Source organism: Saccopteryx leptura, chromosome 1 (assembly GCF_036850995.1).
Source record: "Saccopteryx leptura isolate mSacLep1 chromosome 1, mSacLep1_pri_phased_curated, whole genome shotgun sequence".
In the NCBI taxonomy this organism is placed as follows: Eukaryota; Metazoa; Chordata; class Mammalia; order Chiroptera; family Emballonuridae; genus Saccopteryx; species Saccopteryx leptura.
This window is the reverse complement of record NC_089503.1, coordinates 345,418,658-345,562,836: the sequence shown is the minus strand read 5'-3', so window position 1 is coordinate 345,562,836 and position 144,179 is coordinate 345,418,658. Positions and strand designations below refer to the sequence as shown.

Genomic DNA, 144,179 nt, shown 5'->3' with positions numbered 1-144,179 from the left:
CTACCCGCACCCCCATGTGATGGTAGTAGGTAGGAGGTGAGACCCTCAGGAGGTAATTAAGTGGGTTATGTCCTGAGAGGGGAGATTAGTACCTTCAGAAAAAGAAACAAGGTGCTCTCTCTGAGTATGCACTGCGGAAAGGCCATGTGAGGACACAGCAAGAAGGTGGCCTTCTAAGACAGGAAGAGCCTTCTCACTAGGAAGTGAATCTGCCAGCACCTCGATCTTGGACTTCTCAACCTCCAGAACTGTGAGAAATAAATGTCTGTTGTTTAAGCCACCCAGCCTCTGGTATTTTCTTATAGCAGTCCGAGCTAACTAGGACACAGAGAGTCTACATCAAAGACCATTATGTAGAGAACTTACCATCGTTTTTAGCTCTCTGTGAGCGTTCCCCCACCAGATTCTGAAGCAGCCCTGGAAGGAAGGGGAAGGGCCCCCATACTGACTGAATGGAAGATCAGGTCTATTCAGGTAGAGTCTTGAAGTAAAGATAAAGTTCATAATTAGATAATAGAAAAATAAAATGCAGTATTTCTGGCATAAATACATTTTGAACAGTCTTATCAGCAGGAATAGGTGGCTTTCTGTTTTCAAACAGCCCTGAATTTAAATTTAGAAAGTCCTACACTTTTCAGCTGATTAGAAGTAATAATAAATGTTATAAGACTGGGACTCTATCTTTTGTATTTCATAAAAACTGTCACATTCATCCACAGCCAGTGCTTTTGGCACCGGAAGCACTGCTTTTCTGCTCTCTGTTCTGCCATTTATTTATTTATTTATTAATTATTTTTTTTTTTTGTATTTTTCTGAAGTTGGAAACAGGGAGGCAGTCAGACAGACTCCCACATGCGCCCGACCAGGATCCACCCGGTATGCCCACCAGGGGGCGATGCTCTGCCCATCTAGGGCATTGCTCTGTTGCAACCAGAGCCATTCTAGCGCCTGAGGCAGAGGCCACAGAGCCATCCTCAGCGCCCGGGCCAACTTTGCTCCAATGGAGCCTTGGCTAAGGGAGGGGAAGAGAGAGACAGAGGAAGGAGAGGGGAGGAGTGGAGAAGCAGATGGGTGCTTCTCCTGTGTGCCCTGGCCGGGAATCGAACCCAGGACTCCTGCATGCCAGGCCGATGCTCTACCACTGAGCCAACCGGCCAGGGCCTGTTCTGCCTTTTAAAAGACATGAGGTTGGGAAGTTTATTTAACTTCCCTGCCCCACAGGTTTTTATCTGCAAAATTGAGAAGGCACATGCTGAATTAAGAAGAGCTATGCACAAAATGAGGTATTGATATTCACTCTTGGTCTCCATGCTGCATTGCCTATGAATTAGCCCCGTTAGGCTAATGCTGTCTAGGCAATGCTGGGCACTGGGTGGTCATTATGGTGATGATGGTGAAAATGATGATGATGACAATGACACTAGATGTTGCTAATAATGTCCCTGAATACCTGTCAAGTGTTTTATAGTTCACCAAGGAAGTTCCAAATATTTAATGTGATTTGATACTTTTAGAAACTCTATGAAGTATTGTTTTGCCCTTTTTGCAGATAAAGTCCCTGAAAGAGCTGAATGGAGAGGTCATGGTGAAGATGCCCACCTGTTGAATGGCAGATGCTCCATCCATAAAAGCCTGCGTTGTTTCCACAGGGCTGTAGCACTGGTTTTAACCTTCATCTTCACACTCTAAATCCTGATTTTTTCCTTAATGCAAAGCCCCTTCTTTTAACTGGAAATTGGAACTGTATAATATTCATTTTCTCATTCTGGCTTATAATAAATGTCACATAATATGTCTGGATTTCTCTACCAACCTCACTAAGGCTACTGATAGAAAACACTAAAGTATACTTGCAGTCACTATCCCCCCACTTCCATCTCAGTCCTATTTCTTGGTCTTCATCCAGTCTTCATACTTCCTTGTTTTCTTTGATGCTTAGGTTTCTTTTATTGCCCTGAGGGACAGGCTGGTGCACTTGTCACAGCTAGGGACAGTGGAGCCATATCACCTGGCTCATGGCTCTGCCACTTATTAACTGCATGATCTCAGCAAGTTTCTCAACCTCAGATTTCTCACCTTTAGGTGTGGATAGTACTTGTTTCATAATGTGATTGCAATTAAACAATAGTTCACATAAAGAACCTAGGCACAGTGCCTGGCTATTAGAAAGGGCACCATAAATGGGGGGGGGTACCACTGTGGTCATTCAGAAAAGCCATCTCATCAATTCATCCTGACCAAAGTGTGGAATATAGATCTATCTATCTATCTATATTGCTCAAAAAAATTAGGGGATATTTCAAAATGAATACGAAGTGATAAAATATCCCCTAATTTTTGTGAGCAGTATATACACACATACAAACACACACACATACATTTTTTTTGTCATAAGCTCTTTACATATTTCTTTAATGCTCTGGTCCTCAAACTTTGGGACTGACCAGAATCACCTGGAAAGGTGTCCACTTTCCTGAGTTCTAAGTGGTTAGCCTGAGTGAGACTATGGCTGCTGCCCCCAAGCAGGCCTCAGGGACTAATGTCTAAAACACAAGTATAATGGGAAAAGCAAAGGCTTTGGAGACAGAGACCAGAGCTGGTTTTTATTCCTGTGACTTGGGACCTGTCACTGAACTCTCCATACCACATCCAAAAACTAAGTATAAAAATATCCCTGTCTTGGGGTAATTGTAAGAAAAAAAGTAAATAAAGGCCCCAGCACAGTGGGATCTCAGTGTAGATGTTAGAAACCTCAAAGAAGTTCTTTTTTTTTTTTTTTAATTAAGTGAGAGCAAAAGAGGCAGACAGACAGACTGCACCCTGACTGAGATCCACCTGGCAAGCCCCTATGGGGTGATGCTCTGCCCATCTATGGCAATCAAGCTGTTTTTAGTGCCTGAGTCAAAGGCCATGGAGCCATCTTCAGCATTGGGGCCAACTGGCTCCAGCCAATTGAGCCATGGTTGTGGGAGGAGAGAGAAATGGAGAGAGAAAAAAGAAAGGGGGGGAGGGGAGAAGCAGATGGTTGCTACTCCCGTGTGCCCTGACCATAAATCAAACCCAGGACATCCACACACCAGGCTGATGCTCTACCACTGAGCCACTTGGCCTGTGCCAAAGAAGTTCTAATTAATCTTCTTTGAATTAGAGAAAGAAAAATTGATTTATGTGGTAAAACTAATTGGTGCTCAAAAAAAAACCAACACTCATTGAGAGCTGACCCACACTTTGAACACCAGAACTTGGACTTGAACTTGTCTTTCCTGTGAGAGTCAAATTTAGGAGCTTCACAAAATTCCAGGCTCTAACACTTCGCTATAGAGCTCACCCTTGTGTGGTACATTATTAGCATGTAACCCTTTCAGAATCTTTAGGAGGAGTAGGGATTAACCCACTGCATTAGACTGGTGGAATTGGACGCATCAGAAAGAGAAATATTACATAACTGCACTATGATTTGGGAGAAGAATGTGTTAACTTCTCCTCCTCCACCTGTTCTTCCTTTTCCTCCCTCTCGTCCTTTGGCAGATGTATTGTGTTCAATATGAAACTGCAGCCAAAGGGAAGACTGACTCTGAAGAGCCAAGAATGCTTCCCCCTCATCCCCTCACTGTGAAATTTGGAGCTAGATAGCTGTTACCCTAGCAATTTGGTACCTGTCGTTGCACTGTCAAGAACAATTTCTTGAACTGAAAAAGCACAGGGTAACTGCCTTTTCAGCACAACCTAAAGTTGCTGGCACTTGGCATGAAGAATTCTCCTTTAAAAATAAGAATGTTCTGCTCATTTCCACCCTCAAAGTTGCAAAGAAAACCTGGAAATATTCTACACATCTTGAATTTTAGAGGTGGAAGGGATCTAAAGAGAGGTGCTTTCAATCCTTTTGACTATGATCCATAGTAAAAAATACATTTACATATGACCCAATGTACACATACACACACATGTTCTACCCAATATAAATTTTATTTCATATTATTGTTATTTAGTCTTATTTGTTTTGACTTGTTAAATTGGTTTCTCGACCCATTAATGGGTCATGACTTGAAGTTTAAAAAATACTGCTATAGAGATTGAGAAGATGGCGATAGAGTAAGCCGATGTTCCAACTGCCACCTCTCAGGAACAAATTGGATTACAACTTAATTTAAGAACAATCATCTTGAAAAACCAACTTAGGACTAAACTAAGAGGAATCTATAACTAAGAACCCCAGAAGAAGCCACAACAAAACTGGTAGTAAGGGCGGGGATGTGAAAAGGGCTGCCCCGCTCCCAGGAGCAAGCTGCATCAGAGAGTCCACAAGGACCCTCACTGTGGGGAGAACGGCACTGAGAGGTGTGGATCCTCAGCCCCAGGCCCAGAGCCCCAGCTTAGAGCCCCAGAGCCTAGAAGAGGCAACTGGACAGTATTTGCCCTTGAAAAAAGCCGGGTTACTGTTTGTGAGAAAGAGAAGAACTCTCAGACCCAGGTTCCATCTTAAAGGGCCCATGCAGAAAATCTCCTTCACAGACACTTGTCCGGGGCTCTAGTGGAGGGGAGAGCTGAGAGGACTGGAGTTGCAAGAAGAGAGAGTTGACTCAGAGGCCCAGGGAGAGACACTGTGGGAGAAGGCCACCCCTGTGCTGAGTCATTTCCCAATACTAAAGTGGCCATTTTTCCTGGGAGAAGCAACACCTTTAGGTGGCACCAGCAAAGGGAAGCAATTACCTTGATCACCAGAGTTGCTCCTGCTCCAGTCAGGGAAAAGGGTCACTCAGAAGAGGGGGCACATCAGGGACACAGGTTATGAATGCTGAGGCCTGAACTACACTGCCCCCCCACACTGCTGAGTACTTGCCAGAGGGAAGGCGGGTGGCTGGCAGCAGTGGCATGCCCTGCGGCAATGGGTCGGCAGGCAGATCACACCCCTGGATCTCAGGGGCCACACCAACTGGACTCCTGTGGCCACACCCTACTGAAGACTGAAAAGAAAAAAAAAGTCTGCATAGAATGACACCTGAGGTCAAGGGGCAAACCACACCCACTACCCTTCCAACTCCCTGAATTACTATGCTGAGCCCAACAAACAGCCAGCAGTAAGAGGCAGCAGAAAACGGGACTCAGGGGAACTTGAACTTTTAAGAGGACTTTTCTCAGACCAAGAATAGATAAAGGGCAGCGTAGGAGTGCAGCAGATATTTACAATGGCACGTGGGACCAGCAGAGGCAACCACAAATTCTGGATTGCCTATGGCTCCAAAAAGGTTGCTAAGGGCCAGTCATAGGCAGTGACCCCCACTGGTTTGCACCAAGTTCAGGACACAGAGGTCCAGGGCTGGCACATCCAGCAGCCAGATGCGGAGAGCATCAGTTCAGGACCTAACTATCTTTGTTAGAGTGGTACCTTAAGGAAGGGCTTCTCACACCTGACCAAGCTAAGGCACAGAAGCTGCTGACACAAACAGCAAAAAGAACAGTAGCTGCAGACAAGTAGCCCACAGCAGATTACAAACAACAGCTGATGCCAAGCCAAGACGATCTAGAAGCAACACAACTGGAAGCTAGAGGCAGACAACACCAACCCTAGACTCAGCTACCTACACAAACAGCACACCCAAAGGAGGAATCTATACACAGACAAAATGGAGGACAGAGAAATGCAATCCAAATGAATCAACAAGAAAAATCCCCAGAAAAAGAACTGAATGAGATGGAAGTAACCAAACTACCAGAAGCAGAGTTTAAAACTATGATTTTCAGGATGCTCAAGGATCTTAGAGCAACAATGAATGAACATAACGAGCACCTAAACAAAGAGATAGTAAGCATCAAAAAGGACACTGAAATCATAAAAAAGAATCAGACAGAAATGACAAACATAATATCAGAAATGAAGACTACACTAGAAGGAATTAAAATCAGCCTGGATGAAGCAGAGGACTGAATCAGTGATTTAGAGGACAAGGTAAACAAAAGCACAGAAGCAGAGCAGCAAAAAGAAAAGAGGCTCAGAAACTCTGAGGTAACTAAGAGAGCTCTGTAACAACATGATGAGGAACATCAGCATCATAGGGGTTCCTGAAGGAGAAGAAAAAGAACAAGAGATAGAGAACCTGTTTGAAGAAATCATAGCTGAAAACTTTCCTAAATTGATGAAGGAAAAGTCACACAAGTTCAAGAGGCACAGAGAGTCCCATTAAAGAGGAACACGAGGAGGCCTACCCCAAGACACATCATAATTAAAATAACAAAGTTAAGAGACAAAGGAAGAATACTAAAAGCTGCAAGAGAAGAGCAGTTAATTACCTACAGAGGAGACCCCATAGAATGACATCCAACTTCTCAACAGAAACACTTGAGGCCAGAAGGGACTGGCAAGAAATATTCAGAAAGATGCAAAACAAGAACCTACAACCAAGACTTCTTTATCCAGCAAGGCTATCATTCAAAATTGAAGGAGAAATAAAAAGTTACCCAGACAAAACAAAACAAAACTCAGAAATTCATTACAACCAAACCAAAATTGCAAGAAATGTTAAGGGGCCTGTTGTAAACAGGGCAAAAAGAAAAAAAAAATCTAAAAAAAGAGAAATGTAGATTTAAATAAAAATGCAATAAACAACTACATACCAATAATAACCTTAAATGTAAATGGATTAAATGCTCTAATCAAAAGACATAGGGTAACTGCATAGATAAGAAAACAGGACCTGTACATATGCTGTCTACAAGAAACCACCTCAAAACAAAAGACACACATAGACTAAAAGTGAAGAGATGAAGAAAAATATTTCACGCAAATGGAAATGAAAAAAAGCTGGGGTAGCAATACTTATATCAGACAAAATAGACTTTAAAACAAAGGCTATAATAAGGGATAAAGAAGGTCACTACGTAATGATAAAGGAAGCAATCCAACAGGAAGATATAACCATTGTAAATATCTATGCACTTAATATAGGAGTACCTAATTATATAAAGCAGATTTTGATGGACATGAAGGGCGAGATCAACAGCAATACTATAATAATAGGGGACTTTAATACCCCACTAACATCAAAGGATAGATCCTCCAGACAGAAAATTAACAAAGAAACAGCAGCCTTAAATGACACACTAGATCAACTGGATTTAATTGATATCTTCAGAACTTTTCACCCTAAAGCAGCAGAATATACATTCTTTCAAGTGCTCATGGTACATTCTCTAGGATAGACCCTTTGTCAGGACACAAAATGAGTCTCAATAAGTTTTAGAAGATTGAAATCATATCAAGCATCATCTCAGATCACAATGGCATGAAACTAGAAATCACCTAAAATAGAAAATATGAAAAACATTCAAAGACTTGGAGGCTAAAGAGCATATTATTAAATAACAAATGGGTTAACAATGAGATTAAGGAAGATATATTTTCCTTGAAACAAATGAACATGAACATACAACAACTCAAAATCTATGGGACACAGCAAAAGTATTTTTGAGAGGGAAGTTCATAGCATTACAGGCATGACTTAAGAAGAAAGAAAAATCTCAAATAAACAACTTAACCCTGCATTTTAAAGAACTAGAAAAAGAACAACAAATAAAGCCCAGGGGAAGTAGAAGGAAGGAAATAATTAAGATCAGAATGGAAATAAATGACATAGAAGCTAAAAAAAAAAAAACAGAACATCAATAAACCCAAGAACTGGTTCTTTAAAAAGGTAAATAGGATTGATGAACTTTTAACCAGACTCATCAAGAAAAAAAGAGAGAGGACTCAAATAAATAAACTTAAAAATGAAAGTGGAGAAGTAATAGCTGACACCGCAGAAATACAAAGGATTATAAAAAAATACTATGAAGATCTGTATGCCAAAAAACTGGACAACATATGTGAAATGGATAAATTCCTTGAAACATATAATCTTTCAAAAATCAATCTGGAAGAATCAAAAAACCTAAACAGGCCAATAACAACAACAAAAATTGAAACAGTTATCAAAAATCTCCCAGAAAAAATAAACAAACAAATAAAAACAACTTCCAGCAAACAAAAGTCCTGGACCCGATGGCTTCACAGGATAATTTTTACCAAATATTCAAAGAAGAACTAACTCCTATCCTTCTCAAGCTATTTCAAAAAGTTCAAGAGGAGGGAACACTTCCAAACTCCCTTTATGAGGCAAGCATAATCTTTATTCCAAAACCAGATAAAGATACTACAAAGAAAGAAAACTATAGACCAATATCCCTGATGAACCTAAATGCTAAAATTTTTAACAAATATTAGCAAACCAAATCCAGCAATACATCATCCATCATGATCAAGTGGGTTTTATTCTGGAGAGGCAAGGCTGGTACAATATCCACAAATCAATCAATGTGATTTATCACATAAACAAAAGGAAGGATAAAAATTACATGATAATATCAATAGATGCAGAAAAAGCATTTGATAAAATCTGGCACCCATTTATGATCAAAACTCTCAGCAAAGTGGGAATACAGGGAACATACCTCAACATGATAAAGGCCATCTATGACAAACCCAGAGCCAGCATCATACTCAATGGGAAAAAATTAAAATCAATCTCCTTAAGATCAGGAACAAGGCAGGGGTGTTCCCTTTCACCACTCTTATTCAAGCTAGTTCTGGGAATCCTAGCCACAGCAATCAGACAAGAAGAAATAAAAGGCATTTAAATTGGAAAAGAAGAAGTAAAACTGTCATTATTTGCTGATGACATGATACTGTACATAAAAAACCCTAAAGTCTCAGTCAAAAAACTACTAGACCTAATAAATGAATTTGGCAAGGTAGCAAGATATAAAGTTAATATTCAGAAATCAAAGGCATTTTTATACATTGACAATAACCTGTCTAAAAAGAAACTAAGGAAACAATCCCCTTCACTATTGCAACAACAAAAAAATAAAGTACCTAGGAATAAATTGAACCAAGTAGGTAAAAGACTTGTACTCGGAGAATTAGAAAACATTGATAAAAGAAATCAAGGAGGATACATACAAGTGGAAGCATATACCGTGTTCATGGATAGGAAGATTAAACATCATTAAAATGTCTATATTATCCAAAGCAATCTATAAATTCAATATAATTCTTATTAAAATACCAATGGCAGACTTCAAAGATATAGAACACATATTCCAAAAATTTATATGGAACCAAAAAAGAACATGAATAGCCTCAGCAATCTTGAAAAAGAAGAATAAAGTGGGAGGTATCACACTTCCTGATATCAAGTTATACTACAAGGCCATCGTACTCAAAACAGCTTGGTACTGGCATAAGAACAGACATACAGATCAGTGGAACAGAAGAGAAAACCCAGAAATAAACCCACACCTTTATGGACAATTGATATTTGACAAAGGAGGTAAGAGCATACAATGGAGTAAAGACAGTCTCTTTAACAAATGGTGTTGGGAAAATTGGACAGGTATATGCAAGAAATGAAACTAGACCACCAACTTACACCATACACAAAAATAAACTCAAAATGGACAAACAACTTAAATGTAAGTCATGGAAACCATAAACATCTTTGAAGAAAACATAGGAAGTAAACTCTCCTACATCTCTCGTAGCAAAGTCTTTGCTGATTTATCCCCACAGGCAAGTGAAATAAAAGACAGGATGAACAAATGGGACTATATCAAGCTAAAAAGCTTTTGCACAGCAAAAGACAATATGAACAAAATAAAAAGACAAACCACACAATGGGAGAACATATTCACCAATACATCTGATAAGGGGTTAATAACAAAAATTTATAAAGAACTTCTAAAACTCAACACCAGGAAGGTAAATAATCCAATTAAAAAATGGGAAAAAGAACTGAATACTGCTCCAAAGAGGACATACAGATGGCAATAGGCATATGAAAAAATGTTCAACATCACTAATTAGAGAAATGCAAATTAAAACCACAATGAGATAATACCTCACACCTGTCAGATGGTGCTCATCAACAAAACAACACACTGGTTTTTTTGCTGGTGAGCATGTGGAGAAAACGGAACCCTCCTGCACTGCTGGTGGGAATGCAGATTTGTGCAGCTACTGTGGAGAAGTATATGGGGTTTCATCAAAGAATTAAAAATGGAACTACCTTTTGACCCAGCTATCCTACTTTTAGGAATAAATCCTAGGAACACCAAATCACTGATTCAAAAGAAGATATGCACTCCCATATTTATTGCAGCATTGTTTACAATAGCCAAGATCTGGAAACAGCCCAAGTGTCCATCAGTGGATGAGTGAATAAAAAAGCAGTGGTACATATACACAATGGAATACTATGCAGCCATGAAAAAGAAGGAAATCTTACCTTTTGAGACAGCATGAATGGACCTGGAAACTATTATGCTAAGTGAAATAAGCCAGGCAGAGAAAGACAAATATCATATGATCTCACTTATATGTGGAATCTAATGAAGAAAGTGAACTGAGGAATGGAATAGAGGCAGAGGCAGGGTCACAGGGACCAGAGGAACAGCATTCGGAGGGAAGAGGGAAGAGGGGATGGGATCAGAGAAGGTAAAGGGATTCGTGAAATTATATATACATACACAGAGATATAGATAGTAAGTTAGCAAATCCTAGAGGGAAGGGGAGGAGGGTGTTGAGGAGAGGGGGGCAAGGGGCATATAAAGGGGGACACGAGGTTAGGGGTGAGGGAGTTATATTCATTGGGACACTTGAATCCATGTAAACACAGTAAATTAAGATTAATATAAAAAACAAAAGAATCATAAAAAATATAAACTGCTATAGGAGATTGCAGAACCCAGAATGGTAAAGTGACTTGTCTAAAGTCACACAGCAAACAGCTATAAAGAACAGGAAATTCCAAGGCAAGAAGGACTGAAATAAGTGGAGTGAAGGTGGGTGCAGAAGAGGGAGGGGAAGGTAGTGAGGTTAGTAGGGTCCAGACATGAAGCTTTCTGTGTCTTAACACACACACATGCTCACACACAAAAACTCCACAAGCTACAGGAGTCAGGGAAGGATTTCAAATAGGCAGCTAACCAAAAAGTTTATGTTTTGAGCTTCTGGTGAGCAGAGCACTAAGATGTAAAGGGCGTGGAGAGGGAGGGAGAAGCAATCTCTCCTTTTCTCAATGCCATACCTTCTCTCCATCTTTGTAACAACATTTTCTGGTCATTGCTCCCATTCCCATCTGATGCAAGGATTTCATGCCTGGAATTCCTGTCTTCCCAGGACATCCCCATACTTCCTGATACCAACCCTGGTGACTTAAAAACCCATTTGGATGATCCCTCTAACATCAAAATTCATAGATCTATGCTCCCCTGACTCTGATGCCCTCTATTCTAGTTTTATCACCTGAAACAAGGCCTTGCCTAAAACCATACCAGTGCTGGGAACTGTTTTCAGGTATTGTCCTGTGGAATTGCCCATATTCATTTCACTTCTCCACCCTTACTCCAATCCCACCAAGCATTTATTAAATGCTGCTATGTGCTAGATAATATATGAGGAGTGGATGACAAGTTGTATAGTATACAATCCTTGTGCTCAAGAAAATTCCAGTCATGACACCGACAAACAAAGAACTACAATCCAGAATGAGATATGTGATGCTGCCGCCAGTGGCACTAATATTCGTAATAGCAGTAATAATTAACAACTGTTTGGTGCTTTCTATGACCAGGCACTACTTTAAGGGCCTTATGGGTTGACACTCAGTTCTTTTAATTAAAGTTAATTTAGCTGGTAAGATTCATAGCCAGACAGACATTTTGATTTCAGAAGCCATGCTAATAACCACCACCCATACCATCAATGATAAAGAGACACAAGTTGCTGTGGAAGCCCAGGGGACACCAAATGGAGAACATTCTTTTTTTTTTTTTAATTTTTATTAATTTTAATGGGGTGACATCAATAAATCAGGGTACATATATTCAAAGAAAACATGTCCAGGTTATCTTGTCATTCAATTATGTTGCATACCCATCACCCAAAGTCAGATTGTCCTCTGTCACCTTCTATCTAGTTTTCTTTGTGCCCCTCCCCTTCCCCCTCCCCCTCTCCCTCCTTCCCTCCCCCCCCCCCTGTAACCACCACACTCTTAGTCTCGTTTTTATGTCCCACCAATGTGTGGAATCCTGCAGTTCTTGTTTTTTTCTGATTTACTTATTTTGCTCCGTATAATGTTATCAAGATCCCACCATTTTGTTGTAAGTGATCCGATGTCATCATTTCTTATGACTGAGTAGTATACCATGGTGTATATGTGCCACATCTTCTTTATCCAGTCTTCTATTTTTTTTTTTTACAGTGATTAAAGCCTTCAAGCAAACTCTTGGCCAATACTGCAAGAATCCATAAAAGAGTAGTGTCCTTAACAAGTTCACCAAGTCCAAGTTGGCCCCAACACCATGCCAAATCCCTGATAAATGCAACCCAACCCAGTTCAGTCTGTTAGGAGCTGTCCCAAGGAGCAGGAGTCCAGGAAAAGTCCACATCCAGGAAAAGTCCACATGGCACTGGAATTGTTGTCACAATTCTATACTTTGCAGCTCACATCCAAGTCCCAATGTTCGCTGCTTCTAGCCAGTAATGATTCAGGTAGACTGGAAAAGCCATCTGCAGCATGTGTGGAGATGGAGCTTCTGTTCTCCTCTGCCTGGAGAGATGAGACCAGGTTGCTTTTCCCTGGAGCTCTGTGACTGTAGCATGGTAAAGAGAACCCTGGGATACACTAAGCTGGGTGTCAAAGGTAGATTCATAATAGAAGCTGGAAAAAGGGGGAAAGAGAGCTCTAAATTAGGAGTAGGTCCCAGCCTGAAATATGAGTGGGGCATTGAGGTAGGAGGAATAAAGGAAACCCTATATATTAAACAAAGCAGCAGAAAATAGGACTATCAACACTCACAACAGAGATCTTTGAGGGAAGAATAAAAAACCTGACTATTCAGGCAAAATATAGTTAAGTGGCCCTTGTGCAAATGAGATCAGTTTACCTGCTTCTTGGAAGAAATACCCTAGGCTCGTCCACAGTGTCGTAGATGGGGCCGACGGCCCTGTGCACCTTCAGCCTTCAGTGGCAAACCCCAGAATTTTGGGCAAGGTTAGGTCATAGGTGGCTGAAGCAGGGCTGGAAGAGACTGAATCCTCCCTTAGAGGAGCGAGGGGGAAGCCTACCTTCCAGTGTCCCTGTTTCCTCACAGCAGAGGCATGTAAGTCTGGCAGGCTTTAGCTCAGTGACCTTCCTTTCCACTATTGAAGCAGGACCCAGTTGGCATCCTATGAGACCCCTTTGGGGTGTTGGAGCCTTTAAGGGCATATCCTAAAAGCTGGTAGTTCCATTGGGTCAAATGGAGAACATTCTGGAGAACAGGACTGCTGACATTAGTTTTGGGAGGTAATTTAGATTTAACTAGTTGAAGATTGTGGGTTGAATGGAGGTGATCCAGATAGAAAAAGCAAAGAGCTAGAGGTGAAAATGGTAGAAAATATTATGGCTAAAATGGATAATTCAGCCTGGCTGGACTATAGAATGCATATGTGAGAATGGCAAGAGATAGGTGGGTAAGATATAAATTTTATTTGTTTTTGTCCCCTGGCAAATAATGTTTGGGACTTAAAAATGTAAAATGCTATGTCTTTGAACTCTTTCTTTATTTTTTTTAAAGCATGTTCTTTTTTTTTTTTTTTTTTTTTAGATTTTATTCACTCATTTTAGAGAGGAGAGGAGAGAGAGGGAAAGAGAAGGGGCAGAGGGAGCAGGAAGTATCAACTCCCATATGTGCCTTGACCAGGTAAGACTAACCCTAACTTGAACAGGCAACCTCAGCATTCCACATCTATGCTTTATCCACTGCGCCACCACAGGTTAGGCACTTTCTTTATTCCTAACAACCGAAGGTCTTCTTTCTTTCCTTCTTTCTTTCTTTCTTTCTTTCTTTCTTTCTTTCTTTCTTTCTTTCTTTCTTTCTTTCTTTCTTTCTTTCTTTCTTTCTTTCTTTCTTTCTTTCTTTCTTTCTTTCTTTCTTTCTTTCTTTCTTTCTTTCTTTCTTTCTTTCTTTCTTCTTTCTTTCTTTCTTTCTTTCTTTTTTCTTTCTTTCTTTCTCTTTCTTTCTTTCTTTCTCTTTCTTTCTTCTTTCTTTCTTTCTTTCTTTCTTTCTTTCTTTCTTTCTTTCTTTCTTTCTTTCTTTCTTTCTTTCTTTCTTTCTTTCTATTTCCTCCTTCCCTATCTCCCTCCCTTCCTTCTTTTTTGAGACAGAGAGAGACAGAAAGACAGGGACAGACAGGAAGGGAGAGATGAGAAGCAACAATTCTTCGTTACAGAACCTTAGTAGTTCATTGATTGCTTTCTCATATGTGCCTTGACATGGGGTATTGGGGGCTTCAGCCAAACCAGAGACCATGGGGTCACGTCTATGATCCCGCACTCGAGCCGGTAAGTGCACTCTCACACCGTCAACCTTGGGGGTTTTGTGCCTGGGTACTCAGCATCCCAGGCTGATGCTCTACCCACTGCACCACCGCCTGGTCAGGCTCTTCCTGTTCTCTTTCTCTGTCTTTAATCTAAATAGCATTTTGTTTGGTCTTGTTCTTACAGCATTTGCCTCAGGCTTCACACTAAACCACCTCTGCCTTTGTCTTACTTTCTGCCAGATATTAAGTATCCCTCTGTGAACCTAGAGCAGAGCTTGACACAGAGTAGATACTCATTTACAGTGTGTCCGTAAAGTCATGGTGCACTTTTGACCAGTCACAGGAAAGCAACAAAAGATGATAGAAATGTGAAATCTGCACCAAATAAAAGGAAAACCCTCCCAGTTTCTGTAGGATGATGTGGCAGCATGAGCACATGTGCAGATGATGACATAACACCGTGTACACAGCAGAGTAGCCCACGGCCATGCCAGTTGAGATGTGGACGGTACAGAGGAAAATTCAGTGTGTTCTGTGGCTCGCAAAATTCGAATCCATGACCAGAGTGCAACGTGAATATCGGCGCGTTTATAACGAAGCGCCACCACATAGGAATAACATTACTCGGTGGGATAAGCAGTTGAAGGAAACTATTCAATAGCAGTTTGGTGGAGAAACCCCGTTCTGGTAGGCCATCAGTCAGTGACGAGTCTGTAGAGGCTATACGGGATAGCTACCTAAGGAGCCCTAAAAAATCTGTGTGTGAGCCCACACTGAACTGCATCAAATAGCTATGAAACTGGGAGAGTTTTCTTTTTATTTGGTGCAGATTTCACATTTCTATCATCTTTTGTTGCTTTCCTGTGACCGGTCAAAAGTGCACCATGACTTTACGGACACACTGTATTTACTGAACTAGTTCCAAGAAGGATTTGGGAGACCTTATAAGATTTATTTGAAAATAATGTAGCAAAGCCTCTGATTCAAACTGATTCAAACCCTGAATCAGGCTTTTTGAGAAGTACTGGTATGTGTTCCCTGGGCCATGGAGGTCAGTGGCCACCAGAGAGAGAAAGGGTGGTTTTGGGAAGGACTGGGACCGCAACCCAGGACAGACAGCAGCCAGGTGCATGGAGAAGAGGAGAGCTACAAGCCACTTTCTGACTTGGTCTGACTTTGGGAGCAGAAACAGAATCACAGAAGTGACTCATGGTGGCCTGGGAGTTTATTCCCTGAGAGGCAGTTCCGCTCCAAGCAAGCCACTCCTAGGTGCCCTCTCAGGGCTCAGCCCAAATGCTGCTTGCACCAGGGACTGATAAGGACACTGGCAGCCCAGAGGACTCATTATTAGCACTTGCAGTGAAGAGTGGCCTCAGCATCTGCACTCCAACACTCTTGGATTGGTTGGGAGCCACCTCACTGCTCAGGACGACGTCATGAGGCACCAACGTTGCTTTACGTTCAGAAACCCCACTGCAAGGGATCACAGTTCCTGGAATAAGAAGAGTGAGGGGCTCAAATGGAGCTGGGTTTTTTTTTTTTTAGCCAATCAGCAAGTGGGGGCTAGACTACTTCAAGAGTTTATACATTGACTGTTCTCCCTGGCTGAAGAGGTCAGAAAGCCAGCTGTTAGAGTCCAGCTGCTTGAACCCTGACACCATGGTACCTCTGTGAGGCTACTTCCGTGCAGGGTAGCTCTACAGTCGGCAGCACAGTATTAGTTCCTATAAGTGTGGACCTTGGAGTGGGACCCAGAGCAAATGTGGCTCTGCAACTTACTAGACAAATCATTTCAACTCTCTGAGCCTGGGCATTCTAGCTGTACCAGGGGAGCGGCTATGAGGATTGTGTGTGACTACACCTGTAAAGTGCCTAGTGCAGCAACTAATACATATTAAATACTCCACAAACTGTGGCTGTTTATTTTTTTCTTCAAGAGCCATGGGCCCCCTGCCTATGAGTTGTAGCACACAAGAAACTGTACCAATTTAGCATGAAATGATTTCCAAATTTATATTTTTCGAAATACCTTATATTTCTTTTCTAAAAATCCATTTTAATCAATTCCTGGTTTCTTCAGGTTTTATTTTGTAATAATGTGCATTGAGATACCTTCTTTTGTCATGTTCAGGAGGCACGAGGCCCTGAACTGTTAATGACAGTTCCCTAGAACAGTGACAGCATGGCTCACATCAGATGGCAAAGCAAGAACAGCCACGAGGAGAAGCAGGAGCCCGCTGACATCATGACCCTGCACCAGGCCTTTCTCATGAAAGCCCAAGGGAGATGGATGCTGAAAAACCGGGGAATGAGAAAGCCAGAGGATGGTGAGGAGCTGGAGGAAGAGCGACAAGAACCAACATTTACTGGGATTCTTGGCTATGTGGCAGCTCTGTTCTAGGCTCTCACCCCCCCCCCCCCCCCCCCAGTGAGAGGAGAGGAGATAGAGAGACAGACTCCTGCATGCGCCCTGACCAGGATCAACCCGGCAACCCATATGCACATCTGGGGCCATGCTCTGCACATCTGGGGCCATGCTCTGCTCATCTAGGGGCATGCTTGCAACCAAAATGCTTTTTGCGCCTGAGGCAGAGGCTCCATAAAGCCATCTTCAGCACCTGGGCTGATGTGCTTGAACCCATCGAGCCATGGCTGCGGGAAGAGAAGAGAGAGAGAGCAGAGAGGGAGAGAAGGATAAAGGGAGGGGTGGAGAAGCAGATGGTCACTTCTCCTGTGTACCCTGACTGGGAATTGAACCTGGGACTTCCACAGGCCAGGCCAATGCTCTACCACTGAGCAAACTGGCCAGGGCCTCTAGGCTCTTATGCATTTTTCTCACTTGGTCCTCCAGTGACTATGAGATGGCATTTTATCTTGTTAGGAAGACACAGGAAGATCCATGTCAGCAATATTAAGTGACTTGCTGAGATCACAAAATGGCTTTGTATCCATACCTTCCTGCTGCCAGAGCTCATTCTCTTACTGGGAAGAACAAAAGAACCTCAAAGAGGCTGGTCCTGAACCTGCATCAACCTCTGAGTTCAGGGACCAGAACTCATCTTCCTTATGGTTACATTAAGGGGTTAGACCGATGACCTGCATGGTCCTTTCCACCTCTCATATGCTGCCCTTGTCATTTTGGAAAACTCTGTTCAGTGACTCAGGGCATAGAAAAATACATGGAGTATCTATTTACTAACTGCCAGATGCTGTCTATTTAATTCATTTATAAATTGCCAACTAACTTTTGAAAAATATCAAACATCTTGATTCAACAATTATTAAAATTTTGCCGCATCTGAATCTTTCATAGCTATCTCTATATCTAACTGTGGATCTATCATCTACAGTGGGTCCTTCGGTTATGACACAGTTCTGTTCCTATGACAGTGACATAAGTTGAATTTTAGTGTAAGTTGAAACACACCCTAACCTAAGTCACTTACCTATCCTAACACAGTTGTAAAATCATAATCTAACAGGGGTCTCAAACTCGCGGCCCGCCCACCAATTTTGTGCGGCCCGCAGACTAATCATACTTCGTGGATTAGTCTGCGGGCCAGTCTGCGGGCCGCACAAAATTGTTGGGTGGGCCACATGCGGCCCGTGGGCCCGAGTTTGAGACCCCTGATCTAGAACATAAAAACACAACTAAGCCACAGAGAAAGGAAAACGACATAAATATACCATACTGTACCCAGTACTGTAGTAACAGAAAAAATGACAGAAAATGAGTAAGTAGAAACACTCACATCTCAATTTTTTAAAGTTTTTAAGGGAGTAAGCATCGTAAACTCAAAACATCTTATGTCAAGGCTGTTGTGACCCAAGGATCCCTTGTATCTGAATTTGAAATTGGTGGACATCTTAAGATGTCACTCTTAAACATTTCATCCTGCATCTCCTAAGAATTAGGACATCTTTTTACATAACCACAAGTATTATCACACCAAAGAAAATTAACAGTAGTTCCCTATTTATATCTAGGCTTAATCACCAGTCCAGATTAAAATTTCTGTATCTTCAACAACTTTTAGAGCTTTTTGTTTTTGTTTTTTTTGAACGAAGATCCAATCAAGTTTCACTTATTGTATTTGGTTAAACAAGTTAAATAAAAATAGTTTTTCAATCAGGTGACACAGAATGCCACATTCTTAAACAATAGTGACACTAAATACAGTCATATGGCTAATGTGATGACCCACACAGGTCCTTCCAATGCAAAATTGTGGGATTCCTTTGAAGATCTGCTTGGCTGCGTGTGGATAATCTGTCCCACAGCAACCTTGTACTTGATGACATAAGCATCTGTTGATATTTAAATGTATGTATAATTTAATTGATAGTTGCAAAATGGTGATTTTACCAATTATCATTTTTTTCATTTATTTGCAGGCATATCTTAGTAAACAAGAGCTTTTCCTTACCTATTGGGGATGAATTATACTTCCTTTTATTTTTTTTCAATTTTTTAAACTTTTTTTTATTGATTGATTTTTTTAAAGAGAGACTAAGGGAGTAAGGAAAAGAGAGAGAGAGAAACACCAATTTATTGCTCCACCCATTCACGCATTTACGGGTCATGACTGGACATGCCCCACTGTGGATCAAACTGCAACTTTGGTATAATATCTGGACAGTGCCCCGACCAAGTGAGCTACCTGGCCAGGAAGAATTATAACTTCCTTTAAAGAAGCAGGGCAAAGCCCTGTCCAGGTAGCTCAGTTAGTTAAAGCATTGCTCCAACATGCCGAAGGTTGTGGGTTCTGTCCTCAGTCAGAGCACACACAAGAATCAACCAATGATGACATAAATAAGTGGAACAACAAATCTCTCTCTCTGTTTCTGTCTCTCTTCCTAAAAGAAAACAATAAATAGGCAGGTTGAGAGCCTCTTTCCCTTTCCTAACTTTCAGAGTAGGAAGTTGCTTTGGCCACTTTCAGTAGTGGCAAATTCGGGTTTTTTTCTGTCTTTCCTGCTTTGAAGAGTCCTAAGGATATTTATTTATTTATTTATTTATTCAATATTTATACTCAGCTGCAGTCATTTTTGTTGCCCAAATTGCCCCAAATTTGGCCAGCAGGAGCTCCTTCCACCTGGCTGGCTCCCGTGCTTTTGGGATGTGCCCATCATCCTCTGAGCTCCTCCCTGTCTTTGGCACACAGAAATGTCATGGGCTTACCCGGTAACTTCCAGGCCCTCGACCTGGAATCAGCCATTTCTCCAAGGAATCTCAAGACTGTTGATTGGAGGATAGGATTTAAAATCTCAGATCTCTGAACTCAGTGAGCTCACTGCCAACAGAGTATCACTGCCTCTAGGCTCTTCAGTGACTAAAGCTAAGAAATATATTTATTTCAATCATCAGATAATATATACTTCCAATTCAAATTTAATAGTACCTGGTTTTCCTTAACAATCTTCTTTCGCCTTATCCATCCCAGCTTGTTCCAGATGCTACTCTCCTGCCATTTCCCCCACGGAGCCTTCCTTGCTCTCCCCACTCCTTGTTCCTAAGCATCTGGTTGGTTCATATTTAAACCAGCAATATTTTCCAAACTTCATTCACTTATTCTAAGGTTTTCCTTAACTTTTATGTTTTTATATTTATTTGTACCTCTTTTCTTTGACATGGAAAATCACAGTTCTCAATATCTATAACATATTTACTTATTTGCCATAGTCTACAATATATATACTGTATAAAGTACATTTAAAATTGAAATACTAGATAATTACTTGGTGGATTTTAAATGTCAGGCAGGAGGATTTCTTTCTTTCTTTCTTTCTTTTTTTTAGTGAGAGAGACAGAGACAGAGAGAGGGACAGATAGCGAGAGATGGACAGGAACAGACAGAGATGAGAAACATTAGTTCTTTGTTGCGGCACCTTAGTTGTTCATTGATTGCTTTCTCATAAGTGCCTTGACTGAGGGGCTTCAGCTAAGCCAGTGACCCCTTGCTCAAGCCAGCGATATTTGGGCTTAAGCCAGCAACCATGGTGTCATGGCTATGATCCCATGCTCAAACCAGTGTTCCCATGTTTAAGCTGGTGAGCTCATGCTCAAGCCAGATGAGCCCACACTCAAGCTGGTGACCTTAGGTTTTCGAACCTGGGTCCTCTGCGTAGCAGGCCAACACTCTATCCACTGCGCCACTCCTTTGTCAGGCGAGGATTTCCTTTTTGTTCTTAGAATATATCTAATTAAGATGTACAGTAAGCCCTGGCCCGTTGGTTCCGTGGATAGAGCGTCAGCAGGCGAGTGTATATCCTAGGTTCGTTCACCTGACAGGGCACACGAGAAGCGACTATCTGTTTCTCTCCCCCTTCTCTCCCTCTTCCCTTCCTGCAGCCCAGTTGGTTCGAGAATGGCCCTGGATGCTGAGGATAGCTCAGGTGGTCTGAGTATTGGCTTCAGGCACTGAGGATAGTTTGGTTGATTCAAGAATCGGCCCCAGGACCTGACCTGTGGTGGCGCAGTGGATAAAGCATCGACTTGGAAATGCTGAGGTTGCCGGTTCGAAACCCTGGGCTTGCCTGGCCAAGGCACATATGGGAGTTGATGCTTCCAACTCCTCTCCCCGTCTCTCTCTCTTCTCTGTCTCTCTCTCTCTCTCTCTCTCTCTCTCTCTCTCTCCTCTCTAAAATGAATAAATAAAATAAAAATTAAAAAAAAAAAGAATCGGCCCCAGACAGGGTTTACCAAGTGGATCCTGGTTGGAGCACATGTGGGAGTCTGTCTCTCTATTTCCTCACTTCTCACTTAAAAAAATGAGACAGTAAGAGTCTGTGTTCCAAAGTCACTTAAAAGAATTATTTTCTAAGTATGTCACCCATATGATATATGGTTGGAGTAATCTGTTTCAGTTTGATTTCAAAAAATGCTTTCCTTTATTTTTCTTTGTGATTAAATTTTCTTTTGAATAGGTAAACCATGTTTGAGTATTTATATGGCTATTGGTCAAATAAGTTTGTAAATATGATGTATATGTTTGATTGCTTATAGTTTGCATTGGGTGTGGGGGACAGCAGGCAGGATCCTTATAGCCTAAGGCTTAGTTAAGCCTTTCCTACCCTTTTAATACTAAGATTTTCTCAACACTAATGTTTTCCCCACACCCTTGACTGTTGCATGATGTGGGGTGATGTACTCTTATGAGGAATTCCATTTATGCCTCAGATAAGTGGCTTTGTATCAGAGACTTCCTTATTTGTACACAGGATTAAAGGCTTTAACTTCTACACTATAAAATAAGGGACACCAGGAACTTTCTCTCTCTAGGTTCCTGAAATTAGCATTGCAGAGGAGAAGCAGCCAATATGGCGGAGTGCTAAAGGAGAAGCCAGTTTGTGCAGTTTGTGTAGAGAGAAGGAGATGGGTAACAGAGGTGAATAATAAGGCTGGTGAGGTAGAAACCTTTGATTCTAGGAATACTCGGATGAGTCAGTGGCTTTTGGGAGCCTTGAATGGAAAGGGAAGTGTTTTCCACTGTGTGTATTTCTTACCCGCTGGGTACGAGCTAGAATTAAAGGTAATGGCCCACCAGTTCTTGGCTCCATTGCTTCATTACAGTCTGTCCGAATCAAACCTGAACCTGCACGGGCCAGGCAGTTGTGATGGTGGTGGTGGCTGCTGGCTTTACAATGGCCCAAACCAAAACTATATAAAAACATACTCAGAGAACTTGACTGGACGCATCCATAGCCCCCTCCACCTTGCTCCTCTTCCTCCCCACCACCTCACCTCTATAACTAACCAATTATTTTACTTCTGTTGGTTTGTTTTTACTTCTGTATGTGTAATTTCTTCTCCCTTATTACACAAAAGAAAGCAAACTCTATTCACTGCTCCATGCTTTTTTCCTCACTAACAATATTAACCATATATCCCTGAGAATCCTATAAGTATGGATTATTCTCATTCTTTTCTGTTACTGCATGTTTTCTTTAGCAGTGCTATACTAATTGCTATTTAGTTCAAAACAAGCAGTTCAACTTGTATACTTTTACTAGTGACCCTCTTTGCCTTTGTTTATACCCTTCTGGTCCTCTCAGGCACTTGAGGTGTTGACTTCTGCTAAGGTTTTCCAGCTGGGTGGAGACAGGGAACGCCAGGTATAACTGATTTCCAGAAGATTCATCCCATCAGATGAGGGTAAACAGGAACTGAACTGCTGCTCTTTTCCCTCAGATCCAGTCCCAGGTACCTTGGCTGCTTCTTGTTTAGGTGGCGAGCTGGGGAGGGAGGGCAGGGGTGTGGCTTTAACACAGCTTGGTTTTAATTTCTGCATCTGTTCTTTCCCCCTTGTCCAGCAGTCACAAATGGGAGTGATTTCCTTCTTGTGCTAATTTAAAGGCATTTAAAAAAAAAAAAAAGAAACATGGGATTTTACTAACATTCAGTAGTCATTCCACTTGGTTGAAGGGAGTTTTATTGCACACTGAAGCTTCCATTCTCAAAAACAAATGTTTCAGATTTCTCAGAACAGCTTTAAATATAGTGTGAGTTCTCTTTACGCTGACTTCACCGCCACCCCTGCTCATCTTTAAAGCTCATAACATTCTCTGGTTTTCTTTTTGTGCTACATCCCATTCATCAATGTCACTGGAGCCAGGTTCTGCCTTTTTTGAGACAATAAACAAATGTTCTTTCCTACTGTGTAGTTCTCTAGCAAGTCTATTTGTTCAAAGTTCATTGTCCCATTTCTGCCCTATTATTTTTCAAAAAGGTGAATAAACCAATTTAGTTAAATTAAAATGTTTTTGACTCCCTTAAATGATTTTCTCCTGACCTTTATGTGAGTGGTATGGCAAACAGAAACTAGGGCAATGATAGTGCTTATATTGCAGGAATCAAAGGAGGACAAAAACGCCTAGGCAACTTGATGAAGGAAGTAGGATTGTTTGTAGGACTACATGATTTTTGTGTTTTAGGGAGGGTGTTGGGCAGATAAAATATATTATGCTCACTTTGTTAAAGATGGCGCTGCCCATACAGAAGCCGTCGCCCAGGTGATATTAATGTGTGTTGGGGCAGGCTGTGGGCAGGCAGATTCCTTATAGCCTGGGGCTTGGTTTTGGGATTAAGCCATTCCCACCCTTTTTGATGTGAGGTGGTACAATCCAATCCCATCATGCCCCAGATAAGTGACTTTGTATTAGAAACTTTCCTGTTTTGTATATTGGATTAAAGGTTTGGATTTCTACACTATAAAATGGGGACGGAGCGGGAGCTTGCTCTCTTGGTTCCTGAGATTATCATTAGAGGAGAGAGCAGAGAAGAGAGCAGAAAGAGGCCATGTGGCCAGAAGAAGCAGCCAAGATGGCGGAGTGTTGAGTGAGAAGCCAGTTTGTGCAGTTTGTGCAGGGAGAAGGAAGGAGATGGGGAACAGAGGTGAATAAAGTCTGGTGAGCTACAAACCTTTGATTCTAGGAAACTCGGATAAGTCAGTAGCTTTGTGAGCACTGAATGTGAGTGGGTTTTGGAGCCCAGTGTGTCTTTTACTTGCCCGCCGGGTGCAAGCTAGGATTAAAGACTATGGCCCACCAGTTTTTGGCTCCGTTGTTTCTTTACCGACTGTCCGAATCCAATGCGAACCTGCATGTGAATGGCCATGGTGGCGGCTCCTGGCCTTACAGAGGGGAAGGGGAGAGGTAGCCGGAGGGTCTGTCCTTGATAATCTGATCACTCATTCTTCTTACTGGAGCTGCAGTTCATTTCAAAGAACTGATATCTAAGGTGACCAACTTTTTTACAATGAAAAGGAGGACAAAAATAAATGGAAGAAAACAATATCATAAATAAAAAAACCATTTTATTCATTGCAACAATTATACACTATAATATGATAAATGCACAATAAAAACATTTGTAATATTATGCTTATATGCCTATTAATATTTAATAATAATTTTAAGAAAAATGTACTCATTTAGATACAAATACATCACACCACACGTAATGGATTGACTCTGCATTGGTCAAATGCAGACATTTACAGAGTAGTTTTCCAATATCAAAAAGGAGGACATGTAGGATGTTGGTCAAATAAGTTTATAAATGTGTTATATATGATTGCTCACTTATAGTTTGCATTGAGTGTGGGGACAAGCTTAATGTTGGGAAGATCTTAGTATTAAAAGGGTGGGAAACGACCTGACCTGTGGTGGCGCAGTGGATAAAGCGTCGACCTGGAAATGTTGAGGTCGCCGGTTCGAAACCCTGGGCTTGCCTGGTCAAGGCACATAGGGGAGTTGATGCTTCCAGCTCCTCCCCCTTCTCTCTCTCTGTCTCTTCTCTCTCTCTCTCTGTCTCTCCTTCTCCTCTCTAAAATGAATAAATAAAAAAATAAAATAAAATAAAAGGGTGGGAAATGCTTAGTCTTAAAACTAAGCTTTAGGCTATAATGACGCTGCCTGTTTACAGCCTGCCCCCACACCCAATGCAAACTATAAGTGAGCAAACATATATATTATATTTACAAACTTATTTGACCAACATTCCACCCCTTTTGCTTGCTTACAATCTAAAGCACAGGAATTCTCGCACAAAGAAATTAGGCACGTTACACAAATTACAACATGACAAATCATACAATTTCAACTATTACAAAGATACACTTCACCAGTCTCTGAGTGCTTTGCCAAAAGCGCAAAATGTCCTCAGACTTCTTTCTAGCCATGGGAAAATCTTCCCGGGACAGGGGAAGGGCCTCTAGCAAAGCCACCCCCCTTCCCCCAACAGGGTACTTCACATTGTCCAAAATCCATAAGTCTGTCCAACAAAGGAGCCAATGCCCACTCCAGTCATAGTCCAGGAATCAATCCAAGAACATGGGGCCTCAGCCACCCCACTCATCCCTGCCTTCCTGGCAGGTCTTACACTGTCCCAAGGAGGAGCACGTGGCAATGGCAGTCAGCATTTCCATCTCTGCTCCAGAGAGCATGATGGCAGCCACCCCTATGTCCCAAAACTGCAGACCTACCAGGGGTGTAGTAGGATACTCCTTGCTGCTGGGCTCTCACCTTCTGGAGACTGTGGATCGCAACTCCAAATAGATTCTCCTCATCCTCCAAAGATGAACTGAAAACACTGGCTCTCACTGCCAGGTTCGAGCCCCAGGCTGCCACCACCTTCTGCTCCACGGGCCTTGCAGCCCCAGCCCCTGCCTCAGCCCCTGCCTCCCGCTGCTGCTGGGTCTCTACAACATCCAGGGCAAGCTGCAACTCACGAACCTGTGATTCCTTCTCCAGCGGCTCCTCCATTTTCAAGAGAAATTCACGAACCTGGTTGGCCTCCTTTGGTGCTTGCTCCAGCTCCAGGGTCGGCATCTCTTTCTCCCACATTTGCTCCAGCTCCTTCCACTGCTCAGTTTGCAGGTCGCGTGCAGCCTCTTCCACAAAGCTCTTGGTTTCCTCACACATGGCTGTAAAAGTCAACCAGCCTACGGCCCCCAAAAGGACAGCCATGGGGAACCATAACAGCAGCCAGTCCTCTACTCCACCACTCAAAGGTGGTGGTGGCTCCTTACCAATCTGTATCAAATCCTTCCACAGACTACACCAAATGTAAAGCCCGTAGCTGCGGCCACCATCACAGCCGCCTGGCCCATGCAGGTTCACATTTGATTCAGACAGACAATAATGAAAAAACAGAGCCAAGAACTGGTGGGCCATTACCTTTAATCCTAGTTCACACCTGGCATAATATGATAAATGCATAATAAAAACATTTTTAATGTTTTATATTGTAATTATGCTTACATGCCTATTAATTTTTAATAATAATTGTAAGAAAAAAGTACTCATTTAGATACATATATGTCATACCACATGCAATGGATTGACTCTGCATTGGTCAAATACGGACATTTACATTTTAGTTTTCCAATATCAAAAAGGAGGACATGTAGGAGGACACTTTTCAAGAGAGGACAGAACTTACAAAAGAAGAACTGTCCTCCCTAAAGGAGGACTATTGGTCACTGTATGGCCAGTAGCCACGGCCACCATCACAGCTGCCTGGCCCATGCAGGTTTGAATTTGATTCGGACAGATAGTAATGAAACAACGGAACCAAGAACTGGTGGGCCATTACATTTAATCTTAGCTTGCACCCGGCGGGCAAGAAATACACAGAGTGGGAAAGCACTCCCCTTTCCATTCAGGGCTCCCAAAGCCACTGACTCATCTGAGTATTCCTAGAATCAAAGTTTCTACCTCACCAGCCTTATTCACCTCTGCTCCCCTTCTCCTTCTCTCTATGCAAACTCTGCACAAACTGGCCTCTCCTTCAGCACTCTGCCATCTTGGCTGCTTCTCCTCTCCTCCACGTGGCCTTTTTCTGCTCTCCTCCAGCATGGGCTTCTGTGCCCCATTTTATAGTGTAGAAATCAAAACCTTTAATCCAATATACAAACAAGGAAGTCTCTGATACAAAGTCACTTATCTGAGGCATAATGGGATTCCTCATAAGAGTGTACCACCCCCTATCATGCAACAATCAAGGGTGTGGGGAAAAGCTTAGTCTTAAAACTAAGCCTTAGGCTGTAACCACCCTGCCTGCTTACAGCCTGTTGCCCACACCCAATGCAAACTATGAGTGAGCAAACATATATATCATATTTACAAACTTATTTGACCAACAGTCACCTTATGATAATAAGCAAGGTCCACATCTGTGGTTTGTTATTTACAAACTCTTCTGTATGCCCTTGTTCCCTCAGTCAAGAATACTGAGGTCACAGGCAGGAGCGTAAGACCCCGGACATTGCAGACCCCTCTTTCCTCTGCATTCTTCTGGTTTCTCCTTCACTTATCATCTAATCAACATGTGCTAGGTTCATGACTATCACCTGGCTTGCAAATCACTTATGCTTTAGCACATGAATAATAAATTAACCTAGCTCTAAATACATCACCCATTTGTCCTTGGAGGATAACAGTGGAGAGTCCTGTGTGAGGATCAGTATCCATTTTAGCCTTGAAATCAGGAGCAGAATAAAATAGTAATAATTTCCTGGTCTGAAAAATTATTTTTCAGAGGAGGGGTCATGAAAAAGAAAAGAAAACATGTATAGGAAGAGAAGAAGTAAGAAGAAAGTGGAGAAGAAAGAAGAGAACAGGAGCAAGGGATGGAATGGGAGTGTTGCAGAGAAAGAATCAAAAGGGTCTAAACCCGTGCTGGTGAACCTATGACACGCGTAGTCATTTTCGATGACACGATGTGGCCGCATACCAGAGAAGTATGGGGCCGCATGCTGAGAGGACATTTCATCCTCGGCTCCTACACGGCCAGGTGCAGTAGCTGAGGATACAACATTTGCTGTAGTGTAGACACTCTGGAGGTCTGTGCTGGAGGTCCGTAGGCCAAAACAACAGAACTCCGGCACAGAGTGTCTAGTTCTGGCACTTCCGGTTAGGCTGTTAGGGGATCTTTGACCTCATTTCCGGCTGGCAGAGCAGGGAGCAGCGGAATGCCCCGGGGGACGCATCTCTGGGGGCCCTGTGATCGCCATTACCAGCAACCACATAACCACAGCAACCATCACCCAATCTACTGTTCTGGGGTGTTGTGGATTTCTAATTGACCATCATTATTGAGATAAGTGAGGGGGAGGCTAGGATAGGTGAGGGCCTGTGCTATGGGTGCCGTTTCCCGCCATTAGAAATAGCGACAGCCATCTTAATTTACATAAGATGCAACTTGCAGAATTTCAAGACAGCATCTGGGCTCCAGTGTTTGTCGACTTGAGGTCAAAGCTTGAGAATCTGATAAGGTGCTGCTTGGAGAATCGAGAGGAGTGCCACTATGAACAGAAAATTTGGAGTGCCTGGAACCGATTACCAGACACTTTTAGCACCCTGAAAAATATAGCAATGGCTTTACTCACAATTTTTCCCTCTACGTACTTTTGTGAGACCTTATTCTCAGCGTTAAATAATATCAAAACCAACAAAAGAAACAGATTGACAGATGAAGTTAGTAGCGCTTCCTTGGGCTTGAAGTGTACAAAATACCAACCTTCAATTGAAGATTTAGCCAATGAAATTCAGCAACAAAAAAAGTCACTAATAGGCAGGTTAGTTAAAGAATTCCCCTTCCCCCTCACTTATCTTAGTTCATGGCACCCCACACAAGTTAAATAATATCAAGACCAACAAAAGAAACCAACTGATAGATGAACAAAGAAGTCACTTAAGCAGGTAAGTTAAATAATTAGTTTTTGGTTTATTAAATACAGTTATATATTAAAATTATACATTTTTGTTATTTAAACTATAAATATCATGAAATTATGGTTTTTTACTCAAAGTGACACACCACCCGAGTTATACTTGATTTTTTGGCAAATTTTGACACACCAACCTCAAAAGATTGCCCATCACTGGTCTAAACTGTATCACAGACATAGGTCTGGTGGAAAGAACTGTTCTCTGAGGGCTGGAAGCTGTGCTTTCCAGTTCTATATCTAGAGAATCTGAGGAATGTGGTTGTAAATCAAGCACTTTAGGAAATACAGTGCCTCCTTTCATTAGCAATTAATATTCATGAATGCTTAATATGTACCGCTAGTTTATTCAACATTTGGCATGGATTATGTCATTTAATTCTCACCCAAGCCTAGGAATTAGGTTTTATTATTATCTCCATTTTACTGATGTGGAAACTGAGACAAAGTTGCTAAATAACTTACTCAAGGCTACACTAAACAAACAACCATAGCACCATTGTGGCTACTCACCACCTCTGTGGTCTTTCTTGCCAGCAGTAGTTTGGGTTGCCAGTATGCCCACTCTCCACTCTATTCCTAGGGGACAAATGATAACAGACCTCAACGCATCTTGGCTCTCACACTCTCCTTTCTGACATATATTTCCAGCCTCCTTTGCCTGTCGCCAGGTGACCCAATGAGGTTAAGGAGAGTTCTGCTGGGAGCTTCTGGGAAAGCTTGTCTCTTCTTGCTCTCTTCTTTCTTCCTACTTGGATAGTAGAATAAAGATGCCATACTTGTGGTTGTGGATGCCACCTTGCAACCATCAGGCACAGAGCCCCAGGAAGTACATCATTAGGCTAAGGATTGCAGAATGGGAGCGGAAGTGCCCTGGGCTTTGAGGACATTGTTGAACTGCTACAATAAACCTGGATTCACCTCCCTGTACTCCTCTTGTTATGTGAAATAATCAAACGCCACTATGCCTACTAGAAATATGTCAGGTTTGCCAAATGTGCAGCTGCATTCATATCCGCAGATACGGGAACAGAAATGGATGTTGGACAGACCGTCTTTGTTTTAGGCCGACAGTTGGCCATTCAGTACTGCAGAATATTCTCCGCTCACCTTCAACCTTGACTCCAGTTTACAGTTGCTACTCTTAACCAAGGAACAAAGGCAAAATGTAGCAAATTACAGGAAAACAGACACTGATGATATTTTAACTACCTAAAATATTCTACTTTATATCTAAAACAGAAAAATGAATGATGATATTGCAAGTACACTTTAGATCATACTATGATTCCTTTCAAGGGACCCATGTTCCATATCTCTGCATTGTTCTCACACAACCACTCACTACAACCTTTGTACTACCACCCAGGACTTTAGTTTGCTTTAAAATGGTCTCACCTTGCCTGACCAGGTGGAGGCGCAGTGGATAGAGTGTCAGACTGGGATGCGGAAGACCCAGGTTCGAGACCCCAAAGTCACCAGCTTGACTGCAGGCCCATCTGGTTTGAGCAAGGCTCACCAGCTTGAGCCCAAGGTCGCTGGCTTGAGCAAGGAGTCACTCGGTCTGCTGTAGCCCCTCCCCACCCCACCCGGGTCAAGGCACATATGAGAAAACAATCAATGAACAACTAAGGTGCCGCAATGAAGAATTGATGCTTCTCCATTCCTGTCTGTCTGTCCCTCTGTCTGACTCTGGCTGTCACATAAATAAATAAATAAATAAATAAATAAATAAATAAATAGACAAACAAACTAAAATGGTCTCACTTCAACCCTAACACACACTCATTAAATTAATCTCCATAGTCCCAGCATCTAATAGAATGCCTAGGGCCTAGCACAAACTCACTAAATGCTTGTGGTATGGAATTAAAATTGCATAACACACCCTTTATTGAACAGCTATCAAAGTCATAGGCTTCTCAGGAATCACAAGGACATATTAATACTATTCTGGTCTTGAGAGATTATTTCTTAATATTTATTAAAAAATTAAATAGATGCAAGTTGATGAAGAAAGTTTAATAAGTTACTGATATAGAATAGGTGTTCAACAAATAAACTAAACAGATCAGATTGGCCTTTAAAAAAACTACATGTTCTGGACAAATGTAAACTGTGATTAAGGTAAAATGAGGCATTCTACTACATTGTTCCCAGGGCAAGAAGAATTTAATGAATGCTAAATATATGTCTAGTTTACAACCAGGGAGCAATTAACATCGGAAGGACTAGAATTCTATCTACTACTAAGTACTTTATTTTGTCATAAACTCAGTGACACCTGGGCCAGTTCATGGCTTCTGAGTACAGTAAATTGCATTTATAAGGAAGTCTTGCTCCCTGACATCACTGTTAAATGGAGTTTCACTTCATGCAAAAATGCTTCCCCTCTCAAAAGATTCTGTTTAAAACTAAAGGCTCTCATTCTAGTGGAAACCAAAGTACTGTAGCATGATAGCCACAACTAAAGTTGCCCCTGAATAAACTGGATAGACAGATGGGTGCAAAGAACTGAGGAAAAGAACTGGTAACCTAATGATAAAGTGCTCTAAATTTTTTTCTCATCCTTTGATTTTACTTTTAGGAAACAGTTGAAGAATTTAAAGGTAAAGACCTTGTTGAGCCTGACCAGGTAGTGGCACAATGGATAGAACGTCGGACTGGGGTGCAGAGAACCCAGGTTTGAAACCCTGAGGTTGCTGGCTTGAGCATGGGCTCATTCAACTTGAGCGCAGGCTCACCAACTTGAGCACGGGGTCACTGGCTTGAGCGTGGGATCATAGACATGACTCCTGGTCACTGGCTTGAGCCTAAAAGTTGCTGGCTCAAGTTCAAGATCACTGGCTTGAGCAAGGGGTCACTCACTCTGCTTTACCCTCTGGTCAAGGCACATATGAAAAAGCAATCAATGGACAACTAAGGTGCCACAATGAAGAACTGATGCTTCTCATCTCTCTCCCTTCCTGTCAGTCTGTCCCTATCTCTCCCTCTCTCTGACTCTCTCTGTCTCTGTCACACACACACACAAGACGTTTTCAAAATTTATTATTTTAAAAAAAGCATTATGGTTCAAGGTATTAAAAAGTACTTAAAAGCAAATGCTTGTAATTTCCATTATGTAGGCCCTTAAAAATTATAGGCAGCCTCAGCAATCTTAAAAAAGAAGAATAAAGTGGGAGGTATCACACTTCCTGATATCAAGTTATACTACAAGGCCATTGTACTCAAAACAGCCTGGTACTGGCATAAGAACAGGCATATAGATCAATGGAACAGAACAGAGAACCCAGAAATAAACCCACAGTTCTATGGACAACTGATATTTGACAAAGGAGGTGAGGAAATACAATGGAGTAAAGACAGCCTCTTTAACAAACGGTGTTGGGAAAATTGGACAGCTACCTACAAAAAAATGAAACTAGATCACCAGCTACACCACTCACAAAAATAAACTCAAAATGGATAAAAGACTTAAATGTAGGCCATGAAACCATAAGCATCTTAGAAGAAAACACAGGCAGTAAGCTCTCGGACATCTCTCGGAGCAATATATTTGCTGATTTATCTCCACGGGGAAGTGAAATAAAAGACAGGATAAAAAAATGGGACTATATCAAACTAAAAAGCTTTTGCACAGCTAAAGACAACAAGAACAGAATAAAAAGACAAACTACACAATGGGAGAACATATTTGACAATATGTCTGATAAGGGGTTAATAACCAAAATTTATAAAGAACTTGTAAATCTCAACACCAGAAAGACAAACAACCCAATCCAAAAATGGGCAAAAGAGATGAATAGACACTTCTCCAAAGAGGAAATACAGGTGGCCAATAGGCATATGAAAAAATGCTCAACATCACTAACCATTAGAGAAATGCAAATTAAAACCACAATGAGATATCACCTCACACCAGTCAGAATGGCGCTCATCAACAAAACAACACAGAATAAGTGCTGGCGAGGATGTGGAGAAAAGGGAACCCTTCTGCACTGCTGGTGGGAATGCAGACTGGTGCAGCCACGTGGAAAACAGTATGGAGATTCCTCAAAATATTGAAAATCGAACTGCCTTTTGACCCAGCTATCCCACTTTTAGGAATATACCCCAAGGACACTATAGAATGGCTCCAAAAGGAGAAATGCACCCCCATGTTTGTGGCAGCATTGTTCACAATAGCGAAGATCTGGAAACAGCCCAAGTATCCGTCAGAGGACGAGTGGATTAAAAAGCTTTGGTACATATATACTATGGAATACTACTCAGCCATAAGAAATGATGACATCGGATCATTTACAATAACATGGATGGACCTTGATAACATTATATGGAGTGAAATAAATAAGTCAGAAAAAAAAACTAAGAACTATATGAATCCATACATAGATGGGACATAAAAATGAGACTCAGAGACATGAACGAGAATGTGATGGCAACAGGGGTGGGGGGTGGGGGGAGGGGGGATGGGGTGAAGAAGGAGAGAGAGGTTGGGGGAGGGGAGGGGCACAAAGAAAACCAGATAGAAGGTGACAGAAGACAATTTAACTTTGGGGGAGGGGTATACAGCACAATCAAATGTCAAAATAATCTAGAGATGTTTTCTTTCAACATATGTACCCTGATTTATCAATGTCACTGCATTAAATTTAATAAATAAATTAAAAAAAATTATAGGCAGAACAATAATAAAAATAATGCCAATAACACTTTATGTTTGTTCGACTTCCATTTCCTCTAACTGTAGCTATATATAAACATTTTCTTATATTTCTTGTGTTGTAATTATTCTAAATGGCCTTTATGCCTAGCATAATGAGAAATTATGAGGGAACTCATTAGCATGTATTCATGAGAAATTAAAATGTTTCAGAATTCAAACAATAACCTAAATGTAAAATTTTGTTTATTATAATATGATTATCATGTATAAAGTCATGACCTAATAACCAAAAGATAGTAGAGTATTAAAAGTTCCTCTAACTTATGTTGCCTAGAATATTTCAACAATATCAATTTTTACCCTTTATTGTGTTATGGTAATATCATCTCCTGACCTATGATGTAATTTTGTTTGGGAGTAGGGGATTCCAAAAAAAAAGTTGATTAGGACAGTTTTACAGATTTAACAAATAACGAAAACAACAAAATCTAGTCTTTTCCTCAAGCACTTAGCATACTCTTGTAAATTTTCATCTTTCCAATTAGCCATCATCTCCAGGAGGGTTGGGGCTACGATTGGTTTACTGCTGGATCACTGGCATCTATCACAGCTTCGGGCACAGAGTGAATGAATATAGCTGCAAGAAATGAACTGCACACAGGTTTTTAGTTTATCCTGTGATTATCAGCAAATCTCAAAGCCTCATTGTTACAGTTCTAAGATGGTGGCTTGTGCCATTCTGTCTTTTCATGCCTTTTTTTCAGTTTCAAGTAGGAATAAGTCACTGGGGAAATAAAAGTGTTTTCTGCTGTTAAACACTCATCTCTCTCTCTTCCTTCTCCAGAGAATGGAGAACCCTATTGGTTGGGTTGAGTGTGAACTGATTCAAAACCAAGTCCTGAATGTTGGTTTCAAGCCTAATTCCTTGGTTTAGCATTTACCTCTAGGCCTTTACGATGAATGCTGAAAGTCCTATTCAATTCAGGGATTGGTTAGTATGGTTCCTGTTAATTAAGATTTTATTTTATTAAGAATAGACAGAAGGGGCCTGATGAAGCAACATAAAAGCAGTGGATGAATTCTCTCAGGAAATTAAAGCTACATTATTTGACTTTATTGCTGTTTCATTTCACTAATACTCCTATTATCTTAAATAAGGTCTCTAAACTTCATTAACATCAAAAAGTTTTTGTTCAGTACTTCAACTGAACATGACACTGTACAAAGAGGTTTATACAACCAGAGTCTTGTTATTTTGAAAGTTAAATTCACAGACATAAAACAGAAACATTGATAGAATTTATATGCTTTATGCAAGTGAAACCTCCTTAATTCACTTTGCATGATTAATCATAGTTAATACTTACTGAGTTCCTAACTATGTTACAGGCACTGTGTGAAAAAGCACTTTACATACATCTTCTCCACTAAGCCCCCAACAATAATGAGGAGGTGAGGTATCAGCAAGTTAAGTAAACTGCCTAAGGAAGGTCATACAGCTGTGACATTAATCCACGTCTGGCTAGGAGGCCCCCTTCCTTAACAATTATGACCTACCCCTGCCCTTTAGCTTCTAACCTCGTCCCCCACAAATCTGTCACTCACAAAGAGCCAGATGTGCCAATTCAGCTCTCAGAGGAGCAACTTCCGGGAGCAGGGCAGGGATTGGGACAGGCATGCTGTAACAACTGAAGTTCCTCAAATCCTTGAGGAGCTTAATCCCTGCATTAAATGCTGGTTAGAACAGGGCAGCTCTGACAGAATTATCAGTCAGATTCTATTCCATTCTATAACTAAAATCCTGACAGTTGATACTCCAGATTGTGTAAAAGAGCTCTTTATTTAATCTGTAGCTAAACCTTAATAAAAAATGTTCATACTGGCTGATTCCCCTTCAAACTTCTGTCCTTGCTTGTCCCCTTGTATTACTCCTCAGCTTCTAATTAGAAAAGCTGATATCCTGGCCTCTACAGCCTCATTTGCTATCAGTCCTGCACCCTCCTGCTGAAAGTGCTCTTGCAAAGGTCAGTGACGATAATGAACCATCATTATAACAACATCTAGTACTTCTTGTGGAGTTATTGGGCGGCAAACACTGGGCTCAGTGCTTTATTTACAAGGGAGGGAGAAACCTGGAGAACCATAGGGCTGTACAGGACTTGCAGATGGTTTGGCTTAATTGGCCCAGTTTTAAAAAAAAAAATAGGTCTACAGTGAAAAATCAAAATATTTCAGACAGATATCTGAACTTTTGTGATGCGCTGTCCAGTTTGCTACAGTCCTCACAGTAAATGGGTACACATGCACGTGAACCTTCCTCAGCTCTCTCATCCATGTCTCCTGCCCAACCCCTATAGGAATATGATTTACTGTCCATGCTTTACGTGGGTATTCTGGTCCGGAGTGGATAGCAGCTGGGAAAATAGACCTGCTTAAACTAGCTCAAGATGAAAGACTGGGGTTATTAAACGGCAACCCAAGGGCGGGAGCTATGGCAGACCTGGATTCATGGAAACCGAGACTGGGAGTAAGATAGCCACCAGCCTCCTTGTGAGTGTCTCCACTTTTCACTCTGCAGTGTCTCCATTCTCTTGTCATAGACCAACTTCCACTTCTTATTCTTCATTTCAGTTCCCTCCTTGTCTCATACTTGCTCAAAGCTTCTCATCCTCACCCGCAGGCCCCTCACAGCATCTTCCTTCATATTCCTCCTGCTAATGGCCTTAGTCTTTCCATTTTCTGATTGTAAATTCTTGAAAGAGAACAAACTCCTGTATTTTCAAGCTTGGTTATATATGTCATCAATTACTTTCAAGCTGTAACAGGTCACTGTATGGCCACTAGCTGCGGCCACCATCACAGCCGCCTGGCCTGTGCAGGTTCACATTTAATCTGGACAGATCCTAATGAGTCAACAGAGCCAAGAAATGATGGACCATTTTCCTTTATTCTAGACTTGTACTGGCCAACGAGTAAAAACAAACACAAGGGCATCAAAACCCATTCTTTCTGTTTGTTTTTTTTCCCTAGAATCAAAGACCTAATAGCCTCACTCTCCTCTGCATGCCTCCATTTTGGCTGCCTCCTCCCCTCCAACCATGTGGCCTCTCTCCTTCTCTGTAACAGTGTGGTCTCCCCTAAAATGGCCTCCTAGCTCCTCCATTTAAAACTTCTCAGCATGAAAGCCCTCCCTCCGCACACATTAGACTAACCAAGCCCCTTCCCAAGCATGAAAGGAAATTAGCTGTATCACATGAGAGCATCATCACATGAGCAGCAGCCATCTTTAACAATAAGTATGAGCAAAACCAGAAAATACAGATTTTACAACTCATTTGCCCAACAGTCACCCTGGAGGAAGTACACAGATGTGGTACAAAAATCTGTAACCAAGTGAGCTGGGAGTATTCTTCACAGCATTATGGGTTGATAGATAATATAAGGCATAACTTAGAGAACATCCTAAGCATAATTAATCCTTTTAACAGTCTTTAGTGATAGTCTTTATTTTTACTTACTTTATAGACATGAAAACTGAGGTTTAGAGAAGTGACAAAATTTGCTCAAGGTATTAAGCCTAAAAAGCTAGAATCTGAACTCAGGCTGTCTAACACACTCAAAACCACCATTTTCATTATCATCTTTCTTTTTTTTTTTTTTTTTATAAATAAATTTTTTATTTTAATGGGGTGACATCAATAAATCAGGGTACATATATTCAAAGAAAACATTTCCAGGTTATCTTGTCATTTAGTTCTGTTGCATACCCATCACCCAAAGAGAGATCGTCCTCCGTCACCCTCTATCCAGTTCTCTCTGTACCCCTCCCCCTCCCCCTCTCCCCCTCTCCCTCCCCCCCCACGCCCTATAACCACCCCACGCCTGTCCATGTCTCTTAGTCTCGTTTTTATGTCCCACCAATGTATGGAATCCTGCAGTTCTTGTTTTTTTCTGATTCACTTATTTCACTCCGCATAATATTATCAAGATTCCAGGCCCTGGCTGGTTGGCTCAGCGGTAGAGCGTCGGCCTGGCGTGCGGGGGACCCGGGTTCGATTCTCGGCCAGGGCACATAGGAGAAGCGCCCATTTGCTTATCCACCCCCCCCCTCCTTCCTCTCTGTCTCTCTCTTCGCCTTCCGCAGCCAAGGCTCCATTGGAGCAAAGATGGCCCGGGCGCTGGGGATGGCTCCTTGGCCTCTGCCCCAGGCGCTAGAGTGGCTCTGGTCGCGGCAGAGCGATGCCCCAGAGGGGCAGAGCATCGCCCCCTGGTGGGCAGAGCCTCGCCCCTGGTGGGCGTGCCGGGTGGATCCCGGTCGGGCACATGCGGGAGTCTGTCTGACTGTCTCTCCCCATTTCCAGCTTCAGAAAAATACAAAAAAAAAAAAAAAAAGATTCCACCATTCTGCTGCAAGTGATCTGATGTCATCATTTCTTCTAGCTGAGTGGTATACTATGGTGTATATGTGTCCCATCTTCTTTATCCAGTCTTCTATTTTTTTTTACAGTGATTAAAAGCCTTTAAGCAAACTCTTGGCCAATACAGCAAGAATCCATAAAAGAGTAGTGTCCTTAACATGTTCACCAAGTCCAAGTTGGCCCCAACACCATGCCAAATTCCTGAAAAATGCAACCCAACCACAGTTCAGTCTGTTAGGAGCTGTCACAAGGAGCAGGAGTCCAGGAAAAGTTCACATCCAGGAAAAGTCCTCATGGCACTGGAATTGTCACCATTCTATACTTTGCAGCTCATGTCCAAGTCCCAATGACTGCTGCTTCTAGCTGGTAATGGTTCAGGTAGACTGGAAAAGCCATTTGCAGCATGCGTGGATATGGAGCTTCTGTTCTCCTCTGCCTGGAGAGATGAGACCAGGTTGATTTTCCCTGGAGCTCTGCGACTGTGGCTTGGTAAAGAGAACCTTGGGATACACTAAGCTGGGTGGCAAAGGTAGATTCATAATAGAAGTTTGCAAAAGGGGGAAAGAAAGCTCTAAATTAGGAGTAGGTCCCAGCCTGAAATATGAGTGGGGCATTGAGGTAGGAGGGATAAAGGAAACACTATATTTTAAGCAAAAAAACAGTAAATAGGACTATCAACATCCACAACAGAGATCTTTGAGGGAAGAATAAAAAACCTGACTATTCAGGCAAAACATAGTTAAGTGGCCCTTGTGCAAATGAGATCAGTTTACCTGCTTCTTGGAAGAAATACCCTGGGCTCGTCCACAGTGTCGTAGATGGGGCCGATGGCCCTGGGCACCTTCAGCCTTCAGTGGCTAACCCCAGCATTCTGGGCAAGGTTAGGTCATAGGTGGCTGGAGCAGGGCTGGAAGAGACTGAACCCTCCCTTAGAGGAGCGAGGGGGAAGCCTACCTTCCAGTGTCCCTGTTTCCTCACAGCAGAGGCTTGTAAGCCTGGCAGGCTTTAGCTCAGTGACCTTCCTTTCCACTATTGAAGCAGGACCCAGATGGCATCATATGAGACCCCTTTGGGGCATTGGAGCCTTTAAGGGTGTATCCTAAAAGCTGGTAGTTCCCCTGATCTCTATTGGGCTTTTTCTGCCTCTAGGTATCTTAAAAGCCATGCTCAGAAGATCTCACTGAGGGGTTTGAGGATCCCCATCTGCCTATATAAATCTTTTCCATATATCTGGAGCTATTTGGAAAAAGACAAAACAGTGTTATTAGCTGGATCTAATAAAGAAGGTAGTAGTTTGCAGGCGAAAAAGATTTGGTGTCTCCTGTTCATCAGCATTCAAAAGAAATGTAAATTTTATTTTTTTTTAAAGTAAGAAGCATGATATGGTAGACCCATAGGAGTTCCAGGATATGACTACCCCCTTTTAAATTTTTGTTTTAAATTGACCTTAAAATGTTTGCTGAGTACACTTTAATAATACCTTAACTTTAAAGATTGTAAGTATGACAAAATACAGTAAATGCTTTTGCTCCATATGCAGGAGTATTTTCAGTTTAGCCAGTTTAGGAAATCCAATAATAGAACAATGCATACAGACAATGAGCTATAATATTATCATCTTTCTTAACTGCCTGGCTGAGTAACATTTTTCCTACTCTCTATTCCTTGAGTCTTGGTTTTGTACCTTTCTGATCATTTCTCCACTGTTTTAAATTCTTTGTTCTTCCAATTCCTTTTTTTTTTTTTTTTTACAGGGACAGAGAGAGAGAGAGTCAGAGAGAGGGATAGATAGGGACAGACAGACAGGAATGGAGAGAGATGAGAAGCATCAATCATCAGTTTTCGTTGCGACACCTTAGTTGTTCATTGATTGCTCTCATATGTGACTTGACCGCGGGCCTTCAGCAGACTGAGTAACCCCTTGCTCGAGCCAGCGAAACCTGGGTCCAAGTTGGTGAGCTTTTTGCTCAAGCCAGATGAGCCCGCGCTCAAGCTAGTGTCCTCGGGGTCTCGAACCTGGGTCCTTCCGCATCCCAGTCTGACGCTCTATCCACTGTGCCACCGCCTGGTCAGGCTGTTCTTCCAATTCTGAAATGTAGGAGTTTTCCAGGAGACTCTTCATGGCCCCTTCTGTCTCTTTCTGTACTTTTTCTTAGGCAAATTCATTGGCTGTTACAGATTTGGATACATTTCTTAACCTGGGGTTCTTGAACACACACAACCCCCATCTCAAAAGGAGCTTGTGGACAGAATTTAGGAAGTTTGTGAACTTGAATAAGACAAAAATAACATCTTTATTATAGGAGACAGGCTCTAAGCTGACAAGGTCCTTATAGCCTAGGGCAGTGGTTCTCAAACTTTTTGAAATCGGGGTGCATTTAAAATCCTACAAATAATTGTAGGCACACTATATACAAATTTCTGAGAAATATATTATAATAATTAAGTCAAATATTAAAGAAAAAAATATAAAGTCTAAGTGTGCTTTTATGGTAATTAAACAAAATAAATAGGACAAAATTAAATTTATTCTGACATTTAAAACATTTTTATGTTACATTTTTTGAATTATGCTTTTTAGAATTTATAAAAAAGAGGGGTTAAAAAGAAAAAAAACAACAAAAAAGTTATCTTTTTATATATATAGATGCATTCTTAGTAAGTTTTAGTAAATTCGGCAGGTTCTGGCACGAATGTGTTAAGTTTTTTCATTCTGTGTTTATGAGAAACATGAGCCTGATGTGTCCTAGCGATTTCTTCAATGTTTGAGCATATATTTGAAAGGCAAACTCTCATTTCCTCATCAATACATTGAAGAATTCCTCTTTTTACTTTTAATTGTGTTGAGTGCAGAAAACCCCCACCATACATATCATCTTAACTTTACACCAAACAATGGATAGAAGAAACTTGCCTCCAGTCTTTCCAGGGAACATGGGGTGTAGTGTAAACAATCCAGCACCACAGCTTAATAGCCTTTTGCAACCTAATCAAGCAAGGTGGGGAATTGGGCAAACTGTCAGCTCACAGCCAATTCCCCACAACTCTGTCTCCCAAAATCTAAACTCCAAAAAACCCTGTTGATTTTTTGGTCCCCAACAGGCACATATTTCTCTGGAATACCATAGGGCACATCTGGAAATCTTCTAGGGCACACCAGTGTGCCCTGGAGCACACTTTGAGAACCACTGGCCTAGGGCTTAGTTTAAGACTAAGTTCTATTCCACCCTTTTAAGACTAAGATCTTTTCAACACCCTTTTTAAGACTAAGCTTTTCCCCACACCCTTGACTGTTGCATGATGGGGGGTGGTGCACTCTTATGAGGATTCCCGTATATGCCTCAGATGAGTGACCTTGTATCAGAGACTTCTTTATTTACATATGGCTTAACGGCTTTAATTCTCTATACTATATAAATAATAAAGCAAACTGGGAGCTCTCGGTCTCTGTTCTTGTCATCAGCTTGCAGAGGCTCCCGATCCCATCCTATTTCTCTTTAAGTTTATTTTCTTCATTCTGCATTGTTCTCCCTCAGGACCTGGAATTACTAGCTGTGCTGGTTCACAGCACTTTATATTATATTTTCACTAAACTCTAACTGAAATTTACCAATTCTTTCAATTATGGATGTAGGTAACAAACCACTGTAATAGCAACAGACCTTTATGACTTTGTTACCAATAGAAATCACAGTATTTATTTATTTATTTAATTAAAAAAAATTTTTTTTGGATTTTTTTGATGTTGGAAATGGGGAGGCAGTCAGACAGACTCCCACATGCGCCCAACCAGGATCCACCCGGCATGCCCACCAGGGGGCGATGCTCTGCCCATCTGGGGCATTGCTCTGCTGCAACCAGAGCCATTCTAGCGCCTGAGGCAGAGGCCATAGAGCCATCTCAGCGCCTGGGCCAACTTTGCTCCAATGGAGCCTTGGCTGAGGGAGGGGAAGAGAGACAGAGAGGAAGGAGAGGGGGAGGGGTGAAGCAGATGGGCGCTTCTCCTGTGTGCCCTGGCCGGGAATCGAACCCGGGACTCCTGCACGCCAGGCCGATGCTCTACCACTGAGCCAACCAGCCAGGGCTAAATTTTTTTTTATTTATTCATTTTAGAGAGGAGAGAGAGAGAGACAGAGAGAGAGAGAGGAGAGAGATTTTTAATCTTTTTTTCTAATTTTTAAAATTTTTTTATTTATTCATTTTAGAGACAGTATTTATTTTTATGGTGGTTATTTGAGCCACTACTAAATCATAATACTTAATGTATTATCAAAAAAGTATGTCTATTACCATATCAAAAATTATTGAATAATTTAATAACTGTTTTGAAATTCTTTGTAATCTTGTCTCCTTTTCTTCTGTTTAGGAACTTTTCTTTTTTTGAGAATGGGTCCACCAGACTACTAGAGGTTGAGAAGCCCTTTATAACACTTTGCTGCCTGACCTGTGGTGGCACGGTGGATAAGGCATTGACTTGGAATGCTGGGGTCGCTGGTTTGAAACTTTGGGCTTGCCCAGTCAAGGCACATATGACAAGCAGTCAATGAACAACTAAAGTGAAGAAACTGAGTTGAAACTTCTCATTCCACCCTCCTCTCTTTCCTCTCTCTATCAAATTAATAAAATCTTAAAAAAAAAAAAAGGACTCTTGGCCTGTTAACTAATCTTATTATGGTAATTATTTCACATAATATATATGTATATTAAATCATCACGTTGTACACTTCAAATTTATGCAATGTTATATGTATGTAATATCTTAATAAAGCTAAGGAAAAAAAACACTCTATACAGTCTATCATGATTTGTAAAGATCAAGTCTTAGGCAACGCCGGAGCACCTTCCCTAAAACCTAATGACCTACTCAGTTTGTCTGTATTCTGTCTTTAAGTTTCAGCTTCTTGCTTTATCTGCAGCCTTTACTTGTCAGATGGGCATCTAATCCTCTCTGTAGTATGATACCTTGGTGTTGATCTTGGACCTCAAGCTTGTATCCCAGATTGTTTTCTGCTCTTGGTTACTTTTTCACTTTGTTTACTAACTCTTGAGTCTCAACTCCATACTGGCCTTTGAGGTTTGCTGGACACAAGCTCTAAACATAAACTTTTTTTCATCCAGTGTGAAAAGACATAGCCAATTATTACCAGAGTAATTCTTAAAGTATAGCTCTGATAATATCTTTCTCTTTGTCAGAATGCTTACGGATTAAGTACGTACTTTTCAGTTAGCACAGTTTTAGTTGCACAAACCAAAAGTTGAGGTGGCTTAAGTAAGATGAAGAATTTATGTCCAGGGATATTACACAGGCCTCAAGAGCAGGGTGACAGAAACAGATTGATTCATAAATAGGGATTGGCCAATGTTTTTGGTAAAGTGCCAGATAGTAATATATTAGACCAGGGGTCCCCAAACTTTTTACACAGGGAGCCAGTTCACTGTCCCTCAGACCATTGGAGGGCCGGACTATAAAAAAAAACTATGAACAAATCCCTATGCACACTGCACATATCTTATTTTAAAGTAAAAAAACAAAACGGGAACAATAAAATATTTAAAATAAAGAACAAGTAAATTTAAATCAACAAACTGACCAGTATTTCAATGGGAACTATGCTCCTCTCACTGACCACCAATGAAAGAGGTGCCCCTTCAGGAAGTGCAGTGGGGGCCGGATAAATGGCCTTAGGGGGCCGCATGCGGCCCGCGGGCCGTAGTTTGAGGACCCCTGTATTAGACTCTGCAGGCCATATGATTTTTGTCCTTCTGCCACAGACAATATGAAAAGGAATGTGTTCCAATAAAACTTTACTTATAAAACAGACAAGTAGCTGGATTAACACACAGGTTTAAGATCCCTGGACTAAAGAATTGTCAGGACACTGTGAAATTCATTTCAGCCATCCTCCACTTGTCTGCATTGTTGTTCTCTTTCTGTTGACTAGCTTCTCTATAGGTTCTCTGGCTCTTAGGCTGGAACTTGGCTTCTGAAAGCTCTGAGCTCCCAGGTCACAATTAAAGGTCAAATTCTCTCTGTCATTCTTTTTTTTTTAATATAAATAAATTTTTATTAATTTTAAAGGGGTGACATCAATAAATCAGGGTACATATATTCAATCTTTGTCATTCTTAATTCCTCCAACTCCTTAGGGTAGTAATGTTCCCTGGCCTTGTTTGGGTCAGGTGTTCACCCCCAGACCAATCAGTTGTGGCCAAGGGTCTGGATCTTGTTGTATGAACAGGGTTTTGGGGCACCATCATCACTCCAACATCTTGGATCAGAGCAGAGGAACAGACTCCAGAAAAGGACAAGGAACTAAGCAGGCAACCCAAGAGAGTCCCTTCTGTATTCATTCAAGTCTTTCTTTTCAGTCTTGTCCCCTATAAGTCCCCTACTGGCCTTTCTGAAGCAAAACTGACTCTTTACTATTCTCATATACTCTGGATATTCTCACCCTGCATTTTCCCCCATCTGCCAGCAGAAATTCTACTCATTTTATATATATATATATATATATAATTTCTGAAGTGAGATGCTGGGAGGCAGGAGGCAGACAGACTGGGATCCACCCATCAAGCCCACTAGGGGGTGATGCTCTGCCCATCTGGGGCATCGTTCTGTTGCAACTAGAGCCATTCTAGCACCTGAGGCGGAGGCCATGGAGCCATCCTCAATGCCTGGGTCAACTTTGCTTCAATGGAGCCTTGGCTGAGGGAGGAGAAGAGAGATAGAGAAGAAGGAGAGAGGGAAGGGTGGAGAAGCTGATGGGTGCTTCTCCTGTGTGCCCTGGCTGGGAATTGACCGGGGACTTCCACACATCGGGCTGAGGCTCTACCACTGAGCCAGCCAGCCAGGCCAGAAATTCTATTCATCTTTAAACTCTCTTTTAAAAGGTCACCTTTTCCCTCTCTTTCCTTTATATCCACACAACATTCCATCGGTAGAGTTTTGCTTGTTCTGTCGCTATTTCTGTGCCTTTTTATTTTCCAGACAATAGGTGTTCTGCTGACTGAAAAAATGACTTATTCACCTTTTTATCCATTCTCCTATCTTTCAGAGAATAGGCTCTGAGTTCCTATTTGTTGAGTTTAATCATATCTTCAAAGCTGTATAATTTCAAAAGGAAAAATAGCTGATTTTTATAAAGTCGCATATATACAGGAAATTGGTATCTACCTTTAAGAAAATTATTTTGAATTTTATAAACATTCATTTCCACATTTGTGGTAGCTAAGAGATGGTAATTACAGCAAAACTTATATTTAAAATTGTTGATACTAAGGAGAAGTAAAGTCTCATAAGATCGTATCTTCTATTATACTAATTTAAAAAGGAAAACTACAGAAATGATTTAAGTAATAAGAAAGGTTATATATAAACTTAAGATATTCAAAATTGCTCTAAAAAAAACAGTCTAAACAGATTAGTATTTGTGAAGAAATTTTCCAAGAAACCTCATCATCTAATTTCTTTGTGTCTAGAATTATTAATTAACGTCGTTCCTAGAGCTCTGCTAAGCTCCCCTGCTGAAAGGAAGAAAGTAAATACAGGACTGCGGGAAAAACTGGTTCATTTCCATTACACTGTGAGAGGCTTGCACTTTTGTTAAACAGAAGCACTTGCTAACGAACTATTCCTAAACTATTAGCAACTACATAAAAGCTTTTTATCTAACGGCATCCTCCAGGGAGACTGCACTGGAATGTGCAGCAGGTCTGAAAAAGGCACAGATTTGGCTCAACTGTAAATATTAGGTGCACAGAGGCAAGGCCATTGTGCAGGGTAGGGGGTGGGGCGGGTGGGGTCCTGATTCCGAATGTTGATAGAAGGATTCTAATTTCGCTGGGTATTTATTTCTTCTACTACAATTACAGTTTTGCTAAGAAAAATAAAATATCAGTTGTGCTCTCATCTGGGTTTCTAATTTTCAGTGTCTGCAGAAAAAGAAAACCTCTCATTTATCTAAAAGAATCACCTTTCTGCAATCTCTGGGAAAACAGGCGCGCCCAGCCCCATCGCCCCCACCGCCACCGCCTTCTGACAGCCCGGCCTGCCCCATCCCCACGGCCACAGGTCGCTGCGGTTTACCCCACGCAGATGGCCCGGAGATGACCGTATTTATTGGCGTTTCTGGGTGGGGATGCTCCAAACAAGTAAACCACACACAGAAGCTAAGCTTGGACTTTGAACCAAGCAACCCTTTTGCCTAGTTTTCTTCTTCCTAGTCTCGCCGGCATCCTCGCCACACCTCGTCACAGCCTTTCCCCCGCCTGCGGCTCCCTTCCAGCCACGTGCACACTTAATGGGATTGACGCGCAATACAGAGGCAACCTGAAGAAACGCAGTCTACCAGCCACTCCAGGGAGCAATCCAAACTACAACTCCCATCATGCCCCAGACCTGCCACCCTCCTCCCTCCTCGCCTCCCTCTCCTCCTCCCCCTCCACTGCCTTGGCTGGCGGCGGAGAGGCGCTGAGCTTTTTTATCTGCAGACCGGGAGGGAGGGATCTAGATCCCTGCGATCTTACCCGAAGGCAGGGCTCTAGCGGGCGGCGGCCGCGGCTCTCAGCCGAGTTTTACCTCCGCGTCCGCACCAGCCTAGAGCCCAAGGGGGCAAACGGTGCGCTCCCGCGCGGCGAGAGGATGGTCATCCGCGTGTTCATCGCCTCCTCCTCTGGCTTCGTGGCGGTGAGCACGGCGGGGACGCGTAGCCGGCCGGGGTCGTGTCAGCCGGGGTGGGGGCGCCCGGCGCGGGTCCGGCGGGAGGCGCGGCGCTCGCCCCTGCGCGTCCGGCCGCGCGAGCCGGCGCCCGGCAGGTGATCCATCAGACTCGGTCGGACAATGAAAAGCGGGGCAGAGGTGGATGGGGGACCCCGAGCTCACCCCCGCCCGGCTCAGCCTGCGCCTCCAGAGTGGGAGACGGCGCGGGAAACCCCCAGCTCCAGCGTGTGGCTCGGGAATTTGGGGAAGAGGTGATCCAAGAATTTCGGGGTCCCACTTGCCTTGGTGTTAATGACTCCCAATTTTGGACTTTAAGCCTGGTTAAATTCTGTCACTTGCCTTGGTGTTAATTACTCCTGATTTTGGAGCCTCAGCCTGGTTAAGTTTTGTACGGGAGCTTTTTCGGATGCTTGGTTTTCCTAACCTAGCTCTTGAATTAAACAAGTTTAAAGTGGTAATTGCTGTCTACCCGCCCTTCCCCACCAAGTACATTTCTTTAGTTTTATACCTGCGCAAAGAGAAGGTAAATCAGGTTTTTCCTGTAGTACCAGGAATTTTTATTTGTTAATTTTTTTAGGGGGGAACCTGGAATACTGTAAATATTTTTACATCTTTATGTAAATGTGTGTTTGGATTCTTCCCTCCTTTAATGCTGTGGTCAGTTTCATCTTGGGGATGTATAAATAGTGGCTTTTTAAATTATTGTAAGCTATTTTGTTTGGTCGATATCCTTGAGTATTTTGGGGAAGAATTTTTTTTTTTTAAGAAGGAAAAGTTGAATAGCTAAATGTCAGACGTTAAGGAAAATTTAGTAGTATACTTGATAACCCACTGAGTAAGACGTAACAATATGTTTTACGTGATAATGTTAAAACTTGGTTTTCTTAGCTACAGGTTAAACTATAGATTTAATAGGCTCTTTGGTGAGATATGGTATACATATATAAATGCATCAAAAAGTGTAGTTTTGATCGCTTTAAATTTGACCTGTCCAGTTGACTGTCCAACAACCCAACCCCTTGTCCCCAAATTTGTTTCCGAAGCAGGTGGGATGCAGGATGGAATAAAGTATTGTTTGCAAATTCTGATAAGCCACTGAGGCTTTTTATTTAAAGAGAAATCAACACTGTAGTAACAGAAAAAAGAAAAAAAAAGACTCCCTTTTGCATTAGGAACAATAGATGGAAAATGCCACCTTATCTTTATGTGCAGGCACGCTCTGGTCCCCAGACTCCTGATAGTTTTGGTGTTTCTAGTTATTTGTGGTTGCTTAGTCATACCTGCCTTTTATAGAGTTCTCCACTGAAGCTACACTTCAATGTTTGGAAACCCATACTATTTTGTAAAAAGATATTTTTCGAATGCACTCCTTCATAAGAATGCTACAAAGCTTTTGGTTTCACCACCAACTTGCATGCTTCCGTAATTGTTCCAATAGCCTTTACTGACTGCACAGGGATGCTTTCTAGTACGTATTAAAAATCTAAGCTATATAGGACAAGTCAGAGCCAAAACTTGAGGTAGTTAAAAAATCTCAGCTATATTGGACAAGTCAGAGTCAAAACTTGAGGTAATTACTTTGCTTATCCTGTCAGTAGCTAGTATATTAGTTCTGGAACCCTACACCTCCATTTCCTCATTCCAGAATATTTATTGCCTGCCTGCTATGTACCTTTTTAATTTAATTTTTTTATTTTTATTTTATTTTATTTTTAGAGATACAGAGAGAGGGATAGATAGGGACAGACAGACAGGAATGGAGAAAGATGAGAAGCATCAGTTATCGTTTTTTGTTGTGATACCTTAGTTGTTCATTGATTGCTTTCTCATATGTGCCTTGACCGTGGGCCTTCAGCAGACCGAGTAACCCTTTGCTCGAGCCAGCGACCTTGGGTCCAAGCTAGTGAGCTTTGCCCAAACCAGATGAGCCTGCGCTTAAGCTGGAGACCTTGGGGTCTCGAACCTGGATCCTCCGCATCCCAGTCCGACGCTCTATCCACTGCGCCACCGCCTGGTCAGGCTGTACCTTTTTAATTTTAAATCGAACGTTTTGCACATGAAGCTAGACTTAAGAGACCTAAGTTTCAATGCAGTCCCTGACTAGTGGTATAAGCTTGGATAAGATGCTCCATCTGCGCCTGAGTTTGTCTTCTGTGGGATAAAGGATTGTGTGATGAATAGTTCAGGATTGCACTCTAGTTTTAAAATGCTTTGACTTCTTCAGTTGGGTAAATGTGGATAAACCCTCATAACAGCTTCTTTTACTTGAGCAATATACACATTTGCCTCAAAGTGAATTTGTTTTTCCTTTGGTATTTTACTGTGATGTCTCAGGTCCCCTCACTGCCCACCTGGTGGTATGTGTTCTGACACTATTTGGTTTGAGCTGGAAGACGTACTATGTTATTACATATGTACAGCCCATAAACACTAACTAGCTACTTAATGGACCCAACCTTTTTAAGTCTCCTCAGCCTCCTCAGTATCTCCAATTGTAGTATCTCCTATATCAATACCCAGTTTTTCTGTAATTATATAATATTGATACTTTTGGCAATGATTTTATGTATATACAAGAATAATGATTTATAAGAGATAATGAAGTTGTTTGAGTCAACTTTAGGGCTGGGGAGGCTAATGGGGCTTATAGTATTAAACTATATTAAGTTTTGATGGCATAGCCGTATTATTTTCCTTCCAGCAGTGTTGTGTTGATCTTTGGCACTGTTTTATTCAGTGACCAACAGTAACTAGCAAGTGCATGGGAGAACAAATAATTTGTTTCCCGAGTCAGTTTGATTTTAGTTGAAGCTTATTAAATCTCAAGGGAAGAATGTGACTAGAATTAGACTTAGCTAAGTGAGCCCCAAGAATTTCCAAAAAGATGCTCTGCCCCAGTCAGCAATAGATTCAAACATTCTATTTAGAGAAAATGCTCATATCTTGTTCTGATTTGTCTGAACTCTCTGGCTTCAACGCTTAAAAGTGGTAGTTGGAATAATAAATGTTTGCCCTTTTATTCTCCCTAGCTCCAGGTAAGGTCTGCTTTTACAAGGGAATAAAGGTGTTGTTACATTATTATGGTATGGATACACGAAAAATTTGATTTCTTAGGCATCCAATAATATTGCTGCCATTCATATTGTAGCGGAGGACATTTTAGTCCTAGAAAAATAGCGTAATTGGCTTATCCTGGTTCTCTCTTTGTGTAATAAGTTTATGTAGGAAATATATTAATAGGAATTTTTTATTAAAAACATTGAAATCAGTAATTTCATTTGTTCATTATTTCATTCATTCAACAAGTATTTTCTAAGGGCTTGCTGCTTGCCTAGCTCTGTCCTTGGTCTTGTGGGGAACTGGAAGAGAGAGAGGGTGTGGGCTTAGTCCTCAAGGAATTCATGTGGGGACCAGGTGGGGAGATAAGATAGGAAAGGTAAAACCACCTACCTGTAATAAAGTACAGCCCAAGGATACACGCCTCTTTCAGGAACATGCTTACCAGAGATAGAAATAATATCGGCAGCAGAGGGATGCATTGCAGGATGTCAGATAAGGCGGAAAGGTGCCAGAAAATCATGAAATATGCATGTGGGAGCCTTAGGCAGATGGCATGGAGAGGGATTGAGTTAGATTTGGAGCCTCGAGACAGTGCGTGAGCCCACCCTGTTCAGGCCGGGAAGGGAGGAGCGTTGAGTTCAGCAGAGGTCCCTGTGTACCCCTTTTGAGGACAAAGTAGACTCTGTGTCCTTGAAAGAAGCCATGATAAAACATAAACGCCATAGTACCCAGTGTCTTGGAGATGTCTTCAGTATCTGCAGTTTGCTTGCTCTCTGGAACCTTTTGTCCCCAAGGCAACAAGGTGCTCTCTGACAGGCAGGGGCCCCTGGTATGTGATTTCAGAGAAATACCCCCACCTGCCCGGTGTTGATTAAAATATCTCAGAAAAGAAAGTCTTTTATTTTCCGTTAAAGTTCATAGGCTCAGTTGTTAGAGCTGTAAGAAAATATGAAGAGATTTTTAGTGAAGTCCAATCACCTAATTTCACAGAGAAGGAAATTTGGGCATAGAGATTCAGTGGTTTACCCTGAGGTCATTTATGTCAGTCAGTGCAGAGCAGAGGGTTAAGTGGTTGCCAGGTCTCTTGATTCCTGAATGCATTCATTCATGTGTTTATTCAGCAATGTAATCATTCATGCATGGATTGATTCTTGCATTCATCAATCATTGAAAACCTAAGTACCAGGCCACTGTGTTAAAGTGTTGTTAGGTGATGGTCAGGAGAACAGAACAGACTTAGACTGCTTTTAGACTAGACTTAACACAAATCGATGCTGACTTTCTACAGCTCAAAGACCATTCAGTCAAGGAGAATGAGAGACTCAATTGCCTTGAGTGTAATAAGCTAGACAGCAGTATATCCCTGGATGTTGGACAGTAACTGTCACTGGGAGCAAAAGTTACAGAGAAATTGGAAGTCAAGTTAGAGAACATGGAGCTTTGCCCAGGGTTGCAACTGTGTTTTCAAGTAGAGGTAAGAGTAGTGGTGAAAGAACAGGCAGACTCTGTACTCAGAGTCGTCGTGTTCGTTGTACTGAGAAGGCATACCCACCTGTTTTGCATGGCTTATAACTATATATTTTAAACATGCAGTGATCAGTAAAGCAATTGCATCTCCACAGAATGTATTCAGTGAAGCATTCACTGTGTGAGGAAGCCACCTAAACCGAGTCCCAAGGCAGTTAGAGTCGAGATGTGACAACATAGAATAGACTCGGCATTAACTCCTAAGTGATGCCAGGTAGTAAGCCTGTGCTCTTTAGCATCTTTAACTCACTCAGTCTACTGAGTCTTATGGCAAGGTAGTTATTTATTCCTGTTTTACAGTCTAAGAGATTGAAGTTAACTGACCTGACGAGATCATAGGCAGTAGATAGTGGTACCTTGAGTCAAACTCTGATGGGCAGGTGGCTCCAAAGCTTCTAGAGAAGTTCTCCACTGTGAGCACTGTGTTGCCCTGGGAGAATGAGAATACCAGGGATATTTGATACCCTGCTGGACAGTCCCCCCTAAGCACTGCCCCATGCAAAATGGCAGTGGTATCCCCGAGGAGAAACAGTGCTGAAGGGCCTTGGTAGGGGAGGGTGTGCAGTGAGGTTCAGGAAGAGGGGGCAGCATGCACAAAATGATCAGAAGCAGAAATACGTTGGGGTGCAAGGAAAAGGATTGTGACCGTAAAAGAAGGTCTGCCTGGAAAGGTGTGTGTGTGTGTGTTTCCTGAGGGCCGCCATTTAACAAAGTACCAAAAACTGGGTGGCTTAAACCAGTGGTCCCCAACCCCCGGGGCCGCGGACCGGTACAGGTCCGCAAAGAGTAAATAACTTACATTATTTCTGTTTTATTTATATTTGATTCTGAACGATGTTTTATTTTTAAAAAATGACCAGATTCCCTCTGTTATATCCGTCTAAGACTCACTCTTGACGCTTGTCTCGTAAGTTCGACAATTATATTTAAAAATACCACAGTTTTTATGCCGGTTGCATAATTTTATTTTGTGCATTTATCTGTCTCACCCTAAAGGCCAGTCTGTGAAAATATTTTCTGACATTAAACTGGTCTGTGGCCCAAAAGCCAGTGGTTTGGACCGCTGGCTTAAACAGCAGAAACTTATCTCACAGTTCTGCAAGCTGGAAGTCGAGATCAGGGTGTCAACAGGGCTGCTTCCTCCTGAGGGGTGTAAGAGACTCTTGTCCCATGCCTCTCTTCTGGCTGCTTATGATCTGCTGTCAGTCTTTGGGGGTTCCTTGGCATGTAGATAATCAACGTGACATCTGCCTTCTTGTTCATTCACATGGTGTTCTTGTGTGCATATCTGTCTCTGTGTCAAATTTCCCCTTTTTATAATGACACAGTCATGCAGTTAGAGACCACCCTCATGACCTCATCTTAACTCTATCATCTGCAAAGACCTTATTTCCAAATAAGCTACATTTGTAATTACCAGGGGTTAGGACTTCAATATCTTTTGGGATCACAGGGACCCATAAAAGCATGTATTATGAGGGTTGAAATAGACTACTAATTGATGTAATTTCCCCCCCCTTTCATTGGAAAGATTTTGAGCAAATTTCTTGAATCTTAAAGGCAGCAGCTGGCTACGTCATGATGTGGAGTTTAGTCAATGTTCAAGGTATATAGCTAGGGAGGGAGAGTCATCAATATCCCAAGGAACACCTCACCTCAGTTTTTTCCAGTTCATTGTAATATAGTCTCCAAATTTGATATATTTCATTCTACAGTAGTGTTTTAATCTTGTAAATAAAATATAATTGAGGTCTTAGACTCATAAAATTAGGGGCTTTTTACCCATTTATTTTAGGACTCTTTCAATAAAGATTCCTATTTGAGTAAAGTGAAATTTTGACAAATATTTATAGTATAAAGGATAAGATGTTTTCTACATTGCAAGAACGTAAGACTACTTGAGTCTTGTTTTTAATCTGTTTTTCAGTTTTTTAAAATCAAAACCAGAAAAGGTAAACAGCTATAGTGGGGGGACCTCAGTAGCTCACTGGGAAGCAGTGTAAGATGCTAACTCCAAAAAATATTTCTTCTTTAGATTTTTTTTTAATGTTTAAGTAATAAAAAGTTTAGAAATGAATTGTGTGTGTTTTTCCCCCAGTAACGTTAGAATTGGGTGATGGAGTAGAAAAGTCTAGATTCTTAGTGAATATTTCACTTTTAAAAATAAAAATTAGAATGGCATACTGATCGTTATATATAAAACTTTAAAATAGTTTATGTTGAAATGCAGATTTAAAAAATGGGATCAAGAAATTATTAGTCTACTCTTATTGATCATTGTCACCCCATTCAACTGAATTTCTAAATTAAAAAAAGAAATGACTAGTTACACTGCTAAATATCAATTTTGTTAAAAGCTACTCTTCAAACTCGAAATTCAGAATGAGACCCTCTCAGGTTTCAGTGATTTTTCCAGCAGGAATCGCCCTAATCTGTATTGTAGATGTAGAGTTAATAGAAACTTAAATGGTTCTAAGTTGAATTACTTTCCTGTATTCGTTATTTTTCTGATTCATTTTTGTAATACTATTTATCCATTAAATAGTGACCTTAGCTCTCCAAATTAGAAGTTTAGTGAATTTTTCCTTGAAATGGCAAATGCTTATTAATATTTGAGGGAAATTTTCTACTTCTGATTATGTACAATGACCTTTTTAGGGTCCTTTTTATAGATGTGGTTTTTTAGACTAGTAGTGATCAGTATGTACCATTGCCTTGTTTGGGGGGGCGGGTTTGGTGGGTCTGGGAGAGGTGGGGGTGAGAAGAAGAGTTGGAGATGGGTAATTTGTGTCAGCTACGTGCAACTGAGCAATCTAGTTTAAGGCAGTGCAGTTCCCTTCTGTCTTCTTCTATAGGCTTTTCTGAGTTTATCTGCCAGCACTGGCTAGTTTCTGAGGAACTAGACTATGGTAATTTAGAGTTAGTGTTGTTATTTCTTTTATGTTTGATTGCTTTTTGTTTTTTCCCTGAACTCTAAAAAAGGAAATCAACCTACGAAAAGCACTTAATTGAATGTTTCCCTTTTGGACTCATGACAGCTTTGCTATAGGACTGAAAGCTGAACTAGGTACTGACAGACCGGGGTGTCCTCTACCTACAAGCCCAGGTACTTTGAGACTGGTGTGACCCCTGGGAAACTAGAACAATATGATTGGTCCCTGGATCTGGTTCCGTCTGTTGCCATTGGCAGCTTATTTGTTCCTGAGGGGACCTGACTCTTCTGGGCTGGCTCAGTATCTGGCAGGACCCCGAGGGGGTTTCCTGGAACTGACCCTGACAGTGGAAAAGCAGGACGAGTGTCCCATCAGGGTGTGTCTGTCTTGTTGTGGGACCTTTGTGGGCTCCCTGCCAGTACTGCTGTGGAGCTCCAGAAGCCGGAAGTGGAACGGTGGCTGCTGCTGAGGGCAGAGGGTTCTAAGTGTTGCAGGATGCATTTCCCATTTCATACTGTAATGACCCAGACCGGGAAATGGTATTTTGTGATTTTCCATGTAGTAGCTTTGGGAGTGGATGTATGAGTGTAAGAGAGACCCAGTTAGGTGACTTACTTGACAGGTGAGTTTAGATATTTGGTAAATGCAAATAGGGTTAAAGTAAGCAGCCATTGCTGCATACCAACCCAATATTATAATCAAAACAAACCAAAACACAAAACCCAACACTGCTTCTGCGTCATTTGTTTTCCTTCTGTGGGCTGCGTAGGGAGTGGGAGTGTAGTCCTCTTCATTCATGACATTCCCATGTGAATTGAAGTTGACTGGTTTTCTGCTTTGGTAATTATCAGATTTCCTTTGAATGGGAATTGGCCATTTCTCTAAGCATGGATCTCAAGGTGATAGGAATTTTGGGTTGCACTGTCATTTTATGATAAACTACTTCTGAGCCAAAGTAGGTGTTTGGGTTGATTATTTGCTGATTTAGTTAATTCTGGAGTCTGCCCTAGTTTTGGATTATCTATCACTGGAGGGCAGGGTTCCCTCATGGGTAAGGCAGGGACTGAGTCCGAATCCTAGCTCTGCCATTGATGAAGGATGTGACCTTAGCCAGGTAACCTCAGCCTCTTCATTTGTAAAAGTGGGATAGGGATGGTACCTTCTACCACAAGCATTGAATGAGTGGAGTACAGGCATTCCATATTAGCAGAGTGCTAGGTACATGGTAAGTACTTAGTGTATGTAATCTATTATTTCTATTATATCAGCCGTAGCAGCAGTAGAAGTAATAGCAGTAATAAAAAAGAAAAATGATTATCTTGAATCATGTAAGATCTTTAATCATCAAAATATTTACAGTACATAGTGCTTACTAAGCTGAGCGTGCATACTGATACAATTTTTGGAAAGTTTTTTGTAAATTTAAATATAAAGAGATTTCAACTGAAATTTGAATTAATAAGGACATGACAACTTGAAGAAGTCATTCCCTCCATAACCCAGTTAATTAGAGTTCTGTAATTTTTGAATATTTTATAGGTATAATATATAGCATGTTGTGCATGAGTCATTAAACCATATTTATTCACTGCCTACAAAGTATTTACTACTATGCAGATGGACACTATTCTTTTCGTGCATGATTTTAGAGTTCTGGTTTGATTTAAAGCTTCCTTACCTTGGCAAGTAGATTTCATCCTCAGTGACAGCGCTGACTGATGGGTGGTGGCTGCGAGGGGAGCTTTGATAGGGGTTGGGAGCCTTGTCTGGGAAACAAGCAATGGGGTTGCCTGTTGGTGTCTTCTCTGACACCAGAGGAGGGAGGACCAGGGCTGTCACAGATACACTAGCCCTATCATAGACTGCAGTGGGACCCTGTCTTTCGGATTTGTGTAACTGAATGCAGACTGTTTTGAGTCTGTGAGAGAAATAGGAGACTCCAAGTTGAATTGATGGATAATATCCTTCCTCTGCAAACATCTTATCCCAAACTTGAGGGCTGGGACTTCTGTGTTTAATGAAGATGTGTGGTGTGGGTGGGGTGCTTTCAAACCTGGCAGATGGGCAGGTGGGTGGTGGTAAATCAGGTAACAGGGGCTCCGTGGGAAAGGTGGTGGACATAGGAGCGGGCAAAAGACGCCAGAATAGGCGGACTCTCCAGGGGTCCCCAAACTTTTTACACAGAGGGCCAGATCACTGTCCCTCAGACCGTTGGAGGGACGCCACATACAGTGCTCCTCTCACTGACCACCAATGAAAGAGGTGGCCCTTCCGGAAGTGCGGTGGGGGGCCGGATAAATGGCCTCAGGGGGCTGCATGCGGACCGCAGTTTGGGGACGCCTGCTCTAGGCGATGCCTGTCCACCATGCTGAGCCTTGGGGCATTGAAAGGGCAGGTTCAGGTGAACAATGAGTGGTTAACTGTGCCTGGTAATGTAGTAGGATTTTTTCCTGCAGGTTATTTAAACCAAAGGATGACCCTACAAACTGGTTTATTATACCTGTTTCACAGATGAGAATATTGAGGTTGGGTGAATAAGTAACATGCCTAGGAATCCAGGTTTGAACCCATCTTCTGATTTTGTATCCAGTACTTTTTTCATAACCGTACATTGCCCACTCAAAACCCACAGTCAGAGACTAGTGAGAACCTGGGTTGTTGCTGACCCAGATCGCTGGTTAGGAAAACAGTGTGAGTTCACGTTAGAGAAAGGGAAGGGGCAGGACTCCTAAAGAACAAACAGTTCCAGGGGTCGCACTCAGCTAGGCGCACAGTGTCCTCTGGGCATGTGAAAGCAATGGCTTTGCTTCTGCAGAGACTCATAAAAGCTATAAGGAGTATGGGTTGAATTGGAAAGATGGTCATCATAGCAACTGTAATTCACATCATGTGCAGGAAGTCCTCAGGGCTTTTTGTTTGTTATTTTTATTTCTTAAAGTGACTTGGCATGGTAACCATTCATATTCATATTCTCTCTCTCTCTCTCTCTCTCTCATAGGAAATTGCTCAAGTTTAGAAACTAAATAACCTGCCCTGTCAGATTCCAGAAGGTCCAGATACCTAGATCTGTGCCATTCTATTTCCTAATGGCCATGTTCCAGAGGAAGGAATCAGAGGTTAAAAAAAAAAATTAGAATAGGCAGTGCTCTGAAGGGACTGTTGAATGTTTTGTTTGGTGTCCTGAAGCCAGATTTGCTGCACATAGGATTGTCTTGCTCTGTGTAATAAAGTTGAATAGAACTGACTAGATGTATTGAACTGGAGGGAGCAGAGTGGGAGTGGAGAGTAATATGAGAGAAGAAAAACTTACGGATGGAACCCAGGGATGGGGTCGAGGGCAGAGCTATTTTCTCTCTTGGGACCTTTCGGGCAACATGAGACATACCAGGACAAATGCTAGTGGTGGCAGTGTGTACTCTCATTCTGTTTATTCATCTTGGACATATTCTCCATGGGCTGATGATGTCTTTCTTTCTACCCTACAAATAAAGTGTCTGGTAGAAAGAGTTTATCAGTTATTGCAGCCTACTGTGGGAGTTCAATGCCAGAGCGATTAGAAAGTAAAAGGCCGGAGTCAGGACTATTGGTGGCTGGAGGGGACAGGAGGGCTTGTGGGAGTGCAGGCAGCTGCTGTGTGAAGAGACTAAGGTAATCAACACCCGCAGGGAGGCCCGAGGGGCCTGCAGGACTGGGTCTGTAAAGCCACTGTTCACACGTTTCACAAAAAGTAGGGTCTTGTAATTTACAGAAAGAGCCTCATAAACTTGGTAAATAAAAGAAATGTGTGATACAAGCAAGGTGATAGATAACGTGGAAAGAATGTGACTTTAAGAACACAAAGACATGGGTACAAATCATGACTCTGGTACCCTAACCAGCAGGGTGGTTTAACAAGTCTTTAACCTCTTTGGATCTCAACATGCCCATTTGTCAAGTTGTTGGAGTTGAATGAAATGCCAGCCCTTAACAATATTATGAGTTTCATTTAAATTTAAGTCAGCAACACTTCTCTTGTCTTTTGTGAATTCTCAACTTTAAACGAACTGTTAAGAGTTAATTAAAAGAAAGAAAATTGTTCTTATAATTGGACAATGGATCCTGAGTTTGATGAGATGCATTTATAGGAAGAGTTGAAACTGACATTGTTTATTGGAGTTAGCTAAGGGTCCTGAATGCAACCCCTTTGCTTTTGACTTAACATTGTGTCTTAAACTTTATTTTTTTTGAATCAAGATTTTAAGTACTGGGAGATATCTGTCTCTTCTCTCTCTTTCTCTCTCTCTTTCATGCACACACACACACACCACACCACACACACTATTTCCCACTCTTCTTAATCATCTGAAGATTTCTTGACCCCATTCCCTCACTCCATCCTGGCATAGATCCATTGGAGCTAATTAGTGGTGACTGCTTCATCTAGGCATGTACCCTTGGGGTATCCACAGCCTTCCACCTTTCCGTCTTCCCAGGTCTGAGCCATTTGTTAGGGAGCTTGTGATAGTCCATTTTGTTATCATAGAAAAGTATTTCTTGGCTTCTATGTCTATTAAAAGTGAGAAACCACAAGATTATATTGAGACACTTATATATGTTTCATGAAGAGTAGGAGCCAGTGAAAGTTGTTTTTTGTGGAAGGAAGGAAATAATAGTCTTAAATGGTTGTTAGGTGTTTGTTGGCTTTATTCTTTTATGTTAATTGCCTGACTCTTTTGGGTATTTGAATGTACGATTCTTTGTGGAAGTTAATTGTTATGGGGGGGGGGGAATATCTGTTTCCTATGTGTGGTTGGTGCTACCCTCCTAGCCACTCTGTAATCTCTGAATTGCTCCTTGAAGTCATTATACTGTAGGACAGATAATTCTTTATTATGGGAGGTTATTCTGTGCATTGTAGCCACAGAGCAGCATGCCTGGTCTCTGCCTGCTGGGTGCTAGTAGTGCCCCTGTGTCCCATTTGTGACAACCAAAACTTCTCCAGACACTTTCAAATGGCCCCTGGGGAGCAAAATTACCCCTGGTTGAGAACCCTGCTCTAATCTGTAGTAGCAGAGGAAGGAAATGTGCATAATATGAGAAGATTCAGATTGCCTAAAAACTGCAGAGATCATTTCATTCATCTTTCTCTTCTGATGAAGTGTGAGCTGTTAAATGACTAGTTCACACCGACACTGCTTGTTCTGATATTTCTAGAGCTGTGTATTGTGGATACTTCTATACTATTGTATTGGGAGTTGGAAGGCTTGGAATCTGGCTCTGGTGATGCCATTTAATTAGCTTTGTGTCTTTGGACAAGAAACTTAGCTTCCCTGGGCTTCAGGTTTCTCATTGTGTTGTTTTTCTTGTTTTCTGATTGAGATATATCATTTACCATGGAATTTACCCTTTTCAACTGTATGTCCCAGTGGCTTTTAGTACAGTCACTATGTTGTGCATCCACCACCACAATCTATACTTCTAGAACCTTTCATCACCCCAAAAAGAAACCCAAGTCCATTAACCATCTCTCTCCATTCATTCATCTCTCTCTATTCATTCCTCCCTCCAGCCCCTGGCAACTACTAATCTACTTTCAGTCTCTATGGATTTGCGTATTCTGGACATTTAATATAAATGGAATCTTACAATATGTGTCCTTTGGGTCTGGCTTCTTTCACTTAGCATAATGTATCAATATTTATGCATGTTTTGTAGAATGTGTCATTACTTCATTTCCTTGTATGGCTGAATAGTGTTCCATTGTATGAACATACCACTTTCATGCATCAGTTGATGGATAGTTGGGTGGTTTCCATTTTTGGCTATTATAAATAATGCTTTTGTGAACATTTGTGTACAAATTTTTGTATGACCACATGTTTAATTCTCTTGGGTCTATACCAAGTAGAATATGATAACTCTATATTTAACTCTGTGAGGAACTGCCAAGTGGTTTTCCAAAGCAGCTATTTTATTTTACATTTTCACTAGTAATTATGAGGGTTCCAGTTTCTTTACATACTCACCAATAATTGTTATTGTCTGTCTTTTAGATTATAACCATTTTGGTGGTTATGTGGTCATACCTCAGTATGGTTTATTTTATTTTATTTTATTTATTCATTTTTAGAGAGGAGAGAGAGAGAGACAGAGAGGGATAGAGAGGAGAGAGAGAAGGGAGGAGGAGCTAGAAGCATCAACTCCCATATGTGCCTTGACCAGGCAAGCCCAGGGTTTTGAACCGGCGACCTCAGCATTTCCAGGTCGACACTTTATCCACTGCGCCACCACAGGTCAGGCTCTCAGTATGGTTTTGATTTGCATTTCCGTAATGAGTGATAACATTGATGTGGTTTTTAACAACTGTTTTTTTTTTTTAAAGAGGTTCTAGCTCTGAGGGTTTTTTCTTCTATTCCATACATAAACCAATATGAACAACATAGAATTGTGTCTTTACTGGATATATATTTTGGAAATGAATTGAGTTAATCAGTTCTCATAATATACTGCTCACAAAAATTATGGGATATTTCAAAATGAATGTGAAGTGATAAAATATACCCTAATTTTTGTGAGTAGTATATTTCTGAGAACCTTCAGGATGCAGAATGAGTATATGGCATTACTCTACCCCCACCCCAACCCCAAGTAACTCATAGCCTGCCCAGGGAGAAAAGCTGAGCACAGAAAACAGAGGACAACACAGAGTCATAAGGAATATAGTTCTAAAATTAACCTGTAGGTAAGTCTCAAGGGCAGGTATATTTATTTGGATGAGGGCAAAGAAAGTCATATTCAGAGCTAGACAGAAAAAAGTGTCTTTTGAGTTGAGAAGGTGGCTGTTTTTAAGATTTTAGAAAATTTCCTTAAAGAAAAGACTCTGCTGGAAAGTTAAAAGATTTTGTTTGTTTCCAAAATATTTTGTGTAACTTGTGACCTGGAACAGATGCCTTTTTCCCTGTGCTTTTTCGTCAGACATGAATTTGATCTGCATATCTGTACTGCCGTGTGCTGTAGACTTGATGACTCCTTTTCCATTGGTGTTTCCTGGAGTGTGAGAGCCAGGCAGATGATGCTCTGTAGTTAGTTCCGCACTGATATTTTAATAGTGAGCTTGGTTCAAGAGATAATGAACAGGAATGAGATAATGAATAATTCACCTTTTGAATTCTTTTTCCATTAAAGGGGTGAGGGTAAGGAGGAAAGCCTCCTTCTTTTAAAAGATTAAATCTGCCTGACAGGTGATGGCGCAGTGGATAGAGCATCAGCCTGGGACACTGAGGACCCAGGTTTAAAACTCTGAGGTTGCTGGCTTGAGTGCAGGCTCATCCGGCTTGAGTACGGGCTCACCAGCAAGGGGTCACTGGCTCAGCTGGAGCCCCCTGGTCAAGGCACATGTGAGAAAACAATAAACCACTAACGTGCCGCAACTAGGAGTTGGTGTTTCTCATCTCTCTCCCTTCCTGTCTGTCCGTCCCTGTCTGCCCCTTCCCCCTCACTAAAAAAAAAAAAAAAAAAAAAAAAAAAAAAAAAAAAAAAAGGATTACATCTGTGTGTTAGGTTCAGAAAGCTTAGAAAAAACCTCATTGGTCCCTGAGAGCTGATATCTTCAAGGCCAGATAGCCTGATATTTTGGGCCCTCTGTGATCTGATTCTGACCTCTCTCTGTGGCATTTTCTCTCGCTGTTCTTTGGACTACTGTGTACATACACCAGACTTGTTTTCTCCCTGCCTTCTGTGCCTTTTCTCATGCCATTTCCCTTGCCTTGCTGGTGCTCTCCCTGCATTGGGACCAGAGTCTCCACTTTTATTGGAAGCGGTGCCAATAACATTCCTCAATAAAGTATACCTTACAGTCCTCCCTTCCTCCTCCCTCCTCCAGACTGGGAGGACTCTGCTTCCCTAGCCCTTCACGGCACCACCTGTGACTTCTCTCCTGTGGCTTCAATATAGTCCACCCTTGGTTGTAATTATTTTGTACCTAGGTTGTTTGCACTACAAATTCTAAGTTCTTTGAGGCCAGGGACTATTCCATTCATCTTTCTATTCCTCCAAATTTCCTATTAGAAAACTTGGCATGTAGTATTTACTAAACAAATGAAAAAAAAAATGTTTCATCTGTAACTTCTGCATCAAAAATATAAAACTATATCAAGAGTTCATGACCATGTCAAGGTGGGACTGGAGTAGAACATATAGATGGAATGTGCTTTGGGAAATATAAAGGCTGTGAGGGACACGACATGGAGATCTAGAAGAAGCAGGCAGGCCACTGAGAGGCAATTGCCTATGTGCCTTCTGCAGGGTCGCACACTGCCCTTCATAGCCTCACCCAGAAAACTGAATAAATAGACCACAGCAGTCTTTGGCCCCACTCAAAGGTATCTCTGAGAAGTGACGGCTGCCTTCTGAAGACAGAAGTGGAGAACCCCTGATGCACAGCCTTGGCCGGTTGCTGTCAAGTAGAACAGCAGGCTTTTACACTTACGTGGACTCGGAGAATGTTAATGCACCACATCAGAGTACAGAAATGGACCGTAATGGTGATTCTTCGTCCAGAACAGATTAAATCAGGTTTGGCATATTTTGGTTTGATGTACTCTGCTGAATGCATAGGAACACGTGGTGCATTTTAGAAAGAGTTCTTTTTGTTTTCCTTTTCTTCCTTTTTTTTTTGTCTTAAAAATGAGAAGTGGGGAAGCAGAGAGACAGACTCCTGCATGTACCCTGACTGTAACCCACCCGCAAGCCCCCTGTGGGGCAATACTGTACGCATCTGGGTCATTGCTCTGTTGCTCCACAACTGAGCTGTTTTAGTGCCTGAGCCAAGGCCATGGAGCCATCCTCAACACCCAGGGCCAACTTGCTCCAACCAAGCCATGGCTATGGGAGATGAAGAGTGTGAGAGAAGGGAGAGGGGGAGGGGTGGAGAAGCAGATGGTTGCTTCTTGTGTATGCCGTGACCGGAAATTGAACCTGGACATCAACACGCTGGGCCCATGCTCTACCACTGAGCCAGCTGGCGAGGGCCAAAAGATTTCTAAACTAAAAATAGGACAAAATAAAATAATAAGTTTGTGTTTAAAGGGATGAGCTTCAATTATACAGAAAACCTCAGTCTCCACTTCCAGGAGGAAGGAACTGACTGGCTCCTCACTGTCCCCATGGTACAGCTCCTCTTTTGCCTTCCATTTTCCTTTGTCTCCACCTTTTGCCATAGCTGTACATTCTTTTTCCTCCTCCACACAAGCTGTTTATTTTATATCCCTTTTTGTATTTCTGATGCTGCGCTTTTGTTCTTTTCTTACACATCGCTGTAGCCTTGTAGCCCTCCCGTGTACCTTTTCTGTGGAGTACCTACCATCTTTCGGCAGCCTGGTCCCTGTAGGCACTTCTGTGTTACTGCCAGTCCCATATGGAAGTTATTTGTTGACAAGCCCTATTTCCCCCCTACCCACACACACCCCTTATGCATTGCATTAATTTAAAGGCCTTGTTTTGTCATCCATGTTACCCTAGTTCCTAGAGCAGTATCTAGTACAGGGGTCCCCAGACTATGGCCCATGGGCCACATGCGGCCCCCTGGGGCCATTTATCCGCCCCCGCCGCACTTGCAGAAGGGGCACCTCTTTTATTGGTGGTCAGTGAGAGGAGCATAGTTCCCATTGAAATACTGGTCAGTTTGTTGATTTAAATTTACTTGGTCTTCATTTTAAATATTGTATTTGTTCCCGTTTTATTTACTTTAAAATAAGATATGTGCAGTGTGCATAGGGATTTGTTCACAGTTTTTTTTATAGTCCGGCCTTCCAACCGTCTGAGGGACAGTGAACTGGCCCCCTGTGTAAAAGTTTGGGGACCCCTGGTCTATTACATGGAAACTTTTAAACAAGGCCTTGTAAAAACCTGCTCAGTAAACAACAGCTCCTTGACTTTGAGTCTTTGATTGTTCTTTGTGCTGGTTTTCTGTGCACTCTTGCTTCTGTTCTCTCTCCCTCTCTCCCTCTCCTTCTCTCTCCGCCTCTTCCTCTCCCCTTCTCTCCCCCTCTCTCCCTCTCCCTCACCCTCTCCCTCTCCCTCTCTGTCCTCTCTCTCCCTCTCCTCTCTCTGCCTCTCCCTCTCCCCTTCTCTCCCCCTCTCTCCCTCTCCCTCTCCTTCCCCTCTCTCCCTCTCCTCTCTCTGCCTCTCCCTCTCCCCTTCTTTCCCACTCTCTCCCCCCCTTCCTCTCTCCCCCTCTCTGACTCTCCTTTGTTAGTTTCTCTGCTTACTCTCTTGAGTCCAGATGGATGCATAATCATATGGCTGAAGACATAGAGAAATTTAAGATGCAGACACTAGACTTTGAAGGTACTCCTCCAAGACACAGTTTATCTCACCTGGAATACAGGGATTGGGGCCATCTGTGGGAAGGGCGAGTGCCTGTGTAGATTTGAGGAAGCTATGAAAGCTCCTGGGGGTGGTTGTGTAGGACTGAAGCTGAATTCAATGTCCAGCTGCAGTTAGATGGTGGAACTTCAGCAAACAAGACTGGCTAGCATTGCTCAGTGAGTAGCCCAAGGAGGGCAGAGAAGGCTGATGACACAGCCGGCCTGAGAGGGAGCGGGTCCATGGCATGCACGAGGGAGCATCCAGACTTTGTCTTGTAGGTATCAGTTTGTGCCTACTATGGAAATACGGACTAATTATACGATCTCCTGTAAAATGTAATTGTGAAAATGATCTGTCATCTCTCCAATTATTTCTCAAATGTAAGTAGAATTTGTTTTTAGATCATCTTACAGAATCACTTTCACACATTCAAGGATGAACTGATGTAGAAATGGGAACAATGTATTCCAGAACCCACTGTGTTACAGAGCAGCTTCTCCGGCCGTGGACAAAGGCACCGCTTTTGGCTGACGTCCTGTATTCTTGCCTGTGGAAAAGACTGTTCAGCAGGATTTCCTCTTCACTGTAGGATTTGGACTATCACAGCACGTTTTGCCAGAGCAGCTTTTCTGCAAAGTGCATATCTTCTAATTAACAGGAAGCATGTGTATGAACAGTTGTATATAATTTCCATGGTGGCATTCTAAACATATTATGTACTTGGCTGACTTTTTTCCTTAAGGAAGTAAATATGTAATATTGACAGGGAATGTAAAAACTATAAAATCTAACCACCCACATCTTTCATTTCATGTTTTTGCTAATGATATGATGGCTTCACATGGCTAAGTAACGCAAGTTTTTTTTTAAAATGCTGACCAAAGGCAGTTCATGTTGATGGAGAAACTAGTCCTAGCCATTTATATTTCGTCAGGCGGGAACAGAGACAGATTAGCTTACAGGTCTGTGATGGGCGCCTCCTCCGAAGCTGCCCTACTCACTCCCTTGTGGGATGCAGAGGTGATACACACATGGTCTTCATCCTCCAGAGGAATTTAGGGTTCAGTTGGGGAAGGAGCATGGATACAAACTACTGTTACTAAACAATGCCAGGCTGTACAGCATTATTAAATGTTGGGCTGGTGGTGACCATGGGTGGAATGGGAACTTGGTGAAGGAGATGATCTGGACAGCAGTGGTTGGTATAAGTCGGGGTTTCTCAACATTGGCACTGTTGACTTTTTGTTTTTGTTTTTTGAGAGACAGAGAGAGAGAGAGAAGCGTCAACTCTTTATTTTACTGAGTTATGCCACTGATTTCTTCTCATATGTTCTTTGACTGGGGCTCAAGCCAGCATCCTTGGGATAAAAACCAGCACCCTCTGGGATGGAACAGACCTTAGGGTTGAACTTGCTCCCTCGGGATCAAGCCAGTGACCCTGGGATCAAGTTGGCAACCCCAGGCTCGCACCAGCAACCTTTACACTCTATCCACTGCACCACTGGCCAGGGATCAATACGTATTTTTAAGGAATGAATGAATCCTTTAAAAGCTTCCAGGAAGAGCAGAATGCACCTAGGGGGAATCCAGTGTATATGTTAGAGATGGGAGTGACTTTTAGAAGGGAATGTTAATGTCATTTAGTCTATTTCTGTGGTTCTAGTCTTTCAGTCATTTGTTCATTCCGAGTTAGAAACCTTTTCTCATTGCTTGCCCTTGGACCATAATTTTGAACTGATAATTACCCAGTTGAAACTAATTTGTACATTTTATAACTTATTCAAATTGTGTATGTCCTTCCCTCTTGGGATTTTTAAACATTTTAATGTCGTTGGCACAGAGTAACTTTTGTGATTATTTGGCAATGTTTATAGCTGTCCTTAGAGAAATAAAGGAGGGTGCATATTGGTCCATTTGCATTTTCTGTGAGCACTGTTTTTATAGTGATATTGGTGATCTGTGCCTATTTATACATAATTGGGATTTTTGTTTGGATCCATGGATAGCATTGATGTGAGGTTATGGAGGTTGATTGCTTAACCTATGGCCATGGACCTATACTTGTGTCTTCTCTAGAAGCTTTGAAGAACTTTATGGTTTGCTGAAATCCACCTAATTACTTACTTTGTAATTACCCCTCTGTTTTTCTTTGAACATATTAAACATACCTATTTTAAATTCCATATCTGATAATTTCAATATCTGCAATGTTTTTGGGTTTTTTCCCCGCACCCTTCTGGGTTTTCCGTTTCCTAAATGTAACGTATGTGGATATTAGACTGTTTAATAGGAGTTCAGAATTGCTGTCCCAACTCCTGCTACTTACCTAGTGAATTATTTTGGGTGAGTTACTTAACTAACCTCTGTATCTCAGTTTTATCATTTTGTCAAAGGAGTATATTGACTCAACTACAACTGGCACACGTAACCCATACAAGGGGCACAACTGGAGTACCTGGCTCAAGTGACCAAGGAGACGGCACTATTGGATCTCAAAGGACACTTACTACATAAGGCTACTCTACCAACACTGGAAGACATAGCAGCTCTACCTAGTACATAGCAACAAACACCATGAGGCAGTCAAAATGAGGAGACAAAGAAACATGTCCTAAATGAAGGTATAGAGCAAAACTCCAGAAAAAGAACTAAATAAAATGGAGATAAGTAATCTACCAGAGAGAGTTCAAAACATTGGTTATAAAGCTGTTCAAGTGAGAACTTCAACAAAGAAATAGGAAACAACAAAAATGGAGATAGAAACATAAAAAGAGAACCAGTCAGAAATGAAAAATACAATAACTGAAATGAAGACTACATTAGCAGGAAACAACAGTAAATCAGATGAAGCAGAGGACTGAATCAGTGATTTAGAAGATAGGGTAGTAGAAAATACCCCATTAGAACAGCAAAAAGAAAAACAAACAAAAATAATTAGGATAGTTTAAGGGGATCTAATACCAACATTGTTATCATAGGGGTACCAGAAGAAGATAGAGAGCAAGGAATTGAAAACTTGTTTGAAGAAGTAATGTCAGAAAACTTCCCTAACCTGGGGAAGAAAACAGACATTTAAGTCCAGGCGCAGAAAGTCCCAAACAAGATGAACCCAAGGAGGCCCACACCAAGACACATCATAATTAAAATGCCAAAAATTAAGACAAAAAGAGTCTTAAAAGAATTAAGAGTAGAGCAGTTAGTTTTCCTATAAGGGGGCTCCCATAAGACTGTCAGCTGATTTCTCAACAGAAACTTTTCAGGCCAAAAGAGATTAGTAAGAAATATTCAACATGATGAAAAACAAGGACCTAGAGTCAAGATTACTCTATCCAGCAAAGCAATCATTTAGAATTGAAGGAAAGTTAAGAGCTTTTCAGGCAAGAGGAAAAGCTAAAGAAGTTCATCACCATCAAACCAGTCTTACAAGAAATGTTAAAGAGCCTTCTTTAAGAAGAAGAAGAAAAAACAAAGATAAAAAATATAAACAATAAAATGGCAGTAAGTACATATTTATCGACAGTTACTTTAAATGTAAATGGATTAAGTGCTTCAATCAAAAGACATAACAAGAGACAACAAAGGACCAAGCAACTCCATTTCTGGGTATTTTAAATGAAGAACCCCAAACACTATTTCAAAAAGACATGCATCTATATATGTTCATTGCAGCATTATTTATAATAACCAAGTTATACAGGCAACTTGAGTGTCCCTTGCTAGATGAATGGATAAAGAATAAGTGGTACATATATACAATGGAATATTACTCAGTTATAAAAAATATAAAATCTTGCCATGTGCAACAACATGAATAGAATTAGAGGGTATTATGCTAAGTGAAATAAGACAGAGAAAGTCAAGTACCATATGATTTCATTTACATGTGGAATATAAAAAACAAAATAAATGAACAGGCAAACCAGAATCAAACTCATGGGTCCAGAGAACATTTTGGTGGCTGCCAGATGGGAGGGGGTTTGGGGGGATGTGTGAAAAGGGAAGGGATTGAGAAGTACATAATGGTAGTTACAAAAGAAGTCATGGGGATATAAAGCACAGCATAGGGATTATGTCAATAATGTAATAGCTGTGTATGGTGTCAGATGGGTACCAGATTTATTGAGGTGATCACTTTGGAGTTATGTCAAGTGTCTAATCACTGTGTTGTACACCTGAAACTAATTTAATATTGTATGTCAACTGTAATTGAAAAATAAAAAATTACTTAAAATCACAGTAGGAGCTTTTTTTTTTTTTAAGTGAGGCAGAGGACAGAGACAGACTCCTACATGTGCCAGACTGGGATCCACCTGACAAGCTCCCTACCAGGCAATACTCTGCCTGTCTGGGCCACTGCTCCGTTGCTTGGCAGTGGAGTCATTTTTTTTTTTTTTTTTTGAGGCCATGGAGCCATCCTCATTGCCTGGGGTCAACTTTGTGGGAACAATTCAAGCCATAGCTGCGAGAGGGAAAGAGAGAGAAGAAGGGGAAGGGGGAGAAGCAGATGGTCGCTCTCCTGTGTGCCCTGATCAGAAATCTGACCCTGGACTTCTACACACTGGACTGACACTCTACTGCTGATCTAACCAGCGAGGGCCTAGAAGCTTTTTTAAAAAGAAAGAAAAAGAGTAGATTGACAGGTCATTGAATAGTTTTAAGGCAAATGACTCATTTCAGGATTGTGGTCTAGGCATTGGCAATTTCATATCCATTTTTTCTGCAGCTTCATTGTTGGCTAAAGTAGCATGCAAGGTACTTTGAAGTCAAAGAGGTAAAACATCTGTTCCCTGCCCTCTAGAATTTTACTAGACAAAATCCAGTAGCTCTAAAACACAATGTGGGTAGCATATTTATTGAAAGTAAGTGGGAAATATTCTGGACTGAGGTGGTACAAGATGAGAGGTGGGCTCTAAGTTAGGCCTTGTAGGAAGAGGAGGACTTAAGTGTTGAGAAGTCAAGATGGCATTCCAGTCAGTCACTGTGGTGAAGGAAGTAAAGGTAAGGAAAGGAGAGTCAGGAGATTACATGGAGAAGTTGGGACCTCAAATGTTAATCCCACACTTAGCCATATCCTCATACCAGCATCCTCTTCACTCCAGCCCTGGACAACCACTGATCTTTCTGTCTGTAGATTGGCTTCTTCTCTGAGCATTTTATATAAATAGAATTGTACAATCATTGTATGGTCCTTGATGATTAGCTTCTTTTACTTTAGCTTGTTTTCAAGTTTCATCCATATTGTGGCATGTATCAGTACGTCATCCATTTTTATGGCCATATAATATTCCATTGTATGGATGTGAAGTTCAAATTCTTGAGCTCAACTCAAATATTACTGAATCAGTAACTTTGGAGATGACCTCCTTTCCACAATCTGTGTTTTGACAAGCCCCCCCCTGGGCCACCAAGATGCACGTTTGGGCCGACAGCCACTGCTGCAGGGTAAGGGACAGAGGGACATGGTGCTGGAGAGGTGGCCCTTGTGAGCCTGGGCACAGACTTTTACTTTCATTCAAGGATAATGGGGAGGTTCTGAAATGTTTTTAAACAGCTTTATGCTTTAAAAATGTATTTTAGCTTTTCTGCAATAAGTGGTTTTTTGGAGAATCTGGCTAGAAGAAGATACAGGAAGGTGATGGCTTGCCATGGACTTTGGGAGTGAAAATGGAGAAGGAAACAGGAGAGGGCTCAAGAAATATCTTGAAAGCAGAAACTTGAGGTTCTGTGATTTGATGATTAGTTATATTATCAGGGATCCTGAGTCAAAGATGAAATCCAGTTTTCTGGGTTGGGCAGGTGAGTGGGTGTGGTAACATCAATAAGATCTTCTGAATATTCTGGGGTTTTTTTTTTAGTGCATAGGTAAATATTAATCACCCATTCCTCCCCCTAGAGCCTACTCTCTAGGCAACCTCCAGAGACGACCTATTAGGTGACATTTGACTATACTGTGTGGAATTTACTCACCACACACATCTGGAACCACAAGTAACATTGATATTAATGTGTGTAATATATAAAAAGAAAGAATATGTGCATGTGTGTGAGCAGGTGGAAAATAAAAGTGTATCCAGGGTATTTGGACTCAGGAGTGTGTGTAGAAGTCTTTTCAAGCAAGGTGAATTTATTTAATTTAAAGAGAAGTGGAGTATTTAATGAGCGGACAGAAGAGATTTGAAGTTGTGGTCGATTCCCAAAAGGCCTATGGTGTGAGCTGAGGTGCTCTGGCCTGAGAGGGTGTGACCCAGGCCACCCCAGGATTCCAGGATTCTGAAGGTTAGCCTGGAAATCTAGGAACAGGAGACTATTGAGCTGTCTTTATTTAAAAAAAAAAATTATCAAGGTGCCAATGAGGAATTGTAATATTCTCAAAAGCTAGTGCTATGAACATTCTTGTCTGCTTTTAGACGAGAGTGGGTAGGATAGTTCAATTCTGGAGCTACGGCGAGCAGCGGGAGAGGGACTGTAGAAATGGAAATAGGCAAGGCAGAGGAGTAGTGGAATTTTCAGGACTTGGCGGCTGAAGAAAAGAGTGAAAAACAAAAGAAAAGAAGGAGATGAGTTCATGGTTTCTAGGAAACTGGATGAGGATTCGGCCATTGTAACTCATGATGATGGAGGAGTTGTAGAGTTAGGATGGCTGTGAAAGACGGTGATTGTAACTTTTTAACAGAAACAAGTAATTACTGTTGACCTTTGAACAACAGGGCTTGTTCAACTGTGGTTTCAGTTTAAACTGCAAGTTCACTTATATACAAATGAATAAAAAATACTTTTAAGTTTATTTTCTGTTCCTTATTATTTCCTTAATAATATTTTCTTTTCTCTAGCTTACTTTATTGTAGGAATACATACAGTATAGATAATACATGTAACAAATTAATCAGCCATTTATGTTATTGGTGCATTAATCAACTCTGTTATCGGTAAGGCTTTTTGGTCAACAGTAGGCTATTAAAGTTTTTGGGAAGTCAAAATTATAAGTGGATTTTTGATTTAGTGGGGGGGTCTGCATTGTACATAGGCTTAAACATTTAAGTGTAGTTTTGAAAAATAATGTCACTAAATTTGAGGTAGCAGATTTTATACACTTCATTATCTTTTTAATTTTGATTCAGTTCTAGTATTATCCTACTTAGCTATGTATTAAAATTATACCAAGAAGTAGAAGCACATATTGTTTTAGTAACCTGTGATCTGGAATGTGAAGGGAGTTGCCTAAACTACTCTGAAAGTGTTGGTTCCCAATAAGGAAACACATACAGGTAACATTTCGTTAATGGTGGGTTGGGTTCGAGTTCCTGGGAAGACTGCTAGCAGCAGGCAGCAGTAAGCTGCCTTTGATCTGTTCTGAAATGTTTTTTAAAACTCAAGAATAGTAGACCATAAATTCTGATACCTGCCTTAGTTTCAGTTTTGGAACTAAATGAAGTGATTAGTTTTAATTACATAGTAACTTCTTGATCTTTATCTGTAATTCTGAGACAAGTGAGTATAGTCCAAATAAAAAAGGTATTAAATTAGTGTTGTTTATCGGTTTAAAAATACACCAGGACTGACTCTGTAAGTCCTAGGGGACTGCCATGGGGACGTTTGTTCATTTCTCTTTGCTTGGCTGAAATATCTGGTTCTCCTTGTTCCACTTTCCAGTTTTATCTTTAGCCTTCCTTCTTAGTTCTTGTATGCAGCAGAGATGGGAAAGCCCAAAAGGTTACTCTTGTGAACATTCAACAATGAACAGCGCCTGTTTGTTCCTGGGTTTGGCTAGTCTAGATGGGGCAGTTGGACTTCATTCTGCTGATGACAAGACTGTGCAAGGGTGTGCCCAGGGAGCACTCATCCCTTTCCGTCTGCTTTAGCCTGCTTCCCAGGCGGGCACAGGGTATGGCAGGGTTAGCCTGGGCCTGGGTGGAAAATGAACCCGTATAGAATGTGCTCTGCTAGTGTGACAGCATTATGCTCGTATCTGAAGGGAAGCCTGTTCTTACCAAAGGGTATGTGCCCAGAGAGTGGATCACCTCTGTTTAAATCAAGTTTTCTATAATGGGCACTATCAGTGCTTTGACTGTTGATGCCTGTAAGTCACAACTTTCCTGGGGGTGAACTAAAGCAAGACACAGATGGCGTCTGTTTCTAGCACTGTGTTTGGCACTTGGTAGGTTCTCAAAATATTTTTGTGGAATGGCTAAATGAGTGACTCAGTGAAGGAATGGAGAAAGAGAAGCCAAATTCCTATGGAGCTATAGTGGGACCAGGTATCCCCAGTGATTAGAAGTAGGCCTGCTAAAAAGAGAGTGGCTGATGAGGTTTGCGGCCTTAGCATAGAATTACTATAGTGATATAATCACTAATGTGTGGGGAGCTCTTTCAATGTGCCGTGCACTAAGAACTCTGTATTACGTCATTTTACTTTCATCACCACACTCTTGAGCTGAATTATGATCTGCATTTCACCTGTAGGAGACTGAAACTTGGGTAGAATTATGTAACTTGCACTAGATGATCCCTTTTTGACTGTCCAGGACTAGAACATAAAACTATTCAATAAGTGGCCCGGATGAGGATCAGTCTACTACTTGTGGCATCATTGTCAAAGTGCTCTAACCATCACAAACAGTCACACAGAAGCAAGGCCCTTCACACACCTGAGTCAAGCTTGCCCTGGCCAGACCTACCTCTCCACTTACTTTCACACCAACCCTGTTTTAGTGCTACCAAACCAAGTACAATAATAACGTGTGTGTGTGTGTGTGTGTGTGTGTGTGTGTGTGTGTGTGAAGGTTTTTATTTAGGTAGGTTATTTTTGTAACAAGGTTAAGTTTTGGAATTATAGGAAGTTCTTTTGACATGCTGAGTCACCAACAAAGTGGTGTATTGTTAATAGAAACAGGGAAGTTAGGAGAAGATGGTAAATTGTGAATTGATGGGTTGACCTTGTGAAAAAGTTTTTTGTTTTTGTTATTTTGTTTTACCAGTCAAGTTTGAGGTAATGGTGACACATTAAGCATAAATTTTCAGAACGGCTTTGGGGTCCTGGCCAGGTAGATCAGTTGGTTAGAGCATCATCCCAACACACTGATGTCGTGGGTTTGAACCCCAGTATGGGTACATTCAAGAATCAACCAAAGATGGCATAAATATGAAAGTGGAACAACAAATCAATGTTTGTCTTTAATTCTCTGTCTCTCTCTCTCTCTCTTCTTCTGGCTCTAAAAAAAAAAAAAAAAAAAAGGCCCTGGTACTATAGGATTGGCTCTTGTGAAAGAGGTAAATTTTTAAATGCAAATTTTGGTTATAGCTTCATAAAGATTAATAGTTGAAGTCCTGGAAGTATGTGATGTCTTCGAGAGCAAAAGTATTAGTATGAAGAGAAAACAGATTATAAAGGATATTGCAGGATGTTATGATGTCTTTATTTTGCCTGATTCAAGCATATTAGTATGTGCTAGTATTTCTATCTTGTCTGCCTCTAGATTTATTACCCTCTCATTTATTTTAACCAATAGAAAAAATATTAGCTGTATACTATACTTTTATATTTATAGTGAAACCTAGATTAGTTTTCTAGAATTTATTTATGAGTCTAATAGTTAGTAATTTTCCTGGTCATAGGTATGTGAGAATGCTTCCAGGTCAAGAATATCAAAATTTAAGCCATATAGATCCAAAACCTAAAATTGTTACAAAAATAACCTTTTTAAATGAACCCTCCCCACAACACGTTATTAAAAAAATATGATGGTATTTTCCCCCTTATTTTTGCTGATTTTGCAAAGTAGGAATTTATAAATTGACTTTTAAAACTTGGCATAAGAAAAAAAAAAACACAGAAAAATAATAATAGGCCAGACCAGGTGGTGGCGCAGTGGATAGAGCATTGGACTTGGATGTGGAGGACTCAGGTTCAAGACTCCGAGGTTGCCAGTTTGAGCATGGGCTCATCTGGTTTGAGCAAAGCTCACCAGCTTGGACCCAAGGTCGCTGGCTCGAGCAAGGGGTCACTTGGTCTGCTGAAGGCCCATGGTCAAGGCACATAAGAGAAAGCAATCAATGAACAACTAAGGTGTCACATTGAAAACTAATGATTGATGCTTCTCATCTCTCTCCGTTCCTGTCTGTCTGTCCCTATCTATCCCTCTCTCTGACTCTCTCTGTCTCTGTAAAAAAATAAAAATAAAAAAAAATAGAATTTAATATTTCTCAAATGTTTGGAACAGAGATTTGCCTTCTGACAAACATTATAAAGGAAAATAATATGTAATCTTGTGTTTTTGCAGACCCACATTTCTCCTGGTCCCTCCTCACAGTTCTCTCTAGTGCAGTGGTCTGAAATGCTTTTTGATCACATACTCCAGCAATATATTATTTCAGGATATATTCCCAATGGCTGTATATTTTTAAAAAATTATATATATACATTACTATACTAATAAAATATGTGCATTATAAAGTCTGTAAAATAGCAATTAAAATGATGGGATACTGTTGAAATAATATTCTTAATTTTATTTTTTAATGAGAAAAATTCCTTTTTCTCTCTTTCAAAAGTTGTTTTTCTTTAGTGAGAGAGAGAGAAACAGACAGGAAGGGAGAGAGATGAGAAGCATCAAATCATAGTTGCAGCATCTTAGTTGTTCATTGATTGCTTTCTCATATATGCCTTAAATGGGGGGCCCCCGGCCAAACCAGTGACTGTTACTCAATCCTCAAGCCAGCGACCTTGGGCTCAAGCCAGCGACCTTGGGCTTCAAGCTAGCAACCTTTGGACTCAAGCCAGCAACCATGGGTCATATCTATGATAACCACTTTCAAGGTGGATGTGTCTGTGCTCAAGCCAGATGTGCCCATGCTCAAGCCAGTGACCTCAGGGTTTTGAACATGAGTCCTCCTTGTCTCAGATCCACGCTTTATCCACTGCACCAACACCTTGTCAGAGTCAACAGTTTTTCTTAGAACAGTGTAAGCTAACAGTACTACAATTTGAAGGTGTGCTTTTAGCAGTTGTTAAATTGTTGAAAAGGTACTTCCCTAAAAAATTCTAAGATGCAAATAGAGAATCAGCATCATTGTAACTGCAGAACAATGGTGATCATTTTTTATCTCATTTATTAATCATGTAACAGTGGTAAAAATTTTCTTAGTTAAAATCATACTGTCTTCCCCGTTGTCAGTTCTTGAGAACCAACTGAAATATGTTATATTTTTACATTTAAAAAACTCATTAAACTTTTTATTTGAAAGATTTCTACGAGATTAGAAAATTATCTTTCTAGGTTTTTTCACAGTGACAGTTTCTGTGGATAACAGCATTGTTTTCATTAACATAATAATATCAGACATTTCCTAAAATTCATTTAGTAAAAGTTGAACAAGAAAATTACTTGATGAGAGAAAAAGAGAAAGTTACTTGATAAAGTATAAGGTGACCAACTTTTTTACAATGAAAAGGAGGACAAAAATAAATTGAAGAAAACAATATCATAAATAAAAGAAACATTTTATTCATTGCAACAATAATATACTATAATATGATAAAAGCATAGTAAAAACATTTGTAATATTTTATATTGTAATTATGCTTACATACCCATTAATTTTCAATAATAACTGTAAGAAAAAAGTACTCATTTAGTAAAACTAACTATCAAACAAAACCACTAATTTGGAGTGATATCCCGGTGTATTTATCACTTTTTAATTAAAAAACGTCTGTTTTATGCAACTATTTAATCAAAATGCGTTATTAATAGATATGTTTGAAGTTAGATTTCCACTTTAAAACTCAAATTTCAGGAAAATACTTGTAAATAAAATTATACGTATTTGTAAACTATTAAATAGATAATGAATTAATAAAATGTAAATTGTGCTTACCTGTCTATGATTTAATATTCTCTGAGAAAGAAATTATCATGAGTCTACAATGTCATATGTGCTGCATCATGTTTCAGTAAGAAGTACACAAAGCCATTTGCGCACTCGGTATATCGCGCGCTCTCTCAAGGTCTCCCGTGTGGAGCACATGCGTTTCATAATTGTGTCTTGCCACACTGTACTGATCCTTGAGGAATTGTCATGTCAAATACAAATACGTCACATCACATGCAATGGATCAACTCTGCATCTATCGGATACAGACATTTACAGATTAGTCTTCCAATATCAAAAAGGAGGGACATGTAGGAGGACACTTTTTGAGGGAGGACAGAACTTATAAAAGAAGGACTGTCCTCCCTAAAGGAGGACGATTGGTCACCTTATAAGTATCATCTTTACCTTGAAAGGTACAAACCACAGCCTGACAAGGCGGTGGTGCAGTGGATAGAGTGTCTGACTGAGATGTGGAAGGACCCAGGTTCGAGACCCCAAGGTCGCCAGCTTGAGCGTGGGCTCATCTGGCTTGAGCAGAGCTCACCAGCTTGGACCCAAGGTCCCTGGCTCAAACAAGGGGTTGCTTGGTCTGCTGAAGGCCCGCGGTCAGGGCACATATGAGAAAGCAATCAATAAACAACTAAGCTCTCTCAATGCGCAATGAGGAACTGATGATTGATGCTTCTCATCTCTCTGTTCCTGTCTGTCTGTCCCTATCTATCCCTCTCTCTCTCTAAAAAATTAAAAATAAAAAAATAAAATAAAACTGCACTTTCTTTAAAGAAAAAAGAAAGGTACAAACCACAAAGAAAGAAGGTGTGTATGTATGTGTGAGAGTCTGTGTGTGTTCTAATATCTGCTGGGTAGCATACTACTGATAGCATTTGTCATCACGAAAGAAGTCAGCACATTCAGAGCAGTTATCTTTTATAAAAGGAAAAAGTCTGTAGAATGCACTCAAATTTCCAGTGGTAGGATAATGGTAGAATAAATACTCAGTAGAATTTATGCATACAATAAGATAACTATGATGATTATTAAAACAAAATATTTATAATACAAACATGATGTCCTAGTTGAAATGTATATTATTATATAGCAACTGTATAAAGGTATGTTTCTAAATGATGAATTTTTGGAAGGTAATATGGCAAATAATTACTTCTGGATGATGAGATTATGGGTTTTTCAATTAAAAAATTTTATTGAAAAGATGACAACATTTTAAACATGGAAAAAAACCCCAATATAAATTGATTAAGAAAACAGGACCAAAAGTATTGACTGGTTAAAACAAAAATATATTAAAAGTATTTATTAAAGGTCAATGTTTATTTGTTTAATACAAACATATTGAGTGCCTAGTAAGCACCAGGGACTGTGCTAATGGACACATTGATGAAAAAGCACAGTCTTAGCCCTGGCTGGTTGGCTCAGCGGTCGAGTGTCGGCCCTGCCTGTGGAAGTCCTGGGTTCGATTCCCTGTCAGGGCACACAGGAGAAGCGCCCATCTGCTTCTCCACCCCTCCCCCTCTCCTTTCTCTCTGTCTTTCTCTTCCCCTCCCACAGTCAAGGCTCCATGGGAGCAAAGTTGGCCCGGGCACTGAGGATGGCTTCATGGCCTCCGCCTCAGGTGCTAGAATGGCTCCCATTGCAGTGGAGCAATGCTCTAGGTAGCTGAGCATCACCTCCTGATGGGCATGCAAGGTGGATCCTGGTCGGGTGCATGTGGGAGTCTGTCTGTTTCCCCCCCTCGCTTCTCACTTTGGAAAAATACCAAAAAAAGAAAAGAAAAAGCACAGTCTTTTCATTATTAAAATTGTATTGCTTCCCTGGCTGGGTAGTTCAGTAGATAGAGTATCGCTCCTGCATGCTGAGGTCACAGGTTCGATCCCTGGTCAGGGCATGTTTGAGAAGCAACCAATGAGTACACAACTAAGTGGAACAATGAGTTGATGCTTCTACCTCTCTTTCTTTCTATCTCTTCCCTCCTTTCTCTCTCCCTCTTACTCTCTCTCTCTCAAATAAATGGAAAGTTTTAAAAATTATATTGCTTAATTTACAAAATACTGTAATTGTTCTTTTAAAATTGTTCTGTATTTCATAATTCATCTTTCTAACACTCTGATTCCCTAAAAATCAAGTTTCAATCTTTTGCAAGACAGCATCTTTCATTGTTATCTTTGGCTTGGTAACTTGGTATTTGCTTTCAAGTAAGATAAACTGAAATGGACACTAGAGACACAGTACTTTATGTGTAATCTCATGTATAGTTAAACAGCATTAGAGTTGACAGTCAGCAGATGGCTTGTTGGGGCTTATTCTACACCCTGCCTTACTCCCCAACAGTGGACACATTGGTGAGTGGTTTAGTTAGGAATGTGTTCATCTGCAAGTAAGAGAGAACCTGACTTATGTGAGCTTAAATGAATAGAAGTGTTTGGTCTCTCCTGGTAATCTGGAGGCTGGTTTGTTCAGGGCTTGTGTTTCTAGGATTCTCTTCTAGGTTGGCTTTTTCCTGAAGCTTATTTCCTCAACGATGGAAAGGCTGTCTCTGCACCTCTAGTCCTCAGTACCTTGGTTTTTAGCAGGAAGGAGGAGGAAAGGAGAGACAGGGGCCCTAGCATCGTAATAGGAGAGCAAAACCTTGTCCAGGAGCTCCACCCAACAGGCTTTGGCTCGCTCACAGCTCAAGAGCCAGATCTGGGTCACGTGGCTGCCCCAGATGCAAGGGTAGATGGGAAAACTGGGGCTAAAATTTTCCAGACTTCTCAAGAGAGGAAGTGAGTAGTTTTGGGGTTAACTAATCTATCATCTGCCACAATACTTCTTGCCATATGCATCCTCTTTATTACAATATAATGCCTAGTGAGTCCAACAGTGAGGTATTAGTTGCAGAATTTGCCATGAAATTATATATTTTTGAGGTAACCTACTCAATTGCTGGGAAGTTTCTGGGGTCTTTGACAAGGAAAGTTATTAGTCCTTTCCTCCCTGTTTAGTTGAAAAAAGGAATTATTTTAAGGTCCTCTAACTCTCCTAGTCTAGTTCATCCCTTCTATAAATTTTATCATTGTAAGAAAATCTATTCTTTTTATTTTTCTCTTTCCTCTGCCTGTCTTTGACTTTTTCCATCTAAGATACTTGAAAGACCTTAATCAATCAGTCTTACCGCGTCAGAAAAAAAGAAAACTGTATATTTGAAGTGTGAAAGTAGGTAAAATAAAGAACTGTTGCATAGAATACCTAAAGCCTTTGAAAGTACCCAGAAGTCACTTTATATCTTTTGCAGAAGGCTACATCTAGGCCAAGAAAGTAAAGCTAATATGTACGAATGGATGAAACAATTGAGCCAAGTGCCTACTATTGCTTAGTTCTTTTCTTACTTAAATCTTCCCAGTGAACCAATGAAAAAAGATATTGGGTTCATTTCACAGATTTGGAAACTGAATCTGAGAGAAGTTTAGTAATCTCTCCAAGGCTACTCAACTGACAGGGCCAGAATTAAAAATAGGAACTATCTAACTCTGAAATACATACTCTTTTTAAAATTTTTTTCTCCTTCCACCTGTACCTCTTACTGTCTTTAAACTTCCTTTCCCACAAAGCTTACATTAAATGCCAATTAAAGAACACTATCTTAATTCCAGTCGAGTATGTCTCTTCATTTACTAGTGACTCCCGAGGTCCCAGGGTGCTGCATCATCTGCGCACACCCCAGAATACAGACAATGACTAGACACGCGGGGAAGCCAATGGAAGGGTCTGGCAGGGGCTACTTAATTACGGAAGTGAACTGGCAGCCTTCTGGGAAAGAACTAATCCTACAAGAAGAGAGTGAAGAAGTGCAAGTTTATTTCAAATGAGTGCCACAGAGTAGGGGTGAGTGTAAGTCAGAGCCGGTCCTCTGATCTAATCCCTAGGGACTTGTGGAGCCAGGCAACTGCCTGATAGTGGTTTCTTCACAATTTCCTTCGTGCCACATCAGCACTTGCAGCAGCAGCCGCCCGGACAGTTCAGAACCCAGGCACCTGTGAGGGTAGGTCAGTAGGGCTTGAGGTCCTCAGCAGATCTGGGTCTTGCAGGGGTCAGGAGTTGAAAGGGTGAAGAATTACTGTCTTGGTCCATTGCTTATAACAATATACCACAAACTAAGTGGCTTATAAACAACAGAAATTCATTTCTCACATTCCTGGAGGCCAGAAGTCCAAAATCAGGGTACCAGCATGGTTGAACTCTGGTGTAGACCCCTTTTGGGTTGCAGACTTCAGTCCTCACAGGTGGAAGGTGCAAGGAAGTTCTTGGGACTCTTTTACAAGGACACTAATCCCATTTGTGATGGCTCCACCCTCATCACTGCCTTTTGGCCCCACCTTCTAACACCATCACCTTGGGGGTTAGGTTTCAACAAATGAGTTTGGGCGAGAGGCATTCATAGCACTTATTGATGCAGTGGCTAAGAAGGCTGCTTTGGAGCACATCTAAGGAGCTTGCTTCAGAACTGGAGATAACTAGGGAAGGTGGTCGAGGGCTAAGGGTGATAGACTCCTATGGTAGCAATTGGAAGCTGTGTCAGGGAAATATTTGCTTAATTCTCAAAATCACCATCAATTTGCAAACATATCAATAATTTAATTAACACATTTGGGCAAAACAAAACACTGCATTATACACTTGCAACGTTTAAAATGAACTGATAACATTTTTATTTAAACATGCAATCATAAAACTTTCACCTTTAGTACCAGAGTCGGTGTTAGAAGTGAAGCCTTTTTCAGGGGTCTAAGAGATTCTTCTGAGTTTAGGCTATTTACAGTTAGATTCATGTGCTAGGCACACTTATTTTAAATTCATAGTTTTAGTATTAATTGAGAACTATTAGCATTTGATTTACATTTCTGTTTGACTAAACTTTAGTTACATTTGTTCCTAAATTAAATTACCAACTGAGTTTGATCTCTTGAACATCATCTGGAAATCTTTCAGCACTAGTGTGTTAATACTTTATCATCTATTCAGTTAATATTTACTGAGAGCCTCCCAGCTGCCAGTCCTTGTGCTTACACAACTGATATTGTGGACAGGTGATCATAAAAACAAGTAAACAGATGAATCAAGTTTTCATCAACTTAGACAAAATGTCAGCTAAGGAGGCTAGAGAGGGCTCTCCAAGGAGGTGATATTTAAGGTATCTCCTCTGAAATGATAAGAAAGCACTGCCGTTACACTCATCCTTCTACTTGTGAGAATCATCCTGTCTATTCATTAACAAATGTTGATTGTCTGCTCTGTGCCAGACACCATTCTAGGCTCTGGGGATACAGCAGTGAACAGGACAGTGGACAAAATCCCCAGCCCTTTGGATTTATGTTCTAGTAGGGGAAGGTAGACAAACAGATACATAAAACATAAAGTATGTCAGATGCTAAGTGCTCAGGTGAAGTTCTGGAGTAGCTGGTAAAATCAGGTGGTTAAGGAAGTACTCACTGAGAAAGTGAACTTTGAGCCAGAAATGAAGATCTGGGATCTAGCCCAGGGTAGGCAAACTTTTTCTGTAAAGGGCAGCTAGTAAACACTTTAGGCTTTGGGAGCCTGCCCGTCACTGTTGGAACTACTCAGCTCTGCCACTGTGAAGCAGAAGCAGCCTTAGACGATACCTAGTGAATGGGCGTAGCTGTCTACCAGTGCAACTTTATGGGCACTGAAATTTGTATTTCATATACTTTTTACATGTCATGAAATACTATTTTTTTTTTCTTTTTTTCAACCATTCAAAAATGTAAAGACAAAATTTGGCCTATGGGCATACTTTGCCTACCTGTGAACTAACTAGCCTAAGGATTCAGAAGTGGCTTTCCCTGTCATTGCTTTTGATGATGTGTAATCCCCCATGTTTGCATGATAAGATGAAACATACCTTTTACCCTTTTGTGGATATCTCCCCGTTTCAGTTTCAACAACATTGTTATTTTTTTTTCCTTCTTTTCCAAATGAGAGGAGGAGGAATAGAGAGACAGACTCCCACATGTGCCCTGACTGGGATCCACCCAGCAACCCATCTGCCCATCTGGGGTCTATGCTCTGCTCATCTAGGGCCATACTAGAAACCGAGCTATTTTGAGCACGTCAGGCAGAGACTCAACAGAGCCTTCCTCAGTGCCTGGGGTTGATGTGCTCAAACCAATCAAGCCATGGTTATGGAAGGAAAAGAGAGAGAGTGTGTGTGAAAGGAGGGGGAGGAATTGTGGAGGAACAGTGTATAAAAAATATATGAATTTGAATTGAGTTGAACATGAACCATAAGAGTCACAAAAAATAGTTACAGGAATGACTGAGTCATTTACCCAGGGTGGGGTAGGACGACCTGCTGCAGTTTCCCCTGAAGCCAGGGAGGGTGTTCTTATCACTTAACTGACAACATAGTTAATTATTTGAGAATGTGGTGGTCTTACTTTGTTCCTAGAGACTATGAATGAAGTGCCCTCATGTAATAGCCTCCAGCCAAAAATTTCCCCTAAAATAGGTTAGGTTCTCAGACTGCCCCTGAAACTCTAGAGAACTCTTTGTGGATGCTTATGGTGGGTGGCCGACTTTGGAGCCCAGGCTGAGGCTTCCCCGTCTGGTGGTGTGTTCCTTCATGGTTTGGTGAAATCTGTACACACTCATAATTCTCTTTTTCTTAGTTTTTTGCTCTAATTAGCTATTACTCTAGAACCCAGGCTGATGAGTCTCCATCTGGTGATGTTGTGTAGCTTCTTATCATTGTGGCTAATTCTTTTTCTTTATTCTACTTTAGGTTACTTAAGTTCAAACCCCTTTTGATTTTGCCTTATTTTTTATTGTTATTAACCATAATAAATTTCCCCCTAAAATTCATCCGTGAGTAATTGCAACTTTATATGGCACCCTCTGCATAGTACAGGGGTGGAGAAGCAGATGGTTGCTTCTCCTATGTGCCCTGACCAGGAATCAAACCTGAGATATCCATATGCCAGACCAACTCTCTACCACTGAGCCAACTAGCCAGGGTAACTTTGTTAATATTTTTTAAAGAAAATGAAAATCCATTCGTATATTCAGTGACAGATATTCACTTCACTTATATTAAATTCATGTCTTACAGCCTTTATTTCTAGGCCCTGATGTGCAATTCATCATACTACAGTATTTCTGAAGACATTGTGAGTTGCAATTAAGGATTGAACCAAGTAGCATTATATTTAGATGCAAACTATAGAAAACTTGATAAAGAGCAGCTTAACTAATTAGGAGTTGATTTGTCTAATATAGAAAGGTTTAGAGGAGGCTGCAAAAGATTGGTGTGACACCTGTAAAATATCATCAAGGACCCCAGCTCCTTCCATTCTGTTTGACCATCCTTAGCATGTGGTGTTTGTTTTCACATTTGCAAAATGTTTTCTACACCTCTGGGCACCACTTTTGCATTTGTGCAAGGGAGATGGTAAGGATGAAGGGCAAAATGGACTTTGTCTTTCTATTCATTAAGTGGAACCATCCCCAAAACACTTGCTTCATATCTCATTGGCCAGATCTGTGTCATGTGATCGTCCCAAGCTGCAGAGGAGTATGGGTAAACAAATTTTGTAGCAGAACACATTACTTTCCTAAACAAAACCAGGCTTCTGTATTAAGAAAGAAAAGAAGATGGCTATTGGGTAAATAACTAGCATTATCTGCCATAGCTTCTAAGTGTGTTTAAAACCAACCAACCAACCAGGAGTTAATAGGTACCTTGCTTCCATTTATGGCTAAATTGATATGGGTGAAGGCAGTGACTATTTGCCCCACAATTCTTCTCTTTCACTTGCTTCTCAAATTTATTTTGATACTGGTTGTAAGGTATACTTAGTTTCAGAGTAGTCAAATGTGGGGAGAAGAAAGCTATATATTTGTGTTAAGGAAATGAATTCTGGATTTATGCCCAGCACAGGAAGTGCCCTTGGTGGCTTCCTGTTGCCACAGGGGAAGCCTTTCTATTCCCCAGGGCCCTGCTGTCTCCTGAGTGCAGGCCTCTGAGGCAGTCTGTCCCCTGCCCTCAAGCCTGGCTCACCCAGTTCCAGGAGACATTCACCTTGGCATATCTTAGTGACAGCGCTTGATGGTGTGACTCATTTTCCTTCCTGATGTTAATATCACAAACATCCACTCGGAAACCTCCTCCTCTGGGTTTAATTTCTCGTTTTTGTTTATTTGAGTGATTTGCTATAGTATTAGTTAATTTTCTGTGGCCTTAGCCCTTTTATTATAAAAATCTTTTTTTTTTTTAATCATCTGGCCTTTCTTATAAGGAAACATGGAAGCCCATTCCTAACAAACTGCATTGAGTCCTGCTTCGTATCCTGTTGGGAAGCTTGATTTATGTAAAGCCCCGCACCTCTGTGGCCATGTATACTGCTCCTGCCCTGGGCTGTGAAGCTCTACATGAAGCTCGCTTTCTCTCTCAGAATAAATTTTTAACATTTAGTCTTTTGACTGTTGACAGATTCACACTGTTCAAAAAAGTTTAAAGTTTATACTTGTATAGGGTGAGAACTGTTGTTCCCACTTTGTCCCCAAGTGTGGTAAGTTCAAAAGGCTTTATTCAGTACAGAGCGTTCCCTGGACGAGACTCACTGGCCTGGAAGATGGAGGTCAGGAAAATCGCACACACGGAGAGACCGCGTGGGTATATTTAAAAAAGGGTCCCTCTAGGGAAGTCGGGCTAATATGACGTAGAGAAATCTCACTGGCTGATAGTCAGTCGCTTTTTTTTCCAAGGACTCCTAGGAAGTTCCTTTTGGCACACTTGGTTGTGGGCGGTCCTAGCCAAAGTTCGCGGGCCTGGGTTCCCCACGTGACCATCCCTCTATCCACCGACCTTACATTTAGGTCTTTACATTTTGGGATACAGGTAGGCATTATATGTATATACGTTATACGGAAAACCATGGTTTGATTATGTAGCAGTTTCATTTTTCATCACTCAGGATCATTAGAAATGTGCTGGATATGTAGGTTTCCACATGGACATTAAATTGAGACCCTTTCCTCTAATTAAATTTTGACAGTGGTTGTTTGGGTAGTAATATGGTAGGTAACGTTTTGTTTGTTTACCATTTCTAAACTTTTAAATGTGTAAATACATTGCTTTTATAGTCAAAGGAGCTGGATCCGTGAAGGACATTGTGCTACCTGCTTAGAAATGGGTATGTTCTTCCAAAGGCAGTGGGGGTTACTAGAGAAGGGCTTTAAACAGGGGAGTGACTTTAAATTCCAGGAATTATCTTGACAAGAACACACGCACACTAGGATCTTGATCAAAATAGTTGACTACTTTTGACCTCAGGAACAATAAAATCTACCTTGTAGGGTTGTAAAGGGGAATTAAGTAGGATGGATGGTACTTTTTTGCAAGCTGAAGTTTCAAAATAATAACGAATTTCTGAAATTGTGTGTATCAATGAGAGGGGAAAAGCTTTTTCAGAAATGAAAAGTGGCTTAATTAAAAAAGATAATGCCATTATCAATTTAGATTTATAATCATATAGTAACTCTCATTTTATAATATCATTGAGCTTAAAAATGACCTATTTTGTCAGCTTATTATTTCTTTCCATACTAATTCTGCTCTTGTAAGTCATTGATAGACTTCAACTCAGTGATGGCAATCTCTTTGCTTATCACATGTGACTAATGTCCACGTCAGAGACATCCGTCATTGTGGTTTTGGGGTGTGGGGGAAGGTTGGTGGAGGCAATTGGTATGTGACAGTGTTCTTCAAACATCTTATTTCCTATGACAAGAGGCCTTCCTGGCTGCTTGACTTCTCAAAATGATTCTTCCCTTTGGCCATTATAAGATGTACTTCATCACTTCAGTTTGTTCTTGGTGCAGATTTTCCAGAATCATTAGGAAGAGCAAGCTTGTTTTCTCATGTTTCACATACTGTTTAAGATATTGACTATTGTCACCCCATCTAAGTTAGTTAATTTTAAGGTCACCAATTGTCCTCCTTTAGGGAGGACAGTCCTTCTTTTGTAAGTTCCATCCTGCCTCAAAAAGTGTCCTCCTACATGTCCTCCTTTTTGATATTGGAAGACTAATCTGTAAATGTCTGTATTTGATCGACGCAGAGTTGCTCCATTGCGTGTGTTGTGACGTATTTGTATCTAAATGAGTACTTTTTTCTTACAATTATTATTAAAAAAATAATAGGCATGTAAGCATAATTACAATATAAAATATTACAAATGTTTTCATTATGCATTTATCATATAGTGTATTATTGTTGCAATGAATAAAATGTTTCTTTTATTTACGGTATTTTAATTTATTTTTGTCTCCCTTTTCATTGTAAATAAGTTGGTTACCTTACTAATATAGACCTTTAAATTAAGACGATTGGTAACATTTTAAGAAATACAAATGTGCCTGACCAGGCAGTGGCGCAGTGGATAAAGCGTGGGACCTGGGACACAAAGGACCCAGGTTCAAAACCGCAAGGTCACCAGCTCGAGAGTGGACTCATCCAGCTTGAGCACGGGCTCACCAGCTTGAGTGTGGGGTTGCTGGCTTGAGCATGGGATCATAGACATGAGCCCATGGTCGCTGGCTTGAGCAAGGGGCCATATGCTTTGCTGAACCCCCCCCCCCCCCAGGCACATATAAGAAAGCAATCAATGAACAACTAAGGAGCTGCAACCAAGAATTGATGCTACTCATCTCTTTCCCTTCCTGTCTGTCTGTCCCTCTATGACTCTCTCTCTGTCTCTGTCAAAAAAAAAAAAGAACTACAAATGTGTTTGCAGCTCTTCAGGAACACAACTGACCCCTAGTGACTGAGGAAGGAAACATGAAAGATCAGAGGAAGGAAAAGGGTTAAGAAATAGAGTTCAAAAAAAAAAAAAAAGAAATAGAGTTCAAAATACAATGGTGCTTGCTGTTTACTCTCACCTTAGAAGTGGGGAACATTTTTCTCTTGTGAATTGATAAAAGGATGCTTTCACACCAGTGACCACAGCTTTGGGATAGCTGAAGGAGGCTTCTGAGGGGAGGAAAAATGTTGCTGCTCCCAGAAATCAATGAAATGTTGACATCTCAGATGAGCTATACGTGGCTTTCAAATGGTTTTTAACAGAGAGCTTTCATGGCTGTAAATGTCATCTTCTGTGGGTAGGAGGGGAGTGGTGATGGACCTCTATGTGAATCTCTCACCTCAGACCTAGTCAGTTCCTTCCAGGCAGTCTGAGTTGTGCCCCAGAGTTCTGGGGAGTCTAGTTGAAGAAATGACTGTGTCAGGACTGGTTTAGATCTCTGCTGGATACCCACAGAGCAGCCAGTGCATGGCGCCTATGTAAATTGCTTCTATTTTGTATCAGTGATCTCTGACAATGAGAAATCAAATCTAGTTCAATTTGGAAATTGTTTCAGATGAGCATTTCTCCTTGTTTGTTTTCTCTCTTCAGATAAAGAAGAAGCAGCAAGATGTGGTTAGATTTCTGGAAGCCAACAAGATAGAGTTTGAGGAGGTGGATATCACAATGTCAGAAGAACAGAGGCAATGGATGTATAAAAACATACCCCCAGAAAAGAAGCCTGCTCAGGGCAACCCTCTGCCACCTCAGATATTTAATGGTGACCGATACTGTGGAGTAAGTAGCTAGATTATTGTTACACTATTTCTTTGCATGACTGAAATCACAGAGTCAGCTTGAGTACAGTGGGTTTTTACAGTGAGGGCTGTAACCTCTCCATGCAGTGTCTGTTCACGTCTACAAGTCTAGCAGGGTGACATTGAGAAGGAAGAAATATGTCACAGTGTGTCTGAGCCTGAGCGTATGTGTGTCGGGGAGTTTACCTGCCTCTCTCCTTGCTTTGGAAAAGCCAGTGGGAAGGGCAGCTATATGCATATTTTTATTGTGTTCTATATTTAAAAGCATAATGTTTGATTAATGACACTTTGTTGGGCAGACTGGAAGGGGTAATTATTCTTGAACTTTGATCCCTTTACAGTATAAAAATCTAATAGCTGATTATAAACAGTAGTTTATTTTTTATTACAATGAGCCAGATGGATCATTATGAACATCTAAATACATTAGGTGCCTTCCTGCTGTGTGTAACATATGAGAGATGAACTCCCTTTTGTCTAATTACCTATTTTTCTTCTCACCCTTAGGTTAAGGGGAAAAAAACCAAGAAGTTTCTTTCTAATGAGTAGTTAGAATTTGCCCTTTGCCAGAGCTCTAAGCACGTGCCAGTTTATTCTGGGACCTATACTGCAGCTCTTTAGGGATGGCCGGGAGAGGGCAGGGGGCTAGGAGAAGGGCAGGGGCTAGGCTGCAGTGCTCAGTGGCTTGAGATGAAATAAATAACTGGGTTGCATTAGGGTGGAGAAAATGGATAGCAGAATGCTTGTGGTGGTTTGAAAATCAGTTGTTTTCTGTGTGCATAGGGAGAATGAGATATTAAAACATAAAAATATAAGGATTATGTACCAAGTTCTTATGTACATGTCAAGAAGAGAATCCTGAACATAGCACTAGATATAGACTTCAGTTCTAGTACTGCTTTATGTTGGCTGTGACACCTTTGGATGGTGACTTACCTCTTTAAGCCTTAATTTTCTCATCTTTAAGCAAAGGATGACAATATATTTCTTACTTCACAGGATATTTCTGACTGTTTATAAAGTATTTTAAAGTGCATTATTGTAAGAATGAAGGTTAATATTTTGGGGGATTTTTAAATATCATGATCTCATATTTTATTAGGGGAAGAATGTGGAAAACCAAGGGTGTATCCATCCCATTCACGATTACTGGGTCTAGAAAATGTACTCTTGTGACTGCAGACCGAAAGGAGGTAATAGTTGAAAATGTGTGGAAACTGTACAGTTTCAAAATCAAGTAGAGCTAATAGTCAAATAGTGCTAGAAGGCTTAAAACAAAAACCTAGTAGTTTTCTGTTTCTCACACTTTGTAGTTTTGAAAATGCCATTATGTTGGTCTTCATTTAAGTAGTAGTTTGTGTATAGAATTCTAGGTTGGAAAGAATTTTGATGGTTTTCTTTCGGTATCATTCAGTTTCCAGTTCTGCAGTTGAGAAGTCTAATGTCATTTTCTTTGATCTGTTGTTTTTGTCAGTTTCTTCTGTGCAAATTTTTAATTTTTTTTTTTTGTATTTTTTTTTTTTTCCTGAAGCTGGAAATGGGGAGACAGTCAGACAGACTTCTGCATGTGCCCCACTGGGATCCACTTGGCACGCCCACCAGGGGGTGATGCTCTGCCCATCCTGGGCGTCGCTCTGTCGCGACCAGAGCCACTCTAGCTCCTGGGGCAGAGGCCAAGGAGCCATCCCCAGCGCCCAGGCCATCTTTTGCTCCAGTGGAGCCTCGGCTGTGGGAGGGGAAGAGAGAGACAGAGAGAAAGGAGAGGGGGAGGGGTGGAGAAGCAGATGGGCGCTTCTCCTGTGTGCCCTGGCCGGGAATCGAACCCAGGACTTCCGCATGCCAGGCCGACGCTCTACCACTGAGCCAACCGGCCAGGGCCTCTTCTGTAAATTTTTAACATCTTTTTCTTACATATATATGATTCCTATTTTTCATTTAACTGGAGTGAGTACTCAGTAGGTCCTTATAATCTAAGAATTATATAATTGAGTCATTAAATATGTTCTTATATTATTTTCTTTGAAAATTTTTCCCTGCTTTTTTTTTCCCTTGTCTTCTTTCTCTAGAGTGCCTGTTAATTTAGATACTGGATCACTGGCATAGATTTTTTTTTTTTTTTTTTGTATTTTTCTGAAGCTAGAAACCTGGAGAGACAGTCAGACAGACTCCCGCATGCGCCCGACCGGGATCCACCCGGCATGCCCACCAGGGGGCGACGCTCTGCCCACCAGGGGCGATGCTCTGCCCCTCCGGGCGTCGCTCTGTTGCGACCAGAGCCACTCTAGCGCCTGGGGCAGAGGCCAAGGAGCCATCCCCAGCGCCTGGGCCATTTTTGCTCCAATGGAGCCTTGGCTGCGGGACTGGAAGAGAGAGACAGAGAGGAAGGAGAGGGGGAGGGGTGGAGAAGCAAATGGGCGCTTCTCCTGTGTGCTCTGGCCGGGAATCGAATCTGGGACTTCTACACGCCAGGCCGACGCTCTACCACTGAGCCAACCGGCCAGGGCCATGGCATAGATTTTTAAATATTCATAAATATATATATTTTTTTGGTTGTAGATTCACTTCTTAATTTTTTCTTCTATTTTCTGGAAGATTTCTTTAACCTCTGAATATTCTTTTTTTTTTTTTTTTTACTTAAATGTTGCTTTATTCTATGCATCATGCTCTATAGTTTGCATACATTGCTTTACATCCTTTTCACAAATGATCTATAAAGTTGTTGCTAATTAATATCCTAAAGCCTTATATAAATTGTCCCAGCTTATCCTCCCCAAGAGTGGCATACTAGGGTTTGAACTTAGGCTATCTGACTTGAAGATCATGGTGAGTTTTCAACTCCACTGTAAACTGAAAGATATTCCTAACATTATCCCCCACCTAGTCCAGTGATTAAAATGGTAAATTTCTGCATGGGTTGAATCCCTTTTCTATTTTTTTAATTAAAATTTTAATTTATTGTGTTAACATGGATTCAAGTGTCCCACTCGATATAACACCCTCACCCCCCAACAACGTGCCTCCCATTATACCCCCTTTGACTCCCTCTTCTCTCTGCGATTTGCTGTCCTGTTATCTGTATCTGTGTGTTATGTATGTATAATTTCATTAATCCCTTCACTTTCTCTGATCTAGGCCCCTCATCCTCCTTTCCTCTGACAGCTGTCCCTCTGTTCTCTGTGACCCTGTCTCTCTCTCTATTCTGTTCCTCAGTTTGCTGTGTTCATTAGATTCCATGAATAAGTGAGATCATATGATATTTGTCCTTCTCTACCTGGTTTATTTCACTTAGCATAATAATCTCCAGGTTCATCTATGCCATTGCGAAAGATAAAATTTCATTCTTTTTCATGGCCACGCAGTATTCCATTGTGTATATGTACCGCTGCTCTTTTATCTTTTCGTCCACTGATGGACATTTGGACTGTTTCCAGATCTTGGCTATTGTAAACAATGCTGTAATAAACATGGGGGTGCATATCTTCTTTTGAATCAGTGTTTTGGTATTCTTGGGATATATTCCTAAAAGTGGGATAGCTGGGTCAAAAGGCAGTTCCATTTGTAATATTTTGAGGAAACGCATACTGTTTTCCACAGTGGCTGTACAAGTCTGCATTCCCACCAGCAGTTCAGGAGAGTTCCTTTTTGTCTACACCCTTTTCAGAACTTGTTGTGTGTTGGTGACATTGAACATTTTTTCATATGCCTATTGGCCATCTGTATGTCCTCTTTAGAGAAGTGTCTGTTCAGTTCCTTTGCCCATTTTTAATTGGATTGTTTACCTTTCTGATGTTGAGTTTTAGAAGTTCTTTATAAATTTTGGTTATTAACACCTTATCAGACTTATTGGCAAATAAGTTAGTTCTCCCATTGTGTGGGTTGTCTTTTTATTTTGTTAATGGTGTCTTGCTGTGCAAAAGCTTTTTAGTTTGATACAGTTCCATTTGTTTATTATGTCCTTAATTTCACTTGCCCCTGGAGATATATTGGCAAACATATTGTTACAAGAGATATTGGAGAGTTTACTGCCTATGTTTTCTTCCAAGATTTTTATGGTTTTGTGACTTACATTTAAATGATTTATCTATTTTGAGTTTTTGTGAATGGTGTGAGTTGGTGGTCTAGTTTCATTTTTTTGCATGTTCCTGTCTAATTTTCCCAGCACCATTTATTAAAGAGACTGTCTTTACTCCATTGTATATACTCTTGCCTCCTTTGTGAAATACTAATTGACAGTAAAGGTGTGGATTTATTTCTGGGTTCTCTCTTCTGTTCCATTGATATGTATGACTGTTCTTATACCAATACCAAGCTTTTTTAATTACAGTGGCCTCATAGTATAACTTGATATCAGGAAGTGTGATACCTCCCACTTTTTTTTTCCATTTTTACGATTGCTCAGGCTATTTGGGTTCTTTTATGGTTCTCTATAAATTTTTGTATTATTTGTTCTAGATCTGTGAAGTATGCCATTGGCATTTTAATACGAATTATATTGAATCTATAGATTGCTTTGGGCAGTATGTGTACATTTTAATGATGTTAATTCTTCCTATCCATGAACAGGGTATATGCTTCCACTTGTTTGTATTTTCCTTGATTTCTTTTTCAATTTCTTATGATTTTCCATGTACAAGTCTTTTACCTCCTTTGTTCAATTTATTCCTAGGTACTTTATATTTTCTGTAGCAGTAGTGAAGGGGATTGTTTCCTTAATTTCTCTGACAGTTTATTGGTGGTATATAAAAATGCCTCTGATTTCTGAATATTAACTTTATATCTTGCTACCTTGCCAAATTTATTTATCAGGTCCAGTAGTTTTTTGACTGAGACTGGGATTTTCTATGTACAGTATCATGTCATCAGCAAATAATGATAGTTTTACTTCTTCTTTTCCAATTTGGATGCCTTTCATTTCTTCTTGTCTGATTGCTGTGGCTAGGATTTCCAGAACTATGTTGAATAAGAGTGGTGAAAGGGGACACCCCTGCCTTGTTCCTGATCTTAAGGGGATTGCTTTTAATTTTTTCCCATTGAGTATAATGTTGGCTATCAGTTTGTCATATATGGCCTTTATTATGTTGAGGTATGTTACTTGTATTCCCACTTTGCTCAGAGTTTTGATCATGAATGGGTGTGCTGGATTTTATCAAATGCTTTTTTTGCATCTATTGATATAATCATGTGATTTTTATCCTTCATTTTGTTTATGTGATGAATCACATTTATCGATTTGTAATATTTTACCAGCCTTGCTTCCCTGGAATAAATGCCACTTGATCATGATGTATGATCTCTTAAATGTATTGCTGGATCCAGTTTACTAATATTTTGTTGAGAATTTTAGCATCTATGTTCATCAGGGATATTGGTCTATAGTTTTCTTTCTTTGTAGTGTCTTTACCTGGTTTGGAATGAGGATAATAGCCTTTTAAAATGAACTTGGAAGTCTTTCCTCCTCTTGAATATTTTGGAATAGCTTGAGAAGGATAGGTGTTAGTTCTTTGAATATTTGGTAAAATTTGCCTGTGAAGCCATCTGGTCCAGCATTTTTGTTGGCTGGAAGTTTTTTGATAATAGTATCAATTTTATTTGTTATAATCGGTCTGTTTAGGTTTGCTGATTCTTCAAATTGAGTTTTGGAAGATTCTATGTTTCTAGGAGTTTATCCATTTTGCCTAGGTTGTCCAATATTTTGGCATATAGATCTTTGTAATATTTTCTTACGATCCTCTGTATTTCTGCTGTGTCAGTTGTTATTTCTCCACTCTCATTTCTAATTTTATTTATTTGAGTCCTCTGTCTTTTTTTCTTGGTGACTCTGGTTAAAGGTTCATCGATCTTGTTGACCTTTTCAAAGAACCAGCTTCTGGTTTCATTGATCTTCTGTATTATTTCTCTAGCCTCTCTGTCATTTATTTTCGCTCTGATCTTTATTATTTCCTTCCTTCTACTACCTCTTGGCTTTATTTGCTGTTCTTTTTCTAGTTTTTCTATGTGTAGGGTTAGGTTTTGTGAGCCTTTTCTTGCTTCTTAAGGTATTCCTGTAATGCTATGAATTTTCCTCTCAGGACTGCTTTTGCAGTGTCCCATACATTTTGGGTTGTTGTATGTTCATTTTCATTTCTTTCAAGGACATTTTTTATTTTCTTATCTCATTGTTAACACATCTGTTATTTAATAACATGCTATTTAGCCTCCAAGTGATTGAATGTTTTTCAGTTTTTCTATTGTAGTTGATTTCTAGTTTTATTCCATTGTGATCAGAGAAGATGCTTGATATGATTTCAGTCTTCTTAAATTTATTGAGACTTGTTTTATGTCCTAACATGTGGTCTATTCTAGAGAATATACAATGAAAAATTGAAAAGAATTTATGTTCTGCTTTTTTGATGTGAAAGGTTCTGAAGATATCAATTAAATCCAGTTGATCTAGTGCAGGCGTCCCAAAACTACGGCCTGCGGGCCACATGCGACCATTTATCCGACCCCCTGCCACACTTCTGGAAGGGGCACCTCTTTCATTGGTGGTCAGTGAGAGGAGCACTGTATGTGGCGGCCCTCCAACAGTCTGAGGGCAGTGAACTGGCCCCCTGTGTAAAAAGTTTGGGACCCCTGATCTAGTGTGTCATTTAAGGCCACTATTTCTTTGTTAATTTTCTGTCTGGAGTATCTATCCATTGATGTTAGTGGGGTATTAAAATCCTCTACTATTATAGTATTTCTGTTGATCTTGCCTTTTATGTCCATCAAAATCTGCTTTATATATTTAGGTGCTCCTGTATTAGGTGCATAAACATTTACAATTGTTATATCCTCCTGTTGGATTTCTTTTTTTATCATTATGTAGTGACCTTCTTTATCCCTTTGTTTTAAAGGCTATATTTTCAGATATAACTATTGCTACCTCAGCTTTTTTTTTTTCATTTCTATTTATGAAATATTTTTCCATCCCTTCACTTTCAGTCTATATGTATCTTTTGTTTTGAGGTATGTCTCTTGTAGACAGCATATGTATGGGTCTTGTTTTCTTATCCATGCAGCTACCCTCTGTCTTTTTTTTTTTTTTTTTTTTTTTTAATTTTCTGAAGCTGGAAATGGGGAGACAGTCAGACAGAAACCCGCAGGCGCCCGACCGGGATCCACCTGGCACGCCCACCAGGGGGCGATGCTCTGCCCATCCGGGGCGTCGCTCTGTCACGACCAGAGCCACTCTAGTGCCTGAGGCAGAGGCCACGGAGCCATCCCCAGCGCCCGGGCCATCTTTTGCTCCAATGGAGCCTTGGCTGCGGGAGGGGAAGAGAGAGACAGAGAGGAAGGAGAGGGGGATGGGTAGAGAAGCAAATGGGCGCTTCTCCTGTGTGCCCTGGCCGGGAATCGAACCCGGGACTTCCGCACGCCAGGCCGACGCTCTACCACTGAGCCAACCAGCCAGGGCAGCTACCCTATGTCTTTTGATTGGAGCATTTAATGTATTTACATTTAAGGTTATTATTGGTATGTACTTATTTATTGCCATTTTATTCTTTAAATCTACAGTTCTCTTTCTCTTGATACTTTTTCTTTACTCTTTTTATAGATGGCCCCTTAACATTTCTTGCAGCATTGGTTTGATTGTAATGCATTTCTTGAGTCTTTTTTTTTTGTCTGGGAAGCGTTTTTATTTCTCCTTCAATTTTAGATGATAGCCTTGCGGGATAAAGTAGTCTTGGTTCTAGGTTCTTGTTTTGCATCACTTTGAATATTTCTTGTCAATCCCTTCTAGCTTCAGGTTTTTCTGTTGAGAAGTCAGATGTCATCCTTGTGGGGGCTCCTCTATAGGTAATTAACTGCTTTTCTCTTGCAGCTTTTAGTATTCTTTCTTTGTCTATTAACTTCGGCATTTTAATTATGATGTGTCTTGGTGTAGGTCTCCTTGGGTTTCTCTTTAATAGGATTCTCTGAGCTTCTTTTTGTTTGCATTTTTCCTTCATCAATTTATGGACGTTGTCAGCTATGATTTTTTCAAACAGATATTCTATCCCCTGTTCGTTCTCTTTTCCTCAGGAACCCCTATGATACAGATGTTGTTTCTCTTCATGTTGTCGCAGAGGTCTCAGAGTTTCCTCAGTCTTTGGAAGCCTCTTTTCTTTTTGCTGCTCTGCTCTTGTGCTTACGTTTAATTTGTCCACTAAATCACTAAATCAATCCTCTGCTTTATCCAGCCTGCCATTAATTCCTTGTAATGCAATCTTCATTTCTGTATTGTATTTGTCATTTCCGACTGCTTCTTTTTCATGATTTCAATGTCCTTTTTGATGCTTTCTATCTCTTTGTTTAAGTTCTCATTGTAATCATCCATTGCTGCTCTAAAATCCTTGAACACCCTAATAACCATTATTTTAAACTCTGCATGTGGTAGTTTGGTTACTTCTGTTTCATTTAGTTCTTTTCCTGGGGATTTTTCTTGTTGATTCATTTGGTCATATATCTTTTTCTGCTCATTTTGTCTGTGTTTTGGGAGCTCTGCTCTGACTTTGAAATTTGTTGTGGTGTCTTTATGAGGAAGATGGGCTCAGTGGTACTGACCTCCAGGGTACCTGAGTTCCTTGCTCTAAGAAGGCTTCTTAAGGGTAAACCCTCTTGTTGTATGGGAATATTGAATGCAGTTGGTCCTTTCATGGGTGCAGTTATCCCTTCAGGCTGGCTGACTCAAATGTCAACCTTGATCATGTGTATTAGATACTGTGTAGTGTCTGTCCTGTTGGGCATATTTATTTTCCACAGTGTCTGGTGCCTGCTGTACTCCCCCTTTGGGCATATTGCTTGGGTAGCTAGCTGAATCTGGTGTTGGTGCTGTCTGCCATCCACTACTAGTTGTGGTTGTATTGGTTTTGGGTCTTCTTAGGTTGATATCAGCCATTGTTTGTAACCTGCCATGGGTTACCTGTATGGAGCTACTGCTCTGTTCGCTGTTTGTGCCTGCGTTTTCTGTGCCTGGGTAGTGTGGAAGGGTACAACCTGTGTATAAGGATCAGAATCCTGCTGCTTAGAGATGAAGCAGCTCTGTAAAAACCCCAAGTTCTATAAGATTTGTCTCCACTTTTCAGCTGTTCCACCTCGTCTTTTTAGAAAGACTTTAATGTGGGCTCAGCCTGGCCTCACCCCATCAATCCCTCTACTGATTGCATGCTTGGTGGGTTAGGGCAGCTGGGGTTGGGAATACAATGTTAGTAGCACCCCCTACTTCAGGGGTCTCTTGGTCAGGAGTTCAGTGTGGAGAAAGTGGCCGGTACTCCAGAGCCTAATTCCCCAGATACTGCTGGATACCCCAAATCTATTTCTCCCCAGCAAGGTGAGCAGCAGGTTCAGATTGGTTGGGGCCGATGGTCCCCTCTGTCACAGTTCTGGCAGCTGGTGAGCCCCTGGTGCCAGGGAGGAAGACTGAGAGAGTCCTCTCCTGGGGCTGTTTGTGTCTCCCTGTAAAGTGGCTAAACCCTCACTGGACCCAACAATAGGTTCCTGGGTCCCACACTTTAAATGTCCGTGCTCCAAGCCTCTGTCCCTTCCCCCTGTGGAACCTAGCCCAGCAAGGCAGGATATTCAGAACCTGGCCGGCTGAGTGAAGCTTCACCCTGTTCAGTGTACATGAGCTGCTGTTCTGGTGCTGATCAGAGAGAATGGTACTTGCCTCAGCTGGGCCTGGTGTCTGATGAGCCCTCCCTTAGGACACACTGCCAACAAGATCTGTTAGTTCCTGACTCGATGCTCTCTGCAGCTGGCTTCTGGATGTGCCAGCCCTGACTGGCCTTCAGCAACCTTCTTGGAGCGACAAGAAATCCAGAGTTTGTGGCTGCCTCTGCTGGGCCCAGGTGCACACGGAAACACCAAGCCCCACACGTAGGCTGGCTTTTATTCACGCTGGATCTAGGGGAAGGTCAGTAGAAGGCCAAGGTTCCCTGAGCCCGCCTCCTGCAGACTTAGTCTGCTGGCTGCTTGTTGGGCTCACCCACTGAAATAAAACCTCCGGTAGAGTAGAGCCTGGGGCAGTTCAGGGATTTGGAAGGGTGTTGGGTGTGGTTCTCCCCCTTAGCCCTGGGTATCAGTCTGTCCAGACTTTTTCACAGACCTTAGTAGGGTGTGGCCCCCAGGTTTCTGGTGGGTATGGCCTCTGAGACCCAGAGCTGTGGTCTGCCCACAGTCTGGACAGTTTCTACTGTGTTTCCTATGATGCAGAAGTAGCAGTCATAGTCTTAGGAAGCATGGGGGGCAAGGAGAGCTCTTGCCTCAAAGCCAGAATACTGAGACACTGACAGGTCCCCTGCTTCCTGGCTGACCTCTCAGAGTGGCCCAGTCTTCATAGGGTGGGGCAGGAGAGATTCCCAAGTATGGTGCGGTTGCTTTCCCCCAGGTTGGTGATGCACAGAGGGGTTTCCGTGGCTGTCCTCCATGGTGTCTCTCCCCCATGGTGTCTCTCCCTGTGCTACCAACTTCACACCGTCCTCACACAACTCTAGTCCTCTCAGCTTTCCCCTGCCAGAGCCCCGGGTACGTGGCTGTGAACAAGATTTTCTGTGCTGGCCCTTTAAGACGAAGCATGCATAGGCATCTCCGAGAGCTCCCTCTCTTTTTTGCAGACAGAAACTTTGGCTCTTTTCACTGCCAAATGTCACGTGGGCACCTCTTCTAGGCTCTGGGGCTCTAGGCTGGGGTGCTAGGAATGGGGCTTAGGACCCTCGCCTCTCAGGGTGAACTTCCCCTCAGTGAAAGTCCCTCTGGACCCTCTGCCACCGCTCGCTCCTGGGAGCGGGGCAGCTGTTTCCGCATCTCTGCCCTTCCTACCAGTCTTGGTGTGGCTTCTTCTGTGCTTCTGTGATCCTTGGGTATAGGCTTCTTTTAGTCCAAAGTTGGTTTTTCAAGATGATTGTTCTTAAATTAAGTTGTAATCCAATTTGGTCCTGGGAGGTGGCGGTTGAAATGTTCACCTACGCCATAGCCATCTTGGAATCCCCTCTGAATGTTTTCATTGAATATTTTTATGTCATCCCTCCCCATTCTTACTTTCTGATTTTTTTTAATAATGTTGTGCTTTTATGAGATAAATGTAAGATTTTAGTCCAGTGGCCATATTAAATATATGGGGTATTTTTGAAGTTCTCTCACCAGTGTTGTCCTTGTTTCCGTAACTTCCCTTTTTTCAGTTTGTTTATTTTGGTCTTCTCTCTGGAGTGTGGTGGGCCTTCCTCAGATGTCTGGTGATCCTTGCCTTTTTTGAAATTTAAGATGTGAGGCTCAGGAAAGCTAATGACAAGCTGTATTTGTGAAATGCCCATAGGGTTTGTTTCCCACTGGACTTTTCTCTAGGATCACTGGGTAGCATGTCAACATTCTCATAGCAGATACTGATAGTAGTATCTATAGATCTTTTCTCAGAGGACAGCTTAATATTTCCAGAGATTGGCCTTTCAGTCCCTTGCTTTGGGAATGTCAGCCTGCCTACTGGAGTTCTATCCCTGTCGGGTAAAAGAACTAGAGGGTCTCTCTCTGTCAGGCACGTTTTTATTTCATATCCCCTTTTCACTCCCACTGTCTTCAGTGCTGCTGTTTATAAGTTTGTTGCCTCCGAGAAACCACATCTATTAACATTGTACCTTTTAGCTCCTTTGGGGAGAATGAGGCATACTGGGAGTCTATCTGGATTTTCAGTGATTCTCCTTGTTTTCTGACTGCTCACTCACCCCACCTTCACAATCACAGATGCCTCCAATTTCTGGTGTTTTCTGGGGTCCTGCAGCTTGTTCCTTGGTACTGCTGCTTCTGCCAACACTAACGTTTGACCAAACTCCGCTCTCTGACATCCCTCACCATTTCTCTACCTACTTCCTATGTGTTTGTAGTTCAGGGCTATAAATGTCTCTTAGTTTTATTTTTTGAATGGAGTTTCTGGGGTCTGTAATCTGTGTTGTTCTGTTGACTTTTTAAAAGAAATGAGGTAGAGACATCTTTGCTCTCATAAAAGAAAATTCTTCAGAGCCCTTTGAATAGAGGAATGTATTAAATGAATAAAGGTGTAATGTGAAGTAAATCTTTTTAGTTTCACCTCTTTATGACTTTCTAAATCTATGTATCTTTACCTTATGGAATCTATGAAAATATTTTCAGATAGTATCTGGCTAGAGGCTTCCATATTGATTACACTATACTAGATAAATGCCATCTTCTCTGCTTGAGCAGTTAGTCCCGTGGTAAAGGTCACAACCGTGCTGGTATATGAACTCTGCCTTCATAGTCTGTTCTGGCATGAGTTTTTAAGACCGTATCTGCTCTCATCAAGATCAAGTAGATATGACTTTGACAAAGGCAAAAGCATTATAGGGCAGTTAATAACCAAGGCCTCATTCATCCCAGCTCTTCCTGTGTACCTTGCTTTACCCGGTGATAGTTTATGAGTGTTCTCTGGTTGAATAACCTGTGGAAAGCTGCCGCATTTGCAAGTGACCGTATCCAGTAAGCATGAAGATAGTAGTTCTAGTTTCAATATTTTGAGGAGCTGCCATAATGTTTGCTATTGCGGTTATGCCAATTTATGATCCCACCAAGACTGCCCAGGGTTCTCGTTCAACATCCCCACCAACATTTGTTATTTTCTGGTTCTGTTTTATTTTGTTTTGGGAATAGACATCCTAATGGGTGTGAGTTGAGTGGCATCATGGTTTTGATCTGCATTTCTGATGATTACTGATGTTGAGCGTCTCATGTGCTTATTCATTTGTATCTCATCTTTGGGAAAATGTCTGTTCAAGTCTGTTGTCTATTTTTTTTATCATGTTACTTGGTTTTCTGTTTTTCAGTTGTAAGAGTTCTTTGTATATTCTGGATATTTTCAGATGAACCAGTAGCAACCCCATTCTATTGAGTCTTGCCTTGTCAAGGTTCTGAGCATTTGTATTCTCATTTTATTAATAAAAGTCAAAGCCAGATGTCTCAAAAACAAGCTTATTTAAACTTCTAAATTTTGCAATGAAATCTATTTCAGAAATCACCTCTTTAGAAGTTCATGTATCCCACAGGTAGAATTTCCTTAGCAAACTCGATCTGAATTAGAAAATCTGTACTCCAGGGCTTCTGTCTAAGCATCCCTTCTGTAATCAGGGAGAAGCTGCTTCAGGTATTTCACTGTAGGGACCTTTTCTGGCATCCTCACAGCTACTCGGTAAGGTCGAGTTGGCTGTTGGGAAAGAGGTGATATAAAGTCCTCTTTATCGCTGATTGCTGATCAGCTGTATGCCCCAAATCATAATTTAATTACATATTCTTTGCTGTTTTCTCTCTTCTATATAACCCTAGTTTTTATTTTTATGTCTATAAATGTTTAATCTGTTTTCACCTTACTGAGCTGTTTGCTTCAAAATTCTACAGTGATGAGTCCCTGGGACATACTTGCATGAAAACAACTTGTGCTGTGAATACTGAAAACCTTCACTGGATAGTCTCAGGCCACCCCGAGTTATTCTTAGCAATGTATTTTAACTAATATCTAAACTGGCAGTCTTCTTTCTGTTAAAATTTTTCTCTGGCTGAGTATTATGCAGATAAAAATGAATGAAAACAAAACTGTTAAGACAATAAGACCCTGTTAATATCAATGTTCAGACAAGAAAGCCTGTTAACAGGTAGGGCAAAAAGAGGAGTCGGTTTTCCTCTGCCCTTTCTACGCGACCTCCCCCAGGATGGAGCCTCTGTGTGCGGTTCTTAAGTTATCACCACCATTTCACATACTAGTATATATAGTCCTTGATTTTAAATGCATTTACTTTTTTGTTTGGAGGATTAAGAGATGTGCCTTCTTATAGTTTCTCTTATTCTCCTCCATTTTGATTGGCACACATGCACACACATGTTAGCATTGCTAAAGTTTTTAAGTCGCATTCTCTTCTGTACTATAGTAACTTATAATACATAAGTATATATTATATTTATATTGTTTTTTTTCTTTTTTTCTGGCTTTCAGGGTTTTTTATTTTTTATTTTTATTAATTTTAATGCAGTGACATTGATAAATCAGGGTACCTATGTTCTGAGAAAACATCTCCAGATTATTTTGACTTTTGATTATGCTGCATACCCCTCACCCAAAGTCAAATTGTCTTCTGTCACCTTCTATCTGGTTTTCTTTGTGCCCCTACCCTCCCCCTACCCCCTCCCTCTTCTTCCTCACCCTCTCCCCACCCCTCCACCCCACTCCCTGTTACCATCACATTCTTGTTCATGTCTCTGAGTCTCATTTTTATGTCCCATCTATGCATGGGTTCATATAGTTCTTAGTTTATTCTGATTTACTTATTTCACTCCGTATAATGTTATCAACGCCCATCCATGTTATTGTAAATGATCTGATGTCATCATTTCTTATGGCTGAGTAGTATTCCATAGTATATATGTACCAAAGCTTTTTAATCCACTCGTCCTCTGACGGACACTTGGGCTGTTTCCAGATCTTCGCTACTGTGAACAATGCTGCTATAAACATGGGGGTGCATTTCTCTTTCTGGAACCGTTCTATGGTGTTCTTGGGGTATATTCCTAAAAGTGGGATGGCTGGGTCAAAAGGCAGTTCGATTTTCAATTTTATGAGGAATCTCCATACTGTTTTCCACAGTGGCTGCACCAGTCTGCATTCCCACCAGCAGTGCAGGAGGGTTCCCTTTTCTCCACATCCTCGTCAGCACTTATTCTGTGTTGTTTTGTTGATGAGCGCCATTCTGACCCGTGTGAGATGATATCTCATTGTGGTTTTAATTTGCATTTCTCTAATGATTAGTGATGTTGAGCATTTTTTCATATGCCTATTGGCCATCTGTATGTCCTCTTTGGAGAAGTTTCTATTAATTTCTTTTGCCCATTTTTTGATTGGATTGTTTGTCTTTCTGGTGTTGAGATTTACAAGTTTTTTATAAATTTTGGTTATTAACCCCTTATCAGACGTACTGTCAAATATGTTCTCCCATTGTGAAGTTTGTCTTTTTATTCTGTTCTTATTGTTTTTGGCTGTGCAAAAGCTTTTTAGTTTGATATAGTCCCATTTGTTTATCCTGTCTTTTATTTCCCTTGCCCGTGGATATAAATCAGCTAATATATCCCTGCGAGAGATGTCGGAGAGCTTACTGCCTATGTTTTCTTCTAAGATGCTTATCGTTTCATGGCTTACATTTAAGTCTTTTATCCATTTTGAGTTTATTGTTGTGAATGGTGTAAGTTGGTGATCTAGTTTCATTTTTTTGCAGGTAGCTATCCAATTTTCCCAACACCATTTATTAAAGAGGCTATCTTTACTCCATTGTACGCTCTTACCCCCTTTGTCAAATATCAGTTGTCCATAGAGCTATGGGTGTATTTCTGGGTTCTTCGTTCTGCTCCATTGATCTATGTGCCTGTTCTTATGCAAGTACCAGGCTGTTTTGAGTACAATGGCCTTGTAGTATAACTTGATATCAGGAAGTGTGATACCTCCCACTTTATTCTTCTTTTTTAAGATTGCTGAGGCTATTCGTGTTCTCTTTTGGTTCCATATAAATTTTTGGAATATGTGATCTATATCTTTAAAGTATGTCACTGGTATTTTAATTGGTATTGCATTGAAGTTATAAATTGCTTTGGGTAATATAGACATTTTAATGATGTTTATTCTTCCTAACCATGAGCACGGTATATGCTTCCATTTGTTTGTATCTTCCTTGATTTCTTTTATCAATGTTTTATAATTTTCCGAGTATAAGTCTTTAGTCTTCTTGGTTAAATTTACTCCTAGGTACTTTATTTTTTTGGTTGTAATAGTGAAGGAGATTGTTTCCTTAATTTCTCTTTCTGACTGTTCATTGTTGGTGTATAAAAATGCCTCTGATTTCTGAGTATTAATTTTATATCCTGCCACCTTGCTGAATTCATTTATCAGGTCCAGTAGTTTTTTTTTGTTGTTTTTTGTTGTTGTTTTTTTACAGAGGCAGAGATAGACAGGGACAGACAGACAGGAATGGAGAGAGATGAGAAGCATCAATCATCAGTTTCTCGTTGCGCGTTGGACTTCTTAGTTGTTCATTGATTGCTTTCTCACATGTGCCTTGACCGCGGGCCCTCAGCAGACCGAGCAACCCCCTGCTGGAGCCAGCGACCCTGGGTCCAAGCTGGTGAGCTCTTTGCTCAAGCCAGATGAGCCCGCGCTCAAGCTGGCAACCTCGGGGTCTCGAACCTGGGTCCTTCTGCATCCCAGTCCGACGCTCTATCCACTGCGCCACCACTTGGTCAGGCCAGGTCCAGTAGTTTTTTGACTGAGACTTTAGGATTTTCTATATACAATATCATATCATCTGCAAATAATGATAGCTTTACTTCTTCCTTTCCAACTTGAATGCCTTATATTTCTTCTTCTTGTCTGATTGCTGTGGCTAGGACTTCCAGGACTATGTTGAATAAGAGTGGTGAAAGGACCCCTGCCTTGTTCCTGATCTTAAGGGGATTGCTTTTAATTTTTGTCCATTGCGTATGATGTTGGCTGTGGGTTTGTCATAGATGGCTTTTATCATGTTGAGGTATGTTCCCTGTATGTTCCCACTTTGTTGAGAGTTTTGATCATGAATGGGTGCTGGATTTTATCAAATGCTTTTTCTGCATGTATTGAAATTATCATGTGGTTTTTCTCCTTTCTTTTGTTTATGTGATGAATCACATTGATTGATTTGTGAATATTGTACCAGCCTTGCCTCCCCAGAATAAATTTCACTTGATCACGGTGTATGATTTTTTCCTTATATTGTTGGATCCAGTTTGCTAATATTTTGTTGAGGATTTTAGCATCTATGTTCATCAGGGATTTTGGCCTATAATTTTCTTTCTTTGTGTTGTCTTTGCCTGGTTTTGGAATCAGAATTATGCTCGCCTCATAAAAGGAGGTTGGAAGTCTTCCTTCCTCTTGAATTTTTTGAAATAGCTTGAGAAGGATAGGAGTTAATTCTTCTTTGAATATTTGGTAGAATTCACTTGTGAAGCCATCTGGCCCAGGACTTTTCTTTGTTGGGAGTTTTTTGATAACTGTTTTGATCTCATTTGGTGTAATCGGTCTGTTTAGCTTTTCTGATTCTTCCAGATTGATTTTTGGAAGATTATATGCTTCAAGGAATTTGTCCATTTCATCTAGGTTGTCTAGTTTTTTGGCATACAGTTCTTCATAGTATTTCTTACAATCCTTTGTATTTCTGTTGTGTCAATTGTTATTTCTCCACTCAAATCTAATTTTATTTATTTGAGTCCTTTCTCTCTTTTTCTTGGTGAGTCTAGTTAAAGGTTCATCAATCTTGTTTACCTTTTCAAAAAACCAGCTCCTAGTTTCATTGATCCTCTGTATTGTTTCTTTAGTCTCTATGTCATTTATTTCTGCTCTGATCTTTATTATTTCCTTCCTTCTACTACATTTGGGCTTTACTTGGTGTTCTTTTTGTAGTTCTTTTAGATGCAGGGTTAAGTTGTTTATTTGAGCTTTATCTAGATTCTTAAAGTGTGCCTGTAGTGCTATGGACTTCACTCTCAGTACTGCTTTTGCTGTGTCCCATAAATTTTGAGTTGTTGTATGCTCATTATCATTTGTTTCTAGGAATTTTTTTATTTCTTCTTTGATCTCATTCTTAATCCATTTGTTATTTAACAACCTGCTATTTAGTTTCCATGTGTTTGAGAATTTTTGAGCTTTTCTGTTGATTTCTAGTTTCATGCCATTGTGATCAGAGAAAGTGCTTGATATGATTTCAGTGTTCTTAAATTTGTTGAGACCACTTTTCTGCCCTAACATGTGGTCTATCCTAGAGAATGTACCATGAGCACTTGAAAAGAATGTATATTCTGCTGCTTTTGGGTGAAAGGTTCTGAAGATATCTTTTAAATCAAGTTGATCTAGTGTGTCCTTTAAGTCTGCTGTTTCTTTGTTAATTTTCTTTCTTGAGGATCTATCTAGTGATGTTAGTGGAGTGTTAAAATCCCTACTATTATAGTGTTGCTGTTGATCTCGCTCTTTATATACATCAAAGTCGGCTTCTTCTATTTAGGTGCTCCTATATTAGATGCACAGATATTTATAATAGTTATATCTTCCTGTTGGATTGCTCCCTTTATCATTTGTAGTGGCTTTCTTTATCTCTTACTATATTCTTTGTTTTAAAGTCCATTTTTACTGATATAAGTATTGCTACCCCTGCTTTTTTTTCATTTCCATTTGCATGAAATGTTATTTTCCATCCTTTTACCTTCAACCTATGTGCATCTTTTGTTTTAAGGTGTGTCTCTTATAGACAGCATATGTACAGATCCTGTTTTCTTATCCATGCAGCTACCTTATGTCTTTTTTTTTTTTGTATTTTTTTGAAGCTGGAAACGAGGAGAGACAGTCAGACAGACTCCCGCATGCGCCCGACCGGGATCCACCCGGCACACCCACCAGGGGTCGACGCTCTGCAGCAACCAGAGCCACTCTAGCGCCTGGGGCAGAGGCCAAGGAGCCATCCCCAGCGCCCGGGCCATCTTTGCTCCAATGGTGCCTTGGCTGCGGGAGGGGAAGAGAGAGACAGAAAGGAAGGGCGGGGGGTGGAGAAGCAAATGGGCGCTTCTCGTATGTGCCCTGGCCGGGAATTGAACCCGGGTCCCCCGCATGCCAGGCCGATGCTCTACCGCTGAGCCAACTGGCCAGGGCCTACCTTATGTCTTTTGATTGGATTAAACCATTTACATTTAAGGTTATTGATATGTAGTTGTTTATTGCCATTTTATTCTTTAAAGCTGTATTCCTCTTTTGCTATATTCTTTTCCCACTTTGGTCTGTTTACACCATGCCCCTTAACATTTCCTGCATTATTGGTTTGGTTGTAATGAATTCCTTGAGTTTTTTTTTGTCTGGGAAACTTTTTATTTCTCCTTAAATTTTAAATGATAGCCTTGCTGGATAAAATAGTCTTGGTTGTAGGTTCTTGTTCTGCATTACTTTGAATATTTCTTGCCATTCCCTTCTGGCCTCAAGTGTTTCTGTTGAGAAGTCTGATGTCATCCTTATGGGGGCTCCTTTGTAGGTGATAGCCTTTTTTTCTCTAGCAGCGCTTAATATTTTTCTTTATCACTTAGCTTTGGTATTTTAATTATGATGTGTCTTGGTGTAGGTTTCTTTGGGTTTCTCTTTAGTGGAGTTCTCTGTGCTTCTTGAACTTGTGAGAGTTTCTCCTGCATTAATTTAGGGAAGTTTTCAGCTATGATGTGATTGAACAAAGTCTCTATCCCTTGTTCTTTCTCTTCTTCAGGAACTCCTATAATGTGGATGTTATTTCTCTTTATGTTGTCACAGAGCTCTCTTAAGAGTTTCCTCTGACTTTTTGAGTCTCTTTTCTTTTTTCTTCTCTGCTTTCATGCCTTCATTCCAGTTGTCATCCAACTCGCTGATTCGAACCTCAGCTCTATCCATCCTGTTTTTAATTCCTTCCATTGTGGTCTTCATTTCTGATATTGTATTTGTCATCTCCTACTGATTCTTTTTTAATATTTCAATATCCTTTTTTATACTTACTATTTCTTTATTTAGGTGTTAGTGGTGACCATCCATTGTTGCTCTAAGATCCCTAAGCATCCTTACAATCATTATTTTGAGCTCCGCATCTGGAAGTTTGATTATTTCCATATCACTCAGTTCATCTCCTGAAGGTTTCTCTTGTGGTTTCATTTGGATTGCATTTCTTTGTCTTCTCATTATGTCTGTGTGTTTGGGTATTTTCTTATAGAGCTGGTTGAGTCTAGGCTTGGTGTTGTCTGCTTCCAGTTTTCACTTGTGTTGTTTCTAAGTCTTCTTGGGTTGGCATCAGCTATTATTTGTAATCCACATTCGTATTTGGGCCGCTTTGAAGTCTTGATTTGTTTGTTTTCTTAACAGGTGATTGTCTTGTTTGCTGATCTCAGCAGGGGGCTTATTTGAAACTGTATCCAGGAATGCGGTGGGTGTGACCTGAGGCTCTGAAGTCCTCTTCTGCCAGTTAATCTCTCTGGGGCGGACTGCTTTCTCAGCTTCAGTTGGGGGAGGTGTATCTCATATCTCCATGGAGACCTGAGTTACTGACCCTCCTCCCCACTTCTTGTTTTCAGCTGTGTCTTGTTGTGCTGATTGGAGCTGGAGAGATATCTGTATCTCTGTGACCTGAAAATACTTTTGTATTTTGCATTGTGGAAGGATCAGCCCCTCCCCTAGTATGGCCACCTCCAGCACTGAATGAGTCAGCTTTTCAGGTTATCACATTTATTCCTCTCCCCCTCACCATCCGTCTCTCTCTCTCCTTTCTTTTTGGAATACACGCGGGCCCTTTCAACACACCTCGTTCCTTGGTCGCCAGGCAAGTGGCTGTGAGCAGTATTTACTGCTCTTTTCCTTGGAGTGAGAGCCCAGCCTCACCCCCACCACTGTTCCAGTAAGCAGGGGAGATTCAGACACTCCCTGCCAGGTTTGTTGTGGCTTCTTCTTTGCTCCTTGGTGTTTTTTTTTGTTTGTTTGTTTGTTTTTTTTGTATTTTTCTGAAGCTGGAAACGGGAGAGACAGTCAGACAGACTCCCGCATGCGCCCGACCAGGATCCACCCGGCACGTCCACCAGGGGCGACGCTCTGCCCACCAGGGGGCGATGCTCTGCCCCTCCGGGGTGTCGCTCTGTTGCGACCAGAGCCACTCTAGCACCTGGGGCAGAGGCCAAGGAGCCATCCCCAGCGCCCGGGCCATCTTTGCTCCAATGGCTGCAGGAGGGGAAGAGAGAGACAGAGAGGAAGGAGGGGGGGTGGAGAAGCAAATGGGCGCTTCTCCTGTGTGCCCTGGCCGGAAATTGAACCCGGGTCCCCCGCACGCCAGGCTGACGCTCTACCGCTGAGCCAACCAGCCAGGGCCGCTCCTTGGTTTTTGAGAGCTGTTCTTGTAGTCCAGATTTGGTTTTTCACACTGATTGTTCATAAATTAGTTTATAATCCAGTTCGGTGGTGTGAGCTGGGAGTCTGTGCGTCTGCCTACTCCACTGCCATCTTCAGGTCTCCTGGCTTTCAGTTTTTTAAGAAACAGTATCTGAAAACACTTTTTTGCGAGTCTCCACCAGCCCTCCCAGCCCAAGTGCTGGGTCGGTTCGCTCTCCTGGACAGCCACCCGCTCCAAACTACTCCCTTGCCCCACCCCACCCCACCTTGGTATATTTATATTGTTTTGAGCATATAAATACTGTTCTCTACAGAACTGTTTGGTTCTGTGAGCAGTCACAGAGGAAGGTATAGAATCCTGTTTTACTAAATCCCTGTGGCTTAAAGGAGAACAACAAAAATGTCAATATCCAAGAGATTCTCCTAACCTCTGTTAGACTTTGCCTTTGCTCCTTTGGGTAGTTATTAAAATTTTATTGCTGTTTTCTTTTCCTATGTTTAGCACAAAAAGTTTTTCATCCAAATCTAATTGGTGCTTGGGTATCTGTATTCGCTTGCTTTGCCATCTTGTACCAGTACGGTTGGAAATGTAAAACACAAATTAGGAATTTAAAATCCTCAGCTTTGGGCTTACTTGTCATTTTGGTATCTGGCATAACAATTGCTGAATGAAGCCATTTTAGACAACTGCATCTAACATATCTCACCAGGATTGGGACTGCCGACTACTTTTTCCTTCTGTACCAAGATTTCATAAAATAGGATATAGTACTAACTGTCTTTAACCACAAAATCAAGAAATTCTGCTCTGAGGATACCCGCAGGCATGAAACTTGTAAGAAGCAGCAGCCTTGGCCCAATTTAAGCAGTGACAGTTAGCAGTAACTCTTATGGTCTTAAAAAGAATTTTTTGAAAAGATTTTCTTTTTTTGGATAAAGCCTTGGCTCTTTTCGAATGGCTGCCGTGGTTTCCCTATGCGGCACGTGTGCTTCTTGTTTCCTGTAACCTCCTGTTTGGATCTGCCCTTGGCATGTAGAAACAATATGGGGCTGTCACTTAGTCGTCATTGACTTAGTGTGGGAAGCAGTACAGCTTTTTAGAGTGGCTGCTGTGGGTTTTCCTTCTTGTTTTCTTAGGGAACACTAAAAGGACAAAGAACTTTAAGATCTTTGTCTCAAATGCTTGTCTAGTCCATAACAGTCTAATGGCAGCCTACAGCTAATGCCCTTAGGTAGGCTCTTTGGAAGAATGAGACTATTGTGAACTCTACCTGTTGTACATTTATCATGACCTTATAAATGTCTCTAATACTGGTTTTCACTTAAACAGATGTATAGGTGATGGAACTTTTTTTATTTTTTTCCTTTTTAACAGCTATTTAGCTTGCTTTATCCTTCTTAAACTGCAACATTCAGATAATTGTTCCATTAGTAATAGGGCTGGTTTATTATGCTAGTTAATTATGCTGATACCTATATAGGCCAGAAATTTTTCTTTTCATAAGCAGTTCACTAGAAACAAAGGGGATTTTTCATCTTTTTTCTTTAATGTAATAAAAATTTACTAGCTTCTGAAAGTGAGCTGTTTTATCTTGAATATGCTTTTGTGTTTGTACCCTTCTCCAAAGGTGCAATTAACTGATCGTTAATAGAAGTTTGTCCTGAAATGTGTCATTTGCATATCTGTATTTACAAACGCTTCAGAGACAGTGTCTGACTATAAGGAACTCAGCAAGCCTATTTAGAAACTTTATAGTGAGTTTTTAAGTACAGTGCTTTTAACATTTGCAGTAATATACACTTTAAAATATAAGCCTAATAAATGAAATGAACTTGATAAGAAAGCAGATCTTTCTCTTTTACTGGGGAATGCCTAAGGCCATAATGACTTGTACTAGTAATCAGTAGGTGTGATTTTTAAATTTCTAATACTGTTTTACTCTTAAATTATTTCACATCATACTATTTAATTTATTATCTCTGGAAGGAGATACTACTGTTCAGAAATTTTAGATTTTAAATTATCAATCACATACTCTTTGCCTAAACATGACAAGGAAAATAAGTTAACCTTTAAACCTGGAGATTCATCAGACCACTCAAAAGCTTTTGAGTGTCAGAAAGTAAATTGCATACATGATTCTTTAAAACCCATAAGCAATAAAGTAGAAATAAGATTTCTTTAAGTGATGTTGCTAGCATGAGATTACCTAAAACACGGCACATCAGTCATTAATTAGCAGATAACTAATTCATCCACTTGACAAGTATTATTGGTAACCTGGTTTGTGTCAGGTACTGTTCTAATATTGACTTTTAAAAAGGATTTCATTAAATTATTCTGCTTTTAAAACTAATTACCAAATTTTATATTTGTCACTTTGGAAGGAGTTAATTACCTTAAGTGATTTATTTCTAAACTGTTGGGAGGATCCAATTCAGTATTCAGGTAAGAAGCCCCCTTAGCTGTAGTTATGTGGCACTGAGTTAAAATTTCATAAAATAACACTTAAAATGTTTATGACAGAGATATAAAGATTTTTTATATAAATAAGAAATGTTGTTCTTCTGAAATATATAAATATCTGAAACGTCTAAATACTTTTGCTGGTGACTAAAATGTATGAGAACAGATTTGATTCGATGTTAAATGGATTGTTTATAAAACTATATACAGGTTCTGTTTTATATATGAAACTTGCTTTTGAGATTTAACCTTATTTCCAGTTTTGTGATTTGAAGAACTATAATTATTTTAAAACTAAGTGGGTTTTTTTTTTCTGTTTTTGTTTGTTCACTTGTTTTAGCGAGAGATAGGACAGACAGGAACAGACAGGAAGGGAGAGAGATGAGAAGCATCAGTTCTTTGTTGAGGCTCCTTAGTTGTTCATTGATAGCTTTCTCATATGTGCCTTGACAGCAGGGGTGGGGGCTTCAGCCAAGCCAGTGACCTTTGGGCTTGAGCCAGCAACCATGGGGTTATCATGTCTATGATCCCATGCTCAAGCTGGTGATCTTGGGGGTTTGAACCTGGGACCTCAGCATCCCAGGCCAAAGCTCTAGCCACCTGGTCAGGCTAAAATTATAGTTTTTAATATAGACACTGAAACCTGAATTATATACATATTTATTGTAACTTGCCTTTTGATGTATTACTGGTATATGCAAGATATTTTCGTGTTACTACTTAAGACTTTTAAAGTAAAATTCATGCTACATTTATAGAGACTGAGTCAGGAATTGACTTTCATTTTTTATTTCTTACTTTAGTTTTTTTTTTTATTCCTGCATTTTACACACACATCAGAGATTATTAATGAAGTAGAAACAGGTAAAGGCCCTTCAAAATTCAACAGGGACAGCATTTTGATGACTAAGTCACTCATCTTAATTTTTTTCTTTCACTATTGCCTCTTCCCTTTTCTGTTCAGTTAAACCAGAGAGGAGTATATTTTCAAATAGGTATTTTTAGTAACTAAAATATGTAAGTGACCTTATACCCGGACACAGCTCACAGGCCATTTAAGAATAATTCTGCTGAAAGCTCCATCATTTCATAGAATCCTGCAGGTTCAAGGGATTTGGCAGTATCTGATGCAGAAAGGAAGAAATAGTCTGAGGAGGTTAAATGAAGTTGACCAAGGTCATATAACTCAGTAGATTGCAGGACATCACATCTACAGTTGTCTGAATATATACGTATACCACTCCGTTTCCCAGAAATGAATCTCTGAATGGTTGAGGAGTGGAAATACAAGACTTCCCTTTCCCTCAGTCTTTACTAAGTCGGAGCTGAACCACAGTCTTTTTTACGCCATGAAAAGAATTTAAATCTGTTGACCAGGTGGTTGTGCAGTGGATAGAGTGTCGACCTGGGACTCTGAGTACCCAGGTTCGAAACCCCGAGGTCACTGGCTTGAGTGAGGGCTCATCCGACTTGAGCATGGGGTCACCAGCTTGAGCATGGGATCATCAACAGGACCCAATGTTGCTGGTTTGAGCCCAAGGTCACTGGTTTGGCTGGAGCCTTATGGTCAAGGTATGTATGAGAAGCAATCAGTGAACAACTAAAATGCTGCAACTGCGAATTGATGCTTCTCATCCCTCTTCCTGTCTGTCTTTGTCACTGTCACTTTCTCTCACACACACAAAAAAAGAATTTTAGTCTGTACTATAAGATCAATGAGAAGTCTTGAAGTCAAGGATTTAATAAGAGGGCAATATGATCAATGTGTCATTTTTTTTTTTCCTGAAGCTGGAAACGGGGAGGCAGTCAGACAGACTCCCGCATGCGCCCGACCGGGATCCACCCGGCACGCCCACCAGGGGGCCGATGCTCTGCCCATCCAGGGCGTCGCTCTGTCGCGACCAGAGCCACTCTAGCATCTGGGGCAGAAGCCAAGAAGCCATCCCCAGCGCCCAGGCCATCTTTTGCTCCAATGGAGCCTTGGCTGCGGGGAGGGGAAGAGAGAAACAGAGAGGAAGGGGTGGAGAAGCAGATGGGCGCCTCTCCTGTGTGTCCTGGCCGGGAATTGAACCCGGGACTTCGCACGCCAGGCCGACGCTCTACCACTGAGCCAGCCGGCCAGGGCCTAATGTGTCATTTTTAAAAGGTCAGTCTGTCCTCACTTGAGAATGATAGGGTAGAAATAGGTTAGCTTGGAGTAGGGTGGGTAAGTTGGGGTATTCCTGCAGAAGTCTAGTTTAGATTAGGGCAATGAGATGGATATTGAAAATGAAGAGTTTGAAGGATAGTTTTTGGTTGAGGAAAAAGAGGAGTCCTGTGGTACCTTAATTCCTGACTTGGTAGAGTCCATTAGATGGTGGAACCATTTTTCTTTAGAGGTCCATCTTTTGGTGTGGCAGGAAGATCATGAATTGCGATTTAGATTCCTTATGTTAAAGAGACTGTAAGCAGTTAGTACTTATATAGAACCAGTAGTGAGAAAAGAAATCAGAGCTAAAGATGTGAGTTTAATTAGGGCCATGGCTCTAAATGAGATTCTCTAGGGGAGGAATGTAGACTGAATAAATGGCCAAATATGGTATGAGGAGGAACAGGTACCCCGGTTTTCATACAGGATGTCTAAAAGGATGAGATAAATCTAGCTGTAGTTTAACCGCCTTCCTTTTCTTACCACATTGACAATAAGTGACAAATGGTCAGATAAAGAATGTTTTTTCAATCAAACAGGATTGTTTCATGAACCTGTGATGTGCTACTCAACTGTTTGGAAATACCTTTGTTACAAAGAATATTTGTAAGATTTTCAGTCCATGGGATATTTGCCTAAATTCTACATCAAATTTAGACTTGCATTATTTGTAACATAGTTTTTTAAAATAAAATATTATAAAATTTTTCATAAAATTCTATGAAATGTGTAATACTGTAGAGTCACCAGGAACCCCTAACTGCCCAGTTGATAATTTTCATCACGTGGGGGTCTCATACAATTTCTCAAACTTAACATTTTGAAACTCAACTCCAGCCTCACCCTGCTAAAGCGTTTAGATAAGAGAGTCTCTACACAGAGTCAGATAATTCACAGATTTTTTTTTGTCAAACTGACGCATGCTTTGCAAGGAACAGATCCCTGTAAGTCATTAACTCTCGTTTAGAAACCTTGGGTTTCAAAAGTACCTGTGATGCCATTGGTTCAACTTAGCAGCGGATTCATTAGGGTTCAGTGATTCATACAGAGTGCCCCACACTTTGTTTCTTCCTGGCAATAAGCATCATAGAGTACAAAAAAAACTTCAGTTACAGCGTCAATAAATACTCGGCCCAAATCTCAGCTCTCATTGGCTATCAAACTTGGTCAACATTTTTTTTTTCTTAGCCCATTTCCAGCCAATGACAGACTGATTGTAAGGCACCTAGCATAAAGGAAATGCCTAAGAATGCTTCTGATCCTTGTCTGTTTACAATATTTATCCTCAGGATAAAATTATCAAAGAGAAACCTCTACCAAATTTTAAGACTACTTTATATCACTTTAGAAACTGCATAGTATTATACACACAAACTTTTGAAAAGAAACAATTGATGAGCATATTGATCAGCATTCCTTGATGGCTTCTTTTGTGAAAGTAGGAAGAGAAAAGTGATTCTGCTTCTGAGGCAAAGGTAAATGTTATAGATGATAAATTCAGCTTTCTCTAGTTTTTATTTGAGCTCTTTATTCTCTCTGAAGACATGGTCATAAAGAATGTGGACAACTTCAAAAGCACTCACATTGACACATGGAGACCTTTATAGGCTTCTATTTACCCAAGGATATATATTTTTAAAGCCCTAGATAACAAAATATCAAGAGTAGAATTGGGAGGCAGCCTTCATATTGAAGTGCTAGAATAGGTCAGAGTGACTTTACACGAATAAATCTTAGCTTGGCACATGAAGGAGAGAGTGTGTTCCGATTTTATTTCTGTTGTCAGTGTTTTATGTTTTAATTTTGCCACAGGCTTTGGATTTAAAAACTTGTTACATTTGTCATCATAGTCAAAGAAATTTTTAGGCTTAGGAAGAGCAAATCAATAGATTTCTGTAGCTCTTCCCTGGCCTGGATGGAGCAATAGTACATTTTTTATTTTTTTATTTCCATAAAGAATTTGTCAAAAGTGCAAATACAGAGATAATTGTATGTTTGTTTATTCTTCCTCCCCTTTTTTTTCTAGGATTATGACAGTTTCTTTGAATCAAAGGAAAGCAACACCGTCTTTTCATTCTTAGGCCTGAAATCACGCTTGGCATCAAAGGTAGGTAAATCTCTTCTTGTTTTAAAATTCATCTTTTTTCAATTGTTAATTGTTCTCAGTTGAGGTTGAAAGTGTTAAAGGAATGCATATATACCCTAAAGATTTAGTTTTCTCTTTCTCAGATGCACAGAGATTGCCCAGTGTAAAAACACAGGAAGCAGCCTATTTCTTTCAAGTTTTCAATTATTGCTCTATATTAGAGTTTATTTTTATTTATAATTTAGTTTATTGATAATTAATTTCCTCTTTTTCCAAGAAGAATTTAAGATAGCAGAAAGTAGTGGGTACTTTCTATTTTAAACTGCAAGTTTACATTACTTTATGGTTTTTTTCTTCTTTTTTTGACAGCGACAGAGAGTCAGAGAGAGGGATACATAGGGACAGACAGACAGGAAGGGGGAGAGAGATGAGAAGCATCAATTTTTTGTTGCGGCACTTTAGTTGTTGGTTGATTGCTTTCTCATATGTGCCTAGACCATGGGGCTACTTTATGTTTTTTGAAATAACAGCATGAAAGCCATATTTTTAAGATCTCTTACATTTTTTTTTTTTTAAATTCAATGAGAAGGGGAGGCAGAGAGACAGACTCCCACATGCGCGCCAACTGGGATCCACCTGGCAAGCCCACCAGAGGGTGATGCTCTGCCCATCTGGGATGTTGCTCAGCAACCAAGCTCTTCTTAGAGCCTGAGGCAGAGGCCATGGAGCCATCCTCAGTGTCCAGGGCCAACTCGCTTAATTGAGCCATGGCTGCAGGAGGAGAAGAGAGAGATGGGAGTGGAGAGGAGTGGAGAAGCAGATGGGCGCTTCTCCTGTATGCCCTGACCAGAATCGAACCCAGGACATCCACACACTGGACTGATGCTCTACCACTGAGCCATCAGTCAGGACCGGTCTTTTACATGTTTAATTCATTAAAATTGGTAGAGAAATGGTCTGCAATAACAAATAGTCAACCTTGAAAGAATTGCAATTCTTGAACTAATCAAAATGTTCTTAAAGCTGCTTTATTAGGTCATATGTCTTTTAGAGAACATAAACGGCTCAAGCGTTTCTAATTTTTAGACCTGGAAATGATATATCTTATCACAACTTTGTGAAGCATATGGATTCACTTTCAAAGTAAAAAGTAGCATTTGCTTATTAAATAAGGGAATATTTTTATTGTTATTTCCCCTTTTAAAAGCACTGTTTTTCTGATGATGAAAGTAGCTAGGCTCTCTTAGAAAAATTGAGAAAATACAAAAGTGTTGAGTAGAAAATAAAAATCGCCTGATATCCCACCACCCAGAGATAACCACATTAACATTTTTAGTGTATTTCCTTGCAGTCTATACATACATAGCAACTGAGTTTTTTCACTGTATTTCAATGGGACGGAATTCTGAATTGTCATTTTAAACACTGAATTGAAATGCAGGTACATTACTAGGAACTTTGATGTCTGTAAGTAAGAGGCGTACCATTTCTGGAATACCTCTGGGTGGAAGGCAGCGACTAGCGATAATAGAAGTTATACACCAGCACCTGTAGTTTACAGCCAATGTGAGATCTTGCTTTGTTTTTACATCAGTAAGTATACAGATGGTTGTGGGTGGTTTCCATGCACAAGTTTTAAAAAGAAGCAAAATCCACACTTAGAATATTTAAAGGTCCTTAAGACTGTTTTTATAAAGATGGAATATTGGAATACTTCTTAGGAAAATTGTAGTATTTTATAACATGTTTTATCCAAGGATATTAAATAATCCAGATTTATCTGCAAAGAACTGGAAGAAACTGGGGTAGGAGTGACCTAATGGATACATAAATCTCATGGACATTATTGTCTATGCAAAAAACTTAAAAACCAGTACTGTGTGCTTGCTTTCTTTGCTCTTATTTTCCCTGAAGATTGGGATTCCTTAGAGACTCAGTGGGCTGACTCTTCTACTCTTTAAAAATGTTTATTTTCTCAGAAATTTCTCAAGAAACCTATGATCTGTAAAATAAGCAGTGTTGCATGACTTGTGGTCATACTATTAAAGTTGGTGTTGGTGCCACTGACGTTGACTTGATCTCAGCAGACCAATCCGAAAGCAGCAGGGCTCCAGGCGTCCCCACCCACCCAGCCAGCCCAGCATTTTCAGGTGCCTGAGTCCGTCATACCTGAGCGGGAGTGTCCATGGTGAGGTGTCTGTGCCACCGTCACGAACCATTTGAGGGACCTTATGGGTTAATAGCGACTCACACCACATTCATCTTCATAGGAGAGAAATAAAAGTATCTTTAAGAGCAATTCAGCAGTACCACCACCCCTTCTAATTACTTAATTACTTATTTTTTACTCTGGTGGTAATTTGTTATACAGTCCATACTCTGAAGGCCTGAATAGAGCATTCACAGGTATAAGGTACTAAAACATAGAAGCCCCCTTTTCTCACCTCCTTCCCTACCCTCTCTACAGCGGTGGTCCCCAACCCCCGGGCCGCAGACCGGTACCAGTCCACAGAGAAAGAATAAATAACTTACATTATTTCCGTTTTATTTGTATTTAAGTCTGAATGATGGTTTATTTTTTAAAAATGACCAGATTCTCTCTGTTACATCCGTGTAAGACTCACTCTTGACGCTTGTCTCGGTCACGTGATACATTTATCCGTCCCACCCTAAAGGCCGGTCCGTAAAAATATTTTCTGACATTAAACCGGTCCATGGCCCAAAAAAGGTTGGGAACCACTGCTCTACAGTGTACACACATAGAAGACAGGGCTCGAAAGCCTGCCTAGGAACACAGAGAAACACTATTAGCACCTGTAATTGCTCTTACACAGTGAGGTGACAGAAAAGAGGTAGTAGGAATAGGACATTGATGGGCCCAAAAGGCACAGGTGTTGTGTAGACTTGGGCAGGTCTCAGAAGTAGACAGGGCTTGCCTGGCCTGTGGTGGCTCAGTGGATATAGCGTTGACCTAGAATGCTGAGGTCATTGGTTCAAAACCCTGGCTTGCCAGGTCAAGGCATGTACAACAGGCAAGCAATGAACAACGAAAGCGAAGCAACTATGAGCTGATATTTCTCTCCCCCCCCCCCCCACACACACATATAAAATCAATCAATAAAAAAAATCTTAATAAAGTAGATGGGGCAGATCCCCAAATGGTGGCCTCCAGGCCACGCTGGCTCTGGATGTGTTTGTATGCACAAGATTTTAAAAAGAATTTAAATGAGTTGTTAATATTTTAAATGCCAGATTTCCCACTTTCCTCGGGAAGTTGAAAGATGAAAACCTGGGAAAACCCACTTTCTTCTGTGGCTGGCTGGAACCAGCAATGTTTGGCCCACCATGGTATCCACCTAAGATAAAAGGAAGCCTCTTCACCAATACTTTTCAGGTAGAAAATCATCAAGTTTGTTATTTTAACAGACTCAAGGTAGGGCCTGAAGTAGAAGTTTCTGCTTTTGGATCACTGGCCGGTGTCCAGAGTGATAACTGGTAAACCCTGGGCTGACCAGCCAGACATGGAGTAGGTCGGATGCCCCTCTGCCAGGTATCTGTTTGGTGGTGGAATCGGGGGCCACCCTTGGGGTTGGGACAGCAGCTGTTTACCAGTAGGCATGGCCATACAGAACTGTTCTTCACCTCGGGTCCCTCACTCTCCACAGGCCCCTGAGGGAGGTGGCCCACGCACATGCCACTCACTCAGGTGTGAGTGGAACAGTAGTATCTCTGAGACAAGTCTCGGCAGTTTTTGAAACGTGGCTTTCTTTTCACTTTTATATTTGACAGGTCAGGTGTGTGGGATTTAAATCTGGCTTCTTAGCCTAAAGCCCAGGATTTGTTCTTACCAGTCACAGAGGGGTGTGATTTATTGTGATCTCTAATATCTCTGTTTTGGATTTTTAAAATATCACTGCCAGGGTGAATTTTCTTGTCAACAGTGCAGTAACTGACTTTTTTTTTTAATAGGCAGAACCTTAGGGAAGACAAGTGGAAGATGGTGGAGATGCGTTTGGAGCGCCCCCTGGTACTCAGCACACACCTGCTTACCTAATGCATCACTGTGACAGAGCCACATGCATCATCAGTTAACTTTGCTTGCATTCGGAAAAAGGTGTTTTTGGAAGACGTGGGTATAATAAGATTGCATGATTGCTTTAAACCAAATCAGAACTGTGGTGGGTTTCTTCTTCTTTTCAGAATTGCCTGCAGGTGCCTCACTCGCTGGGGGGACTGCAGCCTGTGACTGGTGTGCTTCCCTAGTGACTGAAAGATAAGCGAGTGGCACCATCAGTGAGAGAATGTTGGATCCGCCCTAGGTTGTAGTTGATGCCAGTATTGCTCAGACCTGCTTCTCTTTAAGCTGCCTGGATTGTATCCTTCAAATTAGTTTCCCAGACTTAGAATCTTTTTGATCAGAAAGAAAATAGAAAAGAAATGCTTATTGACAAGGGGTCATGAATTTTGCTGTAGAATCACAAATGTCTCTATTCCAGTACTTTGTAATAACACCTGCAGAAAAGATTGGATGTTTTACCCTCCTTTTGGTAATATAAAAACTCTTACCCCCATAAATTCTCCAAGCTCCTACAGATGTTTCCAGAAATCGCTGTTGCAACAATGTGCGATCAGAGCTAGGTTACAGGGATGAAAATAATTGCTATTTTGGAAAATAGGTGTTTCTTTATCTCTTGCAAGAGGAGAGTTTCACCTAAATGCAGAAGACTGCTTAAAGGATATATTTTAAGAGGTGCACTAATTAGATAGTAAATTTATAGGGAAAGTATCTGACTCATATCTGAAGGCATTTTCAGCTCCAGCAACTTATAATATGTAAGTGCATGTATATTTTTAAATGCAGCTACCCTGACCAACAGCTGCTTATTCTATTTTGTGAAGGGATTATATTTTTTTGAGAAAGGAAGATTTTGTTTAGATATATTTTATGAACCCTTGATTAGGCATATTAAAAGATACTAGTATTGCTGCACAATTTAATTTTTTTCTTGTCTTACATTCCATTGGTTCTCTAACTTTGTTAGTTTATCTTCCTGGCCAGTGCACAGTCCCAGGTTTTTCTAGAGTAATGTAGATACATGTTCTTATTCCGCCTATGTTTTCAGAGCAGCATGTAAGAAAGGGACCGTTGAGAGTAAATCTGAATTGTATTTGGTTATCAAAATCTTTACTCCCTTTGGAGTAGATGCTAATAAATACTGAGCATGTCTTACTTTATTAGGGCGGGGGCTACTTTTTTTGCATCCTTGTCCCTGCTTACATTTTTTCGAGTTTTTAATTGCCAAACATGGGACCAGTCTTGCACAGGGTAAAGGATCAGAGGGCTGCCGAAAATATTCAGCCATTCTCAACATCTTGATGCTGGATCTGCCGCTTGGATTCTGAGCAGGAAGTTTATAAGAAATGGAAAGAACAGAAGACATATGTTCTCTTACTCTCCAACTTGCTAACTGTGGACTTGCTGAAAGCGAAAGCTGAAGTACCAGCCTGAAGCTGGCCGCCCAGGACTACGACCAGGGAGGAGCATGCCACAGCTCTCTACCTGGCTGGACGATACGCGGTCCTCCGTTTTCTCTGCAAGGAAAGCTGCTGTGGAGTCATGGGTATTACTGCTTAGGTGGCATTAAATAAGATCCAGGTCAAATTCCATTTGAGAAATCCCAGGGACTATCCAGGAATTTTTTTTTTTAACTGGATATTGTGTGTGAGTATGTGAGTCTTCTGATAAGACTTAGAATTTCTTTTTAAGCTACAGCAATTAAAAACTGTTGAATGGTCCGGTGACCTAATTTATATTGTCTACTCTTGCCAGTGAGCACCAAGAACCAGCTTGTTAGGATTGAGGCTTTGGAAGTTAAATTCTGGGGTTGTAGGATCACTGCAACACTTGCTAGACAAAGAAAGCTACTCGGGTTTGTCTTATAACTTTTGAATTACTAAGGCTATACTAGGCCCAGTATGATTCTCCTAAACAGACTAGATGAATAGGAGGGCTAAATTACTATCACAGTTACATATCATCCACCCTTCGCCCCACCTTTTTTTTTTCTTTCTTTCTTTTTGATCAGCAAAGAAATAGAGACCAGCCTTGGGGTGCTGTCCGTGTTACGCGTGAGCTAGAAGCACACTGCATGGCCTGGACGCAGTGCCCGGCTCTGCTGAGCTCTGAGGACTGCCCACACTGCCTTCAGAGAATACTGTGTCCTTGTAATATTTTACCAGCTGAATTTCAAACAAGTAATGATTTTTTTTGTTCTCTTCTTTAACTTGCTGCCTTTAGACTTAGAAAATCACAATGTTAAAAGCCTAGGAAAGAAGTGGCTGGGAATTGCAGGCATCAATGTCATATCAAGGGCATTTCAAGACAGAATTTTTATTTCCTGTTGTTGGCTTGTTGGGACAAAGACATGTGCTGTTAGAAATCAGAGTATGCTATTTTATAATCAGATAAAATACAGAGTGCCATCCTGCTAGGGGTACACAGACCAGAAGGAAATTTAGTTGGAGAAGTAACTGGTTTTTTCCAAATTCTGGTGTTCTGTTAAAATCAAGGAGGAGGAGAGGAAGGATTTCTTTCCTCTCAGACTTTAATATATTTTAGATTTGTTTCTGTTTTCTAGATTTATTCAACAGATGTTTTTGAATTACATGACTTTATAATGAACTATTATCTATTTTTCCTGTTATTGAAAGGTTCCAAAATCTCTTTCTGCCTTGTTTTGGTGTTTTAAAATTTGATTTTGCTGTAAAGGGTTTTGATTTTCCTAGAAATGCTTTTCATTCAAGCAGCTTTTCTCAAGTGTCAGGGCCCACTTTGATCTGCATAATTTTATTTTTAGATTTCATTTTGTATGCATTTGTCCCTAAAGGCATTGGTGAAATCCCAGATTTTATATTCAACATTAAAAAGGAATAAACTATAGAAAACACATATTCTGAAAATGGAGTGTTTGTTCCGTACCATTTCTTATACCTTTCCTAATTTTAGTTCTGTCTTTGGTTGAAACCTTCCTGTTTATTTGGAATGCTGTGTTTTTACTCCCATACATGAACCCCATACCTGCAGATTAGCTGTAAAGATGCAGACATATTGTTTGACCATATGAGGAGATGCACATATATATAGAAGTGTACGTGTGTGTGTGTGTGTGTGTGTGTTCAGAGGTGGCCACAGAACGATCCCATTCAGCACCCAGGATCAAGGATAGAATTAAATCACTGGCCCTTTGGTTGTTTAAATAGATGACTGTGGTGTCCTGAGTATGCTGAAGCCATGGGCTGGTGGATTTGTTTTCCTAATTGGTGGCAGAGAACAAGTCCAGTGTAGCTGCCGCCCTTGGTAGAGGGGCCCCCTTTGATGCAGCCGCCTCTGAAAGCAGAAGAAAACATTTCTGAAGGCAGTGTCTAAAGTTGCTCTCCCCACTGAACTATTTTAAACCTTGAACACCAACCCAGAGGGAGGGTAAAGGAGGAGATAAAAGAGAACAGGCTGTAAGTTTGCAGAATGTGCTAAATCCTGAAACCAAATAAGCCACCCACTGCAAGCCTGACCTTCAAAATTTTCCTAGTTCTTCTGGAAATGCAGGTCAGGTTAGTTTAGTCATCCTTTCAATCAGCAGGTGTTGAGCCCTTAGAATGTTATGGGTGCTGTCTGAGCGGGACAATAGTCTCCACCCTCGAGGAACAGAGAAACAGAAGCAAAAGCAGCAGTTAGTTATAGCCAAGTGGTGAATGATCGAGTTGAGGTAAGTGCATAGCACTCCAGGCCATGGGCGTCATCTGAAACATGATGTGTAATCTATTTCTATGTTACAGCCACTCCAATTTAAAATTATTTTATACGTGCAATGGAACATATCTGCATACACATACACACACATATGTATACACTAAAATGTAAAAGAGTAATAAGCAGAACACAGGCTGGGGGGGGGGGGGAGTAATAAGCAAATTCCTGTGTGCCTGTCACCAGCTTACTGCCTTTCCTTTGAAGCCCCATGAGCTCTTATCTGACCCTATCCCGTCTCAGTTTGACCGCAGGAGCCCCTCTCCCGAGCTCTGTGTTGCTTGTAACTTCTCTGTCCTTGATCATTTTACCGCCATGTGTATATCCTTAAATAATAAATGAAGTTAAACTATCTGTCACTTTCTTTTTATGTTCATTGAAACTGGGCATTCTCTTTTTGAAACAAGTACCCTAGTTGATTTTCAGTGTTAAGTTTTATTGCATTGTATGTCTCGACCACAATTTTTCCTTTCTGTCACTAGATGTTGAGCTGCTTATTTCTTTTAAAAAGAAAAAGGAAATGTTGCTATGAACATTTTTTAATGTGATTTCTGGTGCACATACATGAGAGTAGATGTATACCTTGAATAGAATTGCTGTGCCATATAATAAAGCACATCGACTTTCAAAGGATAAGGCCAAATTGTTTTCCAAAGTCATGGTATGAAGTTACACTCCCACCAGTATACTAGAATTCCTGGTTCTCTAGCTCCTCACCAACTTTTGGGGTTGTCAGACTCAAATTTTTGACACGCTCAGTGTAAAATGTGGTTTCATTTTGCATGTATTTGATTACTAATAAGTTGAACATTTTTTATTATGGGAATTCTTATTCCTGGAAATCCCTCTTCAAGCCTTTTACCTTTTCTATTATGTTTTTAAAGATTAATTTTTAGAGGTTCTTTGTACTTAAATCTTTTACCAGTTATTACTTAACTATTAAAGAGAAACCATATGTAGAGCAGAAAAATATTCTGAAGCCAGTTCCAGGAGTGTGAAAAGCATGTGAAACTTCATAGTATTTGGAGAAAATAAAGTTAAAACATTTATTGTGTGTTTATTATATGCTAATTTTCAGCCTGTCGGCATATGAGCAAGAGAAGATGTATTATGGAAACCTCTCTCCCTCTAGAGGGGTTCCTTCTCTGAAGCTGTTTTCAGGCTCATCAGTTCCAGTCATTTGGTAGGAGGTGAATATCATGGTTTGGTTTTCTGCTACAGAATTTCACCAGAAGGAAATCTTCATATAGACTGCATGTTTATATATGCACATTTCCTTAATATGTCAGCATGTAATAAGCTTACAGCAGTATGCCAAAATTATATGTAAAAGAACATTTAAAGAACTACTTATTTAAGTCATAGGAGATTGTTTTGAACCTATACTCATAATTAATCCTTAAGCTGAATGAGAAAGTTCAGCGTCGTGACAGTGTAACCCAGTGTGTTTTAGAAGTAGTATGTTTTCCTGCATTTAACCTGGTGGGTAGTAGAAGAACAAGAAAGTGCAATGCAGTTTGTCTTCTGAGGCTCCTGCTAACCAGACAACAGCATTTTTAATAGACTGAAGACCCTGGCATTTGAAAGTATATCAACTGAAAACCTGTTACTGCTTATAATGAACTGCACAAAGATTTAGACTTCTTTTATAAAACAGCACTCCACATTCTTAAAATAGACATTACTTTTGGTTCTAGAATAAAATTCACTATCATTAAATTTTCCACTGAAAAATCTCTAGTGTAAATATTTAGCATCAATGTTATGAGGATGAAAGCTCTGTAGTTTGGAACAGTATCCAGTATGGTACCAACAAGCCATATAGAATTATTAAGCACTTGAAATTACCTAGTTGAATTAAATATGTGCTGTGAGTATAAAATATATTCCAAGCCCTGGCCAGTTGGCTCAGTGGTAGAGTGTCGGCCCTGCATGTGGAAGTTCTGGGTTCTCAGTGGTAGATTACCGGCCCCGGCACACAGAGAAGTGTCCACCTGCTTCTCCACCCTTCCCCCTCTTCTTCCTCTCTGTCTCTCTCTCCTCCTCCCACAGCCAAGACTCCATTGTAGCAAAGTTTGCCTGGGCGCTGAGGATGACTCCATGGCCTCCGCCACAGGTGCTAGAATGGCTCTGGTTGCAACAGAGCAACGCCCCAGATGGGCAGAGCATCGCCCCCTGGTGGGCATGCTGGGTGGATCCCAGTCAGGCTCATGCGGGAGTCTGACTGCCTCCTCATTTCTAACTTCGTGGGTGTGTGTGTGGGGAAATATATATATACATATATGCGCCAGATTTTGAAGAGTTGTTATGAAAAAAAAAAAGAATGTAAAGTATCTCTAATAATTTTTATATAGATTACATTTTAAAATAATATTTGGGACATATTGGGTTAAATTAAATATTAAACTTTTAATGTAGCCGCTAGAAATTTTAAAATCACACCCATGGCTAGCTTTATAGTACTACTGGGCAGTACTGTGCTGTATCAGCCTCTTGACCTGAATTTACAATAGAGAGATTAATGAGAGATTTTTAGGGTTTGGGCAAATCATCTTCCTTCATCTGTAATTATGAAAGGAAATGTGAACATCATTTGGAATCTTAATTTTATAATACTGCTGCCGAGATAAATGCTTTCTCCTTTTGTTTTTTAGTCCCCTCAATTGAAGCATTTTTTGTAGGGGAGAAAATATCTATATTTCCTGGAATGAAGAGTAATGTGTGTGTATTGTAATAAGGGACATCTCTCTCTGTGTCCAGCCTCTTGTTCCTTTACTGTCTTATGAAGTTGAGGTCCTTGTTGAATTGTTCCACATCTGTGAACTAAGTCATGGTGGCACTTTTGTGGTTTTCCTTTTGTTAAAGATGGAATTTAATGAGCCACATAGATACCATCTATAATCTGCAGAACAGTGATGAATATTAATAGGATTTTGTCCTAGATCTCCTAAAATGTTAATTCTCTGTATTTGTAAAACCCACTTGAGCTCATAAGAATATATGGATAATCTACCTTTTTCAAGTATATTTCTGATCTCACTGCCAAAGATGAAAACAGAATATGAGTAATAAAGGAAAAGATCTTCCTTTCCCTGTGTAGGGTGTTTAACCATTATCTTTTTGCTACTCTCTTAGCAAAATAGTTTTTTGGGGAAATCTGTGTTAGGTTTGTCATTAAAATAATTGATGGTGACAGTACTGTAAGAATATTTGGAGATATTACTTTGTTTAAGACCCTTCCCTGGCGTAAGAGTGATTGTCCTACATGCAGTCCTTGCAAGCCAGGGGGAGATGCCAAGCATCTGTTTCCTGTACCTGCTTTGCATGTTGCTTTTGGGCTCATTATTTGTCATTCTAATGAACTACCACACCTATTTGGGATTTTGCATTTGAGGGTGGGTGGAACAACTTGTCTGAGATAAATTATAGACATTTTTCACCCTAACTTGATTTAGTTTGGTATTACTACCCCATATGTTAAGTTGGGACAATAGTTTTATTTTTCTCCCTGCCAATCCATTTCATGTCATGTACTAATAACATCACTGGGTTGAAATACAGATTCGGGGCTCTGGGATAGCCCACAGCTAGGCTCCAGGAATTTGGCATTGATTCTGTTATTCTAGAGCAGACTTAGCCTTTTTTATCTCTCTTCCTGTCTTTAGTGGTAAGCCGCTCTTAAATAATTTATTCCTAGCCACATCCTAACAAACTAGTGCGGCGGGTAGCAAAAGTGTTGACAGCAGCAATATTTTTACTCCCCAGACTGGCAACCAGAGGAATGACTCCAGCTGCAGCTTCCCTCACTGGACTGCTTTACATGCCTAATAAATATACCGTACATATCCCGGCCATAAATGAGAAACTGAATACTGCCAGGTTTCCCATCCCAGTCATGACATTTTAGCAGTTATATGCTTAGCAGGTAAAATGATCACAGCATTCTGACCTGTGGACAGTTTCTGACCGATAACAGCAAGAAACCACTTCCCTGTCATTGACTCATTTAGGGACCAGAGTGTCTCTGAGTACGACCATTCCAGAGTGATCCAGTTCTCTAGGGACGACTTCACAGGAATCCCAAAACATAAACGGTTACATTTGCAGTGAGGGTGGACCGAGGCGCTCCTGGAATCTGATAGATAAGCAGGCAATATAGGGGAATTTGGGTAGTAGTGGTTTCTACAAAACGATCATTTTAGCAGAGAATGGGTTTTAAGTGTTGAAGATCTGTTTTCTCCAATCATTACTGAAAATGTTACTAGTCATCCTCATTGAAAATGGCCTCTTGGCCCTGGCCGGTTGGCTCAGCGGTAGCGCGTCGGCCTGGCGTGCGGGGGACCCGGGTTCGCTTCCCGGCCAGGGCACATAGGAGAAGCGCCCATTTGCTTCTCCACCCTCCCCCCTCCTTCCTCTGTCTCTCTCTTCCCCTCCCACAGCCGAGGCTCCATTGGAGCAAAGATGGCCCGGGCGCTGGGGATGGCTCCTTGGCCTCTGCCCCAGGCGCTAGAGTGGCTCTGGTTGCAGCAGAGCGACGCCCCGGAGGGGCAGAGCATCGCCCCATGGTGGGCAGAGCATTGCCCCTGGTGGGAGTGCCGGGTGGATCCCGGTCAGGCGCATGCGGGAGTCTGACTGTTTCTCCCCGTTTCCAGCTTCAGAAAAAAAAAAAAAAAAAGAAAATGGCCTCTTATTGGATAGTATTTTCAATATACATACTGTTTAAATTTACATTCTGATTTTTTACTGATTGGAACAGTATCCTTTGCATGGCTTGTGGTAGATACAGGAGTCATCAAATAAGCTGTCGAGCCAATGCCCAAGCACTCTGCGCTATGAAGTCAATCTTTTTTTGTACCCCAGTTTGTATGTTCTACTTGGTGAACATCTGAGAAAGAAGAGAAGAAGCCCTTTCTGTAAGGGCTCCTCAGTAAGGGCATAATCACCACTCGCCAGTTAAGCCTGAATATAAAAACCAGATACTTTATCTCTTACCTTGTATTAAGTCAATTCTGTGGGGTTTTTGGGTGCCAAGTATTGATATGTACATTTGCATGATGTTGATGGAAGAGTAGCGACCCTCCTGAGCACAGATACTTACTGTTTAGTATCTTAGAAGCTGCTTTTCTTTTGTGAGTTTTTTAAGTTTTATCCTATTTGGTCTGGATCAGCTTTGTATTAAGACAGGAATTTCTTGTATGTTCTCTCTTTACTGAAACAACACGGTTTATTAGTATGTGTTCAGTACTCTTTGATAATTAAATAGATGGCCATGTACTGGAAAGTCTAGGTTTTGTGTTTTGTTTTTTTAATTGTATCACTAGTAAATCGGATTCCTTATGTCCTTTCTGCTGGCAATTACCAGTTGCTAAGTGTGAATTATGTTGTAGCAGTCTGTGTCCAATTAGGATAGAAACACCACACAGTGACTTAAACAGGAAGATAAATATAAAGAATGATTCAACTGATAAAAGCCTGTCAGATATAAGAAAACTATATTTTACCCTGGGACTGAGGAAGAATTCTCAAGGAAGAACAAACTTGGAAGGGAGGCCACGGTCCTTGGAGAAATGACAGCTGCAGCCCACTGCCTGGCAAAGAGGTTCACTGGTGTCATCGGGCAGGACTGGTTTACTGTCACCGGCAACAGGAAGCAACCCTCTGGAGTGCAGGCAGCAGCCAGCTGAGCCTGGCCGAGTGTGTGTGCTTGCGGAGGGAGCCAAGGTGCCAGTGTAGACAGCACACCTATGACATCTGGTGTTCATGCCAAAGAGGGTTGTGAGGAGGTTGTCACCAGGCCAGACCCAGCTGCAAGGTCCCCGAGGAACCACGTGTTCTGGGACCCCATGTTGAGGCAGCACCATCAGACCCACAGTGAAGGCCCGCTGTGCAGCAGCCCCGCAGAAGAGCCCCTTTCCCCTACAGTGTCCCTCCAGCGCCCTCTACTGAGAGCGCTGAACACCATGCTCACCGGCAAGGAGAGATTGCTTAACGGAATTTTCAACTGTTAGTGCAGCACGTGTTTGAGGGTGGATTTGAAGCTAAGACACTATAAAATTGATAACTGGCTTGTACCATAAAAAATTCTCTTAGTGACTTCTCTCCGGAATTAGCCATGCTCTTTAAGAGCAAAGGAATTATCAGTGTTTTGTGAAGCACAAGTAATTTAAATGAAAATTGCATTACACACAATATTGAGGCCTTGCCTGCAAGTATTCAGAACTTCATTGTGGGAGCTAGCAACTCGGTTATTAACTAAGCTGGTGAATGTCATGTCACAAATATAGGTGCCACAGGGAGACGCAAAGCTCATTTAGTCATCTTTACTTTGTGGTTCTCGGTTTTATGAAACTGTCGAAATTTTATTTAAAGGAAAAAGCATTATGCTAAAATATATATTTAAGCTTCTAGAAATAACTCCATGTAATCAGTTATTCTAAGGAGATGCACCAGACTATTTTTAAAGCATTGGTCTTCGCCTAGCAGTAGAATTTCTCTTTAATTCTAAAACAATAAATACCAAGAGCTCAATACTTGTATAAAGGACATAGCTATTGGATTTTTTTTTTAACAAATAGAAAATTGAAAAAAAAATTTTGTAAAGTCTGACCTGTTCACTCACCGTAAAAGATCTCGCTTCTAATGGAAGGTGAGGCATTATTAGGAAATGGTCAGATCCAATGAACCCAATGATTCTGTGTATTCCCAGACTCTCGGTCCAGGCAGGCTAGTAATTAAGCAGGTGGGTAGAGGGTTAGATAGATGATCCTGCCAGATATCCTTCCTTTATTAACTTTAAAATGAGCCTGAAGTGAAAGAAAAATTAATTTTACTGAGAAAGTAGCTTCAAAAGATGGCTCATCCGGGACACTCCGGTGCCCTCTCGGCTTGCTCCGAAATGCTGGGTGTGCCCCCCCCACCCCGTTTTCCTTTCTGGTTGTCTCATCAGTATTTGAGGGTTTGGGGTGCCATGAAGACATGTTTACAAAATCAAGAGTAACAGATATTCAGAGCAGCGGCAGCATTCCGAACTTTGTTGGGAACATACAAGTAGTTTCCAGTGTGGCTCTGCCATGAGAGTTTACACTGTGGATGTCATTGTGGTGCCTGTCACCAAACCACGTGTACGAGGACTCGGTGGTGGCGAGGACCTGCACTAAAGAACCTCTGCACCCTTTTGATTCAAGGCTCCATGGCATGGATTTTACAGTTGTCTGTAAGTGAGTAGTAACATTGGTGTTACTTCTGGGAGTTAATTACCCTTCTACCACAAGCCCAGACTTTTTATCTGTGAATAGGTATGCCAGGGAAGTTTGGGTCTATTTATTATTTTACCAAAGTATTAGTTCACTAAACATTCTAATTTCTCCAAAAGCCCAATGGAAGCATCATTGCTGGCTTATAATGAAAGCAGACCAAAATCTGATACTTTTATTATGTAACTACCTATTTTTCAATTTGATTGATATTCTTTTATATACATAATTTTTAAAAAATCTTAATTAGCACAGCCAATTTAGTCACTAATATAACCATTGGGTTCTTTCTCTGTTCAAGGAAAAATATTGGCCTTCCTGAGATCCTTATTAATTTTAGCTCCAAAGTAAAAAATCAATACAAATTTCTTTTAGAAGCTTGACAAAATTCTGCCAGTTGAGCAGTAACTAGATAGAGCCCTTAATAGGAACTAACTGCTGTTCAGTATTTTTCGTTGGGAGGTTAAATGGGTGGATGATAAGAACAGCATGTTCTTTTGCCTTATAATAACCTTGATTGTAGTCAAAGTTCTTTGCCTAACAATAGCTTTGGTTATATTTAAAGCTGTCAGAAAATGACTATAAATATATACTGCATCTTAATGGAGACATCTCAATTTTTAATTCTGCTAAATTTTAGTTTTCTAAAATAAGAGAGGCATGAAATATCTTTAAACAGAATGTTCTTTCCAGTCATTTCACTTAAGTCTTGGCCTATCCTCTGAAATGTAACCTACAGCAGCCATCGGAAGTAAAATGTAATAATTACAAAGTCAGTAACAAGAAGGATCTCAGGGACAGGTGACAAAGTAGCCATGCAGAAGTGGTAGCAATGCCAGGGTATATATTAGGGCTCATGCACAAAGGAGGCAATTCTAGCATAAAGAAGTAGAACAACTGAACTGATGACTTGTTAAAGGTATGTTACATTTTGAGATCAATTTAGCAATATAGAGAACTTCATAAAATCCAAAAGGAGCAGTTCTGGACAGCAGGGTGTCAACACTTCTGAACCCTTCTAAATTCTCCTATTTGGCATTCTTATTTCAGATTTACTATGCCATATATTTAAATTGTGGCAAATTTCAGAATGGGGAAGAACCAAATGCTAGGGACTAGAGCCCTTTACAGTATTTCCAGAACTCTAAATGCACTCTGATATTTGCTACTTCCCTCCTGCTTTGAAATCCAAAACAACTCAGAGTAGCCTCCAAAAATGTATGCAAATCTAGAGGAAGGGAAAACACTGAAACAGAGTTGTACAAGGGAAACTACTTGTGTGTCAATGGAACTGGGCGCATCTTTAATGAATATTCCAATAGCCCCCCCCCAAAAAAAAAAATCCAGGATGTTCCAGTGCTTATATGAAAATAGAACAAAAAGCCTGACCAGGCAAAGGCACAGTGGATAGAGCATTGAACTGGGATGCTGAGGACCCAAGTTAGAAACTCCAAGGTCACCGGCAGAGGCAAATTAAGGTCCATTGAAGCCCAGGGTGCAGAAGAAAATATTGAGTCCCTTAAAAAAATAAGGAAAATAAAAATACATGTTAACCATAAAAAATATTATGTACTATTAATGTTAAAATTACACATATAAAACCAAACTTGGTGTCATTAGGAAAAAGTGTAAAGTTGGGGTTTTGCAGGGCCCTTCAGAAGTCGGGACCCAGGGTGCACGCCTGGTGCGCCCATGGTTAAATCTGCCTCTGGTTGCCAGCTTGAGCGCAGGCTCATCTGGCTTGAGTGTGGGCTCACCAGCATGAATGCAGGGTTGCTGTCTTGAGCATGGGGCATGGGATCTTAGACATGGCCCCATGGTTGCTGGCTTGAAGCCCAAGGTCGCTGGCTTGAGCCCAAGGTCACTGGCTGGTCTAGAGCCTCCCCCCCCCACCTCCCCACCCCTGTCAAGGCCCATATGAAAAAGCAATTAATGAACAACTAAGATGCCACAATGAAGAACTGATGCTTCTCATAACTCTCCCTTCCAGCCTGTCTCTGTTTGCCCCCCCCCCGCTATAAAATAAATAAATAAATAAAATGCAAAAGCATTCAGGTACATCATTTACTCTTAGTTTGAATTTTGCACAGAAAACAAGAGTTAGAATGAAACAGGAAAATGACAATATTCTGTGATTATTATACACACGTTTGAAAAATATATATGGTATATGTCACATAGTTAAAAATATAAATTTATATGTGTAATCTATATATAATCTTAAAAAAATACTAAATATCTTTTAAAAATACTAAATGCTTAGCAGGTTATTTATAGGGCCAGAAACCCTTTGGTAACAGGAGTTGTGTGGTGGCGACATCTAGAGGCCGAACAGCTGAGTACAAGTTACAGAATGGACTTGGTTTCATTTTAACTGTAAGCACAGCAGTTAAAGAGACCTGTGAAAAGGAAATACACCTTTTTTACAAAAGGTTTTTCGGTGTGTATTTACGTACGTTAAATTGGAAATGAAGGCCTAAGGAAAGAAAATCTTTGAAGTATTTTTTAGAAAGTTACCTAAGAGGGTCATGAATCCTGGGTTCTCAATGGAAGTCGGTGTTCCTGTCTTCTGGGGGGAGGTAGGGAGAGGGGAGACCTGGTGGGGAGCAGGAGCTGAAGTATTATTTTTAATGTACTTCATTGCAGTTGTAGAGAATTTTAAAGTACACTATAAACCCAGTAAAATTTCCAGCAGCACCAGCCACAGAGACTTGCACCAGTAGTGATAGAAAATATTTAATTAAGCATGACTTTGCATCAACCTTTCTATACCTACCGCCCATTTTTGTATCTCTGTTAGTAGTAAAATTTTCTAACCGCCCACCGGTTCCACAGTAATGGTGATTTATAAAGTAGAGAAGTATAACTTTACTTTATAAGATTTATAAAGCAGAGTTACAGCAAGTTAAAGCATATAATAATAATTACTTACCAAGTACTTTATGTCGGATTTTTGCTGTTTGGCAGAATAAATCTTTATAAAACAACTTATTATAGTTAAAGCTATCTTTTTATTTATATTTATACTTTGGTTGCTCCACTACCGCCCACCATGAGAGCTGGGACTCCCACTAGTGGGCGGTAGGGACCAGGTTGACTACCACTGCTATAGTAGGTAGCCCTTCCCAGCCCTGATCCAGCTGGGCCAGTGGAACACGGTCGGGCAAAACACCTACAGGTGGCAGAGGTACCATGGCCAGGTCTTAAAGCATCACCTGCAGCTTCCCTTGCAGCTCAAGGAGAAAGAGGAGCTAGAAAAAACACAAGGACAAAGAAAATGAGCCCAGAGGCATTTTCTATTCATGGATTCTGTGAAAGAACATTAATTGAGCACTGTTTTAGTTTTCTATTGCTGCTATATCAAATTATCCAAACTCACTGGCTTAAAACAACATGAATATATCCTAGCATTCAGAAAGTCAGAAGTCCGAAATGGGTCTTGGGCTAAAATCAAGTTGTTGACAGGGATGCATTTCTTTCTGTTGGTTTTAGAAGAAAATCCGTGTCCTTGCTGAGGCTGCCTGCACACATTAGCTCAAGGCTGCGTCACTCAGCCTCTGCTTCCACCTCACATCTCCTCTGACTCTGGCACTTCTACTTTCTTCTTTTTTTTCTTTTTAAGATTTTATTTCTTGATTTTCAGAAAGAGGAGATAGAGAGAAAGGGGGGAGAAGTGGGAACCATCAACTCGTAGTAGCTGCTGCTTCTGTGTGCCTCCACCGGGCAAGTCTGGGGTTTTGAACTGGCAACCTCAGCATTCCAGGTCAACGCCCTATCCACTGTGCCACCACAGGTCAGGCTCTATCTTCCTCTTAAAAGAATCGTCATGATTGCATTGGGCCCACCGAGATAATAACCTAGGAGAAACTCTTCATTTAAAGATAATTCATTCTATCTGCAAAGTCCTCTTTGCTAAGGTGACCAACTTTTTTACAATGAAAAGGAGGACAAAATAAATTGAAGAAAACAATATTGTAAAGAAAAAAAATTTTATTCATTGCAACAATAATACACTATAATATGCTATGATAAATGCATAATAAAAACATTTGTAATATTTTATATTGTAATTATACTTACATGCCCATTAATTTTCAATAATAACTGTAAGAAAAAAGTACTCATTTAGTAAAACTAAATATCAAACAAAACCACTAATTTGGAGTGATATTCGGGTGTATTTATCATTTTTTAATTAAAAACCCTGTTTTATGCAACTATTTAATCAAAATGTGTTATTAGTAGATATGGTTTGAGATTAAAATTCCATTTTAAAACTCAAATTTTAGGGAAATACTTGTAAATAAAATTATACATATTTGAAAATTATTAAATAGATAATGAATTAATAAAATGTGAATTGTGCTTACCTGTCTATGATTGAATATTCACTAAGAAATAATGGTGAGTCTACAATGTCATATGTGCCGTGTCATGTTTTAGTAAGAAGTACACAAAGCCATTTGCGTGTTCTGTATATCACTTGCTCTCTCTCAAGGTCTCCCGTGTGGAGCGCATGTGTCTCATAATCGTGTCTCACCGTACTGTACTGATCCTTGACAAATCATCATGTCAAATACAACTATGTCACATCACATGCAATGGATCGACTCTGCATTGATCAAATACGAACATTTACAGATTAGTCTTTCAATATCAAAAAGGAGGACATGTAGGAGGACACTTTTCAAGGGAGGGCAGAACTTATACAAGAAGAACTGTCCTCCCTAAAGGAAGGTGATTTGTCACCTTACCTTTGCCAATGTAAAACTACGTATTCACAGGTTCAGGGGATTGGGCATGGACATCTTTGGGCATTATTCTGCCTACCAGAAGCACCTTGTAAGTCAATAGTGTGTGAGCCAGGCATAGGAGATATAAGGTCCTTAACTTTTAGTGGGGATAGGGGTTATGCACACAAATCAGGTTTTTAAACAGTACAAATGGTGGTGATTGTAGGTAATACAGTGAGAAGCTAGCTCAGCTGAGACAATCCGTTCAGGCTTCCTTATCCAGGTAACATTTCTTCTAATTCTAAATGATCAGGGTGAGTTCGCTGTTAGAGTGAGAAAAGGAGTTGTAAGCAGAGCACAGAGCATATGTAAAAGTACAGAAATATGTAAAACAGCTCAGCAGTTTCCATGGTTAATAAGATGTTGGATTGTCTTGCTGGAAGTGGTGGGAGGTGAGCCTGCACGTAATGGCTCAACTACATTATGAGATTGTTCTTTCTATGATAATGTCTGTTTTGGATTAAAAAAAAAGGTTGATTTCTTACATAAATACTGCTTCACAATGGTATAGGAAATTATGTTCAACCTTGGTCAAACAGCCAAATGCATTTTAATCTACCTTTTTGTAGCCACTTCTAGTAATAAAGGGAAAATGAGCTATAAATCTAGAATGTAGATAAGCACTTGATAACCCAATAAAAATATAAAAGATAATAGCTAGAGAAAGATACATATTTTTCATAAAGCTCTTAATATAGTTCTGTTCTCTCACCATTGGCTTCATAAAAAGTTTAGTGAGATTTTCATTAAGCAAAAACGATTACCATGGTAAAGACTCAAAGGTGAATTGTTAAGAAATGTAAAACAAATATGATATTATTGAACCATTTCACACAAAGAGCTTGTAGCACACGTATTTCTCTGATATTATGGAAATTTTACTTGATTTTTATCTTTTGACTATGGACTCATCCCCAGCTACTGCTTATTTTACTGACTGACAAAAGATAGGCGTGATGTGACCAGACTACTGTGAGGGCCTCTAGAAGAAGGCGCAGTGAAGGTTTGGAGTGACTGAGGTATCCCAGGAGTTTTTTGGGCAACGTCAGGAATTGCAGCTGTAATGTTAAGCAGGGAGCAGACTGGAAGGGACCCCTGTTTAACATTCGGACATATCCCTGAAACTCTCAATACTCAAAGTGTGGTCCAAGGAGCAGCAGCAAAATCATGTTTAATAAGCTGCTAAGGGATTCAGAGTCCGACTGAGGTTTGAGATGTGCTGCTGCAGATGTTAGAAGGCATTGATGAAAGGATTTAAAGCAAGAGTGGCAGAGAATCATATTTGTATTTTCAGAAAATCAGAGTTGGCAGTGAGAGAAGACAATGGGGTGTAGGGAAGGGTGATGTGGGGAAGAACAGAGGCTGAGAGACCAATTGAAAACGTAATTCAGAGACGAGAGGGTTTGAACTAGGGGCGTGGCCATGGACATGCCTTGTTAGCTCTGGGCAAGAGGGAGGCGTGAAGGGTGACCCCCGCATTTTCTGGCTTGACTGATTGATGTAGTTAACAAACATGAGGAAGATACTGAGGCTGCTTGTGTACACTACGAGTTTGAGATGCAAGTGAAACACTCAGGTGGTTAAATTTACCGTCGGACGGCAGAGCGACTATGATGAAATAGTGCAGGGAGCGCCAGAGAACAGAAAATGAAGAACCACGCTGAGAAGTGGGAAACCAGCAGAAAGTATTGTCTGGACAGCTGAGAGGGAGGAGACCAAAGAAAGGTCTGACTGGACAAACACTAGAAGATGTCCTTTGGACTTGACATTCTGGAAGTGTGGCGTGAGCTCCTTAATTATTTACATGCCAAAACATATGAGAAAGAATTGCTAAAATTAGGAACGAGTGAATAGAAATGGAACAGGACCAGTAAATGCATGTAGAAAGTTACTAAAGAAAGAAATCTAAGTTGGGGCAAGTGGATTTGTAGTAGTAGCAGGTTTGATTTTAAGGCCTCCCGTGCAAGCAGGTTAGCCACTTGAACAGGAGAAGCCTCGGCAGGAATCTTATAAAAGCGCACTGCAGCATGCAGAGATCAGAAATCAGAAGGAAAAATGAGAAATGGAGACCCAGAGGTATTAGACGGTCTGTGAAGATTTTTACAGAAGAAAACCAGAGGAGAAAGTTGAACATAAATGATGGAGACAGGGGTGACTCTCTTTTTAAAACTGTGGTCATTAGGAATTTCTTCAATTTGGTGCTGTCTCAATAAGAGCTGACATAGCCCAATTGCTTCTCCACTGGATGTTCGTGCTATGCGATATGCTGGACGCTCTCCAAGCACGAGGCCTCCTCTCACCTCTCCGCGTTTCACTCCCAGGTGCCTTAGAAACTGAATGGGCTTCATCAAGTACTTGTACTTTCTTAACGCTTCACAGTCTGTGAGCTACAGAGAGATGTTTTTATCACAGTAATTTATTTTTTAGTGTCTTGAAAACAATGCATGCTTCCGGGGCACTGTTCTACTCAGGAAGCACAGCCTACAGGAAGGCTTTCGTGTGGGTGAACGGCAACATCTCACAGAAACTTGGGCGACTGGCTTTGTCTCATTTTTCCTTCTCCTATTTTAGAATAACCCACTGAAACTTGGTATGAAGCTGTCCTTTTGTTCCCATAATTTTTGTGTTCTTTTATAAAAAGCAATTAATACAGCATGACCAAGGGTGGCACAGTGGATACAGTGTTGATCTGGAACACTGAGGTCGCCGGTTTGAAACCCTGGCTTTACCTGGACAAGGCACATATGGAAGTTGTTCTTGCTCTTTTCCCTTTCTCTCCCTTTCTCTCCTCTCAAAAGTGAATAAATAAAAATCTAAAAAATGTAATTAAAACTAAAATTGGGTCCTGGCCAGTTGGCTCAGAGGTAGAACGTTGGCCTGGAGTGTGGATGTCCAGGGTTCGATTCTCGGTCAGGGCACGCACAAGAAGCGACCATCTGCTTCTCTACCCCTCCTCTTCTCCCTTCTCTCTCTTTATCTCTCTCTTCCTCTCCTGCAGCCATGGCTCAGTTGGAGCAAGTTGGCCCTAGGCACTGAGGATGGCTCCATGGCCTGCCTCAGGCACTAATACAGCTCAGTTGCCAAGCAACAAAGCCATGGCCCCCGATGGGCAGAGCATCGCCCCATAGCAGGCTTGCCAGGTGGATCCTGGTTGGGTGCATGTGGAAGTCTGTTTCTTTGCCTCCCCACTTCTCACTTAAGAGAAAAAAACCTGAAAATGTGAGACTACTATCCTTGTAGGAGTCTTTATTTTTACTCAGTCATTACATACAATAATTTCTTCCTCTAAACAAAACATCAGAAATCTGAAAGATGTTTAAATTGCCTGCTAATTGGTTTAATTCAGTTGGTGGCCCTATGGAAACCTCCCATAGATGGTCTTCATTCATGTAACATGATTTGTTTACTATCATGTTCCCCAATTTATATGTCTTCTTTTCGGTGCCGAAACCAGCTTCCATCATCTTTTCTTAAACCTCCTTTCTTTACCGTACCAGTGCCCCTCACTGGGTAACCTGGTGTCTGTGATGAGCTCACATAACCTGCACTGTGGCCAACTATATCCCAAGGATAACTTTGGATGTAAGGCAAATGGGACCAACTTGCTCTGTTACATTCAAGCAATAATAGAATACTGATTTGAGAACTGAAGTTAACACTTTACCTTAGTCATGGCTGCATCTTGATACTCCAGCCATGTTGCCAGGGGTCTTTCTCTTTAACTTTCTGCTTGAGTCTCATCTAGCTTTATTCCACAGAGAGGATCTTTTATGCTGAGGGGAAAACAGCTCCAGATTCTCAAGGACCCCACGTCAAATATCAGGAAGACTTTGGTCAGCCTGGATGACATGACCACCCTTAAAAAGAGCCTATCAGCCTGATCAGGTGGTGGTGCACTGGACAGAATATCGGACTGGGATGCAGAGGACCCAGGTTCAAAGTTCTGAGGTCACCAGCTTGAGCACAGGGTCACTGGCTTGAGCATGGGATCACAGACATGACCCCAAGGTTGCTGGCTTGAGCCCAGGGTCGTTGGCTTGAGCAAGAAGTCACTCACTCTGCTGTAGCCCCCTAGTTAAAGCACATATGAGAGGCCAATCAATGAACAACTAAGGTGCTGCAATGAAGAATTGATGCTTCTCATCTCTCTCCCTTCCTGTTTGTCCATATCTGTCCCTCTCTCTGTCTCTCTGTCTCTGTCACAAAAAAAGAGTCTATCAAACCTTATGTAGTAAGGAGAGTGAGTTCCCCCCAATACAAGTCTAAGAGCTATTGCCAGATGACAGAAGTGATGCTGATCAGATGAAAATAACAGATACCTACTGCATCCAAAATAATGAGTAAAATTAGCCATTTGTAGATGTTTGGAAAATGATCAGAAGCCACACAAATCAAGAAGCAATGAGACCTTGTGAAAAAGCAGAACTTGATTTAAGGCAAAGTCAGGGATATGACAGGATAAAAGAAGATCATAGCCTAACTGATCATTACATGAAATCAGAATTAATGTGAAGAGAAGTCCTCACAGAGAAAGAAAGACAAGGAGCAGAAATGTGTCAGTGAGCCCCAGATGCGACCCTGACAGGATGATGCAAGTATGGCTTAGCAAACACATTGAGCACCAACTATATTCTGAACCACTGACTTGCAAACGTTTTGACCATTAGCCACATTGAGAAATCCATCACTTATCAAGACCCAACACACACACACAACACGTCAGATAGTTATAATAAAACATATTATTTACTCTTCCAATGTACAGTGCTCTTTAACATTTTTAACTCAGTGTATTTTATTTCTAAAATCTCAATGTATTAGTTTCTCAGAGTTTTTCTAACAAACTATCACTGACTGCATGGCTACAACAACCAACTTTTCTCACAGGCTAAAATACATTTCTGAAGGCTAAACGCTGAGATCAAGGTGTCGGCAGGGTTGGTTCCTCTGAGACCTCTCTTCTCGGCTTACAGAGGCCATCTTCGCCCTGTATCATCACGTGGCCTTTTCTCTGTGCATGCCTGTGTCCTTATTTCCCCTAAACTTCATAATTTAAAATATAACTCTTTTAAGAAACTAGACATTTAAGAGATCTTTTCATCAGAAAAAGCACAATACTTTTTTTCCAAGATAACCATTTGTCTTTTCATTTGAAGTTGTGTTTTTTCTTTACTTCTGGAAGAGTTTCCTTCAGCTTCTATAGTCTAATTCTATTTGCCTAACCCATAGATACAGAGAACAAACGGATGGTTGTCAAAGGGGAGAGGATTGGGGGGATGGGTTTTAAAAAGAGATCATACTTAATAGTAAAATAACACTTTTCTCCCCGAGTTCAGGAACAAGAGAGAGATGAGTTCATTATTATCACTTCTATTTAACATTGCTTGAGGTTCTAGTAAGTTTAATAGGCAAAATAAATAAGAGGTGTAAAGATTGGGAATGAAAAATAAAATTGTCATTTGTATTTGTTATGTCTATATGTGGAGAAAAACCAAAAAAAAATTATGACAAACTATTAGAATCAATAAGGGAATTTAAAAGGAAGTTAGCTGCAAGGCCAAAAAATAAAAATAAAAATGAAGTTCTCACAAGAAAAAGGAATTTTGTAACTACATATGGTGACAGATTTTAACTAGACATTGTGGTGATTATTTCACAATATACACAAGCATCAATCATTATGTTGTACACCTGAAACTAATATAATGTTGTATGTCAATTATACCTTAATTTATAAAAATAAATTTAAACAAAATAAAACAAAACAGTAGGGACTTACCAAGGCATTCTTGGTTTTCTTGGAGGCCTTCCACCCCATTGGCAGCAGAGACTTGAGCGTGCCAATGTCATAGCTCCTCTGGTTGATGTTGGCTTGAAAGTGGGCACAGTGCTTGCTCTGGCCAAGCACAGCCCCGTGGTCACCAGCACCAGGCCCCAGGTGGTGGTCATGGCCAAATCACAACTGAAAAAAAAAAAAAGAATCACATTAAAGTATAATGGAAGAATTTAATCTAAAGTCCTTTCTAATGGAAAGTGTAAAAGCTTTTATCAATCAACCAGTTACATTTTAAATTTAAACTTTTAAATCTTTCTTCTCTGTTGACAGAAATAAATCATGTGGTATTAGATCATTGTACTCCTTTATTTTTTGTAGAACTTCATTCATTTAGTAGTTTAATCACCCTCTGCTGCATGAATTAGCCTAGAAATATGTTTTCCTGTCAGTGCCATCAATTTCTGTCCATTCTCGTTACTCATGTAGTTGTGGATTGATTAGCAAAACCCATCTTCTTCAACATAAAACTGTATAGTTTATGTGTTTTTACCATCTACACTAAATCTACTTATATATGAAGACAATGAGTTCTGTTCACCAAGAAATAGTGGTTTGAAGTTTTTGTTAACCTTTTTTTTTAAAAAAAAAACAAGCCCATTACCTTAAATGTACAAAGTCAATATAATAATTGGTTATCTTTTATTTCATACTTACAACAATTCACCTAATCATGGGATAATTATGATTTATGATTTTTTCCCCCAGTCATTTTATTCTTATGCAAACACTAAGTACATTTATGATTAGTTTTGACAAGAACCTCCATGTCAGATGAACCTGGCCTAGGGGCCATTCATTCCAAGCTAATCTGACCTGCTCAAATAAGGGCTCACTGAGGTGGCAGCAAAAGTCTTGTTTAGTGCGTCGCCACTGGGACGCAGTGACTCTTAGTAAAAACCACACACAATGACAAATCTGCTGGTAAAAATAACAAGATTATTTTTCTTCAGTTTATAAAAAGGGTTTTGTTCTATTGTATAAGTCAAAAGTTTTAGGTTGGTCACTAACCGTAATGGTAAAAACCTTGGTTCTTAAGGGCTGTATAAAAACAGTAGCTTCTGCTCTTAGCCATTAAATCTCTGAAATGGTAGTCCACAGGCTGCTTTCATCATCACCACAGACAGGCGGCATGGACCTGTATGTGTGCACTGAGTATCCCTTATGATGGTCTACTCTAAGCTTCAGGGCTCTGATTACTGTTTCTCAACATTGCCAACAGAGATGTGACCAGCTATTGGCCAGTGAGGTCGGTATTGTAGCCACTATTTCATTATAATTGTTTCCACACAGAAATGGTCAAGAAAGAAGCTGAAAAAAAGATGGTGATAGTGGTATCTTTTTAGAAGCTACACCAATAGTAAAGATATTCTATTTGAATCACTCGTGAACATTAAGCTTTCTTTACTCCCTTCTCTCCAGGAATTTGAAGCAAAGTTCTGGAAAGACTATGTCAGGAGAATATTAGAATGTTGCTCAGGGTTCTATCCAGAATATCTTTCCCTCCCCCATTCAGGGTTAATGGCTTTTGTAAATGCCCCCTGAATCTCTTCCCTCTTGAGCTATTTTTCCTTTTATTACAATTCTTTGTTCAGGAAGCTAAGGGACATCTGTTGTTCCCAGCTATCAGAATACTTTTTCTAAGGAGCCAGTTGTCTATGTCAATGCTTCTACTCATTACCTTTTCAAAGAAGTTCATCTGCTTTTCCACATCATACTTGACTCTTCTGCCTGGCTGATCTCTCCTCTTTTGGTGGGTGGCTTTCTCCCACCTAACACCAAGTCATTGCTCATCCATTTTCCCATCTGGAAAGCTTTGTTCCTTCTTCTCACCCCCATCAGCTTTTAAGCTCCAATCCAATCCTTACCCCCTTCCTCAGGAGGCCCTTCTTCACCCCTTCTGCTTGTGTTAGTGCAATCTTTTCTGAATGACTCTATACCTTCTTTCCAGAATGTCTCATTTGCCACTTGATTATCACCAATAATCCAATGTGTTTTCTTATTTCCTCAGGGAGAATATATATATTTTAGAGAATAGGAGCCACAAGTTAGGCTTTTTATTCTTCCCTTGCATTGACTTTAGCAAGAAGCCTTCCGTGGGATGCACTAAATATTCACCTGAGGAAATGATCTGTAGCATTTGGTGCTGGATTATTCTGTATTGCAATATGGATATTTGCCTGCTGACCATCAGGCAGCTGGAAGGGTCCACAGGCTGGAAGGAGTGGGCAGCATGTGAACAGGCAGCAATTGCCCATTTAGTTGACTCTTTGGCATACTTGGAATTTACCTGCTGTCGGGAGTTCACCTGGCCTGGGATGCAACTCAGTGATCATCTTAGTAGGCATTGTAGAACACTTTGTCTCCCAACCCTTCTGTGATGTATTATCATCATTTTCTGTCTCTAATAAGCATTCCCAATCAACTTTTAAATCATACTTATTTATCAGTAGAGATTATACTTTACACTTGTATGACATATGTAACAACGTGCTTTTATGTATATTTTTGTATTTGAACTTCAACATAATCATATGAGCTATGAAAAACAAGTGATGTTGGACTGATCCTTAGGAAGGTTATATGATTTATTGCCTTAAGTCATACAGTTTTCTGTTTACCTGCCCAGTTTCCTGCTATCATCATCAATAAAAAATATAGCAGTTTACATTTGATGTAGAGGGTTTTTCTGCTGAGTAACTTGCTACTTCTCCCATAATTTCAAATCTTCTAAGACCTATTTTGTTCTGGCTATCCGTGAAGCAGCTCTGCTTTAGTGCAGCCCATTCCTGGCCCCCATGTTTTGTGATAGCTGGGATGCAGATCCCCTTTCTCACTATTGATCATATAGTTGTGGGTTGGCAAACTTTTCTATAAAGGGCCAGACTGTAAATATTTTAAGCTTTGTAGGCCATGTGGTCTCTATCACAACCACTCACCTCTGCCAGTGCAGTCTGAAATAAGCAGTAG

At 40.7% G+C, this 144,179-nt stretch overlaps 1 protein-coding gene across 1 annotated transcript; it reads left to right on the top strand.

Annotated features, from left to right (window-relative positions):
- The first annotated feature begins 45,819 nt into the window (after positions 1-45,819).
- SH3BGRL2 (SH3 domain binding glutamate rich protein like 2) lies at positions 45,820-122,475 on the top strand. The gene is made up of 5 exons (XM_066360287.1): positions 45,820-45,845; positions 45,937-46,399; positions 87,636-87,821; positions 115,467-115,547; positions 119,496-122,475. Exons 1-5 carry the CDS (start codon positions 45,820-45,822, stop codon positions 119,505-119,507), a joined length of 768 nt encoding a protein of 255 aa, XP_066216384.1. The 3' UTR covers positions 119,508-122,475.
- The last annotated feature ends 21,704 nt before the right edge of the window (positions 122,476-144,179 follow it).

Excerpts from the sequence above, each read along its gene's own strand:
- SH3BGRL2 (XM_066360287.1), top strand. The coding sequence starts at position 45,820 with ATGACCGTATTTATTGGCGTTTCTGG. Across the intron at positions 45,846-45,936 it reads GTATTTATTGGCGTTTCTGG|TCTCGCCGGCATCCTCGCCA; the intron begins GTGGGGATGCTC and ends TCTTCTTCCTAG. Across the intron at positions 87,822-115,466 it reads ATGGTGACCGATACTGTGGA|GATTATGACAGTTTCTTTGA; the intron begins GTAAGTAGCTAG and ends TTTTTTTTCTAG.